At 41.1% G+C, this 144,179-nt stretch overlaps 1 long non-coding RNA gene and 1 pseudogene across 5 annotated transcripts; one reads left to right on the top strand and one right to left on the bottom strand.

Moving 5' to 3' along the window:
- The first annotated feature begins 41,447 nt into the window (after window positions 1-41,447).
- Window positions 41,448-41,676, top strand: LOC149459348 (U2 spliceosomal RNA; annotated as a pseudogene).
- Window positions 41,677-49,200: 7,524 nt separating this feature from the next.
- Window positions 49,201-140,196, bottom strand: LOC149459347 (uncharacterized). Of its 5 annotated transcripts, XR_016313287.1 has the most exons (7): window positions 139,167-140,196; window positions 126,547-126,711; window positions 76,004-76,068; window positions 65,278-65,518; window positions 53,487-55,435; window positions 52,644-52,850; window positions 49,201-49,630 (listed from the first exon to the last, which is right to left on the bottom strand). It is a non-coding gene; the product is annotated as an uncharacterized LOC149459347 (long non-coding RNA). The 5 variants fall into 5 exon arrangements; XR_016313288.1 differs by lacking the exon at window positions 52,644-52,850; XR_016313286.1 differs by lacking the exon at window positions 53,487-55,435 and having other exon boundaries at window positions 139,167-140,184.
- Window positions 140,197-144,179: the final 3,983 nt, after the last annotated feature.

The raw sequence follows: 144,179 nt of genomic DNA, 5'->3' as shown, positions 1-144,179 counted from the left end.
ATGTATTTGCAGGATTTGCAGGTAACTCTTACAATAATTGATATTAAAGTACAAACATTTACAATTAGAAAGCGATTGCTCCAATTTAACTTGTGTAGCGCTACCTTCTTGAGGATATTTCCTGAACAGCCAAGCAACACACATTTTCCACTTGCATCCAGAAGCAAGAAACAGTCCACTGGCATGCTTTTTTCTTAGTTTTATTAGGGAATATAACTCAGATGGAGTAAAGGGGTTATGGGATGCTCAACTTGATTGCAGAATAACAATTGAGGATGATTTCCTTCTCTACAAAATACTACAAAAATGGCAGATGAATTACATTCTTTAGCAAAGTGGTAGCTTTCAGGAGCTCTGAGTCCCCATGAATGGATTCCAGGAATCCCAGGAAAAGGGATTGGGTAAGCTATAAACTGTCCCCTAAAGACTTGCCAAGAACTTGCATCAAGCAGACTTCTCCCTTCTAGGCCCTGGGGTTGTAGAGAGGTACTCACACTGTTCTTGTCCTGCAGCTGTGCATAGAACTGCTTTAAGGCCTTTGTAGCTGGGCTGGTTCCTCTCCAAGCTTTGCAGGCTATCCTTCCCCAGTGGACTGCAGGTCAGTGGAGCTCCCTCCTTCACCTCTCCTCTTTTCTCCTTCAGCTTTCAGCCTCCAGCCTGGAAGCAGGACCCCCCCCCCATGTCTGGGGTCCCCTCCCAAGCTACACAGCAGCACCTCTCAGCGCTCAACCTTCCACTTGGCTCCCCTGTTGGCCAAGCTTTGCAATATTTGTGGGCTGATCTGCCACACTGCCAGGCCTCCTGTCTGGATTAGTCAGACTCCCAAAAATATGCAGATCAGCCCTTCCTCCCCTCCACCTAATGACTTTGAAGATTTTCCAAGTTTCTAAAGTGGGGAGAGGTACCAGAGGACTGATCTGTAGAGCCTTTCAGCCGGACCTGAGGTAACCCTCTGACTAAACCAAGGCTTTTAGCAAGCCTTTAACTACTTTGACTATGTACACAAGAGGGCGCTACACTTGCATTGAAAGTGAACCAGAAAAAAATCATTTTCTGTTCAAAAAGAACATTAGAGCAAGAATACCATTTGTTATTGAATTTATAGAAAAACCAGGCCTTCTGGAGCATTGTAACAATAGACATGCTTGGCACAAACCAAAGACAGCATTTTAGGAGAAGAACCTTATAACACCTGTGAAGCATGGTGGTGTAAATGTTAGGATTTAGGGTTACTTTGCTGCTTCAGAGACTATGCAGCTTGCAGTCCTGAAGTCAACTATTAATTTTGCATTATGGTAAAATATGTTTTATGAGTATATAAAGCTATCTGTCCACAAGTTGTTGTTGAAATGGAAATGGATTTTTTTTAAACCCATAGTTATTCAAAGCACTTGAGCAAACCCACCAAGGAATGCCTAAAAATAATAAATGGCTGGTTATAGACTGATTTAGTCAAAGGCCTGATTCTATCCTATTGAAATGTGATGAAGGGATTTGAAATGGGTAGTTCATGCAAGAAAACCCACAAATCTTGCAGCTGAGTGATTTTTGCATGGTCAAAAATTTTATTTTTGTCAGAATGTTGCCAGGGACTGGTGGTAGGCAGTTCTGCAAAACACCTACAAAACATAATTTTTGCTAGAGGATAAAAACCAGCTTCTGATGGCAAGGGTGTACTTACTTTTTCCACAGTAAGGCATTACATCTATTTCTATTATTATTAAATAAATGATTGAAAAGGCAAATTACCCTGTGTTTTTATTCAAGTATATACCCTTTATTTGTAGGCACTGTTTCAATGAAGATCCAAATATTGCCTGTTACAATAGTGTAGTTATTTTCAGGCTTTCTGTCGTTCTGGACCCCTTTCTGAAAGTCCAACCCCTGCTGACACCACAGTACTCTTCTGACCAGAGTAAATTACCACCAGAATGTAGACACACACACGGATTGGAGTAAACCAACATAATATTTATATTAAACTTCAATGTGCGGTTGGTCAAACAAAGTGGTATAGATGTATGTAATGGCAATTGTCACTCTTAGCAACAAAAAGTAAAGAAACAACATGTACAACAGAATCTCAATCAGTGTTAGCGGGCCTGCTTTTCGGAAGTTAACCCAATACCTCCAACCTAAGGTGTTTCTAGTCACCAGTGAGCAAGGAAAGCTATCAAAGGGTTAACTAGCTAACTTTGGGCCCTCAGAATCTGATGGCAAGGTTTAAATCTGAGATAGGAAAGAGCTCTTTACCTAGGGTAGTCAACATCCCTTTAAATGCAGTGCAGAATCTTCTGCACTCTTGTTGAGGTCCAGTTGGTCCACTGTAACGATCCAGACCTTTTAAGGGGGAAGAGATGAAAATGACACTCCCTCAAAGGATCAATACAAAGAAAAAGAAGTAAGGACAAGTACTATCCCTTTAAGTGGCACTTGACTTGGGTGGTGTCCCTTTAATACACTGAGAAAGCTACAAATTTTAGGCAAAAAGGTGTCAGAGGTTGGCAGAAGCACTTGCCAGCAAAGGGCAACTCCTTTCTGGGCTGTAGTAACTAATGGCAATGATAGTAGAGGTTCCTTTAAGATGGTAGGCTGATGGTCAAGGGGACACTGATGTGGTTTGGCTTGCAGAAGGTGTGCACTGCTGTCAGCTCTGATGATTGGACTGTACTGCAAATGTGTTTAATAGAAGCAGCCGGAGGAACTAGACAGCAACACATGTTAACTATATGCAATGTCCACAACTGTATGCAGGAAAGTGGCAGATATGAGAAAAATGTCAGAGTTCACTTGTTTGGCTGGTGTATGGGACTCTCTAATCCAATAGGTGGCTTCCAGCAGGTCCTGGTGCTCTCCCTCCCTCAGCAGATGGGGGCCCCCACAGGTTCCCCAGTCTCACTTGCAGCGTTCCGTCACCGTACTCCGGGTCACCTTATGGCAGACTGTTTCACTGAACAGAGTGGCAAGGTTAGTAGTCAGTGACTCCTTGCCTCTCTTCTCTCTAGCTCTGCGACCTGGTCTGGTTCTCCTGCAGTCAGCACAACTCTCTCTCCTTCTGCTCTCCAGCTCTCTCTCCTTTCACTTCCTGTCCAGTCCTGTAGTCTTCTGTTACACTGCTCTCTAGCAGTCCTGTGGTTCTGCATACAAGGTCCATGGGGCTGTTTTACAGAGTATGAGTGCCACTAAATTGCAGGACACTGCCATCTTGTGTTTCTCTTAACAAACTGCAACTTACATTATAGTAGGGTGTTACAATAGGTCAAAAATTTCCAGTGTGCTTTTTCACAGAGCTGCATTCCAAGAATTGCCATTAATCCCTATGGCAACTTGGATATGCATGAGTTTGAACAGAACACCACAGCCTATCATCTTCTCTGTCATATAAACGTACATACTGTATATAAAGGATAAACCTTTTGTTGTAGGTTGTTCTCATCCATTTTTTATTTTTTGCAGTCAAAGGCTCATAGATAGTGACTGAATTTGGCAGGAATGGTCTAGTTCTCATTTATCCAGGTCATGGCATAATTAAAAGTAGCTAGTCATATTCAACCGGACCTGTTCTGTAAAGGCGAAGATGTTTTCATAGACTCTATGGGGTTTATTTACTAAAGCTGGAGAGTCCAAAATCAGACTCCCTTCTGCATAGAAACCAATCAGCTTCCAGGTTTCATTGCCAAAGCTTCATTGAACAAGCTGAGGTTAGAAGCTGATTGGTTTCTATGCAGAAGGGAGTCTGATTTTGGACTCTCCAGCTTTAGTAAATAAACCCCTATAAGTCACTTGCACTTTGCAAAACAGGGCAGAATAGGGTCTGTTTTAAAGTGATCTTTACCAAACGTTATCTGGTGAAGATTGGAGAAGTGCCAGTAAAATGATTTATTTAATTGTTACAATAATGAAAATTCACTACACATTTCCCTCAAAAATATGGCAAAAGTCTATGGGGCTGCAGTTTAAAAATGGCCACATATAATAATATACATACTAAGCGTATCCAATTTGTTACTAATAGTTTACCAGCAGCTTGTGAATTAAAGAGGAAACATATTATCTCAGTTTAGCTTCTGGATTTTTTAAGCAATTTCACAAGTCCTTTGCACTCAATATAAAATATTCCTTCTCTTGGTGTATTATTGGATATTATATTTTCAATGATAATCACTACCCCATTAAACAAACTTAAATGTGCACAGTAACTAAAACACATCTCATTTTATTGCTGTAGATGTTACACTGCACTAACAAGCTGGAAACTGATTTTAAATAGCATCAACAGACTACAGTATAAAAAAGGAACAAGCAATGCTGGGCCTTTGTGGATGCAAGCTAGCGATTCATTCTATGTGTAATGTAAATTATTACTGGCATAGAATCTCTAAAGAGTTGATTTACTATAGGCAAATAAGATGTTCACTTTATAAGGGAAGTTGCGCTTTGCAAAGGAATTTTCCACAGAGAAAATTGTGAATGAAGTGAAATTTCCCTTACAAAAAATACCCAATAAAGATAAGGGAAAGTATAAAAACAGAATTTTTGCTTGCACATGATTGACATACATCAGCAGCACTTCACCTCATTCACTAAGCTCTGGGGAAAATTCCAATGGAAGTGCAACTTCTCTTGAAAATTCTTGCAGCTTGTCTTTAGTAAATCAACCCCTATATGTAATTCATTTATACTGTATGCCTATTATAATTCTTAGGTTTAAATGGAATGTTTACTCTTTTTGCATATTATTTTTAGTTTTCATATTCAGGATTAAAAAATGTATAAAATATATATTTTTTTAGTCAGGTAAATGTAAGATAGGGCTCCTTTATTTATTTGTTTATTTAGATAGCAAGTAGCACTCTGCGCGACATCCTAAGCATAATCTATCTATCCCTGTAAAGAAAAAATCACTACACTTACCTGTTCTGCAGCTGCTCTGGTCCGGTCCCACGCTGAGCATTCAGCAGCAGAATCAGTGTGTCGGTGTGTGTAGGAGAGGCAGCAGAAAATGGAAGCCCTAAAGTAACTTTATGGGTGATGTCACTTCCCAACAGGGGCGGACTGGCAACTCATGGGGCCCCCGGGCAATAGGGGATCATGGGGCCCCTGTGTCCTTACCCACACTCCAACCACACCCAAAAAAGCCTATGAAAGGTACTAGGGGAATCTCATGAGGCCCCTACTGACCCTGGGCCCTCGGGCAGTGCCGAGTGGCCAAATGGTCAGTCCGCTCCTGCTTCCCAAGCATTTCCCAGACATCTCTTAATGAGTGCCTGTCACAGGTCCCTTGGCTCTATTAACCCCTGCAGCACCAGTCGTAGGGGGATTGAAGGATGGAAAATTTCAATTAAAGAAGCAAATTTATATCTGACTGTATCTATATTTAATAAACTTAGGCTTTAATTTCCCTTTGCTTCTTATTATTTCCTTCCTTTATTTCTAAATATTGTTTTCAGCATTAACATTGTGCATATTAATGTAGTTATTTCACATTTGGTAGGTTCTTCTGACCCCTGACCCCATTTGGTAGGTCCTTCTGACCCAATATTAAACCCGAAACATCAGTTGCAACTTAGTCTCAATTGGGAAACGCCATGCAGTGGTCCAAATGTTTGCTGTGACATTGAGGTCGACAACAGCCTGCAAAACTTTTCCTGGTGCCCCCCAAACACACAAGAGAGCATTCCAACACAATTTGATTGAAAGCAATATTAAACCCAAAAGCAAACATTTATTATATTGCACTTTACCAATTCTTAGATGCAGTGGCTGTATTAGTTTCCTTTTTTAGGTTTTTTTTCTCCTATTTTCATCTGGTAATTCAGCCAGCAAGTCTGCTGTTTTTCAGAAGCTCATGGTATCCAGCAGAATATATCAGTTTACATGGACGAGACAACCAATTTACCACTGGCAGGAGTGATTAAAATGTAAAACCTTTATCTCAAAAGGAAAACAAAAACTGTTGCTGTAACTGATTATAAAGTGTGAGCTGGAGTGTGGCTTCAGTTTGTTATTGTATTTAAATCTGCTCAAGGACTTCTCCAGGGCTTTACCCATCCTCTGGAACTACTTACCCCAATCCATCAGACTATCACCTACTCTCCTCTCAAGTGCACCCTGAAAACCCACCTCTTCAGGGAAGCCTACCCCACCCTCTGCTAATTGCCGATCTCCTCCATTCTTCCTACCACTCCATCCCCCACAGCTTTTCCTCCCGTACCACTATACCCTGCCTCCTAGATTGTAAGCTCCAGGGAGCAGGGCCCTCGAACCCCTCGTGTATCGCATTGTATTGTTATTGTACGGTCTCATGTATTGTCTCCCATTGTAATGTACAGCGCTGAGCAAACTGTTGGTGCTATATAAATACTGTATAATGATAATAAATAGTTACATAGTTAGTCTGGTTGAAAAAAAACAAAAGTTCATCCAGTTCAACCATTAAAAAAAAAAAAGTTATAATCCTATACCCACAGTTGATCCAGAGGAAGGCAAAAAAAAAACCATATATTTAACACTACCCTCCCCCCAGACTAACAACGCTGCTGTCTGCTGTGCCTCATATATGTGCTCATTCATCCAGAGTTGTGTCACACTAATACTGAAGGTGGGTTACTGGTCAGATCATCAGGTGAAAACAGAGAAACAAAGAAAACGAATACAGCCACCACATCTAGTGATTGGTAAACTGCAATATATTACATTTTTGGTTTGGGGATTATTACTGCTTGAAGCCTAAGAGGTGTATTCTGTTGCCTTCCCTTTCTATATCTTCCTCACATCTTTCAATTGACTGTCTAGACATATGCTAGTATGTGTCCTTGTGCAGAAGCACTGCATTTATCTTTGATGAAAAGGGTTTTTTTTTACCTCTACTTTCATTGTTATGAATATTATGCTATTTAGTAGCTAAAGTTAAATGAATGTAAAGATAAAATTAAATAAATGCTTTGCTGTTTTTTTATCAATTATTTTGTCCAGATATTTTAATTGATGTTTTCCATTTCCAGCAAGCTACACTTCCAAAAAAATCACAAAACTTTTTTAACCTCTTGTAAAATGTAAAATAATTTGAAAGAGTGTAGTTTCACTGAAACTCCCAGCTGGTTAGAGATATATGTTCTAAACATTTGCAGTGCTACTATGGTATGTATCACCAATCACTGGCAACTAGTCTAGCTTCTCAGACACAGAGATATATCTGACAGATGAGCCGATTCTGCCAGGATGACTTGTTTTAGATCAGCAACATTTGTTCTTGGCAACTCATTAAGGGTGATATAGATATTATATATTGGAGAATGGCAGAGTATCTTTATTGTATTCTTTCTTATCCCAGCCCCGCTGCTGGTTGTTTGGCCTCAAGGGAACGCTGGGGTTCAAGAGCATGAACCTTTTAATAAGGATTGAACTTTGCACTGAAAAGAGATGAATGTGGAGAGAGATGGAGAAAAAGAGTCCTTCAAATGAAATATAGTCCAAAACCATGTTTTTTAACTCTTTTGAATAAAATATAGACAAATCTTAGGTGACGATCTAAAAAAAGGGATTGAGCACAATTATTTCAAAGCATCCTTTTAATTTGAAATGTGATTTTATAAACTGAAGATGATAAATACAAGTTTCCAATGTTAACTGAAATACAACTATCACCATTCAGAATATACGGTACATCAACATGGTGCTAGGATTCCCTGAGCTGATGGTACAGAGCAGACAGTTAAAGTTGAAGTTTGTAAAGATATAAAAATGCACCCTAAAGAGTTGTTATGTGTTAAATAAAGAGTAACTAAATCAATTTGTAAATGCAGCTAGCCTAACTATCTGAATCTGTCTTGTATAAATATCATATAGTTCCTTACTGCATTGCACAGCGCTGTCAATCTAACAATGGTAGCTTGCTGACATGAGGAACAAATAGAAAAGTGAAGTCTGCCTTGTTTAAAGCTTTTAGTGTTGTGTTGGTGATCAAGCATTATTTTCAAAGGATAATATGACCTGTCTATGCTGTCTGTCAGGGGTAACAATACATTTAGACTTTAGTGTGTTAATAATCTCATATGGCCTCATATTGTCTGTTATTTAACAGCATTTATTTTATAGTGTGTTATTCCAGGCACTTTTGTATTGCTTGAAAAATATTTGGGGTCATCTTCCCCAACAGTTCCCTTTAAAAAAAGATAAAGGAAACACAGGTGGCTAATGTGGCAACCCTTATGTCTGCCTAATAAAAATAACTAAGGGAAGTTAAAAAGAGGTGGGACTTGCTAAGTCATCCTTCAAATTATATTTAAAGCGGCGTTCCAGTTGATTTAAAAAAAAAATAAATAAAAGTCAGCAGCTACAAAAAATACAGACAATTACCTGTCCCACGATCCAGTGGTGTTCTCACCACCGCTGGTTTCACCAGCCTTCTTCTCTGCCTGGCGCCGGCATCTTCAGTGTGGTCACCTAGCTGTGACAGCTTGAGGCTTCACAGCCGGGTGCCCACTGCACATGAGTGAGTAGCGGTGCGCTTTATGAATGGTCCCGTAGTTTTCTGGGACCTGTCACGTGTCCCAGAAGACTACGGGGAGGGAGGGGGGAGGACAACTTCCGCTTCCGATTGCCTATGCAATTGCAGCGGAAGTGGGAGCGGGTACCTGTCAAATTTGGCTACCCGCTCCCCAAAGGTGCCAATCCTTAACGTGGAGTGTGGGACATTGCATTAAAGCGGAACTTCCCCTTTTGGGTGTAAGGTGTTTCACTTAAAGGATAAGTTCACCTTTTGTTACATGTTATAGCTACCCATGTAACATGTTATGAAAGGACAGGCCCCTGATCCCCCATTGTGACAGCTAGCAGGGGATCTTCTCCACCCGCTAGCTGTCACAATTTTTCTTAAAACGTGGCTGCATGGGGCTCCGCCCACCTTGCCATGTCACTCATTTGCAGTATTCTGTGCGTGGGAAAACTACAAGTCCTGACAGTGTTGCAACTGTTGGGTTGTAGTTCTCAATGAACTACCATGGTGGTTTGAAGCACTTTTGCAGTTCATTGATTCTTCCTGTCAGTATATCTGCTTGCCTGTATGAGGTATGAGCAAAAAGATCAACTGACAGGTCTGCAGGAGTCCTGCATGACACCAGCGATCTACTGATTGCTGGTGCAATTATTTACAGGCTCCAAAGCAAAAAAATAGTAAATGCAAGTTTTTTTTACTTGCAAAGAAATGTGCATTTATTAATTTTTGTTAAAAGGTGAACGTATCTTTCAAATGCCTAAAGGCATTTGTATTTTATATTCCACCTTTGCCTTGTTCAAAGGTAGGTTTACAATGCCAGTGACTAAGAATTTAATTATTTGTTTTCACTAAAGGGCATCCCACTAATCCTTTGGATAGGAAGTATTGTAAGGTAGGAACCCAAAATATATTGCTTCCAGTTCTTCTTTCTCTTTCAGTAAAATTCTTGATATGTGTTTTCTTTTTCTATACTTTGCTCTTAAATAGACTTATTCCCACCCTGAAATCACCAGACTCTCCCTGACATATTTTGGGCATGCCTCTTCTTGTGTAGGTGCAAGTTAAAAATAAACTCGGTGAAAATAGGTCACTTTTATGTCTTGTATAATAACTGCAGATAGCAATTTTCACTGCCTCTGGAAAGCAATGCCAGGCAGCTTAACTATCATTTCACTTTTATTAAATAGCAGCAAAGATAAGACGTGCATTGAAAGAAGCTGTTAAAATGTGAAAGTATTATAGATTCATCTAATTGATTTGGGATTTTGACATTCACCTATATTACTATCCCCTTAGGTTCAGTATATAAACTATCATAGATTTATAAACGTATATGTTTTCCCAGGAAAGCCAAGTATCACAAAATTACACTGCATTTTACCAGTTAATTCAATTAACTTCTGCAGCAAAATTAAGAACGCAGAACATATGGAGAAGAGAGATAAGTCTAATGTAATTATTACATACAAATACACTGTAAAATTTCAGTAATGTGAACTGCATTTTAGCAGAAGTGATATTCCATATCTTTGTTCTTGACTTTGGGCTTGGAAAGACTCTTTATTTCTGTACTTCTAAAATTCTGAGTGGAATAAGCAGGATATATTTTCAGAGGGAATGACAAGTTCTGTCATCTTTATGATCCTGTGTTCCGTGTATACATTTTTCCCTAAACCTCAAGTAAATGCCTGAGCTTTTTCTTTCTTTACAGGTAAAAATCCAGCTACATCTCTACTATATGTGCATTTACAGGTTACCATCATTTGGCTGATACTACAAGTGACAGGATGCACTGGTCGAATTACAACTGGTAAAGGGAAAATACATTAACTGTAATTAATTTTACATTATTGTACATAGTCATAGAAAGCATCTTCGTACAAATGAATATGTGGTAAATAATGCAATGTGCATAAAAGATAAGATTATGCAGGTTTCACAGAACAAAATAACATTTTTGACATGGAGGCTACAGTTGCCACTTGTCTGGGATTCACGCAGAGAGCCCGGATTTTGAATCATGTGTCTGGGTTTCAGTCCACCTGATACCCGGACACATGATTCGGTCTGGAATAAGGAGTCCAGTATTATGAGGGACTCTGTGGTTGGGATCCCCCGGTATTATGGGGTCTATGTAGTGGGCGTTCCGACCATCATCATCATTTTCTCATTGTTTACATATCAGTGTGTAGGAATGAAGGGATCCCACGTCAGTGTGTCAGTATACAGGACCCCACATACTAGTGTGTCAGTCTAGAGGGACCCCACATATCAGTGTGCCAGTATACAGGACCCCACATACTAGCGTGTCAGTCTAGAGGGACCAGAGATATCAGTGTGCCAGTATACAGGACCCCACATACTAGTGTGTCAGTCTAGAGGGACCCCACATATCAGTGTGCCAGTATACAGGACCCCACATGCCAGTGTGTCAGTCTAGAGGGACCCCACATATCAGTGTGTCAGTCTAGAGGGACCCCACATATCAGTGTGTCAGTCTAGAGGGACCACACATATCAGTGTGTCAGTATAGAAGACCCACATATCATACACTGACCCCTGTATTATGAAGTGGAGGTGACACTGACCACTGTATTATGAAGAGGGTGACACTGACCACTGTATTATGGGGGGGTGACCTCAAGGTTTACCTTGATTACTCCATCCAAAGCACTACCTTCCTTTTAACCCTTGCCAGTCCATTCAGCTGCTCAGAGCAAGAAAAATCAGTCATGTATATACTCAAATCCAGTTTTATTTTGGAGATTACATGGGTCTGATTGTCCCCCCCCCCCCCCACTCACACACACACACCTTTTGTGACAGCACTAGGGCAATCACTATCTGCATTTGCTCATGGAGAGAGGCACATGCTTCTCCAAGGGGAGTGAAGGAAAGGTAAGTATAGTATATGGTGCTCATGGACTTGTTGTTTTTCCCTGCTTGGTTTGCTTTAACTTTCTGTTTAAACAGTAGGATTGATTAGGATTGTGTATGAAGAGATTGCAATGGATGTTGTTGCCTCCAGTTGGATGCACTTAAGCCATCATAAATATCATTAAACCGTTAATACTAGAGAAGTATACAGTGGCTCAAGGGGAAATTGCGCTGTTCTCAGGCAGACACAGCTAAATGCAGTGTAGTTAGTTCCTACATCTCCATAGAAGCACATGTAATTGGTGTTACTATATGTGTGTTGGCATTGAGTAAATTTTGTTTGAAAGGGTTAGTTCACCTTTTACCTCTGTGAGTGATGAACTGTCGGTACCCACACAGCTGGAGTTGCAGTCCGGAGTTGTGAAATCTTTGCTCTTCTTTCTGCAGGGCTTCTGGGATGGATCAGAGCAGTTCTAATTGGTCAGTGCTGGCACAGAGCATCACTCTGATACATCTTGTAAGCCATGCAGAAAGAAGGGGGAGAAAACAGGTATTTCAAAGTCTTGAACCTCTACACCAACTGTGTGGGCACTGATGGCTCATCACACATGGATGTGATGATATTTTTGCTATTTTGTTTCTACTTTTGGAAATTTGTCCCTATAGAGGGCACATTCACTGCAGCTGGAAAATGTGCATTTATATACAATGAATGATTTGCCAGCTATGAACATTTGGTAAACATCACATTAACTGCTTTAAAAGTAATATATTTCGCAAACAAACTATAGTGGGATGTGTGCTGGAGAAATTGAGAATTGTCAGAAGACTCACTATAGGTCGAAACTTCCATGCATGCAACAAAAAGAAAATATACAGCAGATTTTCTGTTTGTCTACATTTGTCTATGCATTCCAGATATGGCCGCATGAATTTTCTCTGGGGGGTTTCATAATCGTGACAAAAGCAGATCACGACTTTGTAATGATGAAGCACTGCGGCTTCTACATACATTTGCAAATGTTGTCCAACCAAAACCTCTGTTTTTAATGCAAATTGCTAGACAGTGTGGGTTTTTTTGCTGGCTAAGCTGGTAAGCGTGCTGGGACATACATATTGTTTTGTTTGCTCTGTGCAATGCCCTTCCATGAGTACTTTACACTAAAAGCTAGTTATAAATTGGGGTGATTACCATTTTTGATTAGCCTGCAGGATATGTAACTTTGACACATTGGATGCTTTCAGCTGCCATTGTGCTCTGCTGGGCCTCTGGTGTGTGTCCTGCTCCTATAGGAGGGAGTGGGCTTCCTGCAGGCATACTTGTCATTAATGTATCCATTGCTATATATGTTTAAATTTGAAGACTCTCATTGATTAGAGTTAGTCTTGAATTATACAGAAAGGCCTTGACAAGGCAATGCGACCTCTACATATACAGTATGCAAATGTTGTGCAACTAAATCCTCTGTTTTTAGCACAAATTATTAGACAGTTTAATCTGTTTTTGTTTTTGTTTTTTTTTGGGGGGGGGATTTGTTGTTTTTTTTATGGCTATCTAGTGTGCTGGGAAATACATTTTGTTTTGTATGCTGTGCAGAGCCCTTCCACATGCCCCTTTCCCTAAAAGCTAGATATTAAAGTGTTACTAAACCCAATACAGTAAAATCAGTCTGTATACGCAGAAAAGTATGCTGGTTATACTCACTGTGGAACCTAAAGGGTTATCCTCTGCATTGTGTAAAAAGGCTGATAGATCCTGTCTTCTCTGATAATCACCTTTTTCTACTGTCCACAATCCATCTGCTGATAGTACAGAGCTCTAGGAGTCACTCTGCACATGGTCAGTTTAGTGTGTATTGGTAGAGAGTTTTTTTTTCTTTGGGAGGGTGCATGTGATCAGCACAGGGCCAATCAGTGCTGTCCAGACAAACGGTCAGGGGTCATGCAGCCTCATAGGACTGTCAGAGCAAAATTAAAACTTCTCCTACAAGCTTTAACCACTGCTCAGCTGGATACTGATAGAAATCGCAAGACTGCTATATACTGCTGATGAGAAAACGCATTTAGTAGTTTATATTTACTTTAATAATTTCATTTTCATGTTCTGTGTACTGTGGAAGACCAGATATAGAGAATTCAGGGTCCTGGGTTTAGTAACACTGTAATTTATCCATTGCTCTGTATGCTTAAATATGGAGACTTTCATTGATTAGAATTAGTCTTGCACTACACAAAAGGGACCTTGACAAGGCAGTGTGGCTTCTATATATACAGTATTTGCAAATGTCGTGCAACTCCTGTTTTTAACACAAATTATTAGACAGTTTGAATAATTTATTTTGGTGTGGAGTTTGTTGTTGTTTTTGTTTTGTTTTTATGGCTATCTAGTGTGTTGGGAAATACATTTTGTTTTGTATGCTGTGCAGAGCCTTTCCACATGCCCCTTTTCTTAACAGCTAGATATTAACTGTGTTGGTTGCCATTTTTGTTTGCCTGTGTAATATATGTTGATATGGCTACTTGCAGGCCTTATCAGAAGCCATGTGACAGGGTGACTACACAGGAACTAGCAGACAGGAAATGAGTGTTGCCACCTTATAACAGGAGGTATCCCAAAAAAAATAACCTTCATGACCTTGGCAGGATCATTGGGTATTCCTTTAATGAAAGGTGCAGATTAAAAAAATATTGAAAATGGCTTTTGAAATTACATTTACATATTAAAGCTTAGGTGAGATTTTGGTGATTTGGTAACTATACAAATACTAATATATATGTACTTATACATACTATTCAAAGTAAAAAAAGTGATTCAATGAGAAGTCATTTTTCCACATTAATAAAATAAATAAACACATAAAATGTGTTTTCTATACTAATAAAATACATTAATAAAATAAATGGATAAAGGATAAAATATCTACTCAGCATGTTACAAGCTTAAGCAATCCATGCTGATTTAAAATACAGGATTGTACTAATTCACAATATTGCAAAATATTAATATTAATATTAGCAGAATCCTAAAACTAATCACAAATAATGTGCAGTGATAATAAGATACTTCTACAGTGTATCTTTCCTGTTAGCGGAGTAGGAAAATAAACTGAAGAATAAATGTAAGAGATCTGTGTGGCCTCTGCATAGTGGAACAGCCTCCACTTCCTCATATGTTTCTCGTCTCTGGAGAATTAAAACAACAGATTCAAAGGAGAGATCCTGGAGAACTGCTTTGCTCTCTATTTCAAAGTATGTTTGTGGCACACTGCCCTTTATTTTAGTTCCTGCATACGAAAAAAATATATCAACTTTAGAATTCTTTTTCAGTGACATTACATTAAAGAGTCTCTTTGCTGATAAAAGTAGCTTTGGAACAGTAGGCATCTGGGTTGTATGAGTGTGCCTGGCTCATGACTTCTGTGTCATGTGTATGCCTTTCACTAGATCAAATCACTTTTTCTCACACTGACACTGACTGCGTTTGGAGAAGTCGCTGAGAATAGGCAGTGTTTCTGCATGATAACAAACACGCGGTGCCTCTCAACGCTACATTTGCTGCTTAATTACAGCCAATCAGAAAATAAAACTATCTGATCCAAGTTCATATTCGGCCACACAAACGTATCTATTGCTGTAGAAAAACTGTTTATTAAAGGTTGTTTTTAGCCATCCTGGTCCTGGGAAGAGTAAATTACCACGCAGTCTGTGACACCGTTAAATGAATGAATATTATAAGAAGTGATTGTGATTCAAAAGCTTTCAAGATAGAAGGACTATCTTTTGTGTTTAAAATTGTGATAATGCTGAAAGACTGAGAGATCTTCAGTCCCAGTGTGCTTCCCTGTAATGTAATTTTCACAGCTACAATTATAGCAACAATGGCTAGAAGAGGCAATTGATATGTTAGTGGCAGCTGCAGACAGTGAAAGCAGTGTGGTCAGATGGTGTCATATAATTGCAGGTACCTTGACAACCATGTATTATATTGTATCGGCGGGTATTCCCAGAATGGACTCCAATATAATTGTGAAAAGATTGCTGGGAATTTCTCTCTTCAGGCATTTGTCTATTTGTTACTTGACGTAGAACCAAAATATTTCCATCGTACAGGTTCACCTATCCACAGTGGGGTCACCTCATGGGAAAAGGAGAACATTTCTTAGGTGTATTGTTGGAGGGTAAAGGTCTAAACTCAACACAAAGATTGAATTTTATTCAGGGACTGTTTAAAGGCTTGTCATCGCTGGTTTAAATTAAATGGAGGAAAAAACACATATTGGCTATTATTTGGGCAAGCTGGAAATAAAGGCATAGCTTTGTGGAAAATGAATGCCAGGCCAAGATACAATAGAGAAAACAACAGGGAGTCTATATTTGAGCTAGAGGTATAATAATGTTTATGTTGCCATTGCTCATTCTTAATGTTTTTATTTTTTGTTTAGTTTTGCACATAAGCTACAACATTTCTTTTGATCACTTAGGCTCCATGCACACTGGCTTAAAAAATGCTGCTCCTAGAAGAGTTTAGCATCTTGCCTGTAGAAGCAAGCAATGTTATCCTATGTGTCCATGTACCTTAGGTAGTCTAGAGGTGTTTTTTAAGCTCGTTGTTTAGCAGCAGAAAAAAACCCTTCTGTTTTGTGTTTTGCAGGAAAAAAAACACTAAATGCTTCTAAACACTAGTACAAAAAATGCTCAGAATTAATGTATTTTTCTGCCAAGAGCTCTGGCGTTTTTTTTAAGCCCATTGTGCATGGAGCTTCAAACATGATTTCTGTGTCTCCTTCAAAACAAATAAATACACAGATGAAATATATGCAGGAGAGCTCAATACTTATCTTGTATTTCTATCCATACAGTCCTGAAATTTACACAACTCTAACACACCCCACATCCCTATTTGGCAGTGCAGGAGACCTGAGTTTTTCTATTGAACTTCAGCAACACTTAGAGGTCTTGTCCCACCTCCAGCCTGTAACTGGACAGTGAAAGACAACCTCATCTCTTCATCACTTTGCTCTCTCTGCCTATCAGCATGCTCGTTGCACTGAAACACAACTAATTGGCTTTTTCTGCTGTTTCTCCATTTACCAGTCTTAGCCTGGCTGTACAAAAATTGCAAGAGCCTTATACCAGGTCAAATTCAGACTCTTACACTACTTGTATTTAAAAAAATGTAATGATGTACAGTATTAATGATTACAGAGCTGCATTGATTTGTGCCTTCATATCTCCCAGGAATTCCAATTTACATTATCCTGTATGTACAGTAAAACAACCTAATGGCCTACCAGTTTCCTTCTCTACCATTAGTATTCTGACCACAACAAGCATGGAATCAGATCTGTGCTGTCGTGGTTAGTTTGTGTCCCTGAACCCAATCTTGATCCAGCGCTGTGCATGAGAGTAGCAGCTCTCTCCTCCCTCTCTCCTCATTTGATATGCCATTGGCTCCTGCTGCTGTCAATCACAGCCAGTGATCAGAGAACAGGGGGGGAGCAAGCTGCGCTGTGTGTCAATGGACACACAGAGCACAGCTCAGGATCGAGCCTGCTCGAGTCCCCGTATAGCAATCAGCCTGCTATGGGGTAACTCAGCAGGGGAAAGGAGCCAGAAGAAGAGGAACGGGGCTGCTCTGTGCAAAAAAAAAAGTAATAAAAAAAAAGTCCACATTACACCTCACCCCACACCACCCCACACACACACACCACACCACAACACAAAACAAAAAAATTCTTCTTAGGAAGGGAACATCTGAGCCAAAGGGATATTGCTTAAGTGTCAATAGGGCTCTACTATGAGTCGCTTGTTTGTGCAAAGTGAGCTCCCATCGCATGCAGTTGTGGAATGATTTCCATGTCATCCAGAGTTCTACTTTAAATAAATCAACCCCAATGATTCTGTGTTCTAGTCAGTGGGGAGTTGGAAATAAGACCATGGGGTTGATTTACTAAAGGCAAATGTACTGTGAACTGCAAATGCAGTTGCTCCAGAGCTTAGTAAATGCAGTAAAGCTTACTTTGCAAAGAATGCCCAATCACATGCAAAGAAATTTAAAAAAACAGCATTTTTGCTTGTGCATGATTGGGTGATAGAAATCAGCAGAGCTTCCGTTCATTTCAGAGCTTCCCCTCATATCTAGAACAACTGCAATTGAAGTTCACTTGCACTGCACAGACTATTTGCTTTTAGTAAATCAACCCCACACCTAAAGGATGTGATTGTTACACCACGACTGGGGTTACCCCAGAGCATGACCCAGGTATGGGACTATGGACTGAAACTTTGTTGTCCAATCTTTGGGAGGGCTAACATAAGGTATGGAACACCGCACAACACCACAGCCCAAGCACCGCACTTAAAAAAAAGACATTGGAAAGTGTTATGCCTGAACTTTCTTACTATTATGTGAATTTTACTAAAAATGTTGAAGTTGTATGATCAACTAAATGCATTGATTTACTTGCAAAGAGAATGTGCTCCTATTGTGAATGGGATCTGGAAACAGAGTGGGAACCTTCATGTTAACCTTCTGGGTAGTAAAGAGTGATAATTAAAGAAAGGAAAATAAATCAGCTTTGGAGAATAGGCTGTGGTGTCCAGGAAACAAAGGTCTGATAGGAGGGGTGGACCAGCGTTTGCCCTTTCAAGCAGCAGGGTCTCTATATTAGGAACCACTGCAGAACAAGAACCTCCCAGGGACTGTACCTGGACCACAGTGTGCTAGGCCTCATGAAAGTGGCATTATGAAAGTGGCAGTTTCTCTGCATGAATAAAGTGTGTCCTTTAACTGTAGAAGAGTTGGAGGAGGGAATTCATGGTCAACATGGTATCTCTCAGAATGTCTCTGTAGTCAGTGCAGAGATAGGTGTCACTGGCAAGTAGGAAGAAGTTAGCTCTTAGATTGTAAGCTCCAAGGAGCAGGGCCCTCCTATCCCTCTTGTATTGAACTCTATTGTTGCTGTATTGTCTCCCGTTATATTGTAAAGCGCTGAGCAAACTGTTGGCTCTATAGAAATCTTGTATAATAATAATAATCCATCCAGTGGAACCCTTTGGTGATAAAATGCATTGTGTAATAGTCGCAGTTTTAATTTCAGAATGTATCCAAATGACACAACACAGTGATTGATCCATGCAGCATAAAACTAAGTGTGCTATGGGCAGAGTTTTATCTCACAAACATCTGCCCCTTATAGAACTCTTATCTTTCAACAGATTTGCATTCCTTCCTCATAAAGGAAACATAAGGTATGGAAACCAAAAGGTATGTGCTCATGAAAGTCTTTTACGTCAGTGTATGTTTAATTCTTCTTTCCTAAACAGCAGCATTGTTCAGGCCTTATTTTCTGTGCCTTATTATTAGCATCATATTTTTATTTCTTCGTATTTGGTTTTCTGGATTGAAAATATAGTATTCTGCAATTCTTATTTAGCAGGCTTCTCTAACTTCACATTGTAACCAGGTTACTCTTTCTTTTAGGACTCTTTCTGTTTTTAATGCATCTTTTTTTTTATTGTGCAACAGCTATAAGGCAGTAGCTATAGCTAAGAAAGGGCTTAAAATAGAGAAATGACTGAATGAATCTACAAGCTCTGTAGGTGAGTACTTTAGCAAGAATCTCCCTGACATAAACATGCTCCCAATGACCTCAGCAACAAAACTCCCAATAGCCATATCTCAGCTTTGGTATTGCTGGACATCTAACTGCAACCTGTGCTTGCATTCCATTCAAATTTCCAGCGCATTAATAGGGTGAGCTGAGGACTTACCATTGAGAATAATGACAGTTGCTGAGACTCAGGGGGTTACTGGAATTATATTTCTCTAATTCAGACTAGAAAAAAAAGAGCTGGTGATGATCCTAGCGGAAGTACAAGTCACAGCATGCTGGTATTTTACAGCTAAATAACCACGTGTTCCTCCTTCATTCCATTAGTTCATATGTTCTTTCTTTTTGGCACTTTTTTCATACTCCAGTCTAATTTTGTGAGATCTGCTTCATCTTCTTCTCATCGATCTCAGGCTTACTTTGATTAGCTCTTCTTTAAGAATTTATATTATTTTATAACATTTCTTCTTGCTGATTCATCACTGTTTTATTGCAATTATATCAGCCTACATATTTTTGTGATTACTATATACTATAACTTGGAAATTCATTTTCTGTTACAGATAATTTATGCATATAAAATGCTGCTAATCATAGTTGTGTTTATTCTTACAAGAATTATGACTCTTCTCTTATTAGCTGTGCTGATTTTTGCTTGTACTTGGCGTTTTGACTGAACTCAAATCCAAGTCTGGTTTTACAAGGGATTGCTTCAATCCCTATTCCTTCTGTATTGAACTGTATTGTAATTGTACTGTCTCCCTTTATATTGTAAAACAGTTCACAAACTGTTGGCGGTATATGAATCCTGTATAATATTATTATCTGCATCCCCCTGTATGATATTATGTTCCTATAAGTGCTATGCTTACTTATGAATATAGCACCCAATAAGGAAGTATACTAGTTTATTTTAAGACCAATGATGGAACAGTAACCCAAATTCTTCCTGTCTTTAGTCTTTTTGACCTCTTTACCATTTTACCGACCAAACCAGTCCAAGAAGCTTAGATCAACTGGATCAGCAAAACATAAGTTTAGGTAAAAAGGACAGAATCCACGGTGAGTTATGACTTGGTTCATTTATGTTTATAGCCACAATCCTCTATGCTTCACTTAAAGTGGAGTTCCACTCAAAAGTGGAAGCTCCACTTGTTTGCCTCCTCCCCCCTCCACTGCCATATTTGGCACCTTTTGAGGGGAGCGGATAGCTGTTTTTGACAGGTACCCGTTCCCACTTCTGGCTCAATTCTCCACGGCGAAGTGAGCTGGAAGTTCGGCCCCCTCCTTTCTCCTGCAGTCTCCTGGGAAACTTAACAGGTCCCAGAACACTGCCGGACCAGTGAGAATGTGCTGCGCAATTCACACATGTGCAGTGGGCACCCAGCTGTGAAGCCGCAAGCTGTCACAGCCTGGTGCCCAGAGTTATGATGCCGGCACCAGGGAGGGAAGAGGCAGAGAAGTGACAACGTGGGTGAGAACATCGCTGGACCCTGGGACAGGTAAATGTGTGATTATTAAAGTCAGCAGCTACAGTTTTTGCAGCTGCTGACTTTAATAAGCGCAAAACTGACTGGAACTCTGCTCAGAGTGACACTAAAGAGTGTTCTTATTCTCTACATATGAGGGGGTCTTCCAAAAGTTTCTGAACTTTTTCTTGCTAAATAGAGCTTAAAAAAGTGTGGAAACATTTTGTAGCACCCTCATATAATCCTCATCCACTACTTGATGACAGTATGATCTCTTTTGCATTAAATTGTTTCTCCTTGTGTTTTTTCTGCCTCTTTGTAATGTCCTCTCTGAGCTCCTGAACTTTCCCCTTTGTTTGTTTGGAAAGAACAATGTATACTAGTTGCAGTCATGTGCACTGATCTACGTACACTACAAATCCTATAGTCCATAGTTCATCTCAGGAGTGAGCAAGAGAGGGTGGCTATGTTCCTACATACAGTGGAACCATGGAGAATGAAAGAATGGGCAGCACAGTGGCTAAATGCTTAGCACTTCCACCTGGCAGTACTAGGGTCGTTGGTTCAAATCCCAGCCACGGCACCACCTGCCTGGAGTTTGCATGTTCTCCCTGTGCCTGTGTGGGTTTACTGCGGGTACTCCGGTTTCCTCCCACACTCCAAAGACATGCTGGTAGGTTAATTGGATCCTGTCTAAATTGGCCCTAGTATGTGTATGTATGAATGTGAGTTAGGGACCTTAGATTGTACACCCCTTGAGGGTTAGGGACTGATGTGAATGTACAATATATATGTAAAGCGCTGTGTATAATTGACAGCACTATATAAGTACCTGTAATAAAAATAAACACCCTCTAACAGGATATTAAATCACAGCTGCTAAATAGGACTTTGGAGATTTGTAGGAGCTAAGAATACATACTTGAATACAATATTTTTTGGTAAACCAGAGTTTAGTGTCACTTGAACTCTGCTTAATGAATGCTTATACACATATTTTGTAATTACTGAATACTGTATTGTTAAAAAAGAAGATTTATTTTGAAGCCGATGAACATTTACTAAATAAACACCCAACTCTGGACTCAGGATTTTCCCACGCCTTTGCCTCTCCCCACCCCAGCAGAAGCATTCTTGCACCCTTTTTAAAAATAAAATTCTACATATAATTTTTCCAGGTGTCTTCTGTTTGGGGTGTCACAGATCCCTTTTACCCTCCATTTTCCCCGGAGGTGGGCAGATCTTTAGTATGGCAAACTGCCATGCAGCATTCTCCTAAGATTCTAGGGTAAAGGGTAGAGGTTTTACCTTCCAGACTTACAGTAAATAGCTTTAAAGACATTGGGTGTAATTAATTTCACAGACGAATGGTGTTGCATCACTGGATAATTGAATCTGCAAAGGGTATCGCATGAGCTGCTGAAGAATCTGACATTTTTTTTCCAAGCTGGACCTTGGTTTTATACTTCTAGAGACAGTGCTCCAAATCTCAAAAAAAGTGCTGGCTCAATGATCATAACATGGTATCTCATGTTGTGGAGACTTAAATCTGAAAAATCATTCTTGAAATGTAAGAAAATTTGATGATCATAACATGATATCTTATGCTGTGGAGATTTTCATTTGAACAGACATTCTTGAAATATAAGAAGATTTTTAGGCAGTAAGAGAGCCTTGTGAATATGTAATAAATGAAAGGATGAGCAACAAACATTTATCATTGCTTTGTATCTATTGATAATCCATCCCTTCTATTGCCAGCAAGATTAAGCCTCCTGCAAATGTTACATCAAAGAGGGAGAAGTCATTTGTAGAAACATTTTCTCTGCACCTATAGAAATGTAATTGTAATTAAAAATCATCAGAAGAAAATAACTATTTGTGTCTGTTCAGGTGGGTACTTACTCCCACGAGGGCAAACAATTACATTTCTAAGTGAGCAATATAAAACTAAAATAGTTTGGGTTGACTTTTAAGCCAAACATTCCTCCACCAAATCAAAACAAAGTGCAGTAGAGCATTAAAACAGAAGGCATCTGCATATCTCATTTCCATCATAAATCACAAATTTGTCTTTATTTTAGGATAGTGTGTGGCTATGTAAATCACCTCTATTTTCCTGGGCAAACTTTGCATCCAGAACTGCTGGTTTACAGCATAGATGCAGCCTTGTATTATAGATACATTTATTCGCTCGGTTTCCTCCAGGTACTCCGGTTTCCTCCTACACTCCAAAGACATGCTGGTAGGTTAATTGGTTCCTGTCTAAATTGGCCCTAGTATGTGTATGTATGAATGTGAGTTAGGGACCTTAGATTGTACACCCCTTGAGGGTTAGGGACTGATGTGAATGTACAATATATATGTAAAGTGCTGCTTAAATTGACGGCGCTATATAAGTACCTGAAATAAATAAATATCCAAAACTGTATACAACAATTTATGGCATGCTGGCCATCATCATACAGTACATGTACAGGAGGATTTTACTGTGTAACCAAACAGGATATGGTGAAGTGGGCTGAAAGAAGCAAAAACATTTTCAATAAACCAAGGAGACGTGTGAAGCACAGTCGAGCCTTCTTAAATTCAGAATGCACTTCTCACTGCCATCAAAAATCCTTGAAGGTTCCAGCGCCACATGTGAAGGAGGCAGACACAGCGGCTCCGGCTCCCTTAGCTTAGAAATTCAGCCCCTCATCTCTGGGGCACTCGTTTTCGCCCACGTGAGTTTCGCCCCTGGACCCCCTAACCGCTCTGCATGGAGCGGTACCTCATACCTGCACACTCAGGGTCCGCTGCTGTCCTGAGACCTGAGACCCAACACCTGCGGTTCTCCCTCCTCTACAGCCAAGATGGCCAACAGCATGGAGACAGGCACGGCAGCTCCTTCGCTCTAGCCAGTTTCAGAGTCTCCAGAGCTGCGGCATTTAGAAGAACAGCATGAAAGAATAGCTCAGGCTGTAGCTACTCTCCTCTCACCTACAATTACAGTAGCAGTGGATCGGGCGGTATCCTCTGGAATAGAACAGCTCAGAAGAGAGCTGGGTGAACATGCTAAACGACTGATGGATGTTGAGCAGCGTATCTCTGATTTGGAAGATGAGGCCCACTCCTCATAAGCGGGTGCTCACCAAGTTGCATGCACGCAGCAGTACATCTTAGAGAAATTAGACATTTTAGAAAATCGATCACGCAGAAACAATCTGCTGATCATCAGTCTCCCTGAGTCCTACAGTTCTGGTTCCCTTATGGATCTATGTTCCACACGCATTCCTACAGTCCTGGGGCTCACTACGCCATGCATTGTCAAAAGGGCCCACCGCCTAGGCTCACCATCCGATGACAGACACACTCCAAGGTCAGTGATAGTTAAATATCTTAATTACTCAGACAGAGTGGTTCTCCTCAATTCCTTTCGTAAAACCCACTCACTTCAAATTGATGGCCATAAGTTGCTACTATTCGCAGACTACTCGCAAGAAGTGTCACGCAAGCGCAAAGCCTTCCAACCAATATTCTCAACTTTGCATCAAAATGGCATCAAATTCACTCTGGCCTACCCCGCCACTCTACGGCTAGTAACTACATCAGGTGAGCCCAAAGCTTTCACACACCCAAAAGAAGCACTGCAATATACGCAACTATACATCAATGCCCTTTCAGACGCGTCAAATGCACCACACCTCAACCATGTCCCAGGCCCTAGGGACCACCACAGCCCATGCAAAGATCCACCGAAAATGCAAAATTCAGAAGAGCATAAGACTCTGTAACATTAACTGCTTTCCCGCCAAGACAATCATCCATCTTAGCCTCTAGCACAAATATCCACATTGACATAGTCTGGGATACCAGACTTTTTTGAGATACGCAAGTATTGGTATGTTTTTCTCATGCTACTTCTTTTTCAAATATTGGTTGACCCTATGTTTATTAGTTGTCCAGCTGTTTGGTTGGGCTTGTCCCCCCTTCCCATTTTTACACAGCTCTGGCTCTTGAACCAACATACAAGATGACTGCCCCGCCATTCTGTCTTAAAAGAAACAAACGGGGATGAAGGCTTCTGACTCTATTTGTCTTGAGCCCCAGTGCGGTATCTCACCAGCCAGTTCTGCCAGTAACGCTGTTTATGGAAAGGTACATGTGGAATACTGTGAAGTCTAATCTCTCACAATGGTTTTTCCCTTATGTTTATTTTCTTTTAGGCCCCCATTGGGCCCAAACTGCTCTTCTTCATCCTCCTTAACCCTCTTCCATCTATTCTAGCTATACCCAGGAACCTATTTTCTTCTACATCAGACCGCTGCTCTCTTTTAAGACAATATACTGGAGGTGGAAGAGGGTGGGGACAACGAATTTGGTACCATGTCATATATATATATATGTAAGAACTGCTAATATTCTGCTACGATGATTCGTATAGTTTCATGGAATATCAAGGGCTTGAGATCTCCCCATAAACGAATGGCGATACTACGACACCTGAGGCGGCCAAAGACAGATATAGCTTTACTACAAGAAACCCATCTAACCCTAGCTGATTTTACACATTATGAAAAAAATCTGGGTATGGCAGGTACATGGGTCCCCGTCAGTCAAAGGCAAAGCAGGAGTGTTTATCCTTATACATAAGCAGCTCTCCCCCAAGGTCATAACTAGAGATGAGCGAATCGAACATGGCGAAGTGGAATTTGTTTCGAAGATTAGGAAAAATTAGATTCGCGCCGAATCCGAAAATTAGCAAACTTCGGATGCACGAATCGAATTTTCCCAAAAATGGCGGCGACATGTGTGGCGACGGAGCGGGGATCTCTGGGAAGGCGCGCAGACAAGGCGCGCTGACCCATAATGCATTCATTCATGACATGTGATCGCATTAGCCAATCAGCAGCCAGCCAGCCAGCACTGTGTAATGGTGGAGCTATAAATCGCGGCCATCTTAGAATTCTCCATTAGCCTCCGGTCATTCAAGAGAGACAGACCTGTCTGTATTAGGGACAGAGTTAGGGCCACAGAGACTTTAGGGCCACAGAATCGTTACTCAGGGACACAGAATCGTTACTCAGGGACACAGAATCGTTACTTAGGGACACAGAATTGTTACTCAGGGACACAGAATCGTTACTCAGGGACAGACACAGAATTGTTACTCAGAGACACAGAATTGTTACTCAGGGACACAGAATCGTTACTCAGGGACACAGAATTGTTACTCAGGGACACAGAATTGTTACTCAGGGACACAGAATCGTTACTCAGGGACACAGAATTGTTACTCAGGGACACAGAATCGTTACTGAGGGACACAGAATTGTTACTCAGGGACACAGAATTGTTACTCAGGGACACAGAATCGTTACTCAGGGACAGACACAGAATTGTTACTCAGGGACACAGAATTGTTACTCAGGGACACAGAATTGTTACTCAGGGACACAGAATTGTTACTCGGGGACACAGAATCGTTACTCAGGGACAGACACAGAATTGTTACTCAGGGACACAGAATCGTTACTCAGGGACACAGAATTGTTACTCGGGGACACAGAATTGTTACTCAGGGACACAGAATCGTTACTCAGGGACACAGAATTGTTACTCAGGGACACAGAATTGTTACTCAGGGACACAGAATCGTTACTCAGGGACACAGAATCGTTACTGAGGGACACAGAATCGTTACTGAGGGACACAGAATCGTTACTCAGGGACACAGAATTGTTACTCAGGGACACAGAATCGTTACTCAGGGACACAGAATCGTTACTCAGGGACACAGAATCGTTACTCAGGGACACAGAATCGTTACTGAGGGACACAGAATCGTTACTCAGGGACACAGAATTGTTACTCAGGGACACAGAATCGTTACTGAGGGACACAGAATCGTTACTGAGGGACACAGAATCGTTACTCAGGGACACAGAATTGTTACTCAGGGACAGACACAGAATTGTTACTCAGGGACACAGAATCGTTACTCAGGGACACAGAATTGTTACTCAGGGACACAGAATCGTTACTGAGGGACACAGAATTGTTACTCAGGGACACAGAATTGTTACTCAGGGACACAGAATCGTTACTCAGGGACACAGAATCGTTACTCAGGGACACAGAATCGTTACTGAGGGACACAGAATCGTTACTCAGGGACACAGAATCGTTACTCAGGGACACAGAATTGTTACTCGGGGACACAGAATTGTTACTCGGGGACACAGAATCGTTTCTCGGGGACACAGAATCGTTACTCGGGGACACAGAATTGTTACTCGGGGACACAGAATCGTTACTCAGGGACACAGAATCGTTACTCGGGGACACAGAATTGTTACTCAGGGACACAGAATCGTTACTCGGGGACACAGAATTGTTACTCAGGGACACAGAATCGTTACTTTCTGCTTCACAACCACTATTGAATTAAAGAGTATGTCAGACAACACGCAGAGGAGTGGCAGAGGAGGCAATGTTTCAGGAGCGAGCAGACGTGGCAGCAGAGGAAGGGGTCGAGGCAGCACTAGTCGCAGCCAGAGGTCAGTGCTCCCGGTGTTATCCAGCGGTCGTGTCTCCACCGACAACCCTGCCGTCATCGATTGGTTGACTCGGTCGTCTTCCTCTCGTGGCGGTGGAGGCAGCAGTATTCGGAAGCCATACACAGGCCTCGGTTAAAAAGCTGAAGCCATCAGCAGCATGAGCAGACGACAGAGGCACATGGCGCAGGGTGGCGGTGGAGGCAGCAGCAATGGAAGGCCATACAGCACCCTATCACAAAATGGAACCCACCAACAGTGTAAGGAGACCTGAAAGTGGCACATGGCAGAGTCTGGCGATGAAGTCAGCAGCAATGGGAGGCCGTACAGGGACCCATGACACACTCTGGACCTGGCAGCAGCAAGAGGAGGCGGTACAGGGGCCCATGGCAGAGTGGCGAAGCGTAAGCAGCTTAAATTGAAGGCCATACAGAGGCCTATGTTAAAAAGTCCCCCCAGCAGCAGCGTGGGGAGACGACTATTAGTCGTCTCCCCATGCTGCTGCTGGGGGGACTTTTTAACATAGGCCTCTGTATGGCCTTCAATTTTAGCTGCTTACGCTCCGCCACTCTGCCATGGGCCCCTGTACCGCCTCCTCATGCTGCTGCCAGGCCCGTAATCTGCCATGGGCCCCCGTACCGACTCCTCATGCTGCTGCCAGGCCCGTAATCTGTCATGGGCCCCTGTACCGCCTCCTCATGCTGCTGCCAGGTCCAGAGTGTGTCATGGGTCTCTGTACGGCCTCCCATTGCTGCTGTCTCCATCGCTACACTCTGCCATGTGCCACTTTCAGGTCTCCTCACACTGCTGGTGGGTTCCATTTTGTCATAGGGTGCTGTATGGCCTCCCATTGCTGCTGCCTCCACCGCCACCCTGCGCCATGTGCCTGTCGTCTGCTCACGCTGCTGACGGCTTCCGCTTTTTAACCGAGGCCTGTGTTTGGCTTCCGAATACTGCTGCATCCACCGCCACCCTGCGCCATGTGTCTCTGTCGTCTGCTCACGCTGCTGACGGCTTCCGCTTTTTAACCTAGGCCTGTGTATGGCTTCCGAATACTGCTGCCTCCACCGCCACCCTGCGCCATGTGTCTCTGTCGTCTGCTCACGCTGCTGACGGCTTCCGCTTTTTAACCTAGGCCTGTGTATGGCTTCCGAATACTGCTGCCTCCACCGCCACCCTGCGCCATGTGTCTCTGTCGTCTGCTCACGCTGCTGACGGCTTCCGCTTTTTAACCTAGGCCTGTGTATGGCTTCCGAATACTGCTGCCTCCACCGCCACCCTGCGCCATGTGTCTCTGTCGTCTGCTCACGCTGCTGACGGCTTCCGCTTTTTAACCTAGGCCTGTGTATGGCTTCCGAATACTGCTGCCTCCACCGCCACCCTGCGCCATGTGTCTCTGTCGTCTGCTCACGCTGCTGACGGCTTCCGCTTTTTAACCTAGGCCTGTGTATGGCTTCCGAATACTGCTGCCTCCACCGCCACCCTGCGCCATGTGTCTCTGTCGTCTGCTCACGCTGCTGACGGCTTCCGCTTTTTAACCTAGGCCTGTGTATGGCTTCCGAATACTGCTGCCTCCACCGCCACCCTGCGCCATGTGTCTCTGTCGTCTGCTCACGCTGCTGACGGCTTCCGCTTTTTAACCTAGGCCTGTGTATGGCTTCCGAATACTGCTGCCTCCACCGCCACCCTGCGCCATGTGCCTCTGTCGTCTGCTCACGCTGCTGACGGCTTCCGCTTTTTAACCGAGGCCTGTGTTTGGCTTCCGAATACTGCTGCATCCACCGCCACCCTGCGCCATGTGTCTCTGTCGTCTGCTCACGCTGCTGGCGGCTTCCGCTTTTTAACCTAGGCCTGTGTATGGCTTCCGAATACTGCTGCCTCCACCGCCACCCTGCGCCATGTGTCTCTGTCGTCTGCTCACGCTGCTGACGGCTTCCGCTTTTTAACCTAGGCCTGTGTATGGCTTCCGAATACTGCTGCCTCCACCGCCACCCTGCGCCATGTGTCTCTGTCGTCTGCTCACGCTGCTGACGGCTTCCGCTTTTTAACCTAGGCCTGTGTTTGGCTTCCGAATACTGCTGCATCCACCGCCACCCTGCGCCATGTGTCTCTGTCGTCTGCTCACGCTGCTGACGGCTTCCACTTTTTAACCTAGGCCTGTGTATGGCTTCCGAATACTGCTGCCTCCACCGCCACCCTGCGCCATGTGTCTCTGTCGTCTGCTCACGCTGCTGACGGCTTCCGCTTTTTAACCTAGGCCTGTGTATGGCTTCCGAATACTGCTGCCTCCACCGCCACCCTGCGCCATGTGCCTCTGTCGTCTGCTCACGCTGCTGACGGCTTCCGCTTTTTAAACTAGTCCTGTGTATGTCTTCCGAATACTGCTGCATCCACCGCCACCCTGCGCCATGTGCCACTTTCAGGTCTCCTTACACTGTTGGTGGGTTCCATTTTGTGATAGGGTGCTGTATGGCCTTCCATTGCTGCTGCCTCCACCGCCACCCTGCGCCATGTGCCTCTGTCATCTGCTCACGCTGCTGACGGCTTCCGCTTTTTAACCGAGGCCTGTGTTTGGCTTCCGAATACTGCTGCATCCACCGCCACCCTGCGCCATGTGTCTCTGTCATCTGCTCACGCTGCTGACGGCTTCCGCTTTTTAACCTAGGCCTGTGTATGGCTTCCGAATACTGCTGCCTCCACCGCCACCCTGCGCCATGTGCCTCTGTCGTCTGCTCACGCTGCTGACGGCTTCCGCTTTTTAACCGAGGCCAGTGTTTGGCTTCCGAATACTGCTGCAGCCACCGCCCGCCCACTGCTGCTGCCAGGCCCGTAATCTGTCATGGGCCCCTGTACCGCCTCCTCATGCTGCTGCCAGGTCCAGAGTGTGTCATGGGTCCCTGTACGGCCTCCCATTGCTGCTGTCTCCATCGCCACACTCTGCCATGTGCCACTTTCAGGTCTCCTCACACTGCTGGTGGGTTCCATTTTGTCATAGGGTGCTGTATGGCCTCCCATTGCTGCTGCCTCCACCGCCACACTGTGGCTCCACACTCTGGTTTTGGCCCCATGACTGCCCAAATGAGTGAAGTGTGCGGTGATTCTAAGATCGACGGCACTCATCTGCATGTCATACTGACTGACAGTATTAGTTCTCTTCCCCAGCAGACTCCAAGGGCATTTAAATTAAAGGTACAGTGTTCTGCACTAATATAAAGGCTCTCTGAAGCCTAGAAACACCCTTTTTATAAGTTAAATTCGCAGCGAATATATTCGCCTCGAATCAAATTTATTCCGTGAATTCGGCGAATCAGCCGAATCGAATTTTTGAATAATTCGCTCATCTCTAGTCATAACTGCTGAGGTAGACAAAGAAGGTTGTATGATCACTATGCACATCTGAATAGGATCCAGAGACCTGACCCTTTCTAATATTTATGCCCCTAACGAACCTAACAAACTTTTTTTTCAAAATACATCCTCACAGATCTCATGGTATTTACATCTTCCCCTCGTCATGAGGGGAAACTTCAACTCCCTCATGAATGGGCGGGAAGACAGATCAAAAGATCGTAACACGTTACCGGCATCCTCCCCACATTCCTTCACCTCCAGTACCTTGCTTGCCTAATTTGTAGAGGCGCTGCAACTAACAGACATCTGGTGGCTGTCCCATTCGGACAGAAAGGAATACACCTTTTATTCTCCTGTCCATCATACTCTCACAAGAATAGACTATTTCTCTTGCAACTCCTCTCTCCTACAAGCCATTACCAATTATAATATTCACAATATAGCTATTTTGGATCATTCCCTGATCTCCATCCACATTGAACATTTCGACTCACACCAGTCCCCTAAAATTTGGCGCTTCCCTTCATATCTCGCGGTCGGACTTCGCTCTCACTAAAGATGCCCATAAATCCAATCTGAACCTATTCTGGGAAATTGGGAAAGATGTGATACGGGGGAAAATTATCACTTTTGCAGCCGCATGCAAAAAAAATGTCTATTCCACAATTTTCAGGAGGCAAGCGATCGATTGAGAGCTCCTCAAACTTGCCTCGCCAATAAAAACTCACAAGAAAAACTTGACCAAAAGCCAAAAATCATTTCGATCTCTGGGCTCAGGAAACCATATATCAGTCATACCTGGATCTCCAATACCACAAATTCGGTAATAAACCAGGTAAATTACTTGCTCGTCTCTGCAAAAAAACATTTTTGCCCTCTCAGTTCACAGCTCTAAAAGACTCCCTTGACTCTTTGCAAGACACCTCTGAAGGGATAAATCGGACATTAGAACAGTTCTATGCCCAGCTGTATGGACCTGATCCGATAGACCTGACACAAGCGCAAACATTCCTAGACCACCTCTCCCTTCCCCAGATAGACCAGATCGCCCTAGCCTCTCTTAACGCTCTGATCACACCACAAGATACTCATACTGCAATAGCTTCCTTGGCCAACGGCAGGGCACCACGCCCTGACAGCTATACCTCTGAATTCTATAAATTGATAGTTAAGGTCCTTACCCCGACCCTCTTATCTGTATATCATAACGTTCAAAAAGGGGGAGACTACATTGCCACTGGTTTCCAAGCACACATAAAATTAATAGCAAAAAAGGGCAAAGACCCCTCTGACCTGGGCTCCTACCGACCGATTTCCTTGCTAAACTTAGACGGCAAAATATTATCTAAGATAATAGCGAATAGACTGGCCACCATTATGCCTTCTCTCATACACCCATCTCAAGCAGGCTTTATACAGGGACGATCAGCGGATCCAACATCCGAAAGGTCCTGGCTGTTTTAGAACATGCAAAACACAACCCGCTTAAAGACATAGCCATAATATCCTTAGACGCCGTAAAGGCATTTGATAATGTTAATTTTACCTGGCTACAGATGGTTCTTCAAAAATGTGGATTTTCCAGACCCTTTTCACATTTGATCAAAACCATGTACTTGGCACCCACAGCTAATGTTGTAGTGGCGTGGTGCATTTCTAATCCTATTCACCTACATAAAGGGACGAGAGAAGGGTGTCCTCTCTCTCCCCTTCTCTTCAATCTAGCACTGGAACCTTTAGCACACTTTTTACTACATCATTCCAAGTTACATGGAGTTGCAATTGGCCAGCAGGATCTTTGCATTGCTTTGTTTGCCGATGATATACTGATATTCACCTCAAATCCAACTCTAGACATGCCTCACATCTATGATGTTTTCACCACTTTCAAACACTGCTCAGGACTACGCATAAACTTTTCAAAAAGCGAAATCCTAATTCTCTACCATGCACGTCCTCCCCCCTGGACGTTGACCACAATTTTTACTCTAGCCAGGCATCACATAACATATTTGGGCATTAAGATAGGAAAGCTCCCAACCTCACTATACCACCTTAACTTCACGCCAATTATAGGCAAAATTATGGAAGAACTAGACATGTGGCAGAATCTGCCATTATCATTCCTTGGGAGATCTCACCTGTTCAAAATGGTCAGTTTTCCCAAGCTTCTTTATCCCCTTCAAACTACGTCACGGAGACATTTTGAAACTAAATAGGGCAATCTCCAAATTCCTATGGCAGGGGCGCCGTTCTTGTATAGCACTTCACAAACTTTTTCTCCTAAGGAGTGAGGGGGGATCGGGTTTGCCCAACATCAGAGTTTACAATCTCTCCTGTCTAATAAGAGTATGTTTGTACTGGCTAAATCGGTCATCTAAATACTCCAACTATGATTTGGAGACAGACATGGTACACCCATTTAGCCTAGAGGTCTTGCTTCACTGCAACGTTAATTCTCTTCCACCTCATTTTAAACAAAACTTGCTTATACGAGATACGTTGATAGCCTGGAGGGAAGCCAGGCGCAAACTGGGTGTATCCTCATGGATATCCCGGTACCTCCAAATACACAAAAATCCTTCTTTTCCTCAATCACAACAATATGATGCGTATGCTACGTGGGTGTCTCATGGCCTTGAAAATGTTGTACCATTATTTGGTGTCTCATCAGGTTTGCTATTACTGTTTTCTCACATCATTCACAAACAGATATGCCTCCCCATCACTTCATTTATCTTCTGCAAGTCTTGAACTTTGTTTAAAACCTCACACCAAATAAATCCATCAGATTCTGTAATTCGTTAATTGATACTCTTTTGCTGGACATTTACACTCCTGTAAATCTATACTTTTGCAAGCCTCTGGAATCCACGTCGATTGTTTCTTGGGTCAAAGACTTCCACAATACGTTCTCAGTAGATCAAATAATTACGGGATTCAATACCACCTGCACTTTTATATCGAATGAGTTCTGGCATGAACAACAACTTAAAATTGTGCACCGTGCCTAAATGCCCTATAGTTTCTCTAAGACATCCACAGGCACCCAAGGCTGTCCACATTGTACCCTTCAAAAGCCTTCCCTTCTTCACAGACTATGGATGTGTCCTACTATTGCTATGTTCTGGGACCAAGTTGAAAGCTTTATAGCATCAATAACCGGCCTCCAGCCATCTAAGAATCCTCTTCAACTCATTTTCAGGAATTTGGAACTTTCCAATGCTCAGCCGCACAGTCTGCATTCTGTATTTACCAAAAAGAACAAGCCTTGGCTGACAAGTTGACTCATGTCGGCTAGGAGAGCCATTCTAAAGAAATTAATTTAATCTAATCCACCAACTATATTGGATGTTAAACAGGATCTAAGTCATCTTCGCATAGAAAAATTAAATGCACAGCTTTCTAATTCTCGCTCCATGGATCTCTTTAGATGGAAATTGCAAACCTATATTATCAGAACACTTCCTATCCCCGACCAATTCGAGCTGTTGACGTGATACTGAATACCAAGGTATTACCACAATGTCTCAAGTATTAAGCTTTTGCTTATACATAACAGTTGTACTCTTGATATAGCATTAAGAAGTCCCATGGCCCTCTCCCTTCCTTGCGTACATGTCAGCTAGCCGCTTGCACGATATGCAACAACACGGTTCTATGCGATTTTGTTCTGTTTATGTCTTGCTCTCCCCTTCGGGGATTCAGTGCTGATGATCTTTCTAGACAATACTATGTACTAGCGTTCTTAGGTTTGGGTCTCTTTTTCCTTTATTTCCCACCTCTTTCCTTCTCCTTCTCCTCCCTCTTTTCTTCTTCCCTTTTTGCTTGTTTTTCCCTCTGCATTCCTACCCTCCTCCCCTCCCCCCACCCCTCTGTACCTCCTCCCCCCACCCCACATCTCCCTTCCCCCCTCTATCCTCACCCCCTTCCCCCCCCCCCATAACCCTATTATGTTACATTTTAGTTATCAATATTGATACATATTGATTGAACTTTCTCAGGTTATTTAGTGCCTTGATTTTGACTGATTGTTTATGTTTTCCAGATTTAATACAGTTTGTATTTGCTGTCGTTATTTCTATGCAGATATATTTTGTATTGATAAAACTTCAATAAATATTTCTTTAAAACAAAATCCTCAAAAAGGTTGTTTATTCCTCAGTTTTTAAATAGTGAGGAATGCTGTTGTACTACCCCCACAGGGGCCGATCTGTAGACTGGGTTCTCAGTTCTTCTGCCTTGACTCTGAGAACAACATCAGCCCCATTAACACACCAGGTTACACAAATGGATACCGCAATGCTATTGGGAGCACAAATATAGATACTCAGCACACAACACAAGGTTCAGTATAAAAAAGCAAACATCAGACTGGTTACTGGAAAATGAGCCCAAAATATTCTCATGGGTTGCAGTAAATACCAGTATGCACATAAAAGAGTTAAAAAAGGATTAGATCAATCACAGTTCAAAAGACAATATGTTCAGTAGGCTATAGCAGCATAGAATGATGTTCTATGAAGCTTGATTAGAGTAAACCTGGTAATCCACACAATCAACAATAAGTAATGGTATTAGAAAACAGTAACAGTAATGATAGTCAATACTGCAATAACTCTTCTGTAAACAGTAGGCTATATCCACTTTAGTGTGCACTCTACATGAATGGCAGCAATGAAATTGCCCTAAAGAGGTACCTATATGCAAAGTTCTTGAGAAGCAGCTATCTAAGTGAGGAGTCTTTAGCCCTAGTTCTTCAGCCAACTTGCGTTGAGGTCCAGTCTTTATGGTGGTGCACATGAGTATTGTCCCAGTAATATCTGCATGCAGTAAATAATGCTGCTAGTTAGATTGCCAATTCCTATGTGCTCAGTTACTGCTAGCAGCAACAGAATAATGGCAACAGTGTCCTCTCATTAGTCCTAGTGATACAGCAACAGCAGTCTCACTGTTCAGATGTTAGCTCACTTCCAAATTTTCCTGAAGCAACTCAAGGCCTCAGCACATGGCCACAGGCCTGTGGCAAGTTGATATGTACACAGGAGCAGTGATGTGCACACCTCAGTCTTCTCACACAAAAGAGAAAGTTCCTCAGTATTCAGCCTGAGAAAATACAATTGTCTTTCCCCTTATAACTGGCTTGCATTGGGAATTGTAGTCCAATGGTCCATTGACTGCAATAGCAAAGTTTCTTTCTCAAACATCATCTCCAATGATTCAATGCTGCCAACGATCAAGCCTCCTAAGCTCCTTCTACTTGTCAGCTACTCCTGGTGGATGGAGGCAAGGTAGTCTTCAGCTGAAGTCCATTGGGAGCACAAAGAGCACTGCAGCACAGTGTCCCAAATTGTTCTTTGTCTCCAGCTAAGCACCTAGCTACAATACCTAGATAAATTGTGCATCCAGTTACAGCCCAAAAGGGTAACTGTACCAGATAATATTTAAGAGTATTTAAAGAAACAAGATGAGGCAAGAGTGCCATAACTGGCAGACTCAAAGAAGCCTCCAGGAAAACTCTGGCATGCAGCCAGATTGAAAAGGAGTAGGATGGAAGGAAACAGTTCAAGATGGCAAACTTCAAACAAGAAAAAGGTCATGTTGAAAGTAACTGATATTATTGTACTACCCTCGTGGTACACTGTTCAACTGTTTTCTGGGATTGTCCTTTAATTCAGGTGAAAGCCTGGTTTGCATATAATTATTAAATTTATAATTTAATGTGTTACATCTCTCATTACTCATAGTAATTGAAAACAACAGTATTATTCATTAATTATACAAAACTAGATGAAATAAAAAACATAAAAAACAAGAGGAACACTACATGTACTCAATGTACAGAGCATGGTAGTTATATGTAAAACACTTGATAACTGATAGAATAATGCATTGTTGATTTATTGCATAAAGACATACGTGACTGACACTTTTGAAGTTTCGTTCTTTCATTTAAGCACAGGTTGTGAATAATGAAAAGACCTATTTGAATGGAAAGGAGTGTTCTTGCACTTCAGAGAACCAGGCTTCTATTAGGTATTTGCACTTGAGCGTGTGAAGTTCTTTCTGGAGTTTCCCTTATTGTAACCGATCAGCTGTGCTTTTGCTGATGTTCCAAGCAGTACACGATGAACAGTAAAAAGAGGTTCTTCAAAACACAGACAAGGTTTTTATAGTGATCACGAGACACAGTTGTGGCCTGCAGCAAAACCCACTGCTGAAGAGTTTTACCTTTTGCTTCCATACATAACAACAGACTTCTGTGAATAGCTTGCTACTTCCATCAAAAACAAGGCTTTTAGAGCAGACGCATTGGCAAAAATATATATCCACTGGATTTGTTGATTTTAAGCAAGAAAAGGGCAAGAGATGAATAGACAGCAGGTAAATTAATTCAGCTGTGGGGCATTCCTGTTGGTTTTTCGACATATTAAAAGATGATGAATATTGTACCTGTGTTGTGTGTTATCCAGGCCTCATTAAAATATCTCTTTCTGACAGCATTACTATCTTATCAGATCACTGCTGTGCAAATGTGTTATAGGCCCATGTCAAATTTTATTTCCATTGCAGACTAAAAAAAAAAAAAAGATCCCTGCAAAAGATTTTTGAACCTTCAAACCTCCAAACCATTTTAGGGTTTTGAAATAATAAATCAGGAGGGTTTTCATCTGATAGCTAGGTTCCTGTCTACTTGTCTGCATTCATGTACGGGTGATGTGTAAACCCACTGAGAGCACAATTTGTGCATCACCGGAGAGGATGTGAGCTCTCCCTCTTATGGCAGTTTGTATCACTCCGTATAGAAGTTTGAGAGATTTTATCTTCTTTTAAACTGGCACTGTGACATCCTCACTTAGAATGAAAATTGATGTCTTGCTTGTGTCTATTCTATGTATTCAGCCTCTCCCAGACACAGCCTGTTCATTCACATTTAGAATCATACAGTGAGCAAAGTGAGCACTTATGGGGACTAAGCTATTTGTTAGTGCAAATAATGACCTAAACCCACATTGTGCTTTCTGTCACACACAGCACAATGGTTCTACATTTTCTACATTTCTTTTTACTGAATTACGTAATATTCAGCGCTTTTAGGGTCTATAGCCAATCACTAGTATATTGAGTTCTGGCAAGTCATTCACACTAATATCCAGTAACGTTACTGGACTAGGTTTTTAATGTGCGCTCTAAGGGCATTTTAAAAGCAAAAAACATCCAGATGAGAAAGCCTTATGGTTCTACTGCATTAATAAAGATTATCAAGGATATTTAAAAAAAAATGTGGAAATGCCATGTAGTCGAATGCAAGATTGGAAACAACTCCAAATGTTCTAACAGAAGCATACGCTAACATGGTTTACCATGTCTTATGGCGATACAGTATGGGAAAAGTGTGTACATGTCATTTTCTCCATTCCTCCCCCAAAATGCGAAATGACCTTGCAATATCTCTAGATAATAGTTCATATAAATATGAGGTAGAAGGAGTGGTGTATACAGTGAACATGTAATTAGAACTCCCAGGGTATCATCCCATATATATAGATCAATAAAAATAGGTCATTTAAAGTGGGAATTTAAATGTACCACCGGGGTTCACAAATATTGTACAAACAAAAAGAAATATATATAAAATTACTAAAATTACTATATTTATTGAATTAACATATAAAAAGATTAATCTGTAGGTACAAATATCTTTCTTAAGTATAAAATATGTTTTGTGGCCTAGGCCAATTCCTTTTTTTAGGTGCCCCCTCTTCTTCATTTCTTTGGAAATACATAATTGAATATACAAAATATCTCTAAAGCAAACAAAGAAAATAAAATGAAATGAAAATAAATATTTAACAAGCAAATAATGTACAAACTGACGTTTGTTCTCTGAGTGAGATAAAGTGGCTATATCTATGGCAATACCTATAGTCGGCTTGATAAGCTTTTTCAGACTTTGATAGCTTTTTTCCTTTCTGGACTCTCTTTTGATACCTTATAGATATTCAGACTGGAATTTGCAGATCACCTTGAATCTATATCCACACTGTAGATCCACATACCTTTCATCACAGAGGTCTGAGGTAGACCCTGTCAGTATTTATGGGGCATGCACAGTGGTCTTACATTCAATATATATCACTTTTTCATGGAAAAGTATTTCACTTTTGTGGCCCTCCACCATATTGAGGAGTGCATGTTTATTGCTTTATGATAGGATATATATAGATACTGTGAATACCCTCTTTTTGGATTTTTTAAATATCTACATTCAAATCCACCAGAGACCCTGTTCTTACCTTTCTTGGGGACAACACCTGCCATATAATTGCGTCTTACAAAAACTCTTCTTAATTTATATTGGGTATGTACATATTATGGTTAACCACTTGCCTACGGGGCACTTATACCCCCTTCCTGCCCAGGCCAATATTCAGCTTTCAGCATTATCTATTCTATCCTCATTACTTTAAGGATAAGAGTACTATACAATATATAGTTATATTGTATTATGGTACTGATTTATTATAGTATAACTAAACTCTCCCAAAAGAATATTACATTTTCTCAAGCACTGTAAGAATGAAAGAATGCAATCACATTATTTTTTTCTTCCAAAAATACAGTTCTTCCTTATTTTGTACATCTTCTCTCCTTGTGCTGTGCACATCCAGTAAACTCTGCACATAATTCCTTATATCTCTCCAATGGGACTTTAAAGGCAACAGATATTTACGGCATGTGTTTAAATAAAATCACAAAGTGACCTTTATTTTTCCAGCAAAAAATTCAACTTAAAAATGAAAACATTGTGGCTGTGAATTTGTACATTACATTGCCATTACAGCATTATTGTACAACATATTCCCAATATGAAAATTAAGTTGCAGCAAACCCAATTTATAACCCGATCAGGACTATATTCATAATTGTTGTATTAGTCCCTTAGTTTTAGTCCCATGGCCAGGTTGACCCAACGCGTTCCAATAGCTTTATCTTCATCAGGGATAAGGGTATGCCACTCTAAAATCAATTGGAAACATCTTAGAATTATGAATATAGTCCTGGCTGGGTTATAAATTGGGTTTGCTGAAATTTAGTTTTCGTATTGACAATTTGTTGTAATTTCTCCTAGCCTGAGGGGGGGGCAGTGAAATAATGGACTTGTCAATACTGTGACCTCTTTGAGAAGTAAAAAATATCTGCAAGTACTACATTTATACATTATACAAAAATATATCTGGAGCTAGTATTGCTTTAAGCTTCACGAAGGAATCGTAAAGCAAAGGTGCTGATTGCAATGTCACACATAGGCAGTGCAACCCTAGAGGCTAGAGGTCTTTATATAAAGGAACACTATGTGAAATTAAAACAAAATTGAAACTTGTTTTGAAATAAGCATCAAGAAGCATCACAAAGCAAAGTGTATACTTAGAAAATGTTTGTAGAATATGAAAATAGACACTGTAAACAATTGTTTACTGATAAAGTGCCTCGAGCAGAGGAATGCTTAGTGAGTTTGCACAATCTGTAATATATTTAGCCATAACAGAATTCCTGTCTGTAGCAGAGCATTGATCCAGGACACTTCAGTGAGCTGAAGACTGTATTAACTCAATGATCTGATTATCTCCCCATTTTCAACTGCTAGCGCAAATAGTCATTGATTGTTTTCTATACAGAGTATATGTCTTTATCACCTCCATCCTTTCAATGATGGGAGATAATAATGAACAAATGTAACACTAAAGGAAAGCTTGAAGCCTATTTTCAGTGGTACAGCACACGCAATGAGGCCAGTTCATATCTCAGCAATAATATCTGAGTGCAATATGAGATGTCTGTAGACAGGATAAGCTTGTTCAGGGTATTAGATATAATTTTGTACTAATATATAAAGCTGGCTATACAGATAGATGGTATTCCAACTTCAGGTAACAGCCCAACAACTGGAAGACCTTTTTTTTTCCTCTATAAAAATGTTACATACTGTATGTACAATTGTATTTGATGAAGCTGCACGTATTAAGTTTACTTTTCTTTACACTAATAATGGAGAAAAAAAACTAAATTTAAAGCAACTATACACAGTGCACTTCACATATATAATAAATAGCAACAGTCAGCGTCACTCTCCCACCAGTGAAAAACAGATAGTTAAGAACAGAGTGTTCCTTACAATTATTCAATCTAAACAATAATCAATAATGAAAAAATAACAAAATAACAATTACTTAAGTGTTAAGTAAAAAAGAGAACACATAATAAACTGTATGCTTAGATAGCAAAATAATTTAAAACAATTAATATGATAATATTACATATTTTTGGAACCCTTATGTAATATAAAATACATTAAAAGCAGTATTAAACCCAAAACCAAAAATGTAATATATTGCAGCTTACCAATCATTAGATGTAGTAGCTGTATTGTTTTCTTTGGACAGCAACATCATCAGTCTGGATCAAAGGGAGTGTTAGATATATTAGCAGATTTCGATACACTAAATCAGTGCATTTACCTGAGAATTCTTTAAACCTACATAAAGAAACAGTCTCTTACCATCACCATTTTTTCTTGAGAAATGACAGTAAGAACAAATAAATCCTAAGATAGATTTGCAGCAATTTGACATTTATTGTCATTATAGAGTGTTTTTTCTGTTAACACACCCTTACATGCATATTCCAGGGTGCCTGTCCATGTTCTTCTTTCTTATGATCAGCTTCAAGTACTGGCAACAAACTACAGTTTGTCATGCTTGGCTGATGAACCAATGGTAGGTCATGCTTATCTGATCAGCCTTGCTGCACATATCCATCCTTTTTATCCAGTCCCTATGAGTGGAATTAAAAAGTATGTATTCTTAGCCTAAAAAGCACTTTCTGTCTCCCAATGTCTTCCATATCTCAAAGTTTGGTTTCTTTAGCTGCTGTGATCCAACTTTCTGTTGAAGGAGGGCAACATTTGTTCTCTGTGCCACCACTGTATTTAGGAACATAGCCACCATCTCTTTCTCACTCCTGGGATAGATCAGGGACTATGAGCTATGGTCTATGTAATCTATAGTTTGCATTGAGCAGTGCACATGACCACAAATCAGCCACTTCTTGGCCTTTTGGCTAAGATCAAGTGTAGTATCTGTTCTTATCGGTTTTTGGGAACAGAACACTGGTGCCTATTTGAAGAGAAAAGCACTAGTCCATTATTCCTCATGTAATAAGCTGCATATGATCAAAATGATTCTTTTAGTCCTGGGTTGATTCTGGTCTGGTTCACCAGACTTGTCCCCGGTTAAAGGCAGGGCTGTCCCTAAGTGCTAATACCTTTCTGGTAAGAATGGGGCTGCAATTGTATGGTCAGGTACTGGGAGGCGCATGGAGCCCCCAGTGATATGCCCCCTGGGAGTGGCATCCAAAGGGTTATTAAAAAACACTTTGGCAGAGGTACACGATTGATTCCTTCACTGGTACTAGGACATGTCACTTTACGCTTTTCTTGCACACACCTCTTTGGCGGGTATTTTGGCTACTCCGGGGAAATGTTTATACTGGCAAGAAAGCATGCTTCACCATTGCACTTGGCACATTTTTATTTTTCACTGTTTATCAAAGGCACTTGCACTGCAAATGTGCCTGCCCAGATGTCGGAGGGAGGATCTGTGGCTTGCCAGCTTTTTTTTTCTTACCAACTGGTCGTTGGGACAGTCCTCCACCAGATACTTGGAGGACAGGCTTCAGCAGGTCCCTAAGAATTGGGGTCCACCTGGCTTTGGCCTACGTAGACCATGGAGTATTTTGCCCTGTCAGGAACCTTGTGCCCCAAAAGATTCAGAGTTCAAGGCTCTTCCTCTTTGGAGGTTTGGCTATTTCTGTACCTTTGTGCATGTTTTTTGTGTGCTGTGATTTTACAGCTCCCTTTTTTTTTTGTTCACAAGGGTTCAACAATCACCGTACTGCAGACAAGACCACAACTAATGTACACTTCTCATTCTAATCAAGCAGAAGTGACGGGGAAATTAATGTTATTAACTGTAATCTTAAATGTTTTCACCAAGAGGAACAGAGAATAAAACATCTTCCAAAACTTTTAAATGTGCCACCAGGACCTGTCACAATATCTTTCCCCAGAGCAATGGGCTTGCAATAACATTCTGTGCCAGGCAACCATGTATGCCGCCATAGACCAGGAGAATGGACCACAATGTATCCTGGAGAATACCAAAGGCTCTAGAAGCCAGTGATCCTCTGATCTAAAGTCTGTGTTATAGTGTATGCTTTAGATGAGTATGGTCTTAGTTATTTAGAAGTGTGTATTTGAGGGTTGTCATGAATCCAGATCATGGTATACTTATAAGTAGTTAGTCACAATCAACCAGATGTGTTCTGTAATGTTAAAGACATGAAGTGTGTTGCCGCTACTCAAAACAAGTGAAGAAGTAGGTTGGAGAAGCTGTGAAAGGTCTTCAACATGACAAAACAAGTCTATTTGAAAATGACTCACTACTACTAGCTATTTTAAAAAGGGAAATTTCTTTTTATAGAACACCATTATGATGTACCTAATATATCTAACATGCTCTGAAAAACAATATGTAGAGATATTGTGGTATTGTTCTTCATATTTGTAAAAATAGTAGTCATCATTAGAGATGAGTTAGTAATGGAAAACTTGCTCCTCTTCGGATTCAGTGGAGTAAAGTTTGCTGTTCCTTCTACCAGGCAATTATTCAATCCACCAAGTAAATGTGGTCTTGTTTGCAGAGAGAAAACATGGGTTGTGCATCCGCAAGGTGGGTTGTGCGTGTAAGAGAGAAAGTGGCCATCAGGGTTCAGTGATATTTGTAGGTGTTTCATGAAGTGATGCACTTATATTCTTGTATATAGTGGGGCAAATGTTTGCAGATCTACTGTGTTATAAAATATTATTTAAATATTATTTTAATTAGACATACATGCCAATCTGTTCCATAGAAGACAAAAGAGCACAAAGTGTTATATAGGAAGTATTATATATGCAGTGTGCTATAATCAGTGAAAAGTGTGCCTGTTCAGTGAATTACAAACATGCAGAAAGCAGAAAAATTTTAAGAAATCAGAAATTTTATAGCCAGTCAGGTTTTGGTGAGGGGGCAGAAGGAACCAAAAATCCTCAACTAGTAGTTTAGTAATCAGTACTTCTGCCTTGCAGCACTGGGCTAGTCAAGTTGAATCCCAAGTCAGGACATTATCTGCATTGAATTTACATGTTCTCTCTGTGCCTGCGTGGGTTTCATCCTGGTAGTGCAGTTTCTTCCCACACTCCAAAGACATGCTAGCAGGTTAAATGACTCTTGTTCAAAATGGCCCTAGTATGTACTTGAATGTATATATGTATGCATATGAGATAGGGGCCTTCAGTTGTAAGGCTCCTTGAGGGCAGCATCTGATGTGAATGTACAGTATGTAAAGCACTATGTTGGATGTCAGTGCTATGTAAATATCTGTAATAAATAATAGATAAAGCACTGTAAATTATAGCAATGATGCCCTAAAACAGACTGTCATTACAATAGAGGCCTAACACACATACTGTACTCTGAAGACTGATCACTTGGGAAATAATGCACATACACCAGATACTGGTCACTGAGTGGTTATTGCACATACAGTGGAGACTAGTCAGTAAAGTATGTGTGTTTAAAGAAGAACTCCAGGATAGGCAAAACAATCACCCTTTAGTACGCACAACACTAAACAGTTAATACAATTTTTAAAATCCTTACCATTTAGGAGAAAAGTATAATTGAATTTTCATAAAGTCATCTGTTTAATTCAAAAGAAAGCAGCATCTTCTCTGCCAAGGAGGAGGTGTATTAGCAGGGATTTCATCATATCATTTCCTCTCTCTCTCTCTGTCTTTCTGCAGTAAAAGAAAACTACAGTTCCCATCAGCCCACAGGGAATTGGAGTGAATGTGGGTAGGTACACTAGGCCTGTACATGTTGAATGTGTCTGAGAGTCTTGGTCCACCCACCACTGAAAGTGGGGCTGAATTACATCACCGCTTCCTGGAGAAAGAACTACAGAAGAGATGTTCCAGGCTGGGGGAATAGGAGGCATAGTAGCCACTGGTCATACAAACAGGAAACCAAAGAGAACTAACAGTTTGATTTGCAATAGACTATTTCAGAGCAACTACTGAGTGAACCAGGAAATGGATGACATATTCATTGAAGGCAGGAAATCAGCAACAAGAACATGTAAAGAAGTTTTTGCCTGGAGTTCTGCTTTAAGTGTGGATGTCGCTGAGTCGTGTGCACTGGTGACAGTGATGCTGGGACATCAGCTGTGTACATTAGGGTTCAAATACCACTGGAGACGTGTTCTGTGATATGTAGATCTCTCTAGAAGCATTGATACTGAAAAGTGTATGCTGGGTTTCTCGACTTATATGCTGTTTGAAATTTACATTCAAGAAGCCCAGTATGGAACAATGTAAGAGTAAATTATTATTAGTTTTGTTATTATTATTATTATTATTATTATTATTATTATCATTGATGTTTTTAAGAGCATAATTTACAAAAAGTAATTTTATTCTATCCCAGAAAATCAATGGTTGCTTCAAATACAGCTTTAATGTAAGGTACAAATTGTATTTTATTTATTTAGTTTTTTTGTGAGTTTTAAGATCACTTTGACCTCAGTGGGCGTTTCAAGCAAACCAGGTTAGCACAGCTAATGTAAATTTTATTCCTTTATAACTCATCTGCTAAATGTCTTGAGGTTTCTGGGTTTATGACAATTTAAATTTGCCAAGCCACTGACCAGTTATATCTATTTTGTATTCATAGAAACTGCTGGCAGAACAATAATGAGTATAATTGTATGTGATTCTTGTGTGTTTACAAGACCGCCAAAGTGTCATTTGGCAGTATTTATAGATAATATTGCTTATTAATCACACTATTTAAATTGTAGAATTCATTAGATTAATATTATTTTATACCTCAGTTCACAACTAATGCTTTCAAAAACCTTTATTGAAGCAATTTAACAGAAGCACTTATTTTGTGCATTAAAATCATTTAAGCAATTTCACAGAGTAGATAAAAGAATGTAATGCACACATCTAAAGCTGATCTTTCCCTAAATGTTACCACTGCACAAAGCTGTATATTAACAAAACAAAAAAAACTAGCACATGATGGCTGAGACTGAAAAATGTCATGTTGGCACAGCTATTACAATGGGTTTTCCATTAAATAAAATAATATTGGAAATTATAACACACTATGATGGTAGGACATACTTTATAAATGAAATGATTTTGGCAGAAAATATACTTAATGCCCTTCTCTAAGGGTGCTTTCACACTGATCAGTTGTTCAGTTAAAAAAGCGGAAGAAAAGCGGAAGAAAAATGCATCCCTTTAAATGGAGCTGTTCACACCTGAACAAAAGCGCATCAAAAATTTAGCAGTGTGAAAGGGCCATTACTCTGTTGATTTGAAAGGAAATCAGCGTGGTTTTGGTCCAATTATATTTCAATCTCTCTCTCATTTTTAACTGATATCTTTTTCACTATTTCAATAAAAAATTGTATTTACATATAAATATTTAATACAGAGTTTTTCAATGATACTGAGGTTAGAGAGCATTATGGTTTGTTTGTTTTTTAAAGCACTCAGTATTTCTGGGTATGGGGGAACATTCTGACCTTCCTCCCTTCCCTTAACTTCCCTATATGACCTTTTATGTGACTGCCAGGTGAAGTGCAAAGTATAAAATTACAAAGTGTCAGTTAAATTGTATTTCCAAATTTGTAGCTAAATTGGGATAGCCCACTTTATATTTGTTATATTTTCCCATTAACATAGTATAATTTAATAATTGCCGGTTACTTTTTTAGGTGATTTTTATGTGCTTAAAAATCCTTACATGCTCTCCCTGCTTTGTAATGTTTGGGAAGGGGCTGTGGAGTAACATTTAACATAATTAACCCTGGCTGTACTATGTTTGCAGTTCAGTATTAATTACAGAAATGAAAGAGAAGGTGCACCAACCTAGTGCTTTATCCTATAACCTTTTATTATAAAATCAGTAAAGTGATTACCACAAGCAGAGAATTAAAAAGAGCACTTCAAGCCGCACATCCGTTTTACCTTTTACCTGTAAACTAACACTAACACCTGAACACTGTCTGTTCTAACAAAGGTTTAAAAAATTATAAGTTGCCCTCCTGCATTGTGTTACTGATGGAGAGCTTAAGGTGGGCATAGATTAATCGAATCTCAGCCGGTTCGGCAGGGACTGGCCGAAATTCATTCCATCTATGAGCAGCCTGATTGTACCCAAGTCAATCTATCAAGATCACAGACTCTTGCAGACTATTACCCCAGCTCCAAGTCCCTACCAAGGAATGGGCTTTCAGCTATGGGGCTAGAGGAATTAAATGATGGTCTCCTTGTGTGGTAATGTTGCTGCACTTGTGATCCATTGAGATCTATGAGTCCCTCTACTGCATTAGTATATTGCACTTGTTGTTTTTCCATTCATAGACACTGTGATAGGATCTGTGAAGGAATCATGTGTCTGTGCAGGTGAAACCACACTACATTCCAAGGAAAACAGGAAGCTCATGTCGGTAGAATCCTGCAACTCAGTTAAGTCTGGGAGCAGTTTGAGGCTGGGTGGTTGGGAACAGGGGCGGACTGACAACTCATGGGGCCCCGGGCAATAGGGGATCATGGGGCCCCTGTGTCCTTGCCCAAACTCAAAAAAGCCTATGAAAACGGTACCAGGGGCATCTCATGGGGCCCCCTACTGACCCTGGGCCCTCGGGCAGTGCCTGAGTTTCCAAATGGTCAGTCCGCCCCTGGTTGGGAATGTAAATATGTTTCATGTCATCTCCTAAATATAGGTTTAATATGAAACATGGTCAGAAAGGTGGACTATTGTTTTAAGGGCAAATATAAACTTATGTTTTATTGTTGTTGAACTAATTGGTCTGGTGCCAGCATCTTTTTAAGGATGTGACGATTTACCACATAGTTCAATGAACTGGATAACCGGACTTTGTGCCTGGCTTTATATATTAATATGGTCACTGAATTCCAACATGAGTCCTTTTCTTATCATTTCAAGCAGAAAGTCAATTATCCCATAGAGTATATTAGTGCCAGATCTGCTGTAATATCTGGTGGCTTGCTACAGAGAAGGTTTCGTTAACCCTGCTTCTCTGTTATAGACATTTTCCAATAGACCTTCTGCATTTTATCAGTTTTATTATAAGCACTAAGATATGCCCTTATATAACTAGGAAGAAATGGAGAATGTATCAAAAGCAGAACCCACATGATCTCAAATGCACCGAATCTTCAAGTTCTTAGACCACTTGTTTTCAGCCTGTGCTTTCAAAGAGTATGCCTGGTAAGGTATGTATCTTTGTAAATGTATTTAGTATCTCAATCTTTTCCAAGCACTCCCCTTTGTTTTCTGGGCACACATAGCATGGTGAATGCCAGAGTTCTAAATCTGCACGGCAAATTCTCAGAGGTGAGCATAGCCCTAACATTTTGCTTATACTTTACTGCCAGCGCTGCAGTGGGTAACAGTTCATAGATCAGACTTCCTGAGTGAATTCCAGGTGCCGAATACAAACAGGCTGCAAAACTGATATATACTGCTGTGCCACATGAGTATAACGGGCTATCTGATGGGGACCCTGTGTCATCCCTTCCTCAGTATATTGATGTTCCCTTGCTTTTACCAGGAACAGGGGCGAACTGACCATTTGAAAACTCAGACACTTGCCCGAGGGCCCGGGGTCAGTAGGGTGCCCCATGAGATACCCCTGGTACCTTTTTCATAGGCTTTTTTGAGTTTGGGCAAGGACACAGGGGCCCCAAGATCCCCTATTGCCTGCGGGCCCCATGAGTTGTCAGTCCGCCCCTGAACAGGAATGATGGTTTTTATCTCCCAAGACATTTTTACCTCCTCTTCAGTATACTTACCCACTCAGTGGTTCAACATATGGTACCAATAGAAAGATGTTTGCCCCTTAGGAAAGCTTTATGAATTCAATTCACACTGCACTTGCAAAAAAATGCCAATAGAAGCCAGATTTTTTTATTTTTTTCTTTAATATTGCATTACATAGGAAAGTAATTTGCAATGAAAACAATCAACTATGCTATAGCTATGTTATCTAACTCCAGTAAATATTCAAGGAGTTTTAAAAAAAATATACGTATTGTCAGTGACGTAAGCTGTTAGTTATTATTTTAGTAGGATTGTTGTAGCAGATGGCAGTTGAGTGAAAACAGGGAAGGAGAGCAAAGATGCAATGGGGCGATTTACTAATTTACTAATACTGGAGCACTCAGAAACTTGTGCAGCTGGTCATGGTAGCCAATCAGCTTCTAACTTCAGTTTGTTCAATTAAGGTTTGGCAATAAAACCTGGAAGCTGACTGGTTTCTATGCAGAGCTGCACCAGATTTTGCACTCTCCAGTTTTAGTAAATAACCTCCAATAGCTTGGTGACTCTGGATTAGAATGGTAACTATGATCAGTGGAGTGTGTGAACAGACTGTCTGCTTGCCTTGTGCTTTATACTTCATTTATGTATAACGATTAATTAATAAAGTATAGCATTGAATATTTTGCTTGAATTTTTTACTTTAACGGTTTATCAGTTAATGTATCTGGGATAGTAAACAGACACAGGGGGGATATTTCAGTTAGTAAAGAATGAGGTGTGCAGGGCTTAAATCCAGTTATAGCAGAGACATAGAGAAGGGGGGGTAAATATGAGCAAGTAGGAGCAAGAGGAAGGGGCATGGCTGCTCCCTAGTACATAAACAGGCAGAAATCAGATCACTCCTTTTATTCACTGTAGGATAAACAATCTTTCAATATTTTTGTACCTGTACTATGAGTCACAAGTTTGTAAGCAATATGTGCAGATGCCTATAGATGTAGACTGAACCATCCAAGACTTCTTCTTTTTAGTAACCGGTGATTAGATCTGCACCAGATATGCCCATCCAAACAGAATGACAGATTTGATTGATATGCATGTTTAGAAGAGAAAGCAATTGGTCAAGAACCAAATACAATCTCCTATGCAACCTGCAAATGATTGCATATTCATCCCAAACCATTATAGATGCTATCAGCAGTCAATACATGTTCCAGTTATTGGCATAAAAGATCTAAAATCACTTTTTTTCCAGCAGGCAACCTGCATGTGTATAGATATCTTCAGAAGGCTTAAAATAACATTGAGTCTTGACTTTGTGCTGTAATAATAAAAAGTAACTGTAAAAAATGTATTAATCAAAAAGGACTACATTGTAAACAGAAATAAGAAAATATATTATAATCACTGGATAATAGATCTTACACTAAAAACAATAACTAATATACAAAGGGACTAAAAATATGAATCAGTATGAGTGAACTGCAAGGATTAAACTCTTTAGACACAGGTATAAAACGTCAATATTGGATTCTTTAAGCAAGATATAAACCGTTAAGCCTTGGTTCACACTCTAACCTGCATGTAAATCGCACAGGAACCGTACCACATTCCTGAGCAATTCACATGTGATTCGATGCAGTGCGATTTGAGCTTATTCATTTTATTGGGCTCAACTTGCACTATATGTCACCAAAAACGTGCATTTTTGGAGCTGCACTGCAACCAGATCACATGGTTGTTTTGGCAGTGCTATTGAAATGCAGTGCTGGTAACACGCACGGATCACGGCGTTTCCTGCACTGCATAAGTGTGAACCTTGGCTTAATGATGTAATAAATCTTTTACCTACCTCATGGATAGAGATCAATGAAATTGAAATTTCATTTTCTTTCATTTACTTGCAAAAATTGGGAGATTTTGACTACATGAATTGGAGTCAGTGAGGAAAGTGAAAATAAAAGCTTAGTTCACATTTTCAAAAAAATTTATAAATACACATCTTTTAGCAGGTTAAAAAAAATAAGCATTCATTATTGTTTTTATTGTAACTTGTTAGAACTTGACTTTTGGTTGTTTATAAAGGTGCAATGGGCTTTAAAAGATAAGTTCACCTTTTCTAACATGTTACTGTATTCAGGGTGTAACATGTAACATGTTACTGCTGCAACTGCCCCCCCCCTCCAAATCTCTGCTGTGACAGCAGACTGGGGATCTTCTCCCCATGTCTGCAGCCACAATTCAAAGAAGACGCTCTGCCTGCCCTCCCGGCCACGTCACTCATTCACAGTTTTTTGTGAATGGGAGACTACAACTACAGACAGTCTTTGCAGCTGTCAGGTTGTAGTTCTCAATGAACTACCACAACACTGTTGAGCCCTGTGGTAGTTCATTGAGGCTTCCTGTCAGTGTGTAACTGACTGCTCATACAAGGTACTGTACAAGCAGACAGAAACCACCCCCGTGATGGCACAAGCTCCGACTGAACTCCAACAAGACCCAACCCCCCTTTTCAAATCCTGGCAAGACCACCTTTCAATGCTGCGTACTCCAATCAAGTAAGTAACCACCCCCCCCTTTTCATCTTGCATAAACTCCCACCCAAAATACACTCTCCGCCTCGTCTGCACGCCCCGGTCATGCTGGCCCTCCCTTGTAGCTTCGCTCAGTCCAGGCCTTGACTGAGTCTGCAAAAGCCCTGCATAGCACCCAGGATCTGTTGATCATGGGTGAAATGCTTTATAGGCTCCCAATAAAAAAGAGAGAAATGCACATTTTTTTTTACCTGCAAGATGTGCATTTATTTATTTTTTTTAAAGCTGAACTTATCCTTTAAAGTGTTACTAAACCCAGGACCCTGCATCTACTATAACTGGTCTCCCACAGTACACAGAACATGGAAGTGCAATTATTTTAGTAAATATAAACTGCTAAATACCTTTTCTCATCAGCAGTTAGAGCAGTCTTGTGGCTTCTATCAGTGTTCAGCCCAGCACTAGCTAAAGCATGTAGGAGGAGTTTTCTTTCTGCTCTAGGAGGATGGTAAATCCCCCGACCTCTGTCTGGACAGTGCTGATTGGCCCTGTGCTGATCACATGCACTCTCCCAAGAAAAAAAAACTCTCTAGCAATGTACACCAAAACGAGCATGTGCATGCCTACAATTCAGTCTGGAGATAAGTGGTGGTCACTTGAAAAAGGGGAGGAACAGAGAAAAAAGGATCAAACAGACTTTTTAACCCCTTAGGTTCCACAGTGAATATAACAAGCATGCTTTGCTGCATATACAGACTGATTTTACTGTTGTGGGTTTAGTAACACTTTAAGTAGCTCATTAGGGTTACAAAAGCTTTTTTCAGCTATCCTGGATTTGCTCATATGCCAAACAACAGTCCTTCATTAGCTTCATTACTTCACATTTTACACAGAAAGAACAAAGTAAAAGACAAAAATGTTTTAGCGGCAATACACAAATAACAATTAAATAATATAAAAAGGCAGGAAAAATACAAAAAAAACTAGGGGGCTTATTTTAAGGATACACTATGCAATTCCCTCAGTGTATTTTTCCTAGATATTCATCTGTCCTTGTTTGACAGCATTTGGTATAATGTTCAAAGAGAATTTGCTCTATGTGCAATGTGACAACTAATGAGCGAATCCTGTTTTGCTTTAAATGTGACAGACAACTCTTGTATATAAATGGAATCCCTCCATTAAACTGTATGTTAATGGGAGAATCCTCTCTGAACATTAAAGGAGAATAATTGCCAAATGCTGCAAAACACAGATGGATGAATGTTCAGCAAGTATTCATTGTACAAATACTTTATCAATAGACCCCTAAATTAAATAAACAAAATTGCACTAAATAAACCAAAAAAACACCCACAAAAAAGTAGATTTTTTTTTTGTTACGCATCTTTTGCCTATCTAGTACAATAAGCAATATTCCGAGTTTCTGCTTGGGCAAAATTTTGCCAATTTTGAAATCGCTGTGTTTACAGTCAACTCACTTTCATAAAAATAGCTCATCTCTGCTCATGTGTCAGTGGTAGGCGTTGAAATATGGATCTAGAAAAACAGTGCAGCATTTCTCAATTATTTGAAACACTGATGGCAGATGCAAGAAGGTTGATTTACTATTTGATTGGAGAATGTTCACACAATAAAATGTGTGAGGATTCACCTCATTCAAATCACGTGGAAATTTAATCTACAAATGATTGGTAACAATAACATTTATTATGTGAACAATCTTAAATCCTTTAGTAAATGAGCCTCGGTTTTACATGGTGACACATTTGTTACAGAAATTCACATAGCAAATCACACCTTTAGTATATGGTTTATAATAATCCTTTCTTGCATTATTCTTAGTATTCCAGACCTTTCCTTAAAATATTATTCAGCTCAGAAACTATATCGCTGAGCCACTGTCTTCAGTTCTTGTGTACGTTTAAGTTCATATCGCTTAATCCCAATGACATTTCACTGGCTTCCTGCTGTGAAGTCCATTCCTTGACTTCTCACAAACGAGGCCTTGTTATGCATGTAAAAAAAAAATCTGTATTCACAATTTGACATTACATTTGCCTAATGTCCTGTAATATTATCTGGCAACTGAAAGAAGTTGTGCTTTCTACAGGAAGTTAATGGGAGAGAGATACTGCAAAAGGGAGATGGAACCCAGATAGGGGGGTCACATTCAGAGTTGCTTTAATGTGTCGTATCTTTTGTTGTTAATTCTAATTTACTAAACTTATGGATTACAGTAAGAACGTGTTGAGCAGAGGTAACAACACTTAAATCCACTAAGTAGCCTTATCTTTATTATGAAAACATTATATTGATTTTAATTTGTCCGCCATTGAAGATCAGAAAAGGGACTTACCGATATTTGTTCATTCATGCATAAGCCTAATTTTTGTTTGGAATATGAAGCATGACATAAAACAGCCTGATGCTGTAAACAGCTAGCAAATGTAGGGGAAAACACAGCATAACACTGAATAGTTTGTGCATAACCTTAAAGTTGAGGTTTAGTAAAAAAAAAAAAAAATAATCGACTAGCACTGGCAAAAAGTAAAAAATTTGGGAATTTTGACTTGTCAGTAAATTCCATATCTTACAGGACAAAGGACAGGAAGTCAAAGACCATGTGTTATGTGCTGTTACCTTTAGTTGATTGGAAACTGGAAGAAGCTTTGCTGGAAACACCTCAGATGCACTCTCATACAACCCACTCCATGGGACTCCAGTGTTGTAGCAAACAATATGGAGAAACAGAGGATAGAGAAGAGGGATAAGATTTCTGTACTGTACTCCAGATATAGAGCAAAAATCCCCATTACTGTAATCACACAGTACAGGACACAATCACAGAACAATGGACATCCTCAAGCAATAAACTGAGAGATGGGCAACCAGCAGCAAGGGGCTCACAAATACTAAGGGTCAACAGACCCAATACACTCAGATGACAGCTTGATGTATCTTGTGGCTGAAGCTTGAATCAGCAGAGGCCTGATTCACCACCCAATAAAACTTTGGGAAATTGAACAGAAGACCATGTGGTGACCTAGGAAACCTGCAAAATGGATGCTTGATGCTGAAAGGCCCAAGAAACACCGACAGATCTGGTGGAATGAGGACCCCATTCCTTGAGGCAGTAAGCCCTCTAAATAAACAGCCTGGCCCACCTAGTGATAGTGAAAGGAAAGCAACATGTCCCTTCTTGGGACATTCAGGGAGGACAAGAGAAGCAGGGTGGAACAGGGAGGGTCCTGGCCTGTTTAGAAGAGGCCAAGGCTTGTCCACCGGGAGTCTGTGTAACACGTTCTCCTGGGCCAATTTGGAGAGATTAAGATCACTGGAATCTGTTCATTCTCTATCTTACGGAGCAGTCAAGAGAGAATAATCACTGGAGGGAACACATACACCAGTCTGAACAGGAAATGTATATTATATATGGCGTGCTTGTTAGAGCCAGGGACCAAGGAATCTCCATCAAGTCAATCAAGAAGACCTAGGAATCCCTGGACCTAGCCACAAACCTGTCCAGGTTCTTGTTGATTCTTGAAGCCATGATGTACACATCTGGTGTTCCCCATTTTGAAAGAGCATCAGGAAGATCCCAGGGTGGAGGAAACTGAGTGCAGACATTGGTGACTTAGAAAGTCTGCTTGCCAACTCCCAGTATGTAGATAATTAGAAAGAGAGACTTGGAATGTGGTTCTCCACCCAGGAAAGAGTCAAGCTTGCTTGTCTGGTACCCCTTTGGTGGTTTATGTAGGCCACAGCCATGACATTGTTCAACTTCACCCTGACTGTATGAATGGATGTAGGAGAACATCGGCAGGCGGAAAGCCAGAAGACATAATGCAGCTATGTCACCACAAAAGGAGCAACAATTTACAGGAAAAACCCATGCAAGGTAAATGTTATCATTTTATTACCTACTGCCAGCATATTAGAAACATATACCAAGGGAGATAACATGTTAAATTTAATAAAATCACACATGTAAAACTAAGACCCGTCACAATTACAGGAAAACACTTAAGAGAACCCCATATGAATGAATCACTAGAGACCAATCTGCTGACAGTCTCGGGATTTACTGCTGCTCAGGGGAGAGGAGGCAACAGGAATGACACAGACTGTGCTGAGGGAACACAGATTAAAGAAAGAGAAAAGAAAATCAGGAGAGGTGACAGGACAAACTCTGCTGTCAGGGAGATGAAAAAGAGTTAAACTTACAAGACAGTAAGTGGTATAGTTCTGCTTTAAAGCCCAATTCAAGCTTGGGCAAAAAGAAAAATATAAATCTCCCAATAGCTCTTACACATAAAACAGCAGCTCTGGCTGCAATATTCACTCAATCTGTAATGTTTTCCGCATTAGACTCACCTGTTCAGCGATATAGCACCAGTCCTCTTCTGGGTAGAATAACAATCAGCATCATTCAACCTACTTCCTGTGAGAACAGGGTGCCAAGGGCCTGTCCCCAACCGTGGGGTCACAGGAGAATGCTGCAGATAATGGTAGTATGTCATTGTGTGGTGTCATTTAGGATCCACGGCGAGAGGAAGAAGAGGGTGAAGAAGACCAGTGATGTCACCAGACTGGATTGAAGATGCATTGGGAAAAGACAAGTATTACATTTTTTTTATGGGTGTTGGGGTGCTTCACTAGGTAGGGGGAAAATATGGAGGAAAGGACCCAAGAAAAAAGTTGGGTTTTTATGCATATATACAGGAATTTCAGAAATCCGAGAATACAAAGTAATTCTGCAATAAACTACATATTCAGTGTAACAGAATTGAATATTGTAAATAAAATGTATAGTTTGTGCTTGAATATTTATTTTTATACTTCATTTTGTTCTAAAAAACAATGACTAAAGTATTTACTAATATGTCTCGTATTAATATCATTCTGTCTCCCATGCATACCTGATGCCCGCTTTGTGTTTAGGGCTGTGAAGCTGCATTTCATTATTGCATTACCTGCAGTTGCACAATGCTTTTGTGCTGAGGAATACATAAATATGTTTTATATCATTGGAGTTTTATTGTGTGCTTGCATTGACATTTTTATATTTGCTATTTATGGAAGGGAAGGAGATTTGTTTATGAGGGTCATCAGGAAAAAAGAAACTAAGCCCACATGTGATATGGCTTCAGAATATCTCCAGGGAATTGAGTCTATGTGAAACCCACCCATGTCAGGGATAAAGCATGTGCCTGAATGAGCTGTAGATTACTTCTGGGTATTCAAAGACACAGAGGTTGTAAGCTTCAAGGTTTCCTAAATGATGTTAGAATTAAAATCATATTTTCTTGTTCCCCACACTCTGTCCTTTCCTTCTAGTGTTCCGTGCATGTTACTGGAGATTGCAGGTCAGTACACACAAAAGAACATTCAGCATGACTGTTACTATAGGCTTTATGGCTCAAGGGAGTGAGTAGATCTTGCTGGATTAGTCTGTCCAGAACTCAGTCTTCACTGTGTACAGATGAATAAAATTGCACATAGACACTTATATATTTAATAAAGCAAAGTGCAAATATCAGTGTTGTGTAATAACCCCTAGCTACCAATTTGATTTCAGACTTCATCATATTAGAGCCCTGGCTCCCAACCTGAGGCCCTTTGGCACTTTTTGTTTGGCCCCCGGGGCCCCTAAAGACACTAATCTGTGTTTCCCTATTTCCCTGTTAAAGTGGTGATTTCTAGCAGTCTCATGTAATATGTCTCCAGTCTATAACTGTCTCCTGGAGCATGTTCCCAGTCTACAACAATTGCTATAGCATGTTTACAGTCTGACTGTCTCCTGCAGCTTTTCTGAAGTCTCTGACCATCTTTTGTATCATGTCTGCAAACTCCGACCATCTCTTTTAGTATATCCACAGTCTCTGACCATCTCTTGTATCATATCCTCAGTCTATGGCATCTCTTGTATAATGTCTGCAATCTCTGACCACCTGTTGTATTATACCCATAGTCTCCAACCATCTCATGTATCATGTCTGAAGTCTTTGGCATCTCTTGTATCATGTCTGCAATCTCTTACCATCTTTTGTAGTATAGCCATAGTCTCTGACCATCTCTTGTATCATGTCCTCAGTCTATGGCATCTCTTCTGTACTGTCTGCAATCTCTGGCCACCTGTTGTATTATATCCACAGTCTCTGACCATCTCATGTATCATGTCTGAAGTCTTTGGCATCTCTTGTATCATGTCTGCAATCTCTACCCATCTCTTGTAGTATATCCACAGTCTCTGACCATCTCTTGTATCATGTCCTCAGTCTATGGCATCTCTTGTGTACTGTCTGCAACCTCTGGCCACCTGCTGTATTAAATTCACAGTCTCTGACCATCTCATGTATCATGTCTCAAGTCTTTGGCATCTCTTGTATCATGTCTACAATCTCTTACCATCTCTTGTAGTATATCCACAGTCTCTGACCATCTCTTGTATCATGTCCGCAGTCTATGGCATCTCTTGTATACTGCCTGCAATCTCTGACCACCTGTTGTATTATATCCACAGTCTCCAACCATCTCTTGTATCATGTCCGCAGTCTCTGACCATCACTTGTATCATTCCCATTGTCTTTGACTACTTCATGTTATGTGTCTGCTGTCTCTGATAATTAATTTTCACTACATTTTATGTTCTGCCATTGGTGATGTTGGGGGCTGCACTTGAGGCCACTAACATCAAAAAAGCTGACCATTGCTGGCCTAGAGAAAGCAGATCAGTTAAAATGTAAGTAAACCCTAATAATAAATTCATCTAATTTTCTCCCATTTCTCTGTTAAATAAACCACCGAAAAGTGTTATTTCATATTTTTTGGGTAAGTGCAAAAAATATCTCTGGTTCATGCCAGAAATCTTGAGAGATGATGACTTGCTGTGCTTGCAGTTTGTGCTGTGCTTCTAGCAGTTACATTGTTCCCAGCTCTCTCTGTGGAGTGAAAAACACTTTCTCTGTGTTATGGTGAAAACGAGAGAGTGAAGAAGGAACTATCATAATAGCACACATTTGCAAATACATGTATAAGCTAGAACAGTGATGGCGAACCTTTTTGAGCCCGAGTGCCCAAACTGCAACCCAAAACCAACTTATTTCTTTCAAAGTGCCAACACTGCAATGAAACCTGAATATCGAGCTTTTGGTTTAGAAAAAACAACTCGTACAGTAGTGCAAACTAATTAACAGTACAGGGATGACCAGAGACTGCGGACACAGTACAGGGATGACCAGAGACTGCGGACACAGTACAGGGATGACCAAAGACTGCGGACACAGTACAGGGATGACCAGAGACTGCGGACACAGTACAGGAGATGACCAGAGACTGCGGACAGTACAGGGATGACCAGAGACTGCGGACACAGTACAGGGATGACCAGAGACTGCGGACACAGTACAGGGATGACCAGAGACTGCGGACACAGTACAGGGATGACCAGAGACTGCGGACAGTACAGGGATGACCAGAGACTGCGGACAGTACAGGAGATGACCAGAGACTGCGGACACAGTACAGGAGATGACCAGAGACTGCGGACACAGTACAGGAGATGACCAGAGACTGCGGACACAGTACAGGAGATGACCAGAGACTGCGGACACAGTACAGGAGATGACCAGAGACTGCGAACAGTACAGGAGATGACCAGAGACTGCGGACAGTACAGGGATGACCAGAGACTGCGGACAGTACAGGGATGACCAGAGACTGCGGACACAGTACAGGGATGACCAGAGACTGCAGACACAGTACAGGGATGACCAGAGACTGCAGACACAGTACAGGGATGACCAGAGACTGCAGACACAGTACAGGGATGACCAGAGACTGTGGACAGTACAGGGATGACCAGAGACTGCGGACAGTACAGGGATGACCAGAGACTGCGGACACAGTACAGGGATGACCAGAGACTGCGGACACAGTACAGGAGATGACCAGAGACTGCGGACAGTACAGGGATGACCAGAGACTGCGGACACAGTACAGGAGATGACCAGAGACTGCGGACACAGTACAGGGATGACCAGAGACTGCGGACAACCCAAAACCCAAAACCAACTTATTTCTTTCAAAGTGCCAACACTGCAATGAAACCTGAATATCGAGCTTTTGGTTTAGAAAAAACAACTCGTACAGTAGTGCAAACTAATTAACAGTACAGGGATGACCAGAGACTGCGGACACAGTACAGGGATGACCAGAGACTGCGGACACAGTACAGGGATGACCAAAGACTGCGGACACAGTACAGGGATGACCAGAGACTGCGGACACAGTACAGGAGATGACCAGAGACTGCGGACAGTACAGGGATGACCAGAGACTGCGGACACAGTACAGGGATGACCAGAGACTGCGGACACAGTACAGGGATGACCAGAGACTGCGGACACAGTACAGGGATGACCAGAGACTGCGGACACAGTACAGGAGATGACCAGAGACTGCGGACAGTACAGGGATGACCAGAGACTGCGGACAGTACAGGGATGACCAGAGACTGCGGACACAGTACAGGGATGACCAGAGACTGCGAACAGTACAGGAGATGACCAGAGACTGCGGACAGTACAGGGATGACCAGAGACTGCGGACACAGTACAGGGATGACCAGAGACTGCGGACACAGTACAGGAGATGACCAGGGACTGCGGACAGTACAGGGATGACCAGAGACTGCGGACACAGTACAGGAGATGACCAGAGACTGCGGACACAGTACAGGGATGACCAGAGACTGCGGACACAGTACAGGGATGACCAGAGACTGCGGACACAGTACAGGGATGACCAGAGACTGCGGACAGTACAGGGATGACCAGAGACTGCGGACAGTACAGGAGATGACCAGAGACTGCGGACACAGTACAGGAGATGACCAGAGACTGCGGACACAGTACAGGAGATGACCAGAGACTGCGGACACAGTACAGGAGATGACCAGAGACTGCGGACACAGTACAGGAGATGACCAGAGACTGCGAACAGTACAGGAGATGACCAGAGACTGCGGACAGTACAGGGATGACCAGAGACTGCGGACAGTACAGGGATGACCAGAGACTGCGGACAGTACAGGGATGACCAGAGACTGCGGACAGTACAGGAGATGACCAGAGACTGCAGACACAGTACAGGGATGACCAGAGACTGCAGACACAGTACAGGGATGACCAGAGACTGTGGACAGTACAGGGATGACCAGAGACTGCGGACAGTACAGGGATGACCAGAGACTGCGGACACAGTACAGGGATGACCAGAGACTGCGGACACAGTACAGGAGATGACCAGAGACTGCGGACAGTACAGGGATGACCAGAGACTGCGGACACAGTACAGGAGATGACCAGAGACTGCGGACACAGTACAGGGATGACCAGAGACTGCGGACACAGTACAGGGATGACCAGAGACTGCGGACAGTACAGGAGATGACCAGAGACTGCGGACAGTACAGGAGATGACCAGAGACTGCGGACACAGTACAGGAGATGACCAGAGACTGCGGACACAGTACAGGAGATGACCAGAGACTGCGAACAGTACAGGAGATGACCAGAGACTGCGGACAGTACAGGAGATGACCAGAGACTGCGGACAGTACAGGGATGACCAGAGACTGCGGACACAGTACAGGGATGACCAGAGACTGCGGACAGTACAGGGATGACCAGAGACTGCGGACACAGTACAGGGATAACCAGAGACTGCGGACATAGTACAGGGATGACCAGTGACTGTGGACAGTACAGGAGATGACCAGAGACTGCGGACAGTACAGGGATGACCAGAGACTGCGGACACAGTACAGGGATGACCAGAGACTGCGGACAGTACAGGGATGACCAGAGATTGCGAACACAGTACAGGGATGACCAGAGACTGCGGACACAGTACAGGGATGACCAGAGACTGCGGACACAGTACAGGAGATGACCAGAGACTGCGGACACAGTACAGGAGATGACCAGAGACTGCGGACACAGTACAGGGATGACCAGAGACTGCGGACACAGTACAGGGATGACCAGAGACTGCGGACAGTACAGGAGATGACCAGAGACTGCGGACAGTACAGGAGATGACCAGAGACTGCGGACACAGTACAGGAGATGACCAGAGACTGCGGACACAGTACAGGAGATGACCAGAGACTGCGAACAGTACAGGAGATGACCAGGGACTGCGGACAGTACAGGAGATGACCAGAGACTGCGGACAGTACAGGGATGACCAGAGACTGCGGACACAGTACAGGGATGACCAGAGACTGCGGACAGTACAGGGATGACCAGAGACTGCGGACACAGTACAGGGATAACCAGAGACTGCGGACATAGTACAGGGATGACCAGTGACTGCGGACAGTACAGGAGATGACCAGAGACTGCGGACAGTACAGGGATGACCAGAGACTGCGGACACAGTACAGGGATGACCAGAGACTGCGGACAGTACAGGGATGACCAGAGATTGCGAACACAGTACAGGGATGACCAGAGACTGCGGACACAGTACAGGAGATGACCAGAGACTGCGGACACAGTACAGGAGATGACCAGAGACTGCGGACACAGTACAGAGGAAGACCAGAGACTGCGGACAGCACAGGGATGACCAGAGACTGCGGACACAGTACAGGGATGACCAGAGACTGCGGACAGCACAGGGATGACCAGAGACTGCGGACAGTACAGGAGATGACCAGAGACTGCGGACACAGTACAGGGATGACCAGAGACTGCGGACAGCACAGGGATGACCAGAGACTGCGGACAGCACAGGGATGACCAGAGACTGCGGACAGTACAGAGATGACTGCTGACCTTTGGGGAGGGAGGGGGAGCGGGTACCTGAATTTGACAGGTACCCGCTCTTACTTCCGCAGAGTTTTTTTTTTTATCCTACCTGTTCCTTTATCCAGCCGCGCGCTGTCTTCCCGGCTTCTGTAGTGTGGGCGCTCGTCGGACAGCCGGATGCCCAGTGCGCATGCGCGAGAAGCGCTGCGCTTTGTGATTGGTCCGGCGGCTTCTGGGATCTGTCATGTGTCCCAGGTACCGCCTTACCATTCACAAAGAGCACTGCTTCTTGTGCATGCGCACTTGGGACCCGGCTGTCACGCACACTACAGCCGGGAAGACAGCGCGCCGCTGGATTCTCCTGGCGTGCCCACAGATAAGGCTCGGCGTGCCGGCTGTGGCGCGCGTGCCACGGGTTCGCCATCACTGAGCTAGAGCCTTGTCATGGCAGCCCGATATTCTGTAGTTCCTAACTCCACAAATTTTGAGAGCCCCCATAGTAGAGGCACATGAATTAAATGGATAGACCAAGGGCAGGTGGACCTGAGGGAGCCTACCCCTCCTTAAAGGTATAGGAGCACACTAGAGACCCAGCATGTAGAACAATGGCAGCTAAGGAAGCTAACTAAACCCCTGTTTTTAACGCATGCTGTCAGACAGGTTAATTCAGTTTGTTTGCAGGCTGGGGAAGTGGCAATTTTAAGTACTGTTGAATTGTTGGTGAGGAGGCGCACTGGACACCTTAGCTGCTATTGTGCTACATGCTGGGTGTCCAGTGTGCTCCTGTACCTTTAAGGAAGGTTGGGCTCCCTCAGGTCCACCTGCCCTTGGTCTATCCATTAAATAGATGTGCCTCTACTATTGGGATCTCAAAATTTGTAGAGTTAGGACTACAGAATATCGGGGTCCCATGACGAGGCCCTGTAGCTTACGCAGGTATTTGCAAATGTGTGCTAACTAAACCGTTTTTAACGCATACTGTTAGACAGGTTAATTTGGTTTATTTGCAGGCTGGTTGGCAAGCTGAGCTGGGAATTTTTCTCTTTTGTTGTTTGACATGTGTCAACCTTCTATGTGCTCCTTGATATGAAGGCCAGTTATAAACTGGGGCAGTGGCCATTTTCTGTACTGTTGAATTGTTGGTGAAGGGGTGCACTGGACACCTTAGCTCCCATTGTGCTACATGCTGGATGTCTAGTGCACTCCTATACCTTTAAGGAGGGCTGGGCTTCCTCAGGTCCACCTGCCCTTGGTCTATCCATTTAATACATGTGCCTCTACTATGGGGGCTCTGAAAATTTGAAGCGTTGGGAACTACAGAATATCGGGGTGCCATGACTAGGCTCTGTAGCTTACGCATGTGTTTGCAAATGTGTGCTAACTAAACCCCTGTTTTTAACGCATACTGTTAGACAGGTTAATTTGGTTTGTTTGCAAGCTGGTTGGCAAGCTGAGCTTGGAATTCTTCTCTTTTGTTGTTTGACATGTATCACCCTCCCGTGTACTCCTTGCTATGAAGGCCAGTTATAGACTGGGGCAGTAGCCATTTTTTTGTACTGATGCAATATATTGTAACTATTCCAGCCTGTGCATCGTCCAGTCCTCATATGTGCTGTACAGGACTAAACAGCTCAGTCCTGCAGATTGCAGCTCTTCATTTGCAACTAGGAGCATTCCAGGGAATATCCGATTACCTCTGGGGGGATCAGGAAGGAACTTCTTTCCCAGCAGGAGCAAATTGGATCATGCTTTGCTGGGGTTTTTTTGCCTTCCTCTGGATCAACTGTGGGTATAGGATTATAACTTTTTTTTTTTTTTCATGGTTGAACTGGATGGACTTTTGTCTTTTTTCAGCCAGACTAACTATGTAACTCTGTTGTCAGAGTGGCAGCCATCCATTCTACATCAGGAGCTCTGTGTGCTTATGTTAAACAGGGAACAGAGCTCTGATGATCAGGGCTGTCTTTAATATTGCTTGGACCCTGGGCAAACATTTTCTTATGCCCCCCCTCCCATGCAATTTCCCTCTCCACCTGCTCTGAGATATACAATAAATAGCAGCTAAACTCAAAATCAGTTTACTGCAGCAGATCAGGCAGCAATTGCAATTGATTGTCGGAGGCTACAGCATATGATAACCACTCAATGACTGATTGCTAGAGGTTACAGCACATAAATACATCTTACTGATTGGTTGCTGAAGGTTACAGCACATGATCTCTTCACTGCCTGCACAATGAACTGAGAAGGTTAGGGGACCCACCAACAGACAGAAAACTCCTAGGATTCCTGGGATCAATGGCAGTGCTAGGGGGAGGGTTGATGGGATCAGTGGCAGTGGTGGGGGGGATGAAATCAGTGGCAGGGATGGGGAGGATGGGATGAGTGACAGAGCTGATGGGGGAATGGGATCCATGGCATTGCTTGGGGTGGATGGGATCAGTGGCAGTGCTGGATGGGGATGGGAGGTGATATTTCTACACTGACCACCAATGTTAGGGGGGATTAAAACTGATGACCAATGTAAGGGGATTTCCATTGACCACCAGTGTAATGGCAATTCTGCACTTACCACCAATGTAAAGGGAAATTTACACTGGCCACCAATATAATGGGGAATTTGTACTGACCACCAATGTAATGAAGAATTTACACTGACAACCATTGTAATTTGGGGTTTTACACCAACAACCAATACATTTCTACACTGGCCACCAATGTAAGGGGGAATTTACACTGACAACTAGAAGAGGTGTTGGTGGCTGGAACCTCAGGGAGGGGGGCATAAATGCCACCGCTATTTACATATGAAGCCTTCATAGCAGCCACTATTTATATATCAATGCCACATTGCAGCTGCTATTTACATATGAATGCCACCATTATTTAAGTACATGTGAATGCTGACACAGTCTGTACACATGAGACATCTGTACATGGCAATAGGGCAGCATAAGTGACAACACTTCACACTGAGATATCAGACACAGCCTGGGACAAAGAATCCAAGGGACAAGGGAATCCAACCCAGTACAGTTGACAAGTATGGGGTGGCTGCTTTGGGCCCCACAACAATGACTGGGTCCAGGGCAGCTGTCCCTCCTTAAAATGGCCCTGCTGATGATTACACAGGGAGAGCTGCCTTCTCCCAGTGTAATCTGCAGGACTGAGGCAGCTCTGGTTCTGTCCTGTATTCACGTATTAGTAAAAGTTATTATTGTAGCTTTCATTCATAAATTACTGTTACTGTATATGTAAAAAAAGAAAAAAAAAATAGTTTGCTTTTTACATTTTAGCGCTTTATTAACCATTAATGAACCCTATTTAGTTTTTATTAACGCCTTCATTCCCTTTTCACCTAGGATTTTTTTGTACCAGGAAGATCATTCTAGTGCTTTTAATTTGAAGTTAATTCTAGTTAGTTATGTTAACTCCAAAATTTGTAGTTAACCTAAATTATTTTTATTATTTCCTTCCCTTATCTTTTTTCTGTTTGTATATAAATGGTTTACATTTGTCTTTGATTTTGTTATTAAAGCAGAACTACACTGCATCTGAGCACCACAAACCAAAAATACTATTTAATTCATTTTCAATATCCATATCAAACTCACCCATCTAGCCATGTCTCCATGATTTATTTTGCTGAGAAATCACTTTGAAAAACACCCTCCTAGCATTTCTGGCCATGGTCATCTTGCGTAAAGACAGATGATTCATGTAGCATTTACTTCCTTGAATTCACCTGCCTTTAGCTCATGCGTACAAGTAGGAGGATGTGTTTAGCTGAGAAAATTCCTCCTCCCCTCCTGAAGACTCCTGGAATGTATGGCATCATCTGTTTAGGCCTGGAAACTGGGAAGAAATGGTAGAAATGCAAAAAAATGCAAAAAAATTCAAAACAAGTAAATAATATGTACTTTACTACCTACTAATGCTAGCAGTATACGTAATACATAAATAGTCATGTTGGTTGAAAGGGTGAAGTTTCACTTTAACCACTTGCCTTCCTGCTCTTTATACCCCCTTCCTGCCTGGGCCAATTTTCAGCTTTCAGGGCTGTTGCACTCTGAATGACAATTGTGCGGTCATGCAACACTGTACCCATATGAAATCTTTATAATTTTTTTCACACAAATAGAGCTTTCTTTTGGTGGTATTTAATCACCACAGGGTGTTTTATTTTTTGAGCTATAAACAAAAAAAGAACAAAAAATGTTTTAAAAACGTTTTTCTTTGTTTCTATTATAACATTTTGCAAACAGGTAATTTTTCTCTTTTCACTGATGTGCGTTGATGAGGCTGCACTGATAAGCAGCACTGATGGGCACTGATAGGCAGCACTGATGAGGTAGCACGGATATGCAACACTGATGAGCACTGATAGGAGGCACTGATAGGAGGTACTGATAGGCAGTATTGATAGGCGGCACTGATAAACTGGCACTGATGATGCTGCACTGATAGGCGGCACTGATGGGCAATGATAGGCAGCACTGATGTGCAGCACTGATGGGCACTGATGGGCAGCACTGCTGGGCAGTACTGATGGGTGGCACTGCTAGACAGCACTGATGGGTGGCACTGCTGGGCACAGGTGGGTGGCACTGCTAGGCACTGCTGAGAATGGGGGGGTGGCACTGCTGGGCAAAGGTGGGTGGCACTGCTAGGCACTGCTGGGCACTGCTGGGCACAGGTGGGTGGCACAGCTGGGCAAAGGTGGGTGGCACTGCTGGGCAAAGGTGGGTGGCACTGATGGGAACAGGTGGGTGGCACAGATGGGTGGCACTGCTGAGCACTGATCATCAGTGCCCTGATGATCAGTGCCCATCACTTCTCTAACAATTGCCGGTTATCGGCAGTACTTTCCTCATGCTGTGACACCGTGAGGAAAGTGCAACCGATAACCGGCAACTGTATTTACCCGGTGATCTGCTGTGTCATTGGCCATTTACCGTAGGACACAGCAATCACAGACGGTGCTGGGTGCGTGCCACTGGGGGTGCGCAGGGGGCGTGTTCTGGGATGACATCCACGGACATCATCCCAGAACTAGACAACCACGCTATAGCCGTCTTTCGGCTACAGCACAGTAGGGAAGAGGTTAAAGTGCTCAGGGAAGCAGGGGTAAAAAAACAGACCTTCTGAACCGTGTTTATAAACACAGTTCAGACACCAGATTAAGAGATACAAAGTAACATTAGTGTTACTTTGTATTTTCTCTATTCTGTTTATCTGTAGATCTAAGGGGTGGCCTTAGTTAAAGAATTACTTTTGGGGAGTTTTAATATTTAGTGTGACCACCCTTTGCCTTCAAAACAGCATCAATTCTTCCAGGTACACTTGCACACAGTTTTTGAAGGAACTCGGCGGGTAAGTTGTTTCAAACATCTTGGAAAATGAACCATAGATCTTATGTGTATGCAGGCTGCCTCAAATCCATGTAATCCCAGACAGACTTGATGATGTTAAGATCAGGGCTGTGTGGGAGCCAAATAATTAATTCCAGGACTCCATGTTCTTCTTTCCACTGAAGATACTTCCTAATGACTTTGGTTGTATGTTTGGAGTAGTTGCCCTGCTACAGAATAAATTTGGGGCCAATCACTTACCTCTCTGATCGTATGGCATAATGGATAAGTATCTGCCTGTATTTCTCAGCATTGAGGACACCGTTGATACTGACCAAATCTCCAACTCCATTTGCAGAAATGCAGCCCCAGACTTGCAAGGCATTTCCACCATGCTTTACCGTTGCCTGCAAACACTCATTATTGTCCCACACTCCAGTCCTTCAGTTAACAAAAAGCCTCCTGCTACAGTCAAATATTTAAAACCCCAGTTTCTATGTATTTGTGTGTAGTTGACTCGCTTAGCCTTGTTTCCACCTTGGAGGTATGGCTTTATGGCCACAATTCTTCAGTGAAGACTTCTTCTAGCCAGACTTCTCCAGACAGTAGATGGGTGTACCTGGGACACACTGGTTTGCTCCAGTTCTGTGCTGATGGCAGTGCTGGAAATCTTCCGATGTCAATGGGAAGTAAGCACAATGTGTTTTTCATCTGCTGCATTAAGTTTGCTTGGTAGACCACTGCATCTACAATCCTCAATATTGCCTGTTTCTTTGTGCTTGTTAAAAAAAAAGCCTGCACCACACATCTTGAAACCCCAGTCTGCTTTGATATCTTTGCCTAGGAGAGATGCTGGTGATGCAGTATAACTGCCTTGTGTCTTGTTGCTGTGCTCAGTCTTGCCATAGTGTATGACCTGTGACTTGAATCTTTTTTCCACAACCTCACCGTAGTAGCAGAGTATGGCTGTTCCTCACCCAATTTTAAACCTGCTACACAACTGCTTCTGTTTCAATTAATGACTGTGCTTCAACCTGCATATGAAATTGATGATTGTTAGCACCTGTTAGGTATAATTGATTAATCATACACTTGTCTCTAATCTTACAAAATCTCTGCCTTTGTGCAAAGGCACCCTTTGAAGCCAAAGGGTAGTCACACCAAATATCGATTTGATTTAGATTTCTCTTCTGTTCGCTCACTTGGCATTTTGGAAATTGATCAAAATAAACAATTAAAATATACATTTTGAAAGCATTCTTATTTTACAGTATTTCTTTACACCTGCCTTAAACATTTGCGTAGTACTGTATGTATATATATATATATGTGTGTGTGTGTGTGTATTATACATATGTATATGAGTGTATTTATGTTTATTATATATATACAGCATATATATAAAATGAATAAGTGTCATGGTATTAAGAGGGTTTTTTTTAAGTCAGCATAGTTTTTATTTCTTCTATAAAAATATGCACTGAAGAGTACTATGAAATTATTGTATTTCAGATATTCTATTAAAGTTGAAAACGTCTAAGAATAGAAGAGAAATAGTTGACATTAGATACAATTTAATTCTCTGCAAGTTTTATTCCACAGTGCTATTTGCCAATATCTTACTTAACAGGAGCATTATGATTATTACTTACTGTGAGAAATGCTATAAGCACAGATTATAGTAAATTTCTGTCACTTGGATCAGTTTACACGCATACTGAAATGTACAATAATTCTAGTAAATTACTTGGAAAATGCTGCTTTATATAAATACAGAGATGTGAGTCACAGTCACTGATACTGAACATTTATACAGTCTCCTAGACTGAAAGCTATACTGATACATGTATTAAGTCTGGAGTTAAGTGGGCGGTATGTGACTCCATACTGGGTGTTCTATACATTTGATGGAGAGAGAAATTTGTAGGTCACTCAGGGCTGTTAAAAAGAAAATGTAAGGGATTCCAAAGGCATGTGAGTATTACAAGCAGCATGACTACAGCATGTAACTTAGGTAAGGAAATGGACGTTTCTAAAAAAAAAAGTGTTGATTTTTTTTTTTTGCATGAATATTGATCAGCCCTGAACCCTGAAAGTGACATAACACTCAGAGTTATTTATATATAGGAAAAGAATAGGGAGGTTTTTTAAACAGAACATAAACAATTTAAGATTAGGTTAGGTAGCATAAAACATTTCTCCTGTCTACACGCACGCATACACTTAGGAGAACAAATATATCATTCGGTCTAGCCCAATTGAAGTCTGAGAAACACATATGCAGTTAGATAAATGTTGTCTAAACAATGTTTATTTTTGAGGGGCATATCCAAGATGGCACTGGGAGCAGACACTTGACCACGAGGCTCCGATGTCCCACATACCTATCCTGCTGACAGATTGGTGCGAGTGGCTCATTCACTATTCAAGGTGCTTTTGACTGCTGGGCACCCGAGGGCATGCGTCGGGGACATAGTCCAGACTCCGGCTCCAAGCAGATTCTGGGTGTAGAGGCCAGTCGCAGATTTGAGAAATTTGGGCTACCACCCATTATGTACTTTCAGTAGCTTCAACTGCGACATGCAGCTCGAGCCCAATTTTCTACCAAGGTTGTGCTCCAGCCAGATTCAGTGGAACACCTGCTGACCTCGAAAGTGATGGGAAAACCGTTGTCTTCCCTTTATCTTCGCCTCTAGGTGGCCCACACCTCTTCCTCCGCCAAGACCTTTGACAAATGGAAAACTGATATTCCTGACCTCACTGATGATGACTGGGAGGACTGCATCGGTCCCTATGTCATCAACATGATCTCTGCTAGGGTAAGATTTATACAGCTCAAATTTCTGCACAGAGTCTACTACACCCCATAGATGTTGATGGCTATCTATCCCTTGCTTAGTCCCCTCTGTGCCTGCTGTCTGACCTCTCCTGGCTCCTTCTTCCATATGGTGTGGCAATGCCCTTCTATTGTCCCCTATTGGCAGTCGGTTCTTGAGACCTTTAAAGACCTGTCTGATTGCCCTCTCCACCTGGATCTGAAGCTGATGCTTTTAGGTAGCAGGGAAAATATAGAATCTGATAGATATTTTAAACTAGGTATATTTTTTTACTGTATTATGCTCGAACAGAAATTCTTCTAAAATGGAAACAATCTTCCTCACGCATGGTAGTTGGTTTGAAGTCTGCAGTTAATGTGGTCCTGCCGCTATACAAGCTAACCTATGAAAGTAGAAACTGCCCCAAAATATTTTATAAAATCTGTTCAGCCTGGATTGATGCATATGGAACAGACAACGTGTTGGTTTGATTATGAAAGCTTGATGTAGCAGTTTATATTTCTTCTGTCCTTGCACAAATTCTCTGGGCCTCCCCTTGCCTTCCCCTCCCCCTCCTCCTCCTTTCCACACCTTTCGCCCTCCCATATTCTCTCCCCCCCCCCCTCCACCGTTCTCCCATCTCTTTCCTCCCCCCCCCCTCCTCCATTAGGGGTAGTTTTGTTTGGATGCAATTGTGTTCACATGCTTCCATGGTTCTTTTTCCTAATTGGAATGTCTGTATTATTTTTTCAATTTTGTTGCTGACTTTAACTGGAAATCTGTTTATGTTCATTTGTCTCTATGCTAATTTGTCAGTTATCTTTGTACCTGCCTGTGCATTATACAATAAACCTTTACCTGTTAAAAACAATGTTCATTTTCATAAAATTTTCTACACTCTCCTGTTACAGCTACTGTACAGGGAATCTAAATATGACAGTGCAGTTCAACAGCCATTAGAATTAGACCCAGGGAACTCTGCAGTGTCACAGTGCTGGCCAGACATACTCACTCCCTTTCTCTACAACACAACTCTGAGTTAGGCAGCTTAAGATGTGGAGTGTTAATGTTACTCAGCTCTGCCAGCACTGAGCACTAGAGTAGGAGAGCAGATGGCAGCATTTTTACTGTGAGAATGTAGTATTTTATCAAATTTCCAAGCAAAAAAATTACTCACGGTCACAAATCGTAACATGTAGGGTAGAGGAGTATAAATATAGTAGATAACAAAAAATATCAGACTTCTATTGAGCTTTAAGAACCACATTTTCCCACAGAGGACCCACTTTAACACACAGGTACTTGGATATATAGGTGTAAATTCACTAAACCTGGAGCACTCGGAATCTGGTGTAGCTGTGCATGGTCACCAGTCAGCTTCTCATTTCAACTTGCTCAATTAAGCTTTAACAATAAAATCTGGAAGCTGGTTGGTGTAGAGATGCATCAGATTTTGCAGTCTTCAGTTTTAGAAATCCCCCCATTATGTATGTCATGCTGCACAATAGTCGCTAGGGTAGATTTACTAAAAAATGAGGATGTTCGTCCTTCAAAGCAAAAATGTACTTAGATTAATGACAGAGGTGATGCTGTGCTGACTTTCATCTTCTAATCCTGTTCAAGCAAAAAAATCATTTTGTTCTAACACTTCCCTTGCACATGATTGGATTGTTTTTGCAAAATTAATTTTCCCCCTAACTTCACCTCATTCACTAAACTTAGAGAAAATTAATTTTGCAAAGTGAACATTATTATTGTTATTATTATACAAGATTTATATAGTGCCAGCAGTTTGCTCAGTACTTTACAATATAAAGGGAGACAATACAGCAACAATACAGTTCAATACAAGAGGGTTCAGAAGACCCTGCTCCTTGGAGCTTACAATCTAAGAGGGAGGGGCTGGTGGAACAAAAGGTAATAACTGTGGGGGATGAACTGATGGGAGAAATAGAAGATTAAGTTATTAGCTGAAGACAGGATAGGTTTCCCTGAAGAGTTAATTTTTCAGGGATCGCTTAAAAGTGGACAGAGTAGGAGATAGTCAGACAGATTAGGATAGAGAGTTCCAGGTTGAGAGAGGCTCTGGAGAAGTCCTGGAAATGAGCATGAGAGGAGGAGACAAGGGAGCTAGAGAGCAGAAGGCCTTGAGAGAAGTGTAGAGGATGGTTCCGGTGATATTAGAAGACAAGATTGGTGATATAGTTTGGGGTGGAATTGTAAATGGCTTTATATGTTATTGTTAATGTTTTGAATTTTATTGATTGTGCAATGGGAAGCCAGTGGAGGGATTGGCAGAGAGGGATGGCAGGCACGAACAGTTGGTGGGGTGGATGAGTCTGGCGGCAACATTCATGATAGACTGAAGAGGGGATAGCCTGCGATTAGGTAGGCCAATGAGGAGGGAGTTGCAATAGTCAAGGCGAGAGATAACAAGGGAGTGAATAAGTTGTTTAGCAGTTTCCGAGGTTAAGCAGTTTCCGGCCGTATCTTGGAGATGTTGCAGAGGTGAAACCTACAAGATTTAAACAGTGATTGGATTTGGGGGTGAAAGGACAGATGGGAGTCCAGGATTACACCTAGCACCCTGGCATGAGGGGAGGAACTGATGGTTGTATTATTGATCTTCATGGAGAAGTCAGGGGAGGGGGCATGGACTGGAGGGAACAGTATGAGCTCCGTTTTGGAAAGATTTAGTTTGAGGAAGTGGAGTGACATCCATGCCGATATGTCACTTAGTAAGTTAGTAATGCAAGAGGAGACTGAAGGGGTGAGGTGAGGGGTATTGAAATTTGTGTGTCATCAGCATAGAGATGAACGCATCATTTCTTTAGTAAAACAAGCCCAGCATCTCAGCTCCACCATAAGTGCCATGGGCTGCCATTCTACAGTCTAGGTAAATTGAACCATTTATTAGTGTTTGAGTCTTGCAGAGCCTGCAAACACCTCTTTTTTTTTAACCAACATTATATAGATAATGCAAAAATGCTGCTTGACCATGACAAACACATGGGCAAGTGTAGGATTTGGCATTTCTACTTACTGCCCAAATAATCTAGCACACACATTTTCCAGCTGAACATACATTTCTTTAATTTTTAAAGGAAAAAAAAACATATTTTTTCATATAAATTAAAATTCTACTTTTTTCAACATGCTGTAAGTTTTCTGTAACGCACTTTTGTTGCTCATAAACAGGTGCATTTATCCCTCTGAAGTTTGCAATATTTGAATCATTTTAATACTTTAGCTTTTAACTTTGCCTGTGCTTTTAGTTTCTCATTTTTTTGATGTTCAGCCTTGTTATCTAGGACTGCAAATGTGGATAACATGACTACATTTTCCTCTTCAGGTAAAAATGAGCGAGTCAAAGAACATAAATATTTACTCTGGAGTAAATTGTTTCATAGTGAATGGAGAACTCCAGGCAAAACATAAAATGTAGAGATAACTATGTAAAGTACAAAGCTGTTTTAGGTTGTTTAGTTAAAAAACACTATGACCCCTAGTGGCTTTAATCAGAAAATATAAAATTAAAATTTATCTACTCCTTATCTAAGCCATGGGACACCTCCTCCTCTTTTTATCACCACGCAGAGGTGTTCTGTAGTTCACAAAGCTGAGCTGGGCAGAGCTGATAATGCTGCTTCAGATTTCAGTGGAATGCAGGAAGAGTGTAGTAGTTCACAGCACGCTAGATTTCCAGCAGGATCAACAAGCATTTAGCAGTGTGTCATTACACCCAATACAACAGCATACTCTTCCCTCTAAACAAAGTGCCTTGAATCAAATTTGCCCTCAGCTGGTGCACAATTAATTGCAGCATTAAGTGCAAATATTGCTTCATCTCAAATTAAAAAAAAAGTGCTAAGGGGTTAGTTTACTAAAGGAATCATTTTAATCTCAGCCTGCATTCTCTCCAGTTATTCAGTAAGGTTCTAAACAAGGTAAGTTTAATGGCATTCCGCCTGAAGCTGACTAGGTATTTAAAGGGGTATAGGGTTATTCTTAGTCTAAGTTTACTTACAAAAATAATTAATAGAACTGAGAGAGCACTCAATTGGAGTGTTCAACTATGCCTGCCCTTTCAACACACAATCTATTGAAGCCAATCTATGAATGGAGGACTGACAGGCAATCGAAAGATCCTCCCCTTCCATTCATAGATGGTGTTTCCTTCATAGAAGCTGTAGTAGGGCTTTCATGAATGGTGCAGCTAGGGGGAAAAGGCAGGCATAGTCGAGCACTCTTGATGAGTGCCTGTCGCTGCTTCCTCGGTTTTATTACTCCCCTTAATAACAGAGATTATGGCGACAGGGTGGGGGGGTGTCAAAGGAGGAAGATTTCTGCTAAACCAGGCCACAGCAGCACAAAGGACACTGAAGGTAAGTAATATCCTTTTTGCTGCCTTTTTTTTGTTTGTTTTTTTTTAAGTAAACTTAGGCTTCAAATAATACATTTATACATCAGACCTTAAGTGTGCTTGATTTGCATCCTGAATGTAGATTTTCTTTAAGCATTCCAACTCTTTAAATTCATTTTTTTTTTATTTAAAACACTGTTTAAGTACATTTCTGTACTGATTAGAAACAAGTTCCAATAAAACATTTTTATAACTGGTTGTTATTGAGGAACTACTTCATTTAATTGCTTATTTTATCTTTCAGGATGTCCTAGAAGGGATTTGTTTGATGATTTGTTTCCAGTAAATAGATAGTTTTTTTATTTACATGATTTGACAGTGGTCAGCTTGTAAACCATCCTTCCCAACAGCCATAAAGAACTATCACCAGTAACTCAAATGAACATGGCAAACTTCATCTAAAAGCTAAACTGAAGTTGAAGTTTTTGGCACATTGGACATTCCTAATTCATCCCTTCCTTATTTCCTAGCTTTACCAGAAGCCAGAGATGAAGCAGAGATGCCCCAGCAATTGACATGTTTCATGTTTACAATTTTGTATCTTATTTTCAGTAATGCATAGACATATATAACCAGTAACTCCATGAGAAAATTAAGGGAAAAGCTGAAATTTTGTCCGTAGGAACCAAATAATCTACTTTCCAGTGATGTATTAAAATGTAAGTCAACCCTAAAAATGAACTTCTCTAATCTGAATCCTTTTGGTCTGTTAAATATACCTTTGAAAGTGTTTTATTATATCTGTATAAGTGTAAAAAAAACTACCCGTTGATCTTTCCAAATATCTTGTAAGCTTATAACTTACTGTTTCCTCTGCTTGTGCTGATGGTTGTCAATTACATTGTTTGCTGAGAACTGCAGAACCATGCCCCTCAATGTTATAGACAATAGGAGAGGGGCAGAGTTCAATAGTCATATCTTGCTTCTGTTGTCCTGATACTGTAGAACAAGTGTATGTTGTCATCCTAGGACAGAAGTGTATTACTAGCAGAATCAACCGGTGAAAATAAAGGACAAAAGGCTCTAACATATTACATTTTTCCTTTTGGATTTAGATACACTTTAATAATTAAATAGGTACCATGGACAGCCTCACTGCCTTAAAGCGGAGTTCCACTCACTCTGTAAAAAAATAAAAGTCAGCAGCTACAAAAACTGTAGCTGCTGACTTTTAAAAAACAGCAACTCACCTGTCCCACAATCCCACGTTGCCCTCGCGGCAGTCCATTTCACCGGCCATCATGTATTCCAAGAGGCCGGCATCTTCAGTGTGGGCACCCGGCTGTGACAGCTTGCAGCTGGGTGCCCACTGCGCATGCGCGTGTAGCGCTGCGCTTCCTGAATGGCCCCGTCGTCTTCCGGGACCTGTCACGTGTCCCTTAAGACTTCAGGGAGGGAGGGTAGGACAACTTCTGTTTCCGATCACCTAGGCAATCGCAGCAGAAATGGCAGCAGGCACCTGTCAAATTCGGGTACCCGTCCCCCCCCCCCACTCCCCAAAGGTGCCAATCCTTAATGGAGAGCGGGGGACCAATCTTTAAAGCGGAATTCCCCATTTGGGTGGAACTCCTCTTTAACCTGCTTTTTTTTTCCCTTTCATACTATTACATTATTAGTTAGGAAGACTTAGATCAGTATTAGTTGGAAATTAATATAAAGCAAACAAACACACAATGCCTGTTTTGTATAGTTAATGTATTAGTGGACATACAAAAAAAATTAATCACCTAAAATGCAATTCCATGTATACCTTATTTTGGACCTTCTTCAAATCAAGTATGTAGTTCCTCTTGTTCTTCTCCAGTGATATATTTTCTATTAACAAAACAAACATAAATGTTACTTTGTAGAGCATATCATTGCTTTTGTACCACCAATTAGTCTTTAAGCCTGCAGCATCTTCCTCCATAGACCTTCAGCAGAGTTTGTTTTCTCTATAGTAAACTCCACCCTAATTTCAGGTTTAGGTAAAGATAAGGAAGAAAGGGGATAAATTATGTTTTTGAAACTGGCTGAGTTTTAACTGATATGCTGCAGTAAAAGCATCCTTTGGCCTATAACTAAGTTGCATCATGGTTATAGTAAAGCAATGTCACTCTCAGTAAAGCTGATGTCTATTATCAGTCATGTCTCAGTTTAATAGGAGAGAATATAGAACTACCTAATCTAATGTATTTTTAGCTCTAAGGTGCAATTCTGTCCTTTTACCTACTGGTAGTGCTCTTTTCTGTACAAAAGCAGTTTTAACAATTTAGCCTAATGGCAATTCCATATATCCATAAATGAAAGAACACATCTAAGTTATGGTGTGGGCAGGGGCGGACTGACAACTCATGGGGCCCCCGGGCAATAGGGGATCATGGGGCCCCTGTGTCCTTGCCCAAACTAAAAAAAGGTACCAGGGGCATCTCATGGGGCCCCCTACTGACCCGGGCCCTCGAGCAGTGCCCGAGTTTCCAAATGGTCAGTCTGCCCCTGGGTGTGGGGTACGAGTGTATCTGGCTATACACTGGGTGGTAGGGTGATAGCTGAAATGTACTTGGTTATGCATTGGGAAGTAGTGCACTGCACCTGGTAATATACTGGCTGATACCTAAAATGCATTAGGAGGTAGCTTGAGTGCATCTGGATATACTTGGATGGTAGCTAGTATGCACCTGGTTATGCATTGGGAGGAAGCTGTAATGAATCTGGCTATACATTGAGTGGTAAATAACATTTACTTGATTAATGCACTGGGATATAGTAAGAGTACCTCAGGTTATATACTTGTTGATAGTGTTAACCTACTTATGCACTAGGAGATAGCTGAAGTGCATCTGGTCATATACTGGGTGGTAGCTAAAGTTCGACAGGTTATACATTGGGAGGTAGCTGGAGTGCATCAGGTTATACTATGGATCAGGGGCGGACTGACCATTTGAAAACTCGGGCACTGCCCGAGGGCCCGGGGTCAATAGGGGGCCCCATGAGATGCCCCTGGTACTTTTTTCATAGGCTTTTTGAGTTTGGGCAAGGACACAGGGGCCCCATGATTCCCTATTGCCTGGGGGCCCCATGAGTTGTCAGTCCGCTCCTGCTCTGGATAGTAGCTAAAATGCATCTGGTTATGAATTGGGACAGAGCTAAAACACACATCTGGTTATGAATTGGGAAATAGTTAAAACACGCATCTAGTTATGCACTGGGTAGTAGCTGGACTGAACATGGTTATGCATTGGAAGGTAGCTAGAGTGCACTTTGGTTATATATTAAAAGTATCTAGAATATATCTAGTCATACATTACAGCATAGCTGATGTGCATATGGTTATAGAGGGGTGGTAGCTAGAACACATGGTAATTCATTGGGTAGTACCTTGATTGCCCCATATTTTGCATTGGGGAGTAGCTATAGTACAATTGGTATACACAGGATAGATATACAATCACCCATGTGTAAACAAAAAATTATTTTTAATCTTGTTAGCTGGCAGTTTATTAGTACAGGAATACAAATGTCTTAGGACTCTTAGGGGTTGATTTACTAAAGAGAATGCAAAATTCTCTGGTGCAGCTCTGCCTAGAAACAGATCAGCCTCCAGGTTTTATCATCAAAGCTTAATTGAACTAGCTGAGGTTAGAAGCAGATTGACTCCCATGCACAGCTGCATCAGATTTTGCACTCTCCAGTTTTAGTAAATCAACCCCTTTATGTCAATTCACTAAGAGAAATGGTTATCTTAACTATTCATAATTCTCTCTCATCAAAATGCATGTTATATCAATTGCATTTTTTCCCACAAAATAGGCATTTAACTGTTGCAACCTATTCTCATAAATCATTTATTTTTATAATTTATCTGTATTTTATCTTTACTTCACAAGGCTCCATATCCAGTGCATCTCAATAGAAACCTTACAGTACCTCTCAATTATTGTACAAGCAAAACATAATAAGGAGTTCTAACTCATAGAATAATCTTTGTTAACTGACTTACATAGAGTTCTACAGTAACAAGAACAAATTAAATACAGTAAGTGCTACTAGCATTGATGACCCTTTTTAGAATTAGTCAGTTAAACATTTATATACAAACGGTGAAGTAAAGAACATAATGTTTACAGAAAAACTTTGTGATTTCAACCTAATTATATGTAAAAGGATAGCAGACCTCTGGAGATCTGTGGCTCCTCTGAAGTCTGCTTCATTGTTACTGCTTGATTTTGTGTCACTGGGATCCAGGCTAAAAACAGTGGGAAGTACACCTAGGATGTAATTTACTAAAAGGATATTTTATATTTTAGTCCATGGTGGTTACCTCACTTGATATAGAGGGCCTCATGGATGGCCCCTGAGATCACCTAAGAGCTGCACATAGGGCCAGATTTAGACCTTGGGGGGCCCAGGGCACTTCAAGTACCAGGAACCCTTATGCACAGAATTGGTTTACATTCTCAATAAAAGCCATACATTTTTAACATGCATGACACAACGTCATTCTGAGTTCACGCCTGAAACGCATAGCTCTCGCTTGAACCACCAAAATTCATTTTTAAAAATGATACAATATACCAGTCCAGAGTGAAAACCTTTACAAATGATGGCTGGCAAAATATTCCCTCCCAAATAAACATTAAATAAAAGAAAGTATTTTCATTATACATTTTATAATATTTGGATATTATTTATTTGTTATTATTTTATTTTGCTTTATATTGTTTTATATAATGTTTGTGTAAATTTTGAGGGAGGCCTCTTCTGTCAGGGGGCACAGGGCAGTTGCCCTATTTGTCCCCTTATAAATCCAGCACTGGCCGCACATAGTATTTAGTGAATGTGATTCTATAGAAAGTTGTCAGAGACTGCAGACATACATCAGGAGAAGGTCAGACACTACAGGAATGCTACAACAGATGGTAAGACACATTGGACATGCTTTTAGAGATGTTAGAGACTGGGGATGTGCTTCACAGACAGGTTACATGAGACTACTAGAGATAACTGCTTTTATAGCTCTATCACAAATCAATGTTTCTTCAGGTTTCAGTACAGCCCCCGTTAAAATTTCTAGTGCCAAATTTGATATTTCTCTCAGTAAAATCCATTACAGAAATAAAACAAGAAAACAGTGTAAGAGTAAGATAAAAGAAATAAACCAAACGTTTTAACTACTGAAAGCTAGTAAAAACAATATTTTTCCTTCACTGGATTGACTAAGCACCTAGGTAAGAACAGCACAGGCTACTGCCTGCAGGAGCTTTGAGGGCCATGGCATGGGCATCAGAGCTCAAGTCTATGTTCTCTACACAGACCTATTCAGGCTTAAGTGAAACTTTTGTGTTAATTACCTGGAATCTGATATGCACAACGTTTAGCATGAGAATGACTCCATTTTAGAAATCCTTTCAACCAATCACATTCAAATAGTGAAGAGAACATGCTGCAGGAGAACTTTGTAGCTCTATGTAGCACTATCTCTAAATGATGGAGCTCCATTTAATGTTTATGTAAACCCTAACTATGAATGAACTACTCTTCTTTGCTCCTTTTTGGCTTGTTACATGTGCAATGGAAGCATTTTATTATATCTGTTTGATAAAGGTAACAAATACCATTTGATCTTGTCAGAAATCCAGCAAGCTGCAACACTGCATTGAAAGCTCAAATATTATCAGCCATTTCTGAGTTTCCTTTTAACCTCGGTAGCGGTCTGATTATGTCCATATTTATGTGCTCAAAGCGGTACATTTTTTTGCATGGAAATGTGTATTTTTTATATTGTAGGCCTGTAATTTTTTGGAATAACTCATTGAAATCTGTCCGAACAAGAGTCTAGTAAACATCATGAGTATGTTAAAATTTGAAACACGAAATCATAAATTCTAATTTAAAAATAATCATAAAAAATAATAATATAATAATAATAAATTTAATTCAATTATATAATCAAACAAAAAACACTGAAATTTGAAATATAGTGCCAAGTTCTCACATCACTGAGCAAAGTTGCAAAATCATTTTCAGTGTCTTATGATGAATTTCCCCAAGTGGTCCTCATTTACTATCGCTGTTCTCTAGCTGGTCTAAAACTGCTTTTGACCTAAAGGGACGCTTTTTGGACGCCATGGACATTTCTCAGTTTCCAGGCAGAAAGAACGGTAAAAATGTAGGCAGGGCACAGGACAAAGCACTAGGGACAAAATGTATGTGAAATGGTTTGATACAGTAATGTTTTACTATGTTATTTTAGTGAATTTAGTAAATGTCACTTTTTGTCATTTTCAAATTTCCCGCCGTTCCGTCCCCCTGTACGTCCCGACGCTCGCATTGGACGGAACCCAGATGACAGATGCCGTCATCCGCCGGAGGACATTGCCGGGGACACTGCAGGAGGGACATCGCGGGAGCGCAGGACAAAGTAAAAGAAGAACAGATCCCGGAGCAGCGCCGCATGGTAAGCCCGAGTGTAGCTCGGGGTTACCGCTTGTGGTACTGAAACTTTACCCCGAGCTACACTCGGGAATACCGCCAGGGAGGCTACACTACGGAATCTCTCTCCCCTATGTTCTCAAGATGAGGGGTGGGGGAGATTTTTGATAGACCATTCCTAGGGTGACAACACTACTCCTCCATAGATACAAGACAGGAATTGTAGGCAGGACAGCTATTAGAGATCATGGGGTGATGTACAGCCTACCTGACGGGGCCAGCTTAAATACCCAGAGGACAATAATGCGGCAGGATGCCATGCCATGGTAAATTGTGAATGTGACAAGATTTAAAAGTGTGAGGGACTTAAAACGTAAGCCTACATACAGAGTGAAGGTGCCATGTGTATGTATCATAGAGTGTAGGTTCAGGAGCATGTAACATACACAGTGCAGGGGTCAGGACTGACTGTTGGGAAACAAGTCACTTAATATTATTCCACCTGCTCCCAATAACAGATAAATGTCCCATATCTGCATTCCTGCTGAACTAATGGGATCCAGGTACCTTTACTGTAAGTGTTGTGAGCCATGGCCCATGGTAATACTCTGCATGCATCACATGGAAAACAAAAGATCCCCTCTCAGTCACTGGTCCCTCCAACCAGACTAATGGAGTTCAGGCCCAGTACAGGAGGGCCAGTTCTACCCTCCCATCAATGACCCAGCTGGAAGGATTACCCAGTGAATAAGCCCGGTGAAAAATTAATTAGCAAAATATTTCATTTATGTTCCTGAGTTAAGATACACTTTAATGTAACACATAAAATACCCCATTACACACCCAACAAAACAAAATCAATAGTTTTCAGGTAAAAGAACTGTATAATATATGCTAATAACAAATACAAGGGTTTACTTGTTCTTTAATCATCCCATGGTTTGCCATCACTTAGTAATTTCCTTCATGTTTTGTTAACAGGCATGAAAAATAGAATGATCCCCGCTGATAGCTGTTTATCACAATGTGAAGAACATTTGCAGAGCTGCTCCCTAGTGGAGCTATGCTTCAAAACACCATGAGAAACTGATGAATATAAAAAAGGCAAAAGCACCAAAGCGAATCGAAAAAAAAACTATAAACTTAGAAAACCATAGTGGCTTAGAGCAAAAAAGTAGAAATGTTTGTGTGAATCACAAACATAATAAAATCATTATGTGCTTTTTAATGATTTTATTCTGTGATCTAAGTAAACATTCGACTTTCTTGCTGTAAGCCCTCATGCCTTGCTAATTTTATGGCTTAATCGGATTTGATTGAACACTTCTGTTTCTCTTATAATCTGCTACTTTTTGTTGAGACTAAATATACAATACTTTATTTACCCAATGAGACTAGAAATGATTTCATTTACATCATTGGAGAGAGTGCTTTCTGCTTCACAACATTGTATTATGATCTAACAATGTGAACATCTAACTTTAAAGGATAATCTAATCAGCAGTTGCTTTAATTTCTTATAAATGTCCTAAATCCTGTATTATTATTTTCAACATGAGTGAGCTATTTTAATTACATTAAAGGAAGAGCAAAGGTGGGCAATAAAGGCTGGATTTCTATCACCGAAGCCTGTAGGCACACAGAATGATAGCTCTCTGCTAGAATCACCTCTTTCACATGGAACTTTTTTGTTTTTCTGGTACTAATCTGATTTAGTGTTTGTGCAAATAAGCTTATATGTTTTTATTCTCCTTCTACTGATGACAGAGAAAAAAAATAATAGGGAAAAGTTGCTACATTGCTTCTGCTGTCTATAGGCAGTGCCGGATTTATAAGGGGACAAAAGCGGATACTGCCCTTGGCCCCCTGACAGAAGAGGTCCCCCTCTATACAAAAATAATCTAAAAAAATATAAAAAAATATTTAAAATAATAAAAAATAAATAATAATGAAATAATATAAAATATATAATACAAAATTACTTATTAAATGTATCTCCCAAAGTAATTTTTGGCCTGCTATCATCGGTAAAAGTTTTTACTCTGGACTGGTATATTATATCATATTTAAAAACAAATTTTGCCATCTGAAGGCAACCACACATAGAGGCTGATTTACTAAAGGCAAATAGACTGTGCACTTTGCAAGTGTATTTGTGTTTTTTTTTTGTAAATCAAAATGTGATGATGTTTATTTACAACCTTGTAAATAACACCCAATCAGGTGCAAAGAGAAAAAACTATTTTGTTTGCACATGATTGGAAAATGGAAATAAGCAGAGCTTTACCACATTTACTAAGCCCTGTGTATAATGTGTGCAACTGCACTTGAAAAGTACACAGTCTATTTGCCTTTAGTAAATCCACCCCATAGAGCTTACACTCTTAAGGAATGACATTGGAGTTGATTTACTAAAGGTAAAAATACTGTGCACCTGCAAGTGCATTTCAAGTGCACTGCAAGTGCAGTTGCTTTATATCCGATGGGAAGCGCTGAAATGAGGTGAAGCTCTGCTGATTTATTTTATCCAATCAAGAGCAAAAATGCTGGGTTTTTTTTTTTCCTTGCATGTTCCCCTCTGATTTAGAGCAACTGCAACTTGCAGTGCATAGCCTATTTACCTTTAGTAAATTAACCACATTGTGTCATGCATTTAAAAAATGTGTGACTGTCATTGAGAATGTAAACTAACTCTCTGTATTAGGGGCCCCCATAACCTGTAGTGCCCTGGGCCCCCATGGTCTAAATCTGGCCTTAGCTATAGGCACAACCTTACTGGACAAAATGGTAAAACCAATGGCAGCCAAACAGAAATGTAATTTTAGTAGCCTAGAAGAAGCTCGACCATGCATATATACATAACAAATAATGTACACTCAACAATAGTTTACAAAGATAGTAGAAATCAGTAAGGAGCTTGGAAACCATATAAAAGCGTGAGTCTGAAAGTTAAATGCGTTTCTATAAATATATGCTGGTACTGAATATCCTATGACCTGCTGTAGGCAGTGCAGGATTCTTTGAACTGTATCACTCTATCTTCAGTTTTCCTCAATGCTGACAGGTCTGCCACTGCCTAACCCTCTTTCATCAATTCCCTGTAAGCATTTCCAACACCTATCTCCTATGACTCCCCCTGTGCTTCTGTCAATTTTTGTTTTCCTTTGCCTGTGCTTCCCTACCTTTTACTTGCATGTAATCCTTTATTTCCCTCTCCCTACAAATTAAAAGCTGTCTATTACCTATATTTAATTATCTTTCAAATCCAATGGAGGATAGAGGGTTGAGAATCATTGTCCTAGTGTTGATTAATGTTTTTCCTATTGTGACAGCTACACTGGAACCAGGGACCAGGAGAGCAGTATATATATCCCAGAATGTCAGAGTCGTAATGATAAAGTTGCTTAACCACTGGACCCCCCTCCTTCCCCTCTAAACATTAGCTTCTTTAACATAAATGCACTCACCAGCCACTTCATTAGGTACACCTTGCAAGTACCAGGTTGGACCCCCTTTTGCCTTCAGAACTGCCTTAATTCTTCATGGCATAGATTCAACAAGGTGTTGGAAACATTCCTCAGAGATTTTGTCCATATTGACATGATAGCATCACACAGTTGCTGCACATTTGTGGGCTGCACATCCATGATGCAAATCTCTCCACCACATCCCAAAGGTGCTCTATTGGATTGAGTTTTGGTGTCTGTGGAGGCCATTGGAGTACAGTGAACTCATTGTCATGTTCAGGAAACCAGTTTGAGATTATTTGAGCTTTGTGACATAGTGCATTATCCTGCTGGAAGTAGCCATCAGAAGATGCGTACATTGTAGCCACAAAAGGATTGACATGATCAGCAACAATACTCAGGTAGGCCGTGATGTTTAAATTATGCTCAATTGGTACTAAGGGGCCCAAAGTGTGCCAATAAATTATCCCCCCACACCATTACACCACCACCATCAGCCTGAACCGTTGACACAAGGCAGGATGGAACCATGCTTTCATGTTGTTTACAAATTCTGACCCTACCATCTGAATGTTGCAGCTGAAGACTCAGCAGACCAGGCAACATTTTTCCAATCTTCTATTGTCCAATTTTGGTGATCCTATGCAAATTGTAGCCTCCGTTTCCTGTTCTTAGCTGACAAGAGTGGCACCTGGTGTGGTCTTTTGATGGTGTAGCCCATCTGCTTCAAGGTTTGACGTGTTGTGCATTCAGAGATGATATTTTGCATACCTTGGTTGTAAGTGGTTATTTGAGTCACTGTGGCCTTTCTATCATCTTGAACCAGTCTGCCCATTCTCCTCTGACCTCTGACACCAACAAGGCATTTTCGTTCATACATCTGCTGCTCTCTGGATATTGTCTTTTTTCGGACCATTCTCTCTAAACCTTAGAGATGCTTGTGCGTAAAAACCCCAGTAGAGCAGCAATTTTTGAAATACATACCAACCCATCTGGCACAAACAACCATGTCACTTAAATCTCCTTTCTTCCCCATTCTGAGTTGCTGCCATGTGATTGGCTGATTAGCAATTTGTGTTATCAAGCAATTGAACAGGTGTACCTAATAAAAAAACAGTGAGTGTATGTTAACTACCTTTACTAAGGTTGTTATCCATATTCTCAGTTCCTAAGGATTCCCCATGCTTTTATTTGTAAACAGAAACAGTGAATCCAATTGGCACATTCATTCTCAGACCAAGTCTGTAAGACCTGTAGCACAGAACCAAGGGGGAGTTTTGGAGAACTTCTTTATGCTACAGGTCTACAGGTCTACATCTCTAGGCTACAGGTCTGACAGAAGAAGGACACAATTTACCAAAAGAAATGTGGGTGACCACAGTGTTGGGACCCAGGGCACCCATCAACAGATGTAGGGCACATTCCCTGGGTGCCAGACACTAGAGACACCCCTGATGTACAGAAAAAAACATTCGGGGTGCTTCAGCTGATTGCAAAATAAGCAAATTGTGTGGCCAGGCAGTGAGGAAAGCAAATAGAATTCTGGGGTTTAACACTAGAAGGATCACCATCAGGAGGAAGGTGGTCCTAATTTTCATATATAGGTCTTTAGTTAGACCTAGTTTAGAATATTGTGTCCGGTTCTGGAGACCTCACTTACAAAAAGACATTGATAGATTGGGTCTAAAGATGGGCAACTAAAATGGTGAAAGGTCTAAGAGAATAAACATAGCAGGCTTCGGGAACTTAATATATACAGTCTGGAGGTAAAAAGAGAAAGGCTGAAACCTTTAAATACATCAAGGGGGCGAATAAGGCTCAAAAGGGCAGCATTTTCAATATGAAACTAAAATCAAGACCTTGGGGACATGACTGCAAACTAACTGGAGGAAAGCTCACAAATATTTTTAGAAAGTATTATTTTATCAAAAGAGTAGTTGGTGCTTGGAATAGACCTCCAGTAGAAATAGTGAGTCAATCAACAGTAAGCGGGTTTAAACATGCTCTGGACAAATATAGATCTATGTATGGTCAGACACACAGTACAAAAAAACAAATAAAATAAAAAAAGGGGTCGGCTCAATGTGGCACTTAGTCTTTTCTGCCATCACTCTTCTATGATTCTCTGTGTGATTATTAACTTCTACACTATTTTAGTATCTGAGTATCCCACTTCTGATTATAAGGAGCAAGGAATCAGAGTGTTTTAGAATTTAAAATGGTCTTTTGCAAACCCCCCTATAAGTGGTGTTACAGCATTTTTAATATTTTACAATACGTGCTGTCTTCATTATTTGTTCAGAAATAACATGCAGATTACTTTTCACAATATAGTATATCTATCTTAGCCTGTATCCTATCCCATACTGTACCATCAAATGTATATATTGTCCTATCCTATATTCTTTCCTATCCCATATAGTTTTAAAGTGATGGTAAATAATATTTTTATACTCCAAAAATAATCCATACACATCCACTACTTAATGGCCCTGTAATCTATTTTTCATTAAATTGTGTTTTACTGTGTTTTTCTGCCTCCATGTAATGTCCTTTGTGAGTTCCCAAGCATTTCCTTTTCCCTCCTCACTTCCGTTTGTTTGGAGTGGTTGTTAGTTGGTTGTGGTTGTTAGTTGTTGCGGTATGCCATAGTGCATAGTCACTAGTCACTAGTCTATCTCAAGAGGGACCAGGAAGAACAAACATAGCTACCATCTAACAGGAAATCAGCTCACAGCAGCAAAAAAAAGGAATTTTGAAGGCAGAGAATAACAGAAGGTACTTTTTGAGTTAAAAATATATAATTGATTAGAATACATTACTTTAAAACAAGAGTTTAGTGTTATGCTAAAACTTTCATGTTCACAAGGGAAACTTTGCCTCCAGTCAATTGAGCTTCCACCCAAAGCACACCTTTCCCCTATATCCTTCCTCAGTACATACTCCTCACTTCTCCGTATTCCATGCCTGCAATGAGATAGCCCCACCAGTACAGAGCGCTATCCTGATATTTCCTATATTTGAAATAAAAAGAAAGACCACTGGAGGCTTTACACCCACAGTGGGGGTTAATTCACACCAGCCATTGCATTGCAGTACAGTGTCTGGTGTGCCAGTTCGATGCAGCTAAGATCAGCACAGTGAAGTTGCGTCGAGCTCGGTGGATCGTACTGTTTACTTTTTTAACAAACTTTGTTGAGAAGTTCAATTGCCAGACGTGCAGTGAGAAGCAATTCACTGCCTCTGAACTCATTTCCTGCACATACTACCCACTGTCAAACCCACTACATTCCTTTTCTGCACATACTTTCCAATGCCATACCTTCTACACTCCTCTTCTGTGCAAACCATCTGCTCCTTTGCACGCTCTCCTATACATACTACCTGCTGTCAAACCATTGGCACTCCTCTCTTGCACATCCTGCCCACTAAGACACTTCTTTATAATATCCCAGCTATTCCGGAATGGGCATAGCTTTGCTAGTATAATACAGTATAATTTGTGGATCGTGGTTGTTTCCTTTCTATTTTGTTCAGTTCTTTTTTTTTTCTATATTATCCTTTGGTATGCTGTGGTCACTAGGTTGTTCTTTAAGGGAATATTTGTAGTGCACAAATTTCACAGTTCACTTGTCACTGTGAGAAGTGTGCCACTAATGGTGTTCATCCACCTGCATTTACTATGCATCAAAGCTTGGAGTTATGTATAGGACAGCCTTTTGACAAAATATCCTCACTCTAGTATCAGCTGGCAGGGGCAGAGAGTACACGAAACATGGCAATTTAACTAAAAGATTTTCTGCAGAGTCCTTTCCAAACATGGGATCTTTCACAGCCTCTTTTGTAAGCTATTGTTGGAGATGTAGACAAGGAGTCCTCAGAGAGACATGGCAGGGCAGAATATACACCCAGTCCAATAACACCACAAAATGTATGGCGCTGTATATAACTGCCAAGTTTGTTTAGATAACAGAGCCAAAGAGTTATAGAAAAAAATTGACCCTTGGCAGGATTTACAATATACAGTAGCTCCTAAATCTGAAATATTAAAGCATAACAAATCATATTTAATGCCATTTTACCAAAAATCATTAATATGTTGTGTTGCATAAGGATATGCCAGGCCACAACATGTGCTATCAATGCCATGTTTTCACTGTCATACCTAGTTGCAAGAATTGCTCTGCAAAGGGGCCTTAGTTGCCAATATTTTCAGTTGGCAGAACTGGTGGACTTAAAGCTGGCCTTTTAATTTCTCAATCAACATTATCTAGTTTTAATCCTTATGCTGCTAGCCACAGTAAATAAATAGGAAGGTATATTATATTTATGAAATGTACAATTATAATAAACATCCTCTTTAAATGACATAAAGAAAGGTCTGCATGATTAGATGTGCTCTTTCTGTAGAATCGTTTTGGTGTCGCTCATGGTAGAGAGGAAGATTGGTATGCCTGAAGTATGGTTGGACTGAGAATGAAGAAAAGAATAGGGTATAACTATACAGGAGGAGATCATCTGTGGATCTGAAATGCTTTCAGCAACCACATACAGTCATGGCCGAAATTGTTGGCACCCTTGATATTTTTCCTGAAAATCAAGTATTTCACACAAAAAAGGTATTGCATTAACACATGTTTTGCTATACACATGTTTATTCCCTTTGTATGTATTGGAACAAATATAAAACAGAGGCAGAAAAGCAAATATGACATAATGTCACACAAAACCCCAAAAATGGGCTGGACAAAAGTATTGGCACCCTTAACTTAATATTTGGTTGCACACCCTTTGGAAAACATAACTGAAATCAGTCGCTTCCTATAACCATCAATAAGCTTCTGACACCTCTCACCCGGAATTTTGGACCACTCTTCCTTTGCAAACAGCTCCAGGTCTCTCTTATTGGAAGGACACCTTTTCCCAACAGCAATTTTAAGATCTCTCCACAGGTGTTCAATGGGATTTAGATCTGGGCTCATTGCTGGCCACTTCAGAACTCTCCAGCGCTTCTTTGCCATCCATTTCTGAGTGCTTTTTGACGTATGTTTGGGGTCATTGTCCTGCTGGAAGACCCAGGATCTTGGACGCAAACCCAGCTTTCTGACACTGGGCCCTACAGTGCGACCCAAAATCCTTTGGTAATCCTCAGATTTCATGATGCCTTGCACACAGTCAAGGCACCCAGTGCCAGAGGCAGCAAAACAACCCCAAAACATCATTGAACCTCCACCATATTTTACCGTAGGTACTGTGTTTTGTTCTTTGTAGGCCTCATTCCGTTTTCGGTAAACAGTAGAATGATGTGCTTTACCGAAAAGCTCTATCTTGGTCTCATCTGTCCACAAGACGTTTTCCCAGAAGGCTTTTGGCTTACTCAAGTACATTTTGGCAAACTGTAGTCTTGCTTTTTTATGTCTCTGTGTCAGCAGTGGGGTCCTCCTGGGTCTCCTGCCATAGCGTTTCATTTCATTTAAATGTCGACGGATAGTTCGCGCTGACACTGATGCTCCCTGAGCCTGCAGGACAGCTTGAATGTCTTTGGAACATGTTTGGGGCTGCTTATCCACCATCCGGACTATTCTGCGTTGCAATCTTTCATCAATTTTCCTCATCCGTCCACGACCAGGGAGATTAGCTACAGTGCCATGGGTTGCAAACTTCTTGATAATGTTGCGCACTGTGGACAAAGGCAAATCTAGTTCTCTGGAGATGGACTTGTAACCTTGAGATTGTTGATATTTTGCCACAATTTTGGTTCTCAGGTCCTCAGACAGTTCTCGTCTCCTCTTTCTGTTGTCCATGCTTAGTGTGGCACAGACAGACACACAATGCAAAGGTTAAGTGAACGTCTCTCCTTTTTATCTGCTTTCAGGTGTGATTTCTATATTGCCCACACCTGTTACTTGCCCCAGGTGAGTTTACAGGAGCATCACATGCTTGTAACATTCTTATTTATCCGCAGTTGTGAAAGGGTGCCAATACTTTTGTCCAGCCCATTTTTGGAGGTTTGTGTGACATTATGTCGAATTTGCTTTCTTTCCTCCCTTTTTTTGTTTTGTCCCAATACACACAAAGGGAATAAACATGTGTATAGCAAAACATGTGTTAATGCAATACGTTTCGTGAGAAATACATGATTTCCTGGAGAAATATCAAGGGTGCCAACAATTTCGGCCATGACTGTATGCACAGCAGATACAGTGAGGAACAGAAGTATTTGAACACCCTGCGATTTTGCAAGTTCTCCCACTTAGAAATCATGGAGGGGTCTGAAATTCACATTGTAGGTGCATTCCCACTCTGAGAGAGAGAATTTAAAAAAAAATTCAGGAAATCACATTGTATGATTTTTAAAGAATGTATTTGTCTTGCACTGCTGAACATAAGTGTTTGAACACCTGAGAAAATCAGTGTTAATATTTGGTACAGAAGCCTTTGTTTGCAATTACAGAGGTCAAACGTTTCCTGTAGTTCTTGACCAGGTTTGCACACACTGCAACAGGGATTTTGGCCCACTCCTCCACACAGATCTCCTCTAGATCTGTCAGGTTTCTGGGCTGTCGCTGAGCAACACGGAGTTTCAGCTCCCTCCAAAGATGTTCTGTTGGATTTAGGTCTGAAGCTAGGCCACTCCAGAACCTTGATATGCTTCTTATGGAGCCACTCCTTGGTTATCCTGGCTGTGTGCTTCAGGTCGTTGTCATGTTGGAAGACCCAGCCACGACCCATCTTCAATGCTCTGACTGAGGGAAGGAGGTTGTTGCTCAAAATCTCACAATAAATGGCCCCATTCATCCTCTCCTTAATACAGTGCAGTCGTCCTGTCCCCTTCGCAGGAAAAACACCCACAAAGCATGATGTTACCACCCCCATGCTTCACAGTAGGGATGGTGTTCTTGGTATGCAACTCATTCTTCTTTTTCCTCCAAACAAGTGAAGTTTAGACGAAAAAGTTCTACTTTGGTCTCCTGTGACCACATGACTTTCTCCCATGCCTCCTCTGGATCATCCAGATGGTCATTGGCCTGGACATGTGATGACTTGAGCAGGGGAACCTTCCGTGCAATGCATGATTTGAAACCATGACGGCTTAGTGTTCTACCGACAGTGACCTTTGAAACTGTGGTCCCAGCTCTCTTCATGTCATTTACCAGCTCCTCCCTTGTAGTTCCGGGCTGATTCCTCACCTTTCTTATCATCAGTGATACCCCACGAGGTGAGATCTTGCATGGAGCCCCAGTCCGAGGGAGACTGACAGTCGTCTTTAGCCTCTTCCATTTTCTAACAATTGCTCCAACAGTTGATCTATTTTCACCAAGCTGCTTGGCAATTGCCCCATAGCCCTTTCCAGCCTTGTGGAGGTCCACAATTTTGTCTCTGGTGTCTTTTGACAGCCCATGTCTTGCCCATGGTAGTAGTTGGCATCTGACTGACTGTGGGGTGGACAGGTGTCTTTAAAGAGCTCAGACAGGTAATACTAAATTAGATTAATGAGTGGAGTAGAGGTGGACTTTTTAAAGGCACAGTAACAGGTCTTTGAGAGCCAGAATTCTTGCTGTTTCTTAGGTGTTCAAATACTTATGTTCAGCAGTACAAGACAAATAAATTCTTTAAAAATCATACAATGTGATTTCCTGAATTTTTTTTTAATTCTGTCTCTCAGAGTGGGAATGCACCTACAATGTGAATTTCAGACCCCTCCATGATTTCTAAGTGGGAGAACTTGCAAAATCGCAGGGTGTTCAAATACTTCTGTTCCTCACTGTAAGTACCATCAGCTCTTTTATTCAGGATATTTAAGCTGAAAATAACTCCAGGTGACTTTAACTGCTTCCTGACTGCCTTACAGCAGAAATACTGCTATAAGGTGGCACGGGTGTGCAAAATCACATAAATATCCGTGATTTTGCATTTCCTGGTAGGGGGTGAGCGCGTCAATCACCAGGTCCCAGCCGGTGATTACTCGCCGGCACCCAGTGATTACCGAGGATCTCCAATGGAGAGGAGAACTGTTTTGTTTACTAACAGTTCTCCTACTTGTCAGCTTGTGCACACTGCTTTGGATGACTGTCACAGCACAGCCATCCAAAGCAGTGTGCATACAGTGAAGCAAACAGACACCGCCTCATAGTAAAACACACCCAGCACACAGTTAACCCTTTGAACACCCCTCACGTTAACCCCTTCCTGCCCACTGCCATTAGTACAGTGTCAGTGTTTTTTTTTTAACACTGAACACTGTATTGGTGTCACTGAGGATGTCAGTGACACCAAGTCAGTTCCTCCCAGTGTCAAAATGTCCGCCGCAGTCCCGCATTCCCGCTATAAGTCGCTGATCGCCGCAATTACTAGTAAAAATAAAAAAAATTTTAAAAATCCCAGTACATATACTGCCATTTGTAAAAACTATAACTTTCACGTAAACCAATTAATTTACACGTATTGGGATTTTTTTTTTCAGCAAACACATGTAGCAGAATTCATTTTGGCCTAAATTTATGATGAAAATAGATCTTTAAAAAATGTTTTACTGGACATGTTTAATAGCAAAAAGCAAAAATAATATTTTTTTCTCAAAATTGTCGGATTTTTTTTATAGTGTAAAAGATAAAAACGCACATTCGATCAAATGCCACCAAAAGAAAGCTCTATTCATGGGGAAAAAAAAGGATGTAAATTGCATTTGGGAGCAACGTTGCAATTGTCAGTTAAAGTAACGCATCGCCGTAACGCAGAAAAAAGGCTTGGTCAGGAAGGGGGAGAAATCCTCTGGAAGGCAAGTGGCCCCTATATGAAGACTTTGTATCAGAGCTTTATGGCTGATAAGTACTGTATGTACATTTTTAAATACCCTTTAATATAGCTTATTTGGGTACTAAATATTGAAAATGTAATTGGTTTGAGCTCAAACTGCTTATTTTCTAAGTAACGTGTAACTTCAGTGTCTAACACACTTTAGAACAGCCGATATCAACCTTTTTAATGTGGAATATTTTAAATAGCCTTCAGGTCTCAAGGAGCCCCTACCAATTATTACTATATCCACAGCTCACAGTATATGGTGGTCAGAGAATAGAATGCTCCTTACAAAAGCTATCTGGTATGCCCTGACCATTTTGCTGTGACTGCTTTGAGGCCTGGGCATGGTTATCCTACACCATATGAGGTTTCTGCTCAACCCCCCACCTCACAGTAGTTATGTACCTACCAGTCTATGCCATCTTCTAAATGTGTACATGTCAGTCATGTTCTCCTAAATGACTTTTACCACAATGCAGGATATATTTTCTATAGATGCCACGGCCATAAGTCTTTAGTCATTGAATGCTACTGTGATGGAACTTGGTCTATTGCTTTAATGTTGTCTTTTAACCTATTGTTTGTATACACTTAATATATTGCTATTGACGGCGACACACTGACTGTCATGTCATACTACATTGTCTTATTGCACACCTGAAATAAAGAATTTAAAAAAAATGCTCCTTACACTGGTGACCCATGAGATGAGTGCCTCTAACACTGGTGGTCAGTGGGAAGAACGCTCCCTATGTTGGTCAGTGGGAAGAGTGCTTCTTACATTGGAGGCCAGTGGGAAGAATGCTCCCTATGTTGGTCAGAGGGAAGAGTACTTTTTATATTGGAGGTCAGTGGGAAGAAAGCTTTTAACATTGGTGGTCAGTGGGAAGAGTGCCTTTCTTTGTTCGTGATCAGTGGAAAAAATGTTCCACTCACCATCAGCAATTACAAGGAATAATGTCAAAAACAAAATTAGCCAGCGCAAATAATACCTATACCAATCACTTAAATCACACTAAATACATAAATGTGAAGAAAATTACCAATGAATGTGACACTCTCAAAACAAAAAAAATTTACAATGATAATAATAAATGTGGATGTGCCCAAAGCACTTTGGTGCATAAAGATTATATATAAAGGAATTTAAAAAGTCCACAGATCCTTTTCCCAGCCTTCACAGTGTATAGAAAAAAGAAAAAAGAAAGAAAAAATCTTCTGTACATATGTGCTTCCACCTTCCACCAGTGCAAACCAACATGAACCGCACTCACTAGATAATGGTGAGTAGTAAGCCTTTTAGGAATTTCAGGGATCCTACACCCCCTCTATAACCTCCGGACCAACATTCCACCGTACAGGGCCAGCGTTTTCCTTCCACTCCTTTCTAAATCAGGACCTTCAAACCAGCTCCAGCGTTGTGTCAAAGAGAAAATATCATATAGTGTAATATTGCCAAACTATCACCAACCCTTAGAAATGTATATCAAACCACTCACATTTTCCAAATAGAATAAAAACATGTTTTATTATCCTCCATCGATAGGAAAGAGACCATAAACTTCCACAAATAGCTCTCAGAGACCTCACAGCTCGACTTGCAGAGGATGACAGTGTGTAATACAGATCCCAATATGGCCGATGGAACGCACCGCTCGGCGTGCGCTCCACTCACCGGAAGTTGCGCAGGACGTTCAGATACTGGACCGGAAGTGCATCAACGCGTTTCGCCCCTCCAACCGGGCGTTTTCAAGATACACACCTCCAGTCCTCAACCCCATAAATAACTGTACACGGATCCTCCCCTTCTCTACAATAGGTCAATCACCCCTTTAATATGCAAACCACCACTCACCTGTCATCCTATGCCAGACGCCGTGAGATCCATTAACAAACAACATATCAGCCATATAATAAACAAAACATTAAAAACATTAACCAATAACCGGCCCCAAATATAGCAATATATGTCCTATAAAGCACTATGAATATATGCCCTATGAAGGAATAATGTCAGTTGATTATTACTCAAGGAACCCTAGCAACTTCCAAAGGAACCCTAGTGTTCTATAGAACCCTGGCTGAGAAAGGCTTTAGAAGGTATGAATCTGTGACTATATCACTATATATTATCCATATGTTATATGTGGAAAGAGACTAGAACCCATAGGCAACACTACTGTAGTTTTATATGACAGAAACAGGCAGTGTGATGGTTCATTTATTGTTTCATAGGAAGTAGTCTGATACAAACATACTATAAACTGATTTTATTCAAGTGTCAATGCATCTATTTTGTAATTATGAATCATAAAAAAATTAACTGAATTTATCTCACTATAGTTGTTTAGAATGTATGGTATAAGCAAAGCCATATTTTACGACAGTAAGATAGTATGGTATATACACTAAAGTAAAAGCAGTCTACCTGTCTTTCTGTAGCAATGACTAAATTACAGGTTGCCTTATCTTCATTGACTTGTAGTTATTCGCTGCTCATAAAAGTGTCAACATATTTAATTCCTTGACATTATCAGTCTATGCATTTTCAGAGTTGTGCAAGCTAATGAGTCTAGTCTAATTTCTCTGTTCATCACCATTTAAATACAGCATTTACCTATTAAACTAAAACGGAAAAAAAAAAGGCTGCAACTCTTTAAAGAGAAATGAAAGTTGTTCATTGATGTCATGGATCATGAGCATTATGTGCATGCCAATCTTTAAACAATGGTAATGCTACACAAAGAAATATATTTATAAACGAGATAAAGGGCAGTGGCATGTACTTCACAACTATAGTGTGTGGTCAGATAATTTGATTGTTGGATACCAACTTCATCGCATTTAAGGCTGGGCATAGATGGCAATGGAGCAGTGTGGATGGGTGAATGTTCCTTGCATTTGGGCAGCCTTACAGTGACTGCATTTGATAGGATGCCGAAACTGTTCAAATGATTTTTTCTCCACCCAGCTCAGCTGATTTTGATATCATCTTTTGTTGAAACATTGCAGATGTTTGCAGGACCACCCATAGCTCAAATTTCAGCAAATGCAGCAGGCACAGGCCAACATTTAAGCCATCCATGGGGGCCTTAAAGTGGCTCTAAAGTCAAATATTTTTTTTTACCTTAATGCAATCTCTAAAAAATAATTCCACACTACTTGTTCTCCCCCCTTCCCTAAACACTTACATGCTTCCTCACCTGATCCAGCGCTGCCCCAGTTACAGCATCTCTCCCCTCTTCCTGTTTTTTCAGGAGACACTGAGGGCAGTGGAACCATAGGCTCCTGCTTCTATCAGTCAAAGGAGTGAGGAATGAGAGGAGGCAGGGCTTACCAGCGCTATGTGTGTCTTTGAATGCACACAGCCCAACTCAGTATTACACCTGCATGGGGACCCCCATAGCACATGGCTTGCTGAGGGGTCATCCACAGGAAAGAGGAGCAGAGAATGCCAGGTGGGGACTCCAGAAAAGGAGGTAAGGGACCATTCTGTGCAATTTCATTGCACAGAGCAGGTAAGAATAACACTTTTTTTTACTTAAAAAAATAGCCTTTACAATCACTTTAAGTATGAAGTTAAGTGATAGAGTTCCTTTTTACCTTTTAACCCATACAACCTAAAGTTAAAATCTCCCATGTGCTGTAAACTCATGGAAGCCAGAGAAACCATTTTTATCCTGAGCTACAAAAGTTATAGCTGGAAATAAATTGGTTTCTTTATGAGCCTCACAATGTAAAGATAATACACTTTCCTGTGCCTGTATTTTCACCTATCAATGCCTATTCTATTCCATTCCACATATGCATGGGGCCCCTTTTTAAACTAAAAAAGTACAATCTAAAACATCAAAATGATTAACAAACTATACACATGCAGGTTAACGAATGGCATATTAAAGTACATGTAAACAATCTTCTATTAAAAATAATCACAGGCACACACTATAGAGGTAAGGTAATTTATACATTTAGGTGTCCATTGTTATTTTCTATTTTTTACTAGAAAAATGACAGCTACAGTCTGAGTCATCCCTACAGGCAATTTTCTTTAATTTTAATTAATGCGTTGCCCCAGTTTTCAGTGCCACTAGAAGTGCAGCTGTGACAGCTCTCAAAGTTGCCCACACACTATAGCTAAAGGGAGCAGAGGAGCGGCTTCCAAAGGAAAGAGAGCTGACTAGAGGACATAGGCACTGTGATAGGGCTACAATTGCAGCCACAGCCACTGTAAGAGAGGGCTACCTACTGACCACAATACAGAGGAAACTGTAATTGGCTGCAGGGCTGCTTGGGAATTGTAAAAGACTTCTGGGACCCCAGGAAACAGCCTCTATTAAGTGAAGAACTGTATGGGACTATAAGTACCATTAGGATGGGGTGATGTAGAAAGAAGGAAAAGGAAGGAGAGGTCAGGGCTCTGGGCAGTTTCAGATGGGGAGTGAGGATGACACTGAGTTGGGGATGCTGCTGTTGCCTGAGCTTGCTGCAGTATCAGAGTGAGATTATACTGCTGCATTTGCACAGAGGCTGTAGCCATCAGATAGGAAAGAAATGTCACTGGTTTCATTATAGATTGCCACTACAGAGTCCATAGTAGTCACCAATGTCACAGATTCTGGTCTTCAGCAATTGGGAGGTTTCTTAACAGACTGCATAGTGGTGAGAGGCCTCTGGCCGCAACCTCCCTAATCTCCTCTTAAAGGACAGCCCTTTAACATAGGATAGAAATTGATCTGAGCTTTCCAAAGCAGGACTCTGGGCAGGACTCTGGGACTTTGGAAGGATTTTAGAGAGACTCAAGAACCCTTTAGCTTCCAGTACTGCATTTAGTTAGGACCCCCCTAGATTTAGGGTTCAGGTACAGAAATACTTAATCCTTTCATTGTTTGTTGCATGGCACAGATTTGTGCATTTCTTGTTATTCTTGTTTTCCTAGTACTGCCTTGATGTTTGTGTATCCCAAGTGTAGCACCCTTCTAGTTAGATTGGGGGAGCTCTAGCTCAATTGTTATTTGGTAGTGCTGAGTAGCAGGTTGGGTATAATGGTCAGCAGGGTCAAATTGTGGTCAGAGCTGAGAGGTTCTGCAGACCAGCCCTCTGGAATTTCCCCCGTTCTAGAACTTTGGAGAAAAAGGTCTAGAAGCAGTGGGCGGATCTGTGGAGTGGCTGCTCTGTACTCTTAGAGAATCCTGGCCAATCCTCGATGGCTTGGCAAGAGGCCTGGACAACCTTTAAGAGTAACTAAGCCTGCTCAGCTGCAGGAGAGTTCGAGAGAGAAGGAAGTGAGGCTGGAGCCAGGAACCTTTGAGGGGGGCCCAGATGGAGAGGGCTTACCTATAGGCAGAGGACCCTGGAAAGAGGAAAACGTGGGACTTCACTGCCCCCCTGAAAGAGGATCACCTGTGACACAGGGAAGGAACAGCCCAGCTAAAAGGCCTGGTAGCAAACACCGACCCACCAGCAGCACAGGAGAATGACTGAGTGAGTAGCCAGCACCTTCAGAGCCAGATAGGGGAAGGAGCACTCTGGTGGGAAACCAGATTAGCTGCCATTCTGGACTGTCTTATTGTCTTAAAGTGACAGGCACTGGATCCCCTGCCCAGGGATTTCTCCAGGCAGCAAGATAAGAGGAGAATGGGAATATCCTCCTGCGCTTAATATGGATAAGTCCCTATCCTAACAGCTGCTATCACTTTGCCTTAACCAATAAGTATTAAAGTATCAAACACAAAAATAGTGAAGCGCTAAAGTGAATCCCTATATACACACACAGTGCATATAACATGAGACGAAAAACATACCTCATAAATAAAATAAATCTGTGGTATAAAATAATAAATAAATCAATAAAAAAAATAAAAATATATAAAAAAATTATAGAGAAAAAAAATCTTTCCTTGCCCTTAAATGTTTCTTCAAATCAATCAGTGATAAAAAATTGAAAATCCATCACCCTGATGAAGTCACGACGCACGTGACGCAACGCGTCGGAACGCTTTTCCCAGCCAAGAGACACATCACTTCCGGTCACGTGGGGACGGATGTCCGAGCACAGCGGCCATATTGGTTTCCCTATTTACATGTGAATGCACCCAGGGAATGAGGAGGATTGCATTTTTCATTAAGAAAACGCATGTGAGTGGAAACAGTATGTTACATGGAGTGTCTTAAATAAACGGTATTACACTATGGGAAGCTCTGTTTGTGTCCTATATGACGTTTGAGAGGAGGTGGAGTGGAGGTCCTGTGATTCCTTACTGAGCTGCTTGGAAGCAAAGGATTACCTGGAGGAGAGTTATAGCCTTGTGGCCCTTTGCGGGTCGAGTTGGGGAGGTGAGCAGGCATTGCTGCCATTGGAGGATTTCTTCAGTTTTGAGCACTAGAAGTGAAGAACACTGAGTGTCGTTTTCACCTTATTGCATGGACTGTTTTTGTTCACATTTGTGGACACATTTTCATATTTAAACATCACAAGATTTAGTGGATCATTTATTTAATAGTTTAATGTTTGGTTTTTTCACAATTAATATTAATCACGTTTATTTGATTGAGAATCACAATTTATGAATTTTTATTTATATTCTGTTAGGTTGTCACATATATCATTGGAATTATCACTTATATATATATATTCTTTTTTGAATATTAATTAACACAGATTTTATTTTTGTATCACTGTTTATTCGCATTATTATGGATTTTCAATTTTTTATCACTGATTGATTTGAAGAAACATTTAAGGGCAAGGAAAGATTTTTTTTCTCTATAATTTTTTTATATATTTTTATTTTTTTTATTTTTTTTTTTATTGATTTATTTATTATTTTATACCACAGATTTATTTTATTTATGAGGTATGTTTTTCGTCTCATGTTATATGCACTGTGTGTGTATATAGGGATTCACTTTAGCGCTTCACTATTTTTGTGTAAGATAAGAGGAGAGTCTTGGGTCTGGGATGTTACATTGGGAGAGACTGGCTAGCTCTCCAGAAGAGGATCTTTTGTTGTACAGACTTGTAAATAGTTTCAGGAAGTTTCATTGGGCATCCCATATACCCCTTACCCCATCCAAGTTCATAATCCCCTAATAAAACAAAAAAACAAGCTCGAGGACTGTTTCCTGGATGCAAGTCTGAATGGAAAATGCGTGTTGCCTGCAGGACTATAGGGGGACCCAAATCTAAAAAAACTTCCTTTTTCAGCCTTGGTGTGTTAGAGGGTTGCTGCATTGCTGGAAGGATTGTTGTAATTCGGAAACAGTTCTTTTTGGGGTAAGCAATTTTTTTTAAATCCACAATTTTACAGATTCTATATTATGATCTTGTGAAAAAGACAAATGAGCATAAATATTTGCTTGCTATATGATGAGAAATATGTGGATATAGTTGCTATTTTACTATCATTAGACATGGAACTAAAAGTCTAAGGGAATGGCTGATAATTTGCTAGCAACTTTATAACACAATCCAGAAACTGCCCATACACACCAAAAAATATGATCACACATCACTCTCAAATATCCAGAAGAGCAGAGATAGTAGAAGAAAGCAGAGACAAGATGTAGTTTTATGCTATCCATATTACATGTTCAGACTGTTCACTTTCTCTATGTTCCCTGGATAATCATTTCTCAGTTTGTTATGTAGTTTCACCATTTATTGATTGCTGTTGTATCAAAGGTGAAACTATTTATTGTTAGACTACACATCTGTAGAATACAGAATCTGTGTGGGGTCCTGTAACTCTCTAAGGTTCACCTTACCTGTGATCCAGCTACACAAGCAATACATATTGCAGAATACAAATTTCAGAGCATTCTGGATATATATACGCACTCAGTCTATATATTTATTCTTTTTTATTCTATTTCCCAAGCGCCATTTCAGCTTGGGTAAAACATTCTGCAGAAAGAGGGAGTTCCCTTTTAACACTGCAGCCCAGAGTAGCCACATGGACAGCTATACCCGTAGTAATGTTTGGTATGTACAGTATATACTATTTATAAAGAAACCCTGTTCTTTTTTCATTATTTTCTATGAAACTTGGCAATGTACATACAATCATTTCTGTTACAGAAGTGTGCTTGACTGACCCCTCTCTTAAGCTGTTTATCTGGATTGGATCAGGCTCATGGTGGAATCTCCTGGAGATGCGTACACTGTTTACCGGAGGGACCTAGATGTAATAAAGTGCCTGTCCCTAAGGCTCCATAAATTATGCTTCTGTTTCAGGCAAGAATCCTCTCTACTTATGCATAGGAATCATTTCCTTTATTTAAATATTGGGAATCCTTTTTATGGGGAGCATGGGGACAAAGTTGTTAGATGAGTGGGTTTCCTGCCATGTTTAGCTGTTTTAATATTAGTAATGATGGTTTTCATCTGGTAAACCTGTGGACACTTTATTCAGCTGCAGGTTTATGAGCCCCTGGGCAGGTTCTGATACTGTCCTGTTCAGTTCATGATACACAAGTGCTTTTGTCTTTGACTGGCTAGTGGAGGTCAAAGCAATATGCATTAAAGGCACATGCTTTTCCTATAGTAGGAAGTCCTGCATTATGATCATGCTGGGCTTGTTACTATCCTCTCCTCCCCCCATCTTCCTCTAGAGAGCTTTGGGCTGTTTTACAGAATAGAAATTAAATAGCTAAACTGTTTTTACAAAGAATGTTCTTTTACAAACAGTAGCAGAGTGGTGTACCATGTTAGTCATTGACAAAAGTAGAAGTTTGTATTTAGGTTGATACCATATATTGACTAAACAAAATGCTTGTAGTGCAACTTTTTCTAGGTATGCTGTCCTGAAGAAGAGGCTAGCATGCCTCAAAAGCTTTCACTACAACCTTTTTAATAGCCAGCAAATGGTATTACCCTAAATCCAAATATACCTGTATACTTGTACTTTTAGAAATAAATGATTTGGATGGCTACAACAATTGGAAAAAAAATGGAATTGTGTTGAAAGAGATTGCATGTAATGACCTTTTGCTTTAAAAGGGAATAAAATACTTTGTAATGTTTAGAGGGAAATAGACGTGTGTTTTGTTTCAATTGGTTTTCCAGGCAAAAATTAAATTTTTGGAGATTTGGATATATAAGAATCTCCGTATGGACATAACAAGTAATAAGTAACAAATGTCAATGAATCCGAAAAAAGGTTATAACAAAATTAACAAATGCATTCATTTAATTCGGATGATGTCACATGATGGGATATTAGTTCGGGCCCATGGGGAAATTAACTACATTTTCAAATTTCTTTGATAAGTTAGATTCAGATAACAAATGGATCCGAATTTCAATCCATCCGAATTTCAATCCATTGGTTAATTTGGTTGCACATGGTGCCAGTTGATATTGCTCAATCATTTCATGTCATTTCTATTGATGGGTTGGACTAGCGTCTGAAATTATTGAATCCTTCCAGTTCTATTCCGTCCAATTCGATGATATATTGAATATATAGCAATCTTATGGAAAAACTGCAAACATTTTCAAAATCCATCCAAACCAACGAATATACAAAAGGAATGCTGAAGATACAAAATGAATTCCAGAAAACGAATCGAGTCAGCATAATGAATATGACTAAACAAAATTCTTCAATGAACAAATGCATCTGAAATTAAAGCGATTCTAAAGGCTTGATTTTTTTTTTTTTTTTTAAATAATAAACATGTCTATACTTACCTGCTCTGTGCAGTGGTTTTGTACAGAGCAGCCTGGATCCTCCTCTTCTCGGGTCCCCCACTGGCGCTACTGGCCCCTCCTTCCTATCAGGTACTCCCACAATAAGCAGTTTGCTATGGGGGCACCCGAGCATGCACACTCCCCAGCCGCTGCTCTGTGTGTCCATTCACACACGGAGCCGTGGCTCGGCCCCGCACCCTCTCTCTTCTCATATTCTCACTGGCTTGATTGACAGCAGCAGGAGCCAATGGCTCCCGGTGCTGTCTCAGCCAATGAACAGAGAGAGTCCCGGGATAGCCGAGACTCCAATGCACATCGCTGGACTGAAGGGGTTTAGGTGAGTATTAGTGTGGGCGGGGGGAGCTGCTGCACAGAGAAGGTTTTTTACCTTCTTGCCTCGAATGCATGAAGGTAAAAAACCTTGAGCCTTTACAACCACTTTAAATGAAAATTCCCAGTGTTCACATGTCTAGAGGGAAAGCCTTTTCTTTTCCTTTGATCCACCTCACTACAATCTCACTAGCTATCCTATTTGGATTCCCCTCCAAGCCCAATTTCATAGAGTAACTTTTTCCATGTTCTGTTGATGAGGACCACAAAATTGTGGGAATAACTGGCCATTTTATTTTCGTTCTGTATGCTGTATACCAGCTGTTCTGGAAATACAGTTGGCCACAGAGACCCAAATAAATTATATGCACAGCTCTTCCCACTATCCTCGAATGAGGAATAAGCTTTGCTTTTTGTTTTCATGCTGATGACATGCAAATACATTCTCTTTTTAAAAAATTGGCATATATACAATATATTTCAAAACCAGAATCTAGAAAAAAATATTGAGTGTAAAAGTAAGTAAAGGCAAACCTGTTGAAAGAGATAATAGTAGAGAAACATACTGTATATCTATAATCCCATCCCTCTGTGCCACAGAATAATAAAAATGAGGTATGTGAGTGATGGCAAATTTATAACAAGGAAAAAAAAAGGGACTCAATATGATTACAAAGGCTAGGTTCCTACCTGTTCATTTGTTAGCAAGCGCAGGAACACACAACAATCAGATTAATATGGTTTTATTTGGGTCCCATTTACATCTATGCATTTTCCTGAAGTGCTTTTTTTGGAAGAGGTTCAGAGACTTTTTTTCATGCTGGAAGGTGTGGGTATATTATACTTCATAAACGTCAATGGAAGTGCATGACAAATGCATAAAAAATGCATCTACATGTGTTTTGGTAGGCTTTTGTGTTTAACAACCAGTCTCTTCCTCCTACAAAAAAAAAAGGCACGAAGAATGAAAACATGTGAAACACATGCACAGGTGTGAATCTAGTCTAGGTTCACACTGATGCATTTTTTAGAGTGTTTTCTGAACTGCAGAACCGCACAACAATCCATTTACCATGATATCCTATGGGTCTTGTGCACATCTATGCAGTTTCCTGCAGTGTGTTTTTGGAGAGGTGACTTTTGACTATGAGCAGAATGGTGTGTTTTTAGGTCCACAGACCTCAATGGAACCAAATCAAAAACACATGTGCATGCTTTTTTGGTTTGATTTTGTTAGGGGTTTGACTTTAACAACCATCTCCTCCTATAACAAACATGCACAAAGCATGAAAATGCACCAAAAAAACGCATCAGCCGCACACTCATAGAGGTAAACCTAGCTGTAGGCACTCTCAGTGAAAAATGGAAATAGTAGTCATGATATACCAGGACCACCATTACATTAAGACTGCTTATATGTTATACTGAGGTAAAGGAATTAATGAAGACCAGCGCTTATATGAATGCTGTTGCTGGCAGAAGAATGCCTAAGTGAATTCCTTATCTCACATGAAGAATGGGCAAACTGTGGTTCCAGCAAATAGGTACAGTCTCACTATCTCATCCTCATCTCATCGAGTAATCACCGGCCGGGACCCGGTGATTGACAGCCACGGCCACAAATGGCGGCGCGGGTAGGGCGATCGCGTGCCTTGCATGTGCCCCCTACCCAGAAATGCTAAATCATGTATATATACGTGATTTTGCGCACCCGTGCCGCCCTGTAGCAGTATTTCTGCTACAGGGCGGATGGGAAGCAATTAAAGTATGGCCAACATCATGCAGGCATCTGGATCATGTAGACATTTTCTGTGCAGTGAAGACCAGTCCTCTTCCTGGTGCTGAACTTCCAGCGCTGAGGAAATTAATTGCTTTGGGTCTTCTGTGAGCTGTAGTTAGGAGGGACCCACCTTCTTCTCCCCTCTCATCCATTGAAGAAAGCCCCTGCATAGTGTACAGTGAATGTAACAAGATCTCCGAATGGGGAAAGTCTGAGGAATGACAAGATTCTCTCCTCCATTCAGAGATTCAACACCAGTAGTGCAACACCAGGAAGAGGACCAGCATCCCTACACAGATTTCTACAGGATCCAGCTGCTTGCACAACATGGGATATGCTTTATTATATGTAAATGATGTGACTGCAGCCAAAAGGGAAACATTCATTTTTGTCTAGACTTCAGCTTTAAAAGAAAAGGGAGTGAAAATGCCAACTCTGAATTCTCTAACATGTCTCTTTAAACTACATAATGATCAATTAACTGCTTTAACCTTAGCTCTGACTATGCTTTCACTGTTCTGATTGTTCTTAGACATTGTTCCTCTAGCTGCCAGCATCTCATTCTCATTTTAAAAAAACAGACCATAATATATTAGCCACCTTTTCTAATTCGTTTTTTTTTTAATCGGCTCTGTTTAATTAATGTTAACGTTAATAAGGTGAGAAATTCACTTTAGTAATGTGTATAGTTATAATTACAAGAAAATACTTTTCAGATTTACTTCCTCTCCGTCAGAAGAAATTCCTATCAAACATTATGTAGTTTTCATTTTTTTATATATGTTACAGATCATCATAACAGTATACATATCTTTCTATGTAAGAGCAAGTCACCTTTGTATAATGTCTGTCAAAACACTTCATTATCGTCTGGTAAAGATGTTATGTAGAATAACATAGTAACTATCTTTCCAATCATTTTTGCAATGCTTAAAGTGGAAGTGCATTAAAAAAGTGAAGATTTGCTATGGTATAGGGCATATCTAGAAATGAAGTATCATTAAGAAATACTCTGAAAATGTTACTTTTTGTCCTGAATTCCTCCTGAAAAACAGCAGTGAACTTCCTGGTATGTGAGGGCCATCTTGTGCTCACAACCTCTTACCTGTGTAACAGTGTGAGATCCAAAGCACTGCTACCTCTAACTGCTAGGCTCAGGGGATTTGGAGTGAAATTTGGTGATGTCACTATTGTGATGCTCACTGTTCTACTTGCTGGAAGCTCTGACATGAGGAAGCAAAACCCTGCCTCTACCAAGATGGCTGCCTCCACACAAAGACACAGTGCAGAACAAGCCATGGTGTGTCAATAATGGGGAAAGATCAGCTGCAGAGAGCCTACAGGCAATACTTGTCACAATTCCTTTACCCACTGCCTGCCTTTTTTGAGCACATCATCTAGAATTCAGTTCCTCTATAAATCTCATATAGATTAAAGTTTGGGCAGCGTATTGGACTTGAACCTATCATGATAATGAATACAGGGGCTGCTCTATAAATAAATATATTGATCTCCTAGCTGGGCAGCACAGTGGCTAAATGGTTAGCATTTCCGCCTGGCAGTACTAGGGTCATTGGTTTGAATCCCAACCATGGCACCACCTGCCTAGAGATTGCTTGTTCTCCCTGTGCCTGCGTGGGTTTCCTCTAGGTACTCCTGTTTCCTCCCACACTCCAAAGACATGCTGGTAGGTTAATTGGCTCCTGTTTAAATTGGTTCTAGTATGTGTATGTATGAATGTACATTAGGGACCTTAGATTGTATGCCCCTTGAGGGTTAGGGACTGATGTGAATGTACAATATACATATGTAAATCACTGTGTACATTGAAGGTGCTATATAAGTACCTGAAATAATTAAATAGCTATAATGCTGACCCACCAGTTTCAATATTATCTGAATTATAGCCCTGGACTGAGTATGCACTCATGTGCAATATATGGTCAGAAACTCTTATCTAAAAATCCACATTACTTACTCAAAGCAAGAGGGTTATCATGGCAGTCAGGCCACTAGCATCTTCAAAGGAGAGCTCAGGATAATGGAAGTTTCCATATTTCTCTCAAAACCATTTTAATTGTGTATCTAAACTCTAAAACAAAAATGTTAAATGATCCCTGAAGTGAGTCACGGCTGGGCAGCATACAGAAAAGCATGACTGTCCTGGCAAATCCAGGAATGTATATATATATTGGCTAACTAATCGTTTGGTGGTGGCTGCATTAGGTTTGTTTTGTAAGGCTGTTTTGTAAAGCCCAGAATAAAACTCCCTCTAACTGATTGCTGGCAGTAAAAAAAATCAAAGTGCCCATTGAACTTACCAGATGTTGAAGCCATGAAATCATCTAGGGCAAAGTCTTCTCTCTTTCTTTGTCTGCATCATCCTTTTTCTGGGGTAAATGTCACTGCCTACATTACATGGACACTTCCTACTGGCTGTCCACTGGTGGGGTCCCCTCAGAATTCAGAAGAATGCAGAAAAAGAGTAAAGTCCTCTCAAGGGGACAGTAGGGGACCAGTCAGCGATGGAGCATCTGCAGCACTGAATTAGCAGTCCCCCATGCCTTGAAATGCCAGTGACGATGGACCTAGACCAGGCATGTCCAAAGTCCGGCCCGTGGGCCATTTACGGCCCGGGGGTCGGTTTAATACGGCCCTCCAACAGCCCTCCCTGCTCTGTGTAATCTGGCCCTCCCACGGCCCTCCCTTCTATGGCAGACAGTCTTCTGCTTGAGAGCAGAGGGCAGTGCGCATGCCTGACTGCGGCACGTTCTCCCTGGTCTGTGTAAATGCGGATGTCGCACGGCCCTCCCTTCTGTGGTAGACAGTCTTCTGCTTGAGAGAAGTGTGCATGCGTGACTGCGCCGCGCTGGGAGCGACAGAGGGCGGTGACGTCAGGGCCGGGCTTCCAGCGTGAAGTGTGTTTCTCTTCCCCTCCCGGCTGCCGAGCAGAGACTTCAGCTCCAGCTACCTTTTTCACCCTTCACATTAGTGCAGGTAAGTTTTTTTAAATTTATTTTCAATACATTGTGAAAACTCAGCTGTCAGTTGATCTTAATGTTATGAAATGAAAAGTATGTCGTTTGCAATTAACTTGGCATAAAATAATTTATTTGTATTTAATTGTAATGGTTCAAAGAATGTTCGGAAAAATGTTCGGGCCTCCACCATGTTCACTTCATCCAATCTGGCCCTCTTTGAAAAAAGTTTGGACACCCCTGACCTAGACGGACTTTGCTTAGTGTAGCTTGCTTCCCAAGGTAAAGAGAAATAAATTACTGCACAATGGGTTAATGGAGGCTGAGAGGGAGGAATGGGAAGTGGTCATATTTTGACCAGAGTGGGCTTTAATTTTCACTAGTTTTGAAAACTCAATTCACAATTCAATTTCATGCCAGATTCTGCAATGAAAGTGTCATGCGTATTTCAGATATTTGGGTTACTTTACTAGATCCCCAATCACCTACAAGGGAAAGTTTTAAAAAGCAGTCTTCTATTTATATACATTGAATTGTACGGAGCTCCAACTTTTCTCACTAAACTCAGTGAATATTCACTTTGCACTGTGTGAACAGTCTCTTCGGGAGTGCAACTAGAAATCACAAGGCCCCAAAGCAACATTTATATGGGGCCCTCTCCCCAAACAGAAAAAAAGCCATTGAACAATACCCAATAACATTGTCTACCCACTACTCATATATTTGCTGAATAACATTTCTTACAAATGTCAATGGAAATACATTCTAGTTTTATTTTTACAAGAGGTCACATGACTGCAAAGCTCTGGTTTGTGGAGGGCCGTCAACACCACATACAGTAGGTGTCCTTTTATCATGCAGTGGTAAATAACCGCTGCTCAGTTCTCCAGCATTCTCAGAGGAGAGAGTTCTCCTCTGAATGTCTTTTTATTTCAATCTCCGAATGAAGAGAGAAGCGATCTACAAACACTTTGAACGCTAGAAACGGCTGCTATTACTGTAATCTCGCAAGATTACAGTTAATGATCAGTGAAACCGCTGCTTCGTTTGCGGTTCCCCCGATTCTCCACCTCTGGACTGGAGAATCTGGAGGGAGAACACAGATTGCCAGTGAAGGGCTGACATCGCTCCTTCATACATTGGCCATCTGTGTGCTGAGATGATCAGTGGAGAACATGTTCTTTGCTGATCATCTCTATTTCCTAAACCAATAATGATCTGAGATCAGCAATGATCCTTAGCATCGCCGCTGATCTCCGTTTCATAAAAGGACACCTAAATCCTTGATCAGTGACCTCATCCCACTGACGTTCATAGCTCTAAAGCCTAGTACACACATTCAGTTTTTTTATTGTTCAACTTGCGGGCTGAAGGAAAAAAAAACCTGAGAGATCCTTGTACTAACTAATCAACATTAGTACATCGATCTCTCCTGTTGTGCCTTTGTTATCTGATAGGGGAACTCTCCCTCGCCAGAACACACTGATCAGCACTCGCAGCCATTGTCTGCAAATGCTGATCGGATGCTGGTTTTCCAGCATGTTCCTTCAGCAAAATCCGGCCCTTAGACCAGCTTCTGTTGGACGGACAACTGTATGCATGCGGTTCAGTGCAGTGTGATTTAGATCGCATTGCACCGCATCAAAAGTACTACTACTGTTGCCCTACTTTTGGAAATGCACTGCAACCGGATCATGTGGTATTTCTGTACCATGCAGTGTGTTTGCAAGTTGCATTTGGGGTGTTGTTAACTTAAAATTGACACCCACTGTAGATCACAACTACACTTGAACGCAGTGTGGGAAATGCACACAGAATGCAGGTTTCCTGCACCGCATTCTGCTTTGAACAGGCACTAAGGTATTGTTGTCCTTGAAAGAGTTAAAGTGGAACTACACTGTTTCCCAAAACTGTTACAAGTAAAGGTAATGATAACCCTCACAGTTGCTTCTGCTCTCAACCAAACTGTCAAGCCATCAAATAGCTGGTGACCTGATATATTGATTTTGGTACTGCTCAAAGTAAAAGTGAAAGTATATCCCTGTGTCCCAGAACATGGGGTGCAGGCCAGGGGCAGACTGAACATTTCATTGGGCCCCCAACTGACCCTGGGCCCTTTTGCAGTGCCCAAATGATCAGTCCACCCCTGGTACCATGTGTGATAAATTGTGATAAATTGAAGCAGTTCAGCATTTTTATGGGGGATCAGAGTGGCGGGGGGGGCAATTGTCCCCCTGGTCTTTGGCCCAGTCCACCCCTGGTGCATGCTAATCCTCATACCAATCCAGAGAGCTAGTAAATGTAAAGAGGAAAGGGTCACCACTACTCCCGACCAGCTGAGGTACAACGATCAACCTCAGCCCACATGTCTCCACCACACTACACACCCTGATGCATTTTGCCCTACCCACCAGGGGCTTAAGCATAGGATCATTAAATAGCTGGTATCATAGTCAACCATATGTGCAGCACCATGGCAACTTCAGATCAATATGGCAGCTTCCTTGGCTGTAAATGCGACGAGGGTTTAGTTCTGCTTTAACATCCACCAGCTGTGCAGACAGACACACTCACTGGAGCTTTGAGTGACCGCTTGCAAATAAATTCGAAAGAAGGTATTTCCATTGAGATATACAGTATTAGAAACTGTATGCAGCAAATATAAGAGCAGTGAAGAGGCAATGTTTAAAGATGATTTATTTTAGCCTTTCCATTTACTTTAACACTGCCACCAATGCAGTTGGGAAATAAATGGGGGGTTATAATTATACTGTGTAATAATAACCCCGCTTTCACTAGATTCATTGGAGGCAGTGTTAAAGATTATAACCCCCCCAGATTCAGTGATGGTACTTATATGCATTGTACACAATCCCCTGGGCCTCCCACTGCTCCCAGCATAATTAGTGGCAATTGGTAGCAAGTAGTCAGTACCTCTATGGCTCTGTGCTTTCTCTCGTCCTGTGGTTCCACTAGCTCTGACTAATTATGCCAGAGCCAGAAATTTCAGGCAAATATTAGAAGATCACTCTGAATCTTCGAGTCCTGGCACATATTGACAGGGAAGAGGAGATGCCACTGAATCTCTTCTCCTGTAGTAAATCACCCCATTGTCTTCTTGAAAAGAGCATTTCATTCAGATAGACAAATCAGTACACTCCCTTTGTCTTATCCTGGTTGTATGTAATAGAGTGAGCACACTTATGTGCCTTTGTTTTTGGCATGATTCTTCCACCATTAGGTGGACAACCAAAAATCACCTGCTATAATTTTAGGTGATTGCACTCAATTGTGTTAACCTTTTCTTTGTACACTTGCATTGTGAAAATTGGTCATGGCTTGTTGGTAATAAGATACGGTCATTTGTGATCACATGTCAATACCGCATTGAATTGCTCTCAGTATTTATTAGTGAATAATTAGGAAGATCTCCAAAGAACAAGAATAATACAGTCCACACAGTTCTAGTAGGTATAGGCAATGGGTAGATCTCATGTCCCGTCAGTTTTTCACACCTGGAACCAGAAGCCAGAACTGGATCATCCTCTAGGCAATCTAGGCAGAAACCTAGGGGCCAGTGGATGCCAAGAGGTGCCAGCTACAACTTTCATTCTCCTGCAGTAAACCAGGGGGGGTAGCAAAACTGGTCAAAGCTGTGCACTTGTTTGTTTCTTTACATGTGAGGATGTACTTGTGAACAATTGGTGTGTGATCAGACCAGCCTTGCCAGCACAAAGTAATAGGGATACTATCTCTGTGCCTATTTCAACTCTTCTATTGGTCAATCGAAGGAAAAAAATAAAAAAAAAAATAAATGTGCTTTGAGTTACAATGCTTTTAATCACAGGTTTGGGGGATTTTTTACAGCTGTACGTGGCATTATGGAACAGCACCTTGTTCATGGGAAGCCGCAGAATAGAGAATGTGCTGCCCCCGGGAGGGCGGGTGTAGATTTTGTCAGTCGGTCAACTATATGTTGGGTGTGCTGTGAGTGTATTGATCAGCTACTTTGAAAAAAAAGGCACACGTAACCTACCTCCAATGCGGCAGTGAGCTGCATACAAAGGGCGACTACAACAACTGATTAGCAACAAGTGTATACTGTATACACCAAACTTAAAAAAATACGGGTATGTCATTGCCTACTTCCGGGTTTCGGGTGATTGTACACAGCAAGGGCCTATCAGCAAGTCCTGGCCAATGATTCATGGTCAAGACCTGCTGATTGGCTGAGTAAAGGCACAGCCCAGAGCCCTGTGTTGTCATTCAACACAGAGCTCTGTACACAAGGAGCAATCTGTCAGTTTCTCATTCCCAAAGCAGGGATGATAATTTGATAGATCTCTTAGTAAAAGCAGCACACTTTACACACATTACATCCAGTGGTGTATTTAAGTTTTTTGCTGCCCTAGACAACACAAAAAGCGAACCTCCCCCCCCCCCCCCCGCGGAGAGAGCCTAACACCAACCAACACCACCCCCGCCTGAGAGAGCCTTCCACTACCACCACAATCCATACACTGGCCACCCCCCCCCCAGCGAGAGAGAGAGATACTCACCTTCACAGCTCCAGACATCCCCTGGAATGAGAGTCAGGCTCTCCATACACCATCAAGCAGCCTGCAGCCTCTCTTGGATCCCACCTGGTCCCCATGCTGTGTGTGTCCCTTATTCTGTCCTTTCTTCTGGGGAGCAGTGCTGCCCCCCTGAAAAATGCCGCCCTAGGCAAATGCCTTGTTTGCCTTGTGGTAAATACACCCCTAATTACATCACCCTATATGTTAACCCGCTTCCTAGCCAGTGTCATTAGTACAGTGACAGTATATAGTGATATCACTGATCACTATATTAATGTCACAGCTGATGTCAGTGGCAGTTAGTTAGTGGCAGTTAGTGTCTGATTGCCCACAACACTCCCGCAGCCCCATAATAAGTCACTGATCGCTGCCATTAATATTATAAAAAAAGCATTAAAAAAATTCCACTATCTGTACCATAGTTTGTAGGAGCTATAACTTTCACAAAAACCATTCAATATACACTTATTGGGATTTTTTTTTTCAATCAATGACATGTAGCAGAATATATTTTGGCCAAAATTTGATTTTTTAATTTTTTTTTGGATATCTTTTATAGCAGAAAGTAAAAAAATTGGGTGTTTTTTTTCAAAATGTTTAGTATTTTTTAGTTTTTATTGCAAAAAATGAAAAAAACTCAGAGGTGATCAAATACCACCAAAAGAAAGCTCTGTTTGTGTGATAAAAAGACACATTTTGTTTGGGTACAGCATTGCATGACTGCACATTAACTAGTTAAAGTAGCTCAGTGTGGCCTGGTCATGGAGGGAGTAAAATCTTTCAGAGCTGAAGTGGTTCATGAAAAAAACAGACCCTAATAAATCACAAAAAAAACTACAGAAGGGTGGCACAAGCCACAGGAGGCATCTCATGGGGCCCCCTACTGACCCCGGGCCCTCGGGCAGTGCCCGAGTTTCCAAATGGTCAGTCCGCCCCTGGACCTGCCTACCAGTTACTGAACCAGACTGTTTGACTCCGCTAACGAACCCTCCACTCAGTACCTGTGCCTGCCAACCTGTACCAGACTATCTCCCAGTCTGCCTTGGGCTTGTTGTCTGCCTACCAGTGACCTGCCAGTCTCTACTAGATATTCTGAAGTCTGCCATCTCTGCTGCTTCGCAGCCCTGGTCCAGGCTGCCTGTGGGAACGCACAGATGACTCACTAGCACCTATCAGGGCAAGAACTGTCACGCACTTGTGGCACTGCATGCTCCAGCTCTTCCTGCAGACTCCACCACCAGGTACCTAAAATAGCATTGTATAGTACAGTGTAGTATTCTATAGCACAGTATAGCATTGTATAGCATTGTATAGCACAGTATAGCATTGTACAGAACAATATTGTATTGTATAGCACAGTACAGCATTGTATAGCATTGTACAGAACAGTATAGTATTGTATAGCACAGTACAGCACTGCATAGCATTGTAGAAAACAGTATAGTATTGTATAGCACAGTACAGCACTGCATAGCATTGTACAGAACAGTATAGTATTGTATAGCACAGTACAGCACTGTATAGCATTGTACAGAACAGTATAGTATTGTATAGCACAGTACAGCACTGTATAGCATTGTACAGAACAGTATAGTATTGTATAGCACTATATAGCACAGTATAGCATTTTACAGAACAGTATAGTATTGTATAGCACAGTACAGCACTGTATAGCATTGTACAGAACAGTATAGTATTGTATAGCACAATATAGCACAGTATAGCATTGTACAGAACAGTATAGTATTGTATAGCACAGTACAGCACTGTATAGCATTGTACAGAACAGTATAGTATTGTATAGCCCAGTACAGCACTGTATAGCACAGTATAGCATTGTACAGAACAGTATAGTATTGTATAGCACAGTACTGCATTGTATAGCATTGTACAGAACAGTATAGTATTGTATAGCACAGTACAGCACTATATAGCACAATATAGCATTGTACAGAACAGTATAGTATTGTATAGCACAGTACAGCACTATATAGCACAATATAGCATTGTACAGAACAGTATAGTATTGTATAGCACAGTACAGCACTGTATAGCATTGTACAGAACAGTATAGTATTGTAAAGCACAGTACAGCACTATATAGCACAATATAGCATTGTACAGAACAGTATAGTATTGTATAGCACAGTACAGCACTGTATAGCATTGTACAGAACAGTATAGTATTGCATAGCACAGTACAGCACTATATAGCACAATATAGCATTGTACAGAACAGTATAGTATTGTACAGCACAGTACAGCACCGTATAGCATTGTACAGAACAGTATAGTATTGTATAGCACAGTACAGCACTGTATAGCATTGTACAGAACAGTATAGTATTGTATAGCACAGTACAGCACTGTATAGCATTGTACAGAACAGTATAGTATTGTATAGCACAGTACAGCACTGTATAGCACAGTATAGCATTGTACAGAACAGTATAGTATTGTATAGCACAGTACAGCACTGTATAGCACAGTATAGCATTGTACAGAACAGTATAGTATTGTATAGCACAGTACAGCACTGTATAGCACTGTATAGCATTGTACAGAACAGTATAGTATTGTATAGCACAGTACAGCACTGTATAGCACAGTATAGCATTGTACAGAACAGTATAGTATTGTATAGCACAGTACAGCACTGTATAGCATTGTACAGAACAGTATAGTATTGTATAGCACAGTACAGCACAGTATAGCATTGTACAGAACAGTATAGTATTGTATAGCACAGTACAGCACTGTACAGCATTGTACAGAACAGTATAGTATTGTATAGCACAGTACAGCACTGTACAGCATTGTACAGAACAGTATAGTATTGTATAGCACAGTACAGCACAGTATAGCATTGTACAGAACAGTATAGTATTGTATAGCACAGTACAGCACTGTACAGCATTGTACAGAACAGTATAGTATTGTATAGCACAGTACAGCACAGTATAGCATTGTACAGAACAGTATAGTATTGTATAGCACAGTACAGCACTGTATAGCATTGTACAGAACAGTATAGTATTGTGTATAGCACAGTACAGCACAGTATCGCATTGTACAGAACAGTATAGTATTGTATAGCACAGTAAAGCACTGTATAGCACAGTATAGCATTGTACAGAACAGTATAGTATTGTGTATAGCACAGTACAGCACTGTATAGCATTGTACAGAACAGTATAGTATTGTGTATAGCACAGTACAGCACAGTATAGCATTGTACAGAACAGTATAGTATTGTATAGCACAGTAAAGCACTGTATAGCACAGTATAGCATTGTACAGAACAGTATAGTATTGTATAGCACAGTATAGTAGTATATAGTACAGTATGCCTACCTACACAGATTTGACAGCTTGCCCTAAGCAGCTCCAACCTGTGCTGACAATATGGCTACTGTGAGCCCCTTTTATAGTGAGGGGGCTGGCTTGTCCATTTTGACACATTTTTGGCTCTCAGGGACTCATCTGACCAGGGATAAGGGTTATGTACTGTATTATTACTGTATAGCACGGTATAGCATTGTATAACACTGTATAGCACTGTACAGAATTGTATAGCGTAGTATAGCACTGTATACAATTGCATAGCACAGTATAGCACTTTATACCCCAGTATATTACTGTGTAGCACAGTATAGCATTATATAGCCCAATATAGTATTTTATAAAACACAGTATAGTAGTGTTTAACCCAGGATAGCAATGCATAGCACAATATAAAATATCTGTATAGGATAGCATCCCTCTCTACACAGATTTGTTTTTTTCTTTTAGCTCACATTGTGGTGCACAAAGACTAAACACCTCCTGAAGTGTATTATGGGGCTAGGTGCAAATGTCTGGCAATAAATTAGATAGGTAAATAATAAACATGTTATGCTCACCTGCTCTGTGCAATGGTTTTGCCCAAACCTCCTTTTCTCGGCTCTGGGCTTTTTCACGGTGCACCACCATAAGAAACCGCTTCTTATGAGGGCACACCTGTGGGCTCACTTCTGAGCCAGGCTGCGTGCGTCTATAGGCACCCCCAAAATGGCCCCTGCCCACCCACTGCCCTCCACTCTCTGCTCACAGGATTTGACTGACAGCAGCAGGAGCCAATGGCTCCCATTGTTGTCTCTGTGAGCAGAGAGAGAGGAGAGAACTGCTGCAGATGGACACAGCACTGGCTCCAGATTGAGCTCAGATAATATACGGGGGGGTGAGGGGCGATACAGTGTAGCACCCTCTAGTTAGCTAGGAGGAGCTAGTTAACTATTTTGTGTAGTTAGAAGACTGAGTAGCAGCCAGGGAGAAATAGTCAGGGGGTCATATTTGGGTCAGGGCTGAGAGGCTCTGCAGATCAACTCACTGATACCTTCCCCTGATCTAGAGACTCTGAGAAGTCTGTAGAACTCAGTGGGTGGGGGTGAGGAGGAGCTGGTCTGCACTCTCAAGGGATCCTAGCCAATCCCCAAGCAGGAGGCTTGGCATGGGGTCAGGACAGCCCTTAAGAGTGACTGAGCTTGCTCAGCAGCAGGAGAGAGTTCAGGTGGAAGATGTGAGAGCAGGAGTTGGAGTGTGGAGCCTGGGAGGAGGCCCAAGGAAGGGGCCAGCCTCCAGGAGAGTTGTTGACAGGAGAAAAACTGAACCTCACTGGCCCCCTGAGAGAGGACCATCTGTGGAGATAAGGAAAGAGCTAGTCCAGCAGGAGGCCTGAAAGCAGCTACCAACCTGCAGCTTACAGAGGAGAGACAGTGAGTACTTCTACACCCCCTGGACGGGAATAGGGGAGAGGGCATTTGGGTGGGAAACCTGACTAGCCCCAGGTGGACTGTTCCATTAAGAGTCAAATTCCAGATCCCATTGTCCAGGGATTCCTACACCAGGAGAGGCTGGATAGCTCTCAGAGAAGAGAAGAAAAGAAAAGTAAAGAGAACCCATCTGAGTACTTGTAAATAGCTTCAGGAAGATGTCCTCAGTTAAACAGTTAACCTAGCAATCCCACACACCCCTCTATCCCATCCAAGTTCAATACCCCTTAATAGAATAAAACAAAACAAGCTCAAGGACTGTTTACTGTTTCCTGTGTGCAAGGTCTGAAGGAAATGCGTGCTGCCTGGCTGTGCAGAACTATAGGGAGACCCAAATCTCTAGCGACTCCTAAGGGGGTAGTGCTACACAAGTATTGGGCCATTTTTTACCTTAAGGAAGAGAATGAATTAAGGTAAAAAATGTCAAGCCTTTAGAACCGCTTTAAGCTGGCCATACATGGATCAAAATTAGATTGGTTCGTCAGTGATCGGCTGAATTTTAACGCATCAATTGACAGGGAGGTTATATAGAAATCGATCTAAAAATCAACTTCTGCACATCTGTCCTGTAGGATTTTCACACACTCTATCAACACTGCAGTCTATAGCCTGCAATGCTGATCAGTGTATTCTGATGTCAGGAAAGTCTCCTTGCTGACAGAGTACAATAGCTTAGTGAGGAGGATTCCCCATCCACAGCAAGGGTGTGGATGAGGGAATTGGGTCAGTTTTTGTTATCGTTGAACACAAAAATCGGACTCATCTATGGGCTACCTTATGCATCCGAACAATGAAAATGTGAGATCTGATGCAGACCCAAGATGGCTCTCAATCTCATTCTTAATTACAACTCCCGCTGGTATAAATAACATTAGTGCACTAAAAAAAGCACGTGTCCCCACTTGCCCTAGAGAATTCTTCCATTCATTATGATTTTCTGCATTGCACACTATATACTGTACCGCAGTATATGCAGTTCAGTAATTTCTCTGAATTCCTGTAAGTCTATATAGTTGACAGTGTGTTTCAGAAACAGATGTGTGCTTCATTGTACAGCATCACATATTATGCATGAACCCAGCAAACGAATCCAAAACTGTGTCAGTGGATTCCCAAGCACTGATGTGTCAGACTAAGAAAGTAACTTCAGTCCCAGATCCTTTTATCCCTTACTTATTGTGTGCCTTCCAGCATTAAACTGCTAAGCTCCAGTACATTTCCAAGACTCCACATCTTCCTCTAATTAGAGAAAATAGAACGCAAAGAACCCTGCCCTCACATGTCTGATGCTCATCCCACATCCACTGCCCTCTAACCCACCCTCCTATCTCCGAGTGGGGACGTGCTTTCCCTTGTGCTAAATTAATTTGCAGGTCTGAGTGGTGATCTGAAACTGACAAATGGTTGAAATGTAAAATGCATATCCTGTATGCAGTGGATTTGAGTTCATATGTCACATACCAGGAGTACAAATATTTCACATTCAATATATAAAAATAATCTAGCAGGAGTGGTTTGCTATAAATAAAGAAATGCAATCTAATGCAGGTTTTATCACTTATAGGCATCTGTCACCTGTTATGGAATGCTTGGTCATCTAGCAGCTTGTTAATTAGACAACATAACATAATTTTTTAGAGTCTGTCAGTCTCTTCTTACTAAGTATTAATAAGTAATAGTAAATAATAAATAGTATAAATAGTAAAAGTAAAAATAAATTTGATCTAAGCGCAGAAATGTTGATAATTGTCTGCGGTATTTTCTGCTTCCGTTTCAATGCCATTGATGATATGCTCTTTGTGGACGTGTCACAGATTGAAATAAAGGGAAAACCTATAGTTTTCCACTATTGATTACTCAGCATGAATTTAAAAGGTGAACACAGTGGGTTTCATTTACTAAAGCAGTAATGACTACTCACTTTATAACGTGAAACTTGGTAAATAGAGTGAACTTATGCAAGTGCAAGAGAAATTGAACAAACAGAAATTTTGTTAGCATATTCAATGTGAACACATGTTCACTCAATTTGTTAACATTCACATTGCTAGGTGGACAGCCTCTACTCCTTTAGTAAATCTACCCCATTATGTTCACGTGAAGGTTAGTTAATAAGGTAAATCAGTGTTCACTTTGACTACCCAATCAAGTTCTGAAGTTTTTATAGCACATGACTGGTTGAAGTAAGCACAGCTTCATCGTATTTGCTAAGCTCTGTGAACATTTACTTTAAAAAGGGAACATTCACAGGCTTAATTCTATTAATTTGTTTAGCAGGGCTGGATCTAGCCTATCTGATCTGGGGGTGCAGTAAAAAAAAAGTCAGGGGACATATTGTCAGCACTGTGTGTGAGTCACTGGCAGTCTATTACAAAATCTCATGACCTGGGAAACACTATTATGTATTAGGTTTTCATTAGATTAGGATGATTAAACAGAGCCTGTTCCTAGTTATATAAGATGTCTCTATCAGACCCCATCAGAGTGCCCCCTTACATCAGGGTCCCCATCAGAGTGCCCCCTTAAATCAGGGATCTCATCAGAGTGCCCCCTTATTCCAGGGTCCCCATCAGAGTGCCCCCTTAGATCAGGATTCCCAACAGAGTGCCCCCTTACATCAGGGTCCCCATCAGAGTACCCCTTTACATCAGGGTCCCCATCAGAGTGTCCCCTTACATCAGTGTCCCCATCAGAGTGTCCCCTTACATCAGGGTCCCCATCAGAGTGTCCCCTTACATCAGGGTCCCCATCAGAGTGCCCCCTTATATTAGGGTTCCCATCAGAGTGCTCCCTTACATCAGAGTCCCCATCAGAGTTTCTCCTTACATCAGGGTCCCCATCAGAGTGTCTCCTTACATCAGGATCCCTATCAGAGTGTCTCCTTACATCAGGGTCCCTATCAGAGTGCCCCCTTACATCAGGGTCCCTATCAGAGTGTCCCCTTACATCAGGGTCCCCATTAGAGTGTCCTCTTACATCAGGGTTCCCAACAGAGTGCCCCCTTATATCAGGTGTCCCCATCAAAGTGCACCCTTACATCAGTGTTCCTAATAAAGTCCCCCCTTACATCAATTCTCTTCATATGATTAGTTATCCCCATCAGAGTGCCCCTGTACATCAGGGTCCACATCAGAGTATCCCCTTACATCAGGGTTCCCATCAGAGTGCCCCCTTACATCAGGGTCCCCACCAGAGTGTCCCCTTATATCAGGTATCCCCATCAAAGTGCACCCTTACATCCGTGTTCCTAATAAGGTCCCCCCTTACATCAATTGTCTTCATATGATTAGTTATCCCCATCAGTGTGCCCCCGTACATCAGGTGTCCCCATCAGAGTGCTCTCTTACATCAGTTGTCCCCATCAAAGTGTCCCTTACATCAACTGTCTTCATCAGAGTGTCCCCTTACATATGATCAGTTATCCCCATCAGAGTGCCCTTTCATCCAATGCCCTCATCAGAGTGCCCCCTTACACGGATTGTCCCCATCAGAGTGCCACCTTACATCAACTGTCTGCATCAGACAGGCTCATGGATCAGTGGATACACTCTCAGAGATCTGGGGGGCACAGATAAAATCTGGGGGGGAACAGCCTCCCCAGAACCCCCTAGATTCAGCCCTGTTGTTTAGGATTTTTTAGTGCACATGATTGGATGACTAATGTTCTGTTTTAACTTCCATTTTTAACAGTGATATGCATCTATAGATCTTAATATGTCCAGACAGAATGACAACTTGCGGAGTCAGAAAAATCTACAGACAGGTAAACTCTTCAATAAGGCACAGAAGCCAACACAATTTTACTTCACAAAGAACAGTATAGAGGATGTTATTCGGTCTTTTGAATTGTAAGAAGAAAATACTTTTCTAAGCCCTGTCTCTGCAATGAAACTAAAACTAACAAGCAGGAAGAGTCTACCTAGGACTGTACTAACTAGCACTAAACAAGAGAAGGAAGAAGGGAGATCACCAGATCCACAAATAAACAAGTTCCTACCACTAGGTGTCAGTGGATGCACAATTGTAACAATACAACATATTGCAATGGCAACAGACTGAAACACATCACTTTAATTTCTTCATAAGGCTAAGTGAATTTTTTATGTTTTTAACTGAACATTTTAGAGACTGAACATACAGGTGAAACTCAAAAAATTAGAATATTGTGCAAAAGTTAATTTATTTCAGTAATGCAACTTAAAAGGTGAAACTAATATATGAGATAGACTCATTACATGCAAAGCAAGATAGTTCAAGCCATGATTTGTCATAATTGTGATGATAAATGTGATGAAAACCCCAAATCCACAATCTCAGAAAATTAGAATATTGTGAATAGGTGCAATATTCTAGGCTCAAAGTGTCCCACTCTAATCAGCTAATTAAGCCATAACACCTGCAAAGGGTTCCTGAGCCTTTAAATGGTCTCTCAGTCTGGTTTAGTAGGAATCACAATCATGGGAAAGACTGCTGACCTGACAGTTGTGCAAAAAACCATCATTGACACCCTCCATAAGGAGGGAAAGTTCGATTTTCCCAAAGTACTGTATCAAAGCACATTAAGAGAAAGTTATGTGGAAGGAAAAAGTGTGGAAGAAAAAGGTGCACAAGCAGCAGGGATGACCGCAGCCTGGAGAGGATTGTCAGGAAAAGGCCATTCAAAAGTGTTGGGGACTTTCACAAGGAGTGGACTGAGGCTGGAGTCAGTGCATCAAGAGCCACCACACACAGACGGATCCTGGACATGGGCTTCAAATGACGTATTCCTCGTCAAGCCGCTCCTGAACAACAAACAATGTCAGAAGCGTCTTACCTGGCCTAAAGAAAAACAGACCTGGTCTGTTGCTCAGTGGTCCAAAGTCCTTTTTTCTGATGAGAGCAACTTTTGCATCTCATTTGGAAACCAAAGACCCAGAGTATGGAGGAAGAATGGAGAGGCACACACTGTAAGATGCTTGAAGTCCAGTGTGAAGTTTCCACAGTCTGTGTTGATTTGGGGAGCCATGTCATCTGCTGGTGTTGGTCCACTGTGCTTCATTAAGTCCGGGGTCAACGCAGCCATCTACCAGGAGATTTTGGAGCACTTCATGCTTCCTTCCACAGATGAGCTTTATGGGGATGTTGACTTCATTTTCCAGCAGGACTTGGCACCTGCCCACACTGCCAAAAGCACCAAAACCTGGTTCAATGACCGTGGGATTACTGTGCTTGATTGGCCAGCAAACTCGCCTGACCTGAACCCCATAGAGAATCTATGGGGCATTGCCAAGAGAAAGATGAGAGACATGAGACCGAACAATGCAGAAGAGCTGAAGGCCGCTATTGAAGCATCCTGGTCTTCCATAACACCTTAGCAGTACCACAGGCTGATAGATTCCATGCCATGCCTCATTGAGGCAGTAATTGCTGCAAAAGGGGCCCAAACCAAGTACTGAGTACATATGCATGCTTATACTTTTCAGAGGTCCAATATTGTTCTATGTACAATCCTTGTTTTATTGATTGCATGTAATATTCTAATTTTCTGAGATTGTGGATTTGGGGTTTACATGAGCTGTAAGCCATAATCATCACAATTATGACAAATCACGGCTTGAACTATCTTGCTTTGCATGTAATGAGTCTATCTCATATATTAGTTTCACCTTTTAAGTTGCATTACTGAAATAAATGAACTTTTGCACGATATTCTAATTTTTCGAGTTTCACTTGTAGCTTCACTAAACTAAATGAGCATTCCCATTGTTAAGTAAACGCTCACTACTCTAAGGCCAAAGTTTTAATGTAGTTTGTTCAGTTACAAGACTGTGTGAAAACATTTATAACAATGACTCATAAAGGGAAACTACAGATTTGGCTGGTAATGTTAAATGATATGTGTGATTGTGGTCAGTAGGGCCGGATCTAGCCTATCTTATCTGGGGTGCAGTTAAAAAAAGGGTCAGGAGACACAGGGGTTGATTTACTAAAGGCATATAGACTGTGCACTTTGCAAAGTGCAGTTGCATTCTGCAAGAGCAGTTGCACCAGAGCCTAATAAATGAGCAGAAGCCCTGCTGACTTCCACCATCCAATCATGTGTAAGCAAAAGTGTTTTTTTTCAATTTTCCTTGCACGTGATTGGGTATTTTTTGCAAAGCGAATCTTTATCTAATTTATAAAGCTCTGGAGCAGCTGCACTTGCAGAATGCAACTGCACTTTGTATGGTGCAAGTGTATTTGTCTTTAGTAAATCAACCCCTAAATGTCAATAGTGTGACAGAGATGCATGGAACCAGTATTCCCTGTTCACTTTGCATGATTCTGTACCAAAGAGTCACAATCCAGAAGTTACATCTGACAGGTAGTACAGAAGCGGTGCAGGAGTGAACAGAGAAAACTAGTATGTATTAGAGTGATTAATCATAACCTGTGCCCCCCTTATATTAGAGTCCCTCCTTACATCAGGAGTCCTCATCAGATTGTCTCTTATATAAAATGTGAACATCAGAGTGCACTCTTATATAATTTCCTCCCCTCAAAGTGCCCCCTTACATCAACTGTCCCCATCAGAGTTCCCCCTCACATCGGGTTTCCTATAAGAGTCCCCCCTTACATCAGGTGTCCTCATCAGTGTCTCTTGTACATAAAATGTCCACATCAGAGTGCACCCTTACATCATTTCCTCCCCTCAAAGTGCCCCCTTACATCGTGGTTCCTATAACAGTCCCTCCTTACATCAGGTGTCCTCATCAGTGTCTCTTGTACATAAAATGTTCACATCAGAGTGCACCCTTATATCATTTCCTCCCCTCAAAGTGCCCCTTTACATCAGCTGTCCTCTTCAGAGTTCCTCCTCACATCGGGGTTCCTATAATAGTCCCCCCTTACATCAGGTGTCTTCATCAGAGTCTCCATTACATAAAATGTCCACATCAGAGTGTCCCCTTACATAATTTCCTCCCCTCAAAGTGCCCCCTTACATCAAAGGTCCCCATCAGAGTTCCCCCTTACATTGGGGTTCCTATTAGAGTCCCCCCTTAACTCTGTTGTCCTCATCAGAGCGTCCCTTACATAAAATGTCCACATCAGAGTGCACCCTTATATAATTTCCTCTACTCAAAGTGCCCCCTAACATCAACTGTCCCCATCAGAGTTCCCCCTTACATCAGGATTCCTATAAGAGTCCCCCCTTACATCAGGTGCCCTCATCAGAGTGTCCCTTACATAAAATGTCCACATCAGATTTCCTCTTTACATCAACTGTCACCAATTAGAGTCCCCATTACATCGATTGTCTCCATCAAGTCTCATGGATTAGTTAGATGCACTGTCAGAGATATAAGGGAACCAACTAAAATCTGGGGGGCCATAGCCCACTCCAGCACTCCCTTAGATCTGGGCCTGGTGGTCAGCCTAATGTGAATAATATTATCAATAACTGGTACTGTTTTAGGAACCTTTTTTTTTTTCATGCAAATATATAGGTACATGCAGGCAGCTGTCCTTGATTATTACATACTCAGGCTCTGTTTCTTTGCTTGGTAGTAAAATATGGAACAGCAAGCAGGTGCAAATGTGAAAATTATAATAATAAGTCATTTTAGGTAAAGATTGTTATAATATTTAAATATGATGTTTTAACTGAAAGTACACTATAGTTCCCACTTATAGACACTTTGAACGTTTTTCTTTGCAATAATTAACCACTTAATTCACAGGTTCATTTTTGCGGCAATGCTGAGATAGCAGTTACATGTCTCAACCCTGTTTTAAGGCAGCACCTGACTAAAGTAGCCACATTGAGTCCTGTATGTGTAGATACTGGACGCCCTAGTATTTAGTGGCAGCTACAGTCCATCACTCATCCCATGGACCGCCGATCCTGCAACAAAGCACACTGTAATAGTGATATAAAGCAGCGTAGCCAGCGTGCAGTATATTGTAACTGTAAGGCAATGCTTTATCTCTGACATCATCTGTGAGCTCCAGCCCAGCTTGGCAGAGTTGATCCAGTTTTGCCCAGCCTTATCTAGCAGTAACAGATCACTCCAGCAGTGATCTATTGCTTGCTTCCTAATAACCTCAAGGATTAGATCACTTATAAGTAATATTTTGCTGCAGGGATGAATGGTTAGGCTGAATGTGATCCAGATGCAGGAAAAAAACTGTTTAAAATATAAAACACACACATGAATTATTAAAAAAAAAATATATATATATATATTCCTAGATTGTAAGCTCGAAAGAGCAGGGCCCTCAATCCCCTCATGTTTTGCATTGTATTGGCATTGTTCTGTCACATGTTCTGTCCCCCTTTGTAATGTACAGCGCTGAGCGAACTATTGGCGCTTTATAAATACTGTATAATAATATAATAATATATATATATATCCTTGAAAGCCCCCACGTCCCAACAAACATGTTGGCACCTTCTGATGTATCTGCATTTATTACTTGATTGTCACAATACAAATGCAAGCATGCAAACTGGTACTCACAATATATCCTGTGAAAATGTTGCTGTTGAGTCAAGCCTATCTTAAAGCTGAACCCTTGGAGTCATTTACACTAAGCTCTGCATGATGATATGAAATCAGCTTACATTTATTAGCTGAGTAAACATGTTTTGCTTTTACTTAAATTTACTGTTTTTCCACTTCCTGCTTTTTTAAGGCACTGGTGATATCACCCTGGCGTTACAGCTGCATCCTGGGAAGTTCCTGTCACATGTTCCAGGAGGCAGACCCAGGGGTCTAGGCTGAGTTCCAGGAAGTACAGTGAGATGGATTTATCTACTCACGGTAAAAATGGCCACTGTGAGATGAATTGGCAGCCAAAGAAAAATAAGCTGTGCAAAGAATAAAAATATCCCCGCTATTTATTGGGATATTTACTATTAAGTGTCTCTTTGTAGATTATCATTACTAAACATTTATTAAAGCGCTGTTCCAGCCCCCGCTACCTCCCCCCAAAAAAAAGTTAAAAGCCAGCAGCTACAAATACGGTAGCTGCTGAATTTTAATAGTAGGGCACTTACCTGTCCATGCATCCAGCAGTGTCCTCACTCCAAGCCAATTCTTCAATTGGCTGTCAGGTGCTGGCACCGCCATCTTGACTAAGGAAAATTGGCAGTCAAGTCTCCCACTGCGCATGCACGAACCGAGCTGCACTTTGAGATTGGGCTGCAGTCCTCTGGGACCATGGAAGTGTCCCATAGAGCTGTGGGGGGTGCAGAAACTATCAAAACCAGGTACCCGCTCTCCCTCCTCTCCAAAAGGTACAAAATGTGGCATAGGAGGGGGAGGCAGAAAAGCGGAGCTTCCACTTTTGGGAGGAACTCCGCTTTAAGGTGTTTTTTTGTATACTTTATGATCACGGGAAGTTCCTCTCTAACCCATGTACAACAAGGATTTAATGTTCCTTAGGTCTAGGAGGGTAGAGGAAAAGGTTGCAATGCTTACCTTATTACTACAGTTTCTCCTCCAGCTTTTGACTCTCTTCTCTTTTCTGCAACTCTCTAGGTTGTGGGCGGCCCCTTGGCATCCTCATGTTCAATTCAGGACTATTGGTCTTAATGCGCCTCAGAAAAGAGGCTTCAGGAGTTCAATCATATAGATGAAGGGAGCCTGCCAGAGTGAGGTAAAAGGAAAATATTACATCTTATTCCTCTAGACCAGAGGTCTCCAAACTTTTCAAACAAAGGGCCAGTATACTGTCCTTTAGACTTTAGTAGGGCTGGATTAGGGCCAGCAAGGATAGAAAATGTACTGGCCCCAGCATCAGTGAGAATAAATATGGCCGCAGGGTAGATGGTCAGTAGGAGAAATAGTGTCCCATCAGTGGTATTAGTGGGAAGAATAGTGCCCCATCATTGGTTTCAATGGAAGAAGTACTGCCCCATTGCTGGTCTCAGAGGGAGAAATAGTACTCCAAGGGCTGGATAAAGGGTAGCAAAGGGCCACATCCGCAGTTTGGAGACCCCTGCTCTAGAACTAACAAGCATTTAACCCTTGCAGTTTTGGAGGGGGGGGTTCCAATGCAAGGGTTGTTTGTTACGTCTTGCCAGGAGTGAGGCTTTGATGTTACACTAATAATTTATGCAAACAAATATATTCCAATGTAGGTTTGAAAGGCAAAAAAAAACTTGCATGCATTGAATGGCAAATTTTGAGTTTGGGCTCTCCCACATGACACAAAATTCACACATAATATCTGGGACCATGCCTTTCACATTAGAGTTTTGCTGCAAATTACAGCAAATGTTTTTCTGATGTTTTCCTTTCTTCCAAATATACACCCATAAAACTGAAATATGTGAATTTGTGTATACCAGTCTGCTACCAAATCTATCTGTCCATAATAAATGAAGTCACACTACAGATGCAAAGGTTCTGGGGTAGATAAGCAATTTATCTTTAAGCTCTACTCCACTCCCCTGGGGTTAAGAATGGTACAGGCTGCAAGACTGAATGGGGATGGTTATAGATGGCCAGATTTATTATCAATAGCAGACTGCAGAAAGTTTGGAGTTAAAGTGACTAGCCTGCCAGGCATAGCATTGTCAGACTCTTCACAACCTGACTCAGGGGACATTGGGCACGCTGTAAAAGAATCATTCCCTTTTTCATGGAAACATGCTAGGGCATGCTTGTAGTATTTGTGCAAGTGATAATGACCAATTCCATAGCTGAGCAACACCGGCAGATTGTTGCAAGCAATTCTCAAATAAGTTGCATTGCTTGCAAAAATCTTAAGACCAAATGGTTTCTTATTATTGTACTGTATGGGTGATTGTTAAGTAGCAACAGAAAATGTCCACCAGGAAGGAAAACGTCTGCATTTCTATTTTAAAATAATGCATGGCTGGGATATGGCAATGTTCCCTTCTTTGTGCATACTGTAAGTAAAAAAAAAAGTTAATGAAGACACCATTGTGTTGATTTACTAAAACTAGAGAGTACTAAATCTGCTGTGCATGGTAGCCAATCAGCGTCTAACTTCAGCTTGTGCAATTAAAGTGATTGTAAACCTCAGACATGAAATATGAACAAATCACATCCCTCTATAGTGTGTATTTGCCTCCGTTAGAAGCACTAAGTATCATTTATGTTTGCTGTTTCCTGCATTCCTCTGCTATAAGCATAAAATCACTAATAAGTATTCCTGACACCAATGGTGACAGGGGAGGGATATCCAGCTGATTGACAGCCTCAGCTCTGTTCCTGTGAGCTGTGTGGAGAGGGGTGTGTTTCTTCAATCCAATCAGCTCTCAGCTCTCCTCACTGAGCTCTGCAAATTGTAATTCCAGCTCCCCGCTCCCTTTTATATTAAAGTGTTACTAAACCCAGGACCCTGCATTCACTATATCTGGTCTCCCACAGTACACACAACATGAAAATGCAATTATTTTAGTAAATATAAACTGATAAATACCTTTTCTCATCAGCAGTTAGAGCAGTCTTGTGACTTCTATCAGTGTCCAGCAGAGCACTGGTTAAAGCTTGTAGGAGGAGTTTCCTTTCTGCTCTAGGAGGATGGAAATCCCCTGACCTCTGTCTGGACAGTGCTGATTGGCCCTGTACCAACCTTTCTAGCAATACACACTAAACTGAGCATGTGCAGAATGGCTACGGGTTCAGTCTGCCTTATCAAGAGATAAGACTTGAACATTTGAACAAGAAGAAGGACAGAGAAGACAGGATCAAACGGCCTTTTGACACAATGCCCTTTTTTAACCCCTTAGGTTCCACAGTGAGTGTAACAAGTATGCTTTTCTGCATATGCAGACTGATTTTAGTGTTGTGGGTTTAATACCACTTTAACTCTCAGACAAGCTTTAAAATTCAGAACGGATGTAAAGAGAAGACTGCAGATACAAGGTGGTATCAAAAGGTATCGAGACTAGTTTTGTAACAAGCTAACAGATAGCAGCACAAGGCTACACACTCAGTCACAGAGAGCACCAACCTTCATAAGTCAGTGTGCCAAAAGACATTGTCCTGTGTACATCGGGAGCTGTGCAACTGTTGCTATTCTGAACACTTGCGTTACCACGTCTGCTATTTAATGATGGACAGCAAGTTAGACCAAAGAGCAAATGTGAAATTCTGCGTGAAACCCGTACACCCAAGTTTCATCACCATGAAGGACAGGTCATCCACGGCACACTGATGGAGTTCTTGGCAGACTTGGATGCAGTGTTCTTTCTGCTCCTGGGTCAGCAGCCAGGGGACGAATGTGGCAGCAACACGGCTCATGTTCAAATCACATGTGATGATTGGCTGGACTGTTCCGTATGACACACCAACAAATGCAACAATGTTGTGGATCGTTCTCCAACGATCTTCATCATCTCCGATAATCATCATGCACAAGTTGCCACATAGTTTTTAAATTTTCGGGGGTTGAGCTTGTTGAAGGTCTTGCTGATCTCTCGTTGTCTTCCAGTGATGTTCTTCCACTCTTGAAGCACCTGTGCCACTCAAAACACCTCAAACAACTCATTGTCAAACGTCTTTGTGGTAGATTTCCTCAGTTTCACACAGAATTTCATGTTTGCTCTTTCTTTTAATTTGCTGTCCATGCTGAAATAGCAGACGTGGTAACGCACATGGTCAGAATAGCACCAGTTGTACAGCTCCCGATGTGCACAGGACATTGTCTTTTGGCACACTGACTTTTGAAAATTGGTGCTCCCTGTCACTGTGTGTGCAAGGACAATTTACGTAAGAGGATTTGTTTCATCTTTGTGTATCACCTGAGGCCACTCACTTCACTGGGTATATGTAAGAGTTTACAACCACTTCAAGCTTTGACAATAAAACCTGGAAGCTGATTGGTTGCTATGCAGAGCTGTTGCATTCTCCAAGTTTTGTAGATCAAGCCTCATGTAACTATAAGAAGTGAAAGACTGTTTTAGGAAACAGATACTAACCAGCCCATGTTGTCTTCCCTGAAGCCCATTCTTCTTAGGGCTGCGGATCTCCAGCGCCGCCATCCAGGATTTGGGAGCCATCTGTAACTTCCTGACGATTCAAAGCCAGCTTCCCACTGCACATATGCAAGATCAAGTAGGAGACTAGTCCTGCAACATTTTAGGTAAAGAGGCTGTAGATGGGGGGGTGGGGGGGGCAAACCGTATGCCTTGCCTAAGTGAGGATAAATGAAGGGGTAGTGGGTACCTATCAAAAGGTACTCATAACCAGGGGCGGACTGACCATTTGGAAACTCGGGCACTGCCCGAGGTCAGTAGGGGGCCCCATGAGATACCCCTGGTACCTTTTTCATAGGCTTTTTTGAGTTTGGGCAAGGACACAGGGGCCCCATGATCCCCTATTGCCCGGGGGGGCCCATGAGTTGTCAGTCCGCCCCTGCTCATAACCCCTCTCCTACCCCCCAAAAAAACTGCTGGGGGAGTAAGACAATAAGAGCAGCTTTCATTTTCACATGAAGGTTGCCTCTAAATATAGGTTTGCTTTGTGGACTTTGTTTAATAAAATGTGAAAGTGAGGAATGTTTTGCTATAATTTACAAAAGCTGCTGAAAAGTCAGCAATATGAATTTTATTGTAGTTCAACCACTGAAAGTTGACCCATGATTGGTCATTACAGATTCTATTGTAAACCAAAACCTATTTGTGTTTCCTGGAGGACATGAAAAGTAGGGGTGATGTCTGCAGCAAGTCTTTCATTTGCTTCTATTCTAATCTGCACCAGAAAATATTAACTGAAATATAATTGATTACTATGGGTAACACATACACCCTTTATTTTTTCAGGTTTTAACCATAAGACATCAAGCAACTTGACAAAATTGAACCCTTCTCATACATGCAACCTCTAACTACCAGGCATGTGCTTTAACAGAAATATGAAAATCAGTATGGTTAATGGTAACTATATTCTGTAGTAAAACTGGTACTGTTTTAAATGAGCAAGGTTTTTTATCTGGCTTTGCAGATTACTTCTGGCGAACCAATTTTATCAGGATTTATGGTCATTTGTGCTGCTCCTCCCCAGGGAAATAATGCTTTGATGAATGTAAACCCAGGCAGGGGTCCGCCAAATGCCCCCACTCCCCAGAGAAGAGCACAGCATTGAAGACAAAGAGCAGTCACTGCTCACCCTGCACCCACATTTTACACGCATGAGGGGGCTCATTGCCAGTGTATTATGTACGCATTGATAAAGCATGCTACAAATACGTACTGTATTAATTGCATCTCATTTTTATTAACAGTACTGTATGCAATATTGAGCCAGACTTGTGTACTACCCATCCTCCTCACTCTGCCATACAACAAAGTGATGCAATAGTATGGCTTTTTTTTTCTTTTTAAGCAAAGAACTGTGAAAGTGCAAAACTCAAAAATCCTTCGAATTAGCACTGGTGTTATAAATCTGGCATTTATATACGGAAGGGTAATTGTGTGTGCCTGCCCCCTCTCCTGCCAGCCTTCACACACAGTCTCTCCTGCTTGCCATTGAGATATGAAATCAACCATGGGAAGCTCTTTATTTGCAATCTCTTTGTTCCCTTTGGCAGGCCAGGTCGCTGGATGCTCTCTCCCTATTGAATCTCCCAGCAACAGAATACACAGTGCACAGACCTGCCTGTTCAGCTCACAAGCCCACTCTAAGCTTTGTCAGTGGAGGAGACCTCTGTGTATTCAAACACACCACAAAAGTTAGGGAGATGCCCCGAGCAAATGATATATACACCAAGTGACTTCACATACTGCAAGGCCAGAGGTGGTGAATTACTATAGGAGTCATCCCTAGGATGACCCAGAATTTGTGTGTTTCCTTAAAACATTCAGCATTGGGGAAAGTTAAAGTAAATTTGAAATTCCATGTGAAGCAAATGCTTGATGGCATGAGAGATTCACCAGCCTAGTGTAAGAAATTACTCCTTTAGTAAACCAGCTCCTCAGTTCCCTGTGACCAGGTCTAGGTCTTTGATTTATGTAATGTATTTTATATTGTGTGTCTGGCTCCATAGTTATCTATTTATTCCAAGGTTCTTTTTGCAGATCTCCAAATACTGATGGAAGAGAGTAAATATCAATGGATATATTCATGGTCCAAAATGAGGTTAAGTGACTAATATCTGACAGTAATATTGATTTGATAAAGGGGACCTGCAGAGGACTGCTAAGACCTTATATATAGGAAATCAGAATAGGCATCTATGTAAAAACATAGAGGCTTTGTTTATCTTTTACATAAAACAGTGCATTTGGGTAAGGAAAGCTGATAGATAGTTAACTCAAATATTAAATAATATAGGTTAAACGGTTATTTTGTTACTGCAGGGCAGTCAAGGTGCCTCCAGCTGGAGTACTTCTACCGCCAGCAAATTCATTACAGTATGTAGTGTGGTGAGAAATGCATTGGAAGCCGTGTATTCACTCCTCCAGGGGGAAAGTCTATTAATCGTGTGAGGAGAGGCTGGTTTCCAATCAATCATTTAGTGTGTGTGCTGTGAGCCTGGCTGTTTCTGGCTTTTACCATAGCCACATCCACAGAATAAGCATCTAAAAGGGATTGTATGTGATGACTGTACTGGCCACTCAGGCTGTCTGTGTGCATTAACTAGGAACATAATAAACATAATAAACCTGTGCAGAAGAAACATATGCAAGAAGTATTTATAGAAATCAATGTTCACTAGACTATTAGTGTATAAACGCATGGCCTGTGAAACAGATAAAAAGATAACATTTTGATAAAACTCAGTTACCGTTTTTATAGAAAACATAGAGCTCTATATGTTTAGTTAAAGCATGTATAGCTGGTAGAAGTGCCAAAAACAACATACCAGGGCTAACCAACATAGTGTGTAAAACACATATAATATGTATTATAATCCAGCAAAAGGGACACAAAGGCTCAGCTGTTGTAATACACCACCTATGACAACACTAAGTAAGCCATTAGTACCAATAGTTTCCATTATAAACAATAAAGAAGGAGATATAGGATTGATACCCAATAATATTGGCTTTTGCCATTTCTTTTGTAGTAGTGAAACCCAACCACCAATCTGAATTATTCCTTTAGACCCAACAAGGGTTCCATAAAACCCTATGGTTCCTCCTGAGGTTCCCTGAGCTGTGGACCATTGACCTCTGATGACGTGCCTACAAAATTCAACAGAGATCTTTTTAATCATCTGTAAGGGTGGCATTCAGACCACCACTTTTAGGGGCATTCTTCCAAGTGGACCCCCAACAAACTGGTTTTATCAGGGGTACCCTGAGACTTAGAAATATTTTTAAAGGTTCCTCTGGTGTTAAAAGGTTGAGAAAGGTTGCTTAAGACAGTATTTTGAATTTTCTTCCAGTACTCATTGTACTGTGTCATTTAATTTTTAATATGAGCCCATTTGTGTCATTTAATAACCATATTTATGGACAGGTGAATATCTTATAGAAAATTGGTTCTCATGTCACGAAAATCTGCCTTAAGTATTTGTTTTTAAATGTCTTTATGGACTCTTCAGTGAGATCTAAAGTGTTGTTCTGCTACAGAGCTTAGTAGTTTATGCAGGAGTGCTCCTGTCTGGTAGCAGGAACAACATGCACCGTTAGTAGTCCATGGGGACTGAAGTTCAGCATCACTGATGCAGACAGAGCTTTCTGTATTAAAAAGATGGGGAATATTCAAATTTTATATTGAACTAGTTACATGTGACAATAAGGTTGAGCTGACTGAGCATGGTAGATTTCATTTTGAATTCTTATACTCATACTGCCTATTTCATGGGATAATTAGCAGTGGAACATTTGTTTTTCTAAAGCCTTAGTTTTAATCTTCAACACTTCAGCATACATTTGCATAGATGCTGCATAGATATGGCATCCTCAAAACAGCTCTTTGCCTGCACTGCAGACAAATTATTCAAGATGGCTGTGCCCAGGATGAATTCATTATCACAAGGTAACAATTGTCCAGACACTGTAATACTCAATGAAAATGGGTTGAATTGATTAGTAAAGCATTTCTTAGTTAGATGCTTTTTTCTTGGTAACAGATTTAAGGATACATTCACACCTTGATGTTACAGTGCATTATATTGCTTCTCCACACTTCCTGCAAACCTTAGTGTGCTTTATATCATTTTTAATGGTGCACTATACTTATACATTATTTCATGTGATTTTGTTTTAATTTTTGCATGCACCAGTTTACCTGCTGCTTCCTGCAGCTGCATCTCCCATAGAAATAAATGGCAGGCAGCATGTAAAATGCACTATACTTGCATTTTAATATAAGCAGCGTATAAAAAGCAAAGAGTGCTCTCCACTTCACAAAACACATACAAAGCATGCATATAAAACAGTCAATTACATGGTAATACATACAAGTCACAGTTTAAAATTAATGTTTTGAAAAGCATTTGTTTTTAAGCATAAAGGTTTGAACAAGGCTTTAGATGCATGAAAACACTTTTATGGATTGTTTTATATGTGTATTTGACTTTTTAGAAATGATGTTCCTAAATTCAGACAGCACTGTCTTTTTATACTATGATTTAAATACAGAAAGACCACCGGTACTTTAATGCAGGATAATAAACTATATTGTTTCTAACTGTCACTGTAACAGGCCACGCAACCATTAAACTGAGTTACCACTACGCATGGATCTATTACACATAAAATCCACAAAAGCAGAGGCCACGCTGTCTTTCACTAGACAAAGCCACCTATAACATTCACCCTTTCACTAAAAATGCTGAACCAAGTCCTTGCAGTTAGCTTTACCCCTCTATAAAGTGAATTAGGCTTTCTTTAATGAGCTGAAAAATAATCTGGGTTATTTAATAAAACTGGAGAGTGCAAAATCTGGTGCAGCTCTGCATAGAAACCAATCAGCTTCCAGGTTTTATTGCCAAAGCTTAATTGAACAAGCTGAAGTTAGAAGCTGATTGGCTACCATGCACAGCTGCACCTGATTCTGCACTCCCAAATTTTACTAAATCAAATATGGCAAAGTGTCACACTACAAAAAAAAAGTGGTATTATGCCCCATATATCTCAATAATATTTTGATGCAAGTATTTATCTTGGATGCTGCTTGAATTAGAAACTAACAAGTTTTATTGTCTTGTTTACTAAGAAATAGAGATGGTTTATAATGTCTGAAGCAATGAAAACTAAAGCAAAATTGGGGCTGTAGCCACAACTTTCAATATATTTTATGCTTCAAGTAGAGCATGGGAAACAACTCCACTTTTACACTAGCTTCCATTGTAAGGAGTTGTTTTATTTCACCAGGCAGCAGCATTGTTTGTTACTGTGTGCAAGCTCCACTGACAGTGAACTGAGTCACCACCATGCTAGGCAGTTGGAGAAAAAAAAGATGAATGGATCTCCCCTTTCACTATATTAATTATTAGACACTGGACTGAACCTCCAATATTTCATCCTAACAACAGCTAATTCACATCCTCTAGAGGGAACACAATTCTTATCTGTTGTATCTGTTCACTAAACCCATTTCAACTGAAGTTTGAATACTGGAAAAGTTAACCTCTTTGTTGTCCTGTGTTGGAAGCAGTACGTGTACATTTTCATTGAACAATTGTGGCAAATAATATAGGAGTTGTGCAGATGCAAGCTACTATTTGTTACCATTGTGGTAATCCCTGGCTGCCGTTTTACAAGGATAGTCTATTAGAGAACTGTAGCAATACAACCTAGACTTATGCTTGCTTGGGCGAGTACATTATGGAAGCTGGCCACCTCACTGCATTGAATGATCATAGGGCTGAAGGATAGAGTACATAGACCTAACATTGCTCTCATCTTTCAACCTGTCCTGGAGCATGCAAACTAATGGGACGTAGCAAGTCGTAACTTTGTTAAAGAGCATACGTTGTACAGCAATAGCATGTTAATGCAATACACTGTTATTCCAGGGGCGAATTGTCTCTCAGCAGGAATTCTGCAGCAGCCTAATGGGGTGTACCAATACATAACTTTGTTAGAGAATAAATTGGACTGAATTAGATGATGGTGCAAAAAAAGCTATTATTCCAGTAGTCCATGGGTGATGTGATGATGTGTCTCCTAATTCAGCATGCTAGGAGTTAACCGTGCTAGAAGCCTTGTAAGGCAAGGGATCTAGGTTTCTTTTGTAGGCATAGTCCAAATGGTATAAAGTAACAAATCATAAAAAGGTGGTGCATGCAACAACAACAAAAAAAAAGAATGTACATAGAAATAATGAGTGGACTGTAAGACTGTGCTAATTGATTAATTTGCAAGAACGAAGCAGGTGCAGCATGCAACAAATAAATTCGATATAGCAATAGATAATGTTAATTAGTGAGCCAGTTGTTAAACAGCTATTTGATTGACTGTCAGGGAAATAAAGCCATAAAATACAGTGAGGCTCATACTGGTAACTTTTACATGGATGAGACGTCAAGCCATGCTCTTATAAACAAGATTTATGGGGAGTTGGAGCTGCAGAACCCTGTTGTTCAATGGCTTCTCCTGCTAAAGCATGCTAACAAGTTTGTTAAAGTTTTACTGTACTTGCTACAATAAGTTTACCAACTCCTGTGTAAGGGACTGAGCCAAGTGGATGCTTAATATTCCATCATTTACTAGCTGTGTTTAGGAAACTACTGTGATCAATTAAATTACCAAAAATCAGCTATACATAGTGCATATACTATCCTGTGGTTTTAATCTAGAAACAGAAAAGCTGGCCATACCTTACACAATTTTTTTTAACAATTTTCCTTTAGATTTACCAAAATCATATAATATGTGATCAGCCCTAAACACTTTCAATTTGTATGCAATCATGCAGGTCCTTGCACTACATAGCTAAAGATAAATCTAAAGGAAACTGAATAAGAAAATTGTATAATGTGTGGCCAGTTTAATGCAAGCTTTGTTCTGTGTTATTCTATCTAATAATTTTTTTTATTTTTCAGAGTGTTTAAATATTCCTGTTTACTACATGGATTTAATCTTGATACAGTGTTACTTTATTAGCATTTTTAATTGCTTGCTGGTATATTTTATTTAAAATGGGTATATTTTATTACTGAATAATCATTTTTACAGTCTATTTTTTATTGTTTGCAGTAAGTTGTTAACATCAGCAATTAATATGCAGAAAATATAAGTGCATCTAAACATTTTCAAATCATTTTTACTCTACACATAATCATCTCCTAGATTGTAAGCTCTAACGAGCAGGGCCCTCTGTTTCCTCTTGTACCAAATTGTACTGTAACTGTAAAGTCTACCTTCATTTTGTAAAGTGCTGCGCTAATTATTGGCACTATATAAATCCTGTATAATAATTATTATTATTTCAATGTTTAATTCTCTATTGTTCTCATTTATGTATACAATTCTATCATTATAAGAACAATTATTTCTTATTGTTAAAATATTTTTTTTTAAATTAAGTTTAGCACATCTTTAAGCTGTTTTTTTTAATTATTATTTAGTTTCATTTGACTATGGTATAAGTGTTCAAAGGTTAGGCACTAGAAATGGCATATTAAATAAATTCATGCAAATCCTGTGCAAGTTTTCAGTTGAGTTTTATAGTCAGTAGTCAAGAATTAAAAAAAAAAAAACTATATGACAGGACAGCAGATTTTTTTTATAAAATATACCCTGATCCAGGATGGGGTTAATGCTAGCCGAAAGCAGAAAATAAAGTGATATATTGCTTTAGCCGGCAACTTAACAATAAGCGAATAGATAAGTTTAGTTGCCTGTGTATATTTACTCACCAGCTGCGCCCCCTGCTGGACACTACCCATCACCGTTATTTAAGGAACACTTCAAAAGTTTATTTTGCTCAGCAAACCGTATCACATAAAATTAAGAACAGCTTATAAAATTACCTGGTGCGTTTTAAAAGTAAGGAGAGAAAAAAAAAAAAAAGAAACCCAACAGAAAAAAAATAAAGCTGGTTGCAGCAAGTTAAAGGCTTTTTATTCTGCTGTGTGCTCCCTGTGGCTGGTTCAAAGCTCAGCCCTTTTATCTAAAGCCCAGTGCACAAACATATAGCTTAATGTGGCTAGTGTTCCTCCTTTTCTTTTCCTCTCTATGGCAACCAGTATGCTGTGCTCAGAAATGTTCCCTGTCAGGAAAACAAATGATCTTCAGGGAGCTGCTGTATCTGGCATCTGTTGCAATGGGGCACACAGAGTTAATCTCTCTTAAAGAGATCCTGTATGGAGAGCAGAAGAGAGGGGGGGATTAGATCGCCCCCCAATACCCTTTCCTTTTGCTGCATGCAAGTTTACCACTTCAGTCCAAACTTCAATGCTCAACACTGGCCAGAGTGCAAATGCTATCAATAAAAAACTTTTTTTATTTAAAAAAAAAATTCTCCAAGCAGGCAACAAGTCTACTGTCCATTGGTAAATGATCACATTGACAGCTATCGACGTGCAATGAAATAAAACAAGCAGATCAATGAATCATGGCAAGTGGCAGGTCTGCTAAATGCAATAAACAGGCTACATTTCATTACAAAAATGTATGTGTGTATAGATAGATATATATATATAATGGGGAGGCCTGTGCAGTATAAAGCAATAGCCATGCATCTCATTTTCTTACAACTGATTCTTCCTTTTTTTTCTATTTTTTCTGAATTTTGACATGGAGGCACCAGAAGATGAATCCCAGCTCTGTATCGGTTTACTAGACCGCAGAGTCATTCCCAGCAAAGGCATTTTAGAAACAGGCTTTCACAATAGAGAACCGTGTCTTGCTCTGCCAGCCCCCCCTCCCCCAAACACACAAAGCCAGGGTACCCCAATATTATCAATGGAAGATTGAGTCTCTACACAGCACATCTCTAATCTCCTCTATTCTCAGCCCCAGGACTAGGCGATCATCTACTAGTAGAACACAGAGAACGCAGCTCTCTAATAATAAGCTACAAAATGATGCAAAGATCTAATAAAGAAAAACAAAGAAAATAATAATAATAAAAAAGATCTAAAAGGAAAACAAAACAAATTAATTGTAAGCAAAGCAAGTCAGCCTGTCCTTTCAGCGATCACAGAGAAAAAATAAAACGATACTCACCGCCAAGCTTAAATCTCCCGACAATAAAGAAACAATGATTTAAAATATATAGAAAGCTGATATTTGTAGATTTAATGGGTGACCCTGGAAAAAAACAGAAGGCATTAATGTGAAGTGCATGGAAGCAAGCCTGTGCAGGTCCCCCTTTGCACTGACTCCTCTAAGACAAGCTCTCTACTAGTCTATTATTTCACCAAAATATATGAAAATTTATGCAAATGAAAATCAGCACTAACTGTTCTCTCCTTGTTATACTTTAGGTTGTTTTTTTTCCCTCTCTAGACAAAACAATCGCATTGTATAAAGCAGGGGGTGGGTAGGAGAGGAGGGATTGAGGGGGGAAAAAAACTACTTCCAAACAAGTATATATTTGTGGTTGCAGGGTTGCATCTTTATTTTTTTTTTTATTTTTTTTTTCTTGTGTTATGTATACATCTTTTCCCCTCCTGGTTATCTTGGAGGTGGAAAGTAGATATGTTTGCTAAGAAGCTATCACGTTGCATCGGGCCACCTGAGACGTCTTTTGAAAGCTTGTACTGTGAAATTCATAGCAGTAATTTAGACAAAATCCTCACTGTATATTAATGAAAGCCGGCCCCATGGCACGGTTCCTATCCTCCCCATTCAGTGTAAACAAAACCACGAGACTCGCTCGCTTTTTTGAGCCGGATCCAAGCAAAATCGGCTGGAAAGGAAAACATGGGGTTCTGGCAGTGACTATTTAACCGCCTGCACCTGGAGATCTCAGCTCCATTCAATGCGATCTGTGTTATATCTCTTCTGCATAGAGAAAGAGTGGAGCCCTGGAAGGACACGGGGGAACAAAAACTCGTTGTGTGCAGATTTGATGCTACAATTGCGCTTTACATGTGTTCTAGTGTCGGACGGGGTTTTTTCTCTCTTTCTTTATGTTTTTGTTTGTTTTGGGGTTTTTTTTCCTTTTTGTTTTTGGTTTTTTTTTCCTTTTTTTTGTAGTATAGGTGGGCAGAGCTCACCATCGTCAATGTTCAGCTCACGCCTGAAGAGTAGCTGCCGGGATACTGATGGAGAGGAGCTCAGCTACACACATAAACACACACACACATAAACACACACACACACACATTATATATATATATATATATATATGTAACATAGACAGGAGGGGGAGCCAGGGGATGACTGCCAATACAAGCAGCTCCCCACATATACAATATCCAATCAGTAGGGACTTAAATCTGTGTGTGTAACATCATCAAGGACAGCAGTGGGGAATTGTCGCTCTGTGTGTAGTATCATTAGGGACAAGAGCAGGAGATTATATCGTTATATGTGACTTCATCAGGAAAAGGAGTGTGAAATTATATCTGTGTGCGACATCAGCAAGGACAAGAGTGGGGACTTATCTGTGTGTGTGACTTCCTCAGGGACAAAAGTGAGGACTTATATCTGTGTGTGTGACTTCATCAGGGACAGGAGTGTGAATTTGTATCTCTCTGTGTGTAGGACAAGAGTGGGGACCTATATTTGTGTGTAGCATCAAAAAGAATGGGGACTTATATGTGTGTGTGTCATCATGAGGGACAGGAGTGGGAACGTATATCTGTCTGTGTGTGGCATCAGCAAGGACATGAGTGGAGACTTATCTGTGTGTGTGACTTCATCAGGGACAGGAATGGGGACTTATATTGTGTGTGTAATATCAATAGAGACAGAAGTGAGAACATATATTGAGTGTGTAGCATAAACAGGGACAGAAGGGGGGACTTATATCTGTGTGTGTGTGACTTCATCAGGAGCAGGAGTGGGGACTTATATCTGTGTGTGTGACTTCATCAGGGACAGGAGAGGGGACTTATATCTGTGTGTGTAGCATCATCAGAGACAAGAGTGGGAACTTATATCTGTGCGTGTGTGTAGTATCATCGAGGACGTGAGTGGGGACTTATATTTGTATGTGGGTAGCATCATCAGGGACAGGAGTGGGGACTTCTATCAGTGTGTTTAGCATAGTAAGAGAAATGAGTGGGGACTTATATCTCTGTGTGTGTAGGACAAGAGTGGGGACCTAAATTTGTGTGTAGCATCAAAAGGAGTGGGGACTTATATCTGTGTGTGTGTTATCATCAGGGACAGGAGTGGGGACTTATAGCAATTTGTTTAGCATAATAAGAGAAATGAGTGAGGACTTATATCTATGTGTGTACGACGAGAGAGAGAGGGAGAGAGAGAGAGAGGGGGGGGGGGGGGGGTAGGGGGAGAGAGAGAGAGTCAGTAACAGGGACAGGAGTGGGGACTTATATTTTGTGTGTAACATCAGTTAGGGAGAAAAGTGAGGGCTAGTGTGTGTAACATCAATAGAGACAGGGGTAGGGACATATATCTGAGTGTAGTGTCAGCAGGGACATGAGTAAGGACTTATATCTGTGTGTCTGTGGAGCATCCTCAGGAACATGAGTGGGGACATATATCTGTGTGTGTGTAGCATCATCAGGGACAGGAGTGGGGACTATTTTCTGTGCTTGTAGCATCATCATGGACAGGAGTGGGCACGTATATCTGTGTGTGTAGCATGATCAGGGACAGGAGCGGGGACTTAAATCTGTGTGTTTAGCATCAGCAGGGACAGGAGAGGGTATCTGAATCTTTCTGTGTAGCATAAACACGGACAGGAGTGGAGATTTCTACTGTGTGTAATGTTAACAGTGACAGGAGTGGGGACTTATATTGTGTGTGTAACATCAATAGGGACAGGAGTGGGGACTCATGTTGTGTGTAGTATTAATAGAAACAGAGAAACGGGAGTGGGGACTTATATTGTGTGTGCAGCATAATCAGGGACTTATCTTTGTGTGTGACTTCCTCAGGGACAAGAGTGGGGACTTATATCTGTGTGTGTGACTTCATCAGGGACAAGAGCGGGACCTTATATGTGTGTGTGTGACTGCATTAGGGACAAGAAGGGGGACATATATGTGTGTGTAGCATCAACATCGACAGGAGTGAGGACTTATATCTGTATGTGTAGCATCAACAGGGACAGGAGTAAAGACATGTAATTCCGTGTGTAGCATCTAGCAGTACTCTCAACTGGGTCCTTCAAGGACAGGAGTGGGTAAGTGTATCTGGGTATGCAGCAAAAAACAGGACCTACATGGGACATGGTTGTAAGTTAGGTCTGTATGTGTAGCATCAAGGACCTACATGGATGTGTGTGCACACATTAACAGGGAGGTGTGTGCACATTTGTATGTTTTTGTGTGGCTTGTGTATATGTTGAATTTAGAAGTATGTTTATATTGGTATGCTTCTTTGTGTGTTATGTGTGATTTTTACTTCAACAGTAAACTATATCTAGAGGTGAGGTGTGTGTTTTGAATTGGCAGGCCACAGAGACCTAAGAAAGAGGGATGTGTTTATTTTGTGTATGTGAGTGTGTGTTCTGCATTAACATAGGTAAAGTGTGTGTGTGTGTGTGTGTGTGTGTGTGTGTGTGTGTGTGTGTGTGTGTGTGTGTGTGTGTGTGTGTGTGTGTGTTTTCTAGGTGGAAGTGTGTTGTTATATGTGTGTAATAAAATTGATCTATAAGTTGAAGTGTGTGTTCTTATATCTATGTATGAACATGGTTCTATAGGTGGAAATGTGTGTTATATGTGTGTATTAAAATAGATCTATAGGTGGAAGTGTTTTTTATATATTTGTGTACTAAAATTAATCTATAGCTAAAAGTGTTGTTATATGTGTGTATGAACATAGAGTGATAGCTAGAAGTGTATAGTTGTGTGCGTGTATGAATATGGATCTATAGGTAGAAGCATGTGTTGTTATATGTGTGTATGAACATGGATCTATAGGTGGAAGTGTGTGTTGTTATATGCGTGTATGAGGATGGATCTATAGGTGGAAGTGTGTGTTGTTATATGTGTGTATGAGGATGGATCTATAGGTGGAAGTGTGTGTTGTTATATGTGTGTATGAAGATGGATCTATAGGTAGAAGTGTGTGTTGTAATATGTGTATCAATATGGATCTATAGGTGGAAATGTGTATTGTTATATGTGTATCAATGTGGATCTATGGGTGGAAATGTGAATTGTTATATGTGTGTATGAAGATGGATCTATAGGTGGAAGTGTATGTTGTTATATGTGTGTATGAAGATGGATCTATAGGTAGAAGTGTGTGTTGTAATATGTGTATCAATATAGATCTATAGGTGGAAATGTGTATTGTTATATGTGTATCAATGTGGACCTATGGGTGGAAATGTGTATTGTTATGTGTGTGTATGAAGATGGATCTATAGGTGGAAGTGTGTGTTGTTATATGTGTGTATGAACATAGATTGATAGCTAGAAGTGTATAGTTGTGTGCGTGTATGAATATGGATCTATAGGTAGAAGCATGTGTTGTTATACGTGTGTATGAACATGGATCTATAGGTGGAAGTGTGTGTTGTTATATGTGTGTATGAAGATGGATCTATAGGTGGAAGTGTGTGTTGTTATATGTGTGTATGAAGATGGATCTATAGGTAGAAGTATGTGTTGTAATATGTGTATCAATATGGATCTATAGATGGATATGTGTGTTGTTATATGTCTGTAGGAACATAGATATATAGGTGGAAGTGTGTATTGTTATATGTGTATTAATATGGATCAATAGGTGGAAGGGTGTGTTGTTATATGTGTATGAATATGGATCTATATAAGTGTATGTAAGTGTGTGTTGTTATATGTGTATGAATATGGAACTAAAGGTGAAAGGGTGTGTTGTTATATGTGCATGAATATAGATCTATAGGTGGAAGGGTGTGTTGTAATATGTGTGTATGAACAAGAGTCTATAGGTAGAAGTGTGTGTAATTATTTGTGTGTATGAAGATGGATCTCTTAAGTGGAAGTGTATAGTTATTTGTGTTTATGAACATGAATCTATAGGTGGAAGTGTGTGTGTAGCTAATTGTGTATAAGTATGTAGCTCCAACAAATGGAAGTGTGTGTAGTTATTTGTGTGTATGAAGATAGATCT

Source organism: Staurois parvus, unplaced genomic scaffold (genome assembly GCF_062004578.1).
Source record: "Staurois parvus isolate SC_StPar_1 unplaced genomic scaffold, SC_StPar_1.0 ptg000262l, whole genome shotgun sequence".
NCBI classification, from domain to species: Eukaryota; Metazoa; Chordata; class Amphibia; order Anura; family Ranidae; genus Staurois; species Staurois parvus.
The sequence above is the reverse complement of the archived record's forward strand: the minus strand, read 5'-3'. Positions and strand labels throughout refer to the sequence as shown.